The following is a 112,185-nucleotide window of genomic DNA, read 5'->3' as shown; positions in this document are numbered from 1 at the left end:
CACCAAGGACGCCACATTTGAGAAAAAATCCCAAAGCTGGGATGTTCTAGCTGAGCTAAAGTTCCTGTTGCGTACTTTCATTAGCTAATCACAATCTGCAGATTCCGGCTACATTTGCGAAAGAAGCGTTTTCGAACAGAGAAAGTAGATGAACAAATTGCGTCATATGTGGCTTGTTTAAGTGCTTCCAAATTAGATGTAACGGAAGTTAGCCCACATTCAGCCCACATTCGGCCCAGCCCGCGTATTTACAAATTGCAACCGAGCTCCGCCGTGGGGTAAGGTGGGCAGGGGTTTTCGCACTACGGCTGCGGTTGAACTACCGTCTGTGGTAGAAACTTCAGGATGATGGCGCGTTTCATACGAAATCTGGCGCAATGTTTATTTGCTTCTGAACTTGTATTGTTATTGCTGTGAACTCTTGAAGTGGGAGTGTTTCAATAACAATTTGTGGATTATTTGGGTTTCTTGATATAAAAATCGAATAATATTATGAAACATTGTGTGGAAACCGCAAATACTGATATAATCAATTGCTTAGTTTGGGAATTGATACACATTTTGTAGAGGTTTGTCTGGCAAATGGTGTAACAAACTTCAAGCCTATCATGATCTGAAGCTGTTGCAACAAATCAAAATTGCTTTGATGTTCCATAGTACCTTGTTGGAAAGACTGGAGCATGGTTCAAGATGATGTGTAAAAATTCAAGAATTGTGCAAAAGCTTATGACTGAAGAGCGAAAACAGTTCTATATGATTGCTCAATGAAACGTGGAAATGGACGACAAAAGTAGAGTTTCAACATTCCAGCATGTGAGAATAACTTCAGAACTTCATAGTTCTTGTAGAATTGTATTCTCCTTTTGTACAGTTCTAGGTTTTGTTAGGGTATTTCAATTTCAATGTGTTAGTTGAGATATAGGTACACTTTGCGGACAAAATTTAGAATCATTGCATGGTAGGTACTTGTTCGGTAAAAAGGTATGTGATTAATGCCATGAGAAAGTTTTTTATGATTAAATATATGTTCATTGTTGTACCTACAAAAATGCAAGCTTACTAGCACCTAGTTATTGAATCAAATCGAAAGTATTTGCTATGAATGTAAATATGTACCTGCAAAGTATGTCAATAAATTTGTGTGATGTTGACCAGAGAGCTGTTGCTGTATCATCTGGGCATTTATGTTGCTTCTTACATTAGGTGTTAAGCATAGTAATTACCTATGGGTGAACTTTGTGCCAATATCTTCAATTCACAGTGTATGTAGCATGTCTACAACCCTCACTGATCCTGCTATAGCTATAGGCATTTGGCTCCAGCAAGACCAAGGGCATGAACTTCACAATTGCACAACCTTTTTATGCACCACTAGTCACTTTTTTTCCTTAAGGTGCACATGGCAGTGTACACAATAATGTGCAGAGGGCCTACACAAAAACAACATGACTAGTGTGCACTATGATGCACAGCATTGTACCCTGATTATTTGAAGATTCTAATCACTCAACAGTCAGGAGGTCATTTTTGAATGTCACATTTATTATACATCACTTGTCAAACAAGAGTGCATGATGACACACATTTTGACAAGCAATCATGGTAATATTCCAATAAGTTGGACACCTCCCTGGGCGTGATTTTCCAGGAAGGTACCTCTGCAGGTGTTGTGGTAGGTTAGGTTGAATTGGGGTTAGGTGAAGTAAGGCAGTCAGGATCAGGTCAGACCGTAAGACCTGGTCAAGTTGATTTTAATATTTCATTCTAATTTGACATAGATGCCTATTACCTATGTTTTTGCTCCAGACTGAACTTCATTAGGCAATGAGTTCATTTTGTGTTGTTTTTTATCTGTCTTGTTTTGTGTTTTTGTCCCTTATGTTTTGCCCCATAGGCAAGGGTGGAGCTTTTCCAGCGAAGGTGGTGCTGGTGGGGCAAAAAGCTGTCAAACCTGCAATGCTCGGTTGTTAAGTTAGATTATGTGCAACACTGAATCAATTCTTTTAATTACAGAACTAACATTTTGAATTACACAGACATTTCAAAGCTCCTCAATGCCAACAACATAGTGGTTTGCTAAGCAACGAAGTTCTACAAATAAGCAAAAGTTGGAGGGGCAGAACGCTTTTTTTCTGACAGCTTCGTAACATGTTACGAAGGCACTAAAACTACTTCAGTACAGGGTGTAACGAAATTATCCGGACATCTATTTTTTCGCCATATCTGTTTGCACAGTTTCCTAATCCTTCCTGATGTTAGAAGTGGGGATATTGGATGAATACGTGCCTCTGCTATCGGTTTTCAACTCAGCAGTGACCTGACCTTGTCATGTGACTGTTGCTCTGAGTAGGAGTCGATTCGCAGACGGGTTCACATGGTAGTTTTCGTCCAAGGCAGTTGCGAGAAAGGGATGCAATCTCTCCTTTCGTGGTAAAATTGCATGGCGGCATCCACGGCGTCATGAGCCAGAAGCTGGTCTGCCAGCAGCTGGACATCAGCAGCAGCCAATTGCACATCTGCCTGAGGTGTAATAATCTGGGACTTCGGTGGCAGACTCAGCCCAGTCGTGACCACAAAAGCCGCCCTTTGCCAAGTGGTGAGGAGAGTCATCAAGATAGCGGCAAGGAAACGGCACCAATCAATCCGCAAATTGACTCGAATTCTTACCAAGTCAGATAATAAGAGATCCCATATCATGCTTTACCGCTACCCGCCCTTTAACTTGGTTCTAGTGCCCTTCAAACTGAAAAAGACAACGAAACTGACGGGAAAACAACCAGTTCACCACCTTTCGCCTCACGCCAGATCGCGTCCACTGGTTGAAGAATGATAAGGGTGAGGTGGTCTGGTTGGATGGGTAGCCGTTCGAGCTGTATTATCTTTTGAACCGTCAAATCGGCCATGTATGGGCGGCCAGCCGCTCGAACTTCCTGGCCTTCGCCGCCGTCAAACATCCGGACAACATCCAGAACTGGAGCATGTTCAGCTGCCTAGCGATCCTCCAATAGAACATAGTGTCACAAAATACCGCCATCAACGTCAAGTATTACCGGAGAAACATACTGGCCAATGAATAGTCGGAGGCGCTCAACCAGACGGTATAGGAGGCCCTCCTATACCGTCTGGTTGAGCGCCTGAGGGCTCGGTTTCTGAACGCGCACTGATGCCTGATTCAAGCCACGCTGTCTTCATGCGGGACGGCGCGCTACTTAAAAGTCCCTAAAAGAACGGGAAGTGATGCCGATAGAACCTTCAATCATTCTGGGCTAACGCTTATGACTTGGAAAAAGTCGCGATCCCAATTCAATCGAAAACCTGTGGGCTCTTGTTCAGTATGTATGTATGTATGTATGTATTGACACCAAAAGCCTTCCACATATGGTGTGGCGATTACGGCTTAGGTGACTGAAGAGACGCCCGCCACAAGCACCGCCCAACCGCTGCCACAGGTTTAGACGGCGTTGGTCCGCATCAAAGCCAGTGTGCTGGAGAATACATTGGCTGAAATGCTCCAAAACATTCGCCACTGTGTTTTTATGAAAGGTGGCTACATGCTCAGTCAAAATAAAAAGTACCAGAATGTTTTGCTTTTTAATTACAGCGGGAAGAAAGATGTCCGGATAATTTCGTTACACCCTCTGTAATGTTCAAGTGGTTGCTAAATTCGAAATCAGCTCCAAAAACTAGCCTAGAAACATGTTAAACTCGAAAAAGTGAACCGAGGTCATCAAAGGTCATTGAGCTGACCTGACCTTCATGTGACACCCACCCTAATGTATGGGACCAGCATCATATCACATATTTCAACGCTTGAAACCACGTAAAGACTGCAAACGCGCGGCTAATGTGAGCCGACATACGCCGAATCGCGATTCGGGCCAAACATGGCCTCGAGAAATAGGTCACAGGTCAAAGGTCATTTGGGTCAGGGTCATGAAATTTTCAGGCCAGGAGTAAAATTGATAAAATCGGGGGTATTGAAAGTTTCGTCGCGATCGGACGGTTTTTACGCGAGTTACTCACGAAAAACCGATGGGGTCCGCTCAACGCCTCCCCCTATACCGGCGAGGGAAAAGCGCAACCAAAAAGACAAAAATATGCACATGCGATAACCTATACTGCGAAAAAAGGTGCATCATTTTTTAACGTCGCCGACAAATTGTAATTACCCCAAGCTCAGGCGGATGTATGGTAGAAAATACCCCAACTGAAATACACTACGGCGGAAATAAAATACCCTACGGCGGAGCTCGGTTGCAATTTGTAAATACGCAGGCGGATGTATGGTAGAAAATACCCCAACTGAAATACACTACGGCGGAAATAAAATACCCTACGGCGGAGCTCGGTTGCAATTTGTAAATACGCGCCCAGCCCAGATTGGGGCTGCCAAATCTAGGGAAAAATCTAGAAATCTAGGGAAAAATCTAAAAACCATTTTACGCCTAAACGGCTGGACGAAACTGAAAAATAAGACCACCATTTGAAAGATCTCTTCACCCCGGACCTAATGATATGGGTAAATACCGGATCAATTTAACCAAAAGCATGATTTAACTAGGATGAAAATTTTCGGTCAATGGGGCGGCCCCTACGATTTTCTTCAAAATCGGCATGGTGATACTACAGGCCAAGATGATCAATCTGGCTGAAGAAACCCCTATGGGCATTGAAATCTATGGGGTAAAAACGCCCTTGGAAAGTTTTACCCACGCATTTCTGGCAAGTGTATCGCACGCATCCCCCCAATAAGGGTATCATATGAAAGCCCATGAAAACCCAAACAAAATGGTGGGGTAAAATTTACCCATTACCCCATCCAGGGTAAAGTTTACCCAAGATGAAAATTTTCGGTCAATGGGGCGGCCCCTACGATTTTCTTCAAAATCGGCATGGTGATACTACAGGCCGAGATGATCAATCTGGCTGAAGAAACCTCTATGGGCATTGAAATCTATGGGGTAAAAACGCCCTTGGAAAGTTTTACCCACGCATTTCTGGCAAGTGTATCGCACGCATCCCCCCAATATGGGTATCATATGAAAGCCCATGAAAACCCAAACAAAATGGTGGGGTAAAATTTACCCATTACCCCATCCAGGGTAAAGTTTACCCAAGATGAAAATTTTCGGTCAATGGGGCGGCCCCTACGATTTTCTTCAAAATCGGCATGGTGATACTACAGGCCGAGATGATCAATCTGGCTGAAGAAACCCCTATGGGCATTGAAATCTATGGGGTAAAAACGCCCTTGGAAAGTTTTACCCACGCATTTCTGGCAAGTGTATCGCACGCATCCCCCTAATATGGGTATCATATGAAAGTCCATGAAAACCCAAACAAAATGGTGGGGTAAAATTTACCCATTACCCCATCCAGGGTAAAGTTTACCCAAGATGAAAATTTTCGGTCAATGGGGCGGCCCCTACGATTTTCTTCAAAATCGGCATGGTGATACTACAGGCCGAGATGATCAATCTGGCTGAAGAAACCCCTATGGGCATTGAGATCTATGGGGTAAAAACGCCCTTGGAAAGTTTTACCCACGCATTTCTGGCAAGTGTATCGCACGCATCCCCCAAATATGGGTGTCATATGAAAGCCCATGAAAACCCAAACAAAATGGTGGGGTAAAATTTACCCATTATCCCATCCAGGGTAAAGTTTACCCAAGATGAAAATTTTCGGTCAATGGGGCGGCCCCTACGATTTTCTTCAAAATCGGCATGGTGATACTACAGGCCAAGATGATCAATCTGGCTGAAGAAACCCCTATGGGCATTGAAATCTATGGGGTAAAAACGCCCTTGGAAAGTTTTACCCACGCATTTCTGGCAAGTGTATCGCACGCATCCCCCCAATAAGGGTATCATATGAAAGCCCATGAAAACCCAAACAAAATGGTGGGGTAAAATTTACCCATTACCCCATCCAGGGTAAAGTTTACCCAAGATGAAAATTTTCGGTCAATGGGGCGGCCCCTACGATTTTCTTTAAAATCGGCATGGTGATACATGGTATTACCCATTACCCTGGATGGGGTAATGGGAAAATTTTGCCCCACTATTTTGTTTGGGTTTTCATGGGCTTTCATATGATACCCATATTGGGGGGATGCGTGCGATACACTTGCCAGAAATGCGTGGGTAAAACTTTCCAAGGGCGTTTTTACCCCATAGATTTCAATGCCCATAGGGGTTTCTTCAGCCAGATTGATGATCTCCGCCTGTAATATCACCATGCCGATTTTGAAGAAAATCGTAGGGGCCGCCCCATTGACCGAAAATTTTCATCTTGGGTAAACTTTACCATGGATGGGGTAATGGGTAAATTTTATCCCACCATTTTGTTTGGGTTTTCATGGACTTTCATATGATACCCATATTGGGGGGATGCGTGCGATATACTTGCCAGAAATGCGTGGGTAAAACTTTCCAAGGGCGTTTTCACCCCATAGATTTCAATGCCCATAGGGGTTTCTTCAGCCAGATTGATCATCTCGGCCTGTAGTAACACCATGCCGATTTTGAAGAAAATCGTAGGGGCCGCCCTATTGACCGAAAATTTTCATCTTGGGTAAACTTTACCCTGGATGGGTTAATGGGTAAATTTTACCCCACCATTTTGTTTGGGTTTTCATGGGCTTTCATATGATACCCATATTGGGGGGATGCGTGCGATACACTTGCCAGAAATGCGTGGGTAAAACATTCCAAGGGCGTTTTTACCCCATAGATTTCAATGCCCATAGGGGTTTCTTCAGCCAGATTGATCATCTCGGCCTGTAGTATCACCATGCCGATTTTGAAGAAAATCGTAGGGGCCGCCCCATTGACCGAAAATTTTCATCTTGGGTAAACTTTACCCTGGATGGGGTAATGGGTAAATTTCACCCCACCATTTGGTTTGGGTTTTCATGGGCTTTCATATGATACCCATATTGGGGGGATGCGTGCGATACACTTGCCAGAAATGCGTGGGTAAAACTTTCCAAGGGCGTTTTTACCCCATATATTTCAATGCCCATAGGGGTTTCTTCAGCCAGATTGATCATCTCGGCCTGTAGTATCACCATGCCGATTTTGAAGAAAATCGTAGGGGCCGCCCCATTGACCGAAAATCTTCATCTTGGGTAAACTTTACCCTGGATGGGGTAATGGGTAAATTTTACCCCACCATTTTGTTTGGGTTTTCATGGGCTTTCATATGATACCCATATTGGGGGAATGCGTGCGATACACTTGCCAGAAATGCGTGGTTAAAGTTTTGCAAGGGCGTTTTTACCCCATATATTTCAATGCCCATAGGGGTTTCTTCAGCCAGATTGATCATCTTGGCCTGTAGTATCACCATGCCGATTTTGAAGAAAATCGTAGGGGCCGCCCCATTGACCAAAAATTTTCATCTTGGGTAAACTTTACCCTGGATGGGGTAATGGGTACATTTTACCCCACCATTTTGTTTGGGTTTTCATGGGCTTTCATATGATACCCATATTAGTAAAATGCGTGCGATACACTTGCCAGAAATGCGTGGGTAAAACTTTCCAAGGGCGTTTTTACCCCATATATTTCATTGACCATAGGGGTTTCTTCAGCCAGATTGATCATCTCGGCCTGTAGTATCACCATGCCGATTTTGAAGAAAATCGTAGGGGCCGCCCCATTGACCGAAAATTTTCATCTTGGGTAAACTTTACCCTGGATGGGGTAATGGGTAAATTTTACCCCACCATCTTGTTTGGGTTTTCATGGGCTTTCATATGATACCCATATTAGGGGAATGCGTGCGATACACTTGCCACAAATGCGTGGGTAAAACTTTCCAAGGGCGTTTTTACCCCATAGATTTCATTGCCCATAGGGGTTTCTTCAGCCAGATTGATCATCTGGGCCTGTAGTATCACCATGCCGATTTTGAAGAAAATCGTAGGAGCCGCCCCATTGACCGAAAACTTTCATCTTGGGTAAACTTTACCCTGGATGGAGTAATGGGTAAATTTTAGCCCACCATTTTGTTTGGGTTTTCATGGGCTTTCATATGATACCCATATTGGGGGGATGCGTGCGATACACTTGCCAGAAATGCGTGGGTAAAACTTTCCAAGGGCGTTTTTACCCCATAGATTTCAATGCCCATAGGGGTTTCTTCAGCCAGATTGATCATCTCGGCCTGTAGTATCACCATGCCGATTTTGAAGAAAATCGTAGGGGCCGCCCCATTGACCGAAAATTTTCATCTTGGGTAAACTTTACCCTGGATGGGGTAATGGGTAAATTTTACCCCACCATTTTGTTTGGGTTTTCATGGGCTTTCATATGACACCCATATTGGGGGATGCGTGCGATACACTTGCCAGAAATGCGTGGGTAAAACTTTCCAAGGGCGTTTTTACCCCATAGATTTCAATGCTCATAGGGGTTTCTTCAGCCAGATTGATCATCTCGGCCTGTAGTATCACCATGCCGATTTTGAAGAAAATCGTAGGGGCCGCCCCATTGACCGAAAATTTTCATCTTGGGTAAACTTTACCCTGGATGGGGTAATGGGTAAATTTTACCCCACCATTTTGTTTGGGTTTTCATGGGCTTTCATATGATACTCATATTGGGGGGATGCGTGCGATACACTTGCCAGAAATGCGTGGGTAAAACTTTCCAAGGGCGTTTTTACCCCATAGATTTCAATGCCCATAGGGGTTTCTTCAGCCAGATTGATCATCTCGGCCTGTAGTATCACCATGCCGATTTTGAAGAAAATGGTAGGGGCCGCCCCATTGACCGAAAATTTTCATCTTGGGTAAACTTTACCCTGGATGGGGTAATGGGTAAATTTTACCCCACCATTTTGTTTGGGTTTTCATGGGCTTTCATATGATACCCTTATTGGGGGGATGCGTGCGATACACTTGCCAGAAATGCGTGGGTAAAACTTTCCAAGGGCGTTTTTACCCCATAGATTTCAATGCCCATAGGGGTTTCTTCAGCCAGATTGATCATCTTGGCCTGTAGTATCACCATGCCGATTTTGAAGAAAATCGTAGGGGCCGCCCCATTGACCGTAAATTTTCATCCTGGTTAAATCATGCTTTTGGTTAAATTGATCCGGTATTTTTCCATATCATTAGGTCCGGGGTGAAGAGATCTTTCAAATGGTGGTCTTATTTTTCAGTTTCGTCCAGCCGTTTAGGCGTAAAACGGTTTTTAGATTTTTCCCTAGATTTCTAGATTTTTCCCTAGATTTGGCAGCCCCAATCTGGGCTGGGCCGAATGTGGGCTGAATGTGGGCTAACTTCCGTTACATTCCAAATTAGAGACTTGAAATGAAGAAATACTCTCCCAACTTCCTTTCAGAAAGTCACCGTTATAACGTGGTTATAACTTCTTATCAACTTCTTAGTATCCTATACCGCCTCGCTTAGCACTAAGGGGGAACAAACCATCGAAAGGCTTAAAGGGACCCTCCCACCTTCAAAAAAGTTTATGAATTGGCATGAAAGTGATGTCGCTCGGTTCAGAAGGACCGAAAACGTATATCTACCAAATTTCACCGAAAAATATTCACCGGTTTTCAAGATATTAGACTTTTACTTTTGTTTACTTTTTTGGGATCTCCGCTGTTTCTAGCGACTTTATTTTAGAAGTGCGGCGTTTGCGGCAGATGTTGCGCGCAAATAGCATATACCACCGCGTGCTACAAAACGTTTTAGTCAAACATTTAAAAATCGTTAGATATTTGCGCTGACGTCACACATTCAGAGGGGTATTCCTAAGCATTAGCCCCTCTGAATCAAAATGCTGCAATTTTGAAATTCAATATTTCCGATTTAAGGCATTTCTCGATGTTGTGAGTGCCGAAACCGGTAATTGTGAGCCAGGGACCCCATTTTGGCTATCTCAACTCAAATCTAATGTTAAGGTGGGAGGGTCCCTTTAAGTACATATATCTATTAAATCAGACGACGTTAACCGGCAAATAGGGATGCTGAGCCAAAAATGTTTCACCAACTCCAGCCCGTATCCGGCTTAAAATGGAATTTAACTCCACCTTCGGCCTCCGGGCATCCCTGCCATATCGGCACGGTAAGTACAAATGATTCGTGCTAGTTAGTCCACGACGCCTTTTTCGTCTTGTTCGTCTGAATCTGAGAAAGTTGGCTAGCGTCGCCAACTTTATATGGCGCCTGCCGTCTTGCTTCACATGGCGCTCACCCTCCTGATCGTCATCCTCGGACCTACCTCGGACCTCCAAGAATCGATTCTCGTCCTTCTTCATTCTTCATCTTCCTTCATTAGCATACTTAACCCGTGCGGGGTTGGGGGGGTAAATTTTACCCCCCCCCCTCGCGAATTTTTGCGATATCTCAAAAACGGCGGCGCGCAGCGCCGCCAAACTTTCAGTACCTTTTCTTACATCAATTTGACACGTTCCCTGAAAATCTGAGCGAAATCCGTCGGAAAATTTTTGAGAAATTGACGTTTTAGTGACGTCATGTTCGCCATTTTCGCCTAAAAAACGGCAAAAGTTTAAACGCCGCTAACATCTTCATTTTTAATGGAATCAAGACGTAACAAAAAAGGTTATACGTAATTTTACTTTGTCTATCAAATGGCTATCTCGGTTTTTTTAAAATTTTGGATTTTGGCCTAAATGTTTTCAAAAAACTGACTTTTTTGGGAAAATGATTATAAAATCCAAAATTTTGAGTCTATCGAAAAAAAACGGAATATGTGTCAGAGAAGTGGTCTATGTGCACCTACATACCAAATTTTAGAAAAATCGGTTCAAAAATGTGGGAGTTATTCAAAATTTTATGACGTCACGACACAATTTTTTTGAAAAATGACTTTTTTAGAAGTTCTAGACCTCGTACGGAAACAAAAATAGCACCATTCGATTTGCCGTGAAAAACTGCATCAGATAGACACCTTTTTTGGCCTTAAAAACCAGCTTCAAAATTTGACCTCACTTGACCTGACCTTGACCTGACCTCGACCTGAAATTTATCCAGAGGTGGTCCATATCACTTATTGAGTGTGCCTATTGAATTCTATGAGTAAAATGACCCCTAAAACATGTGTCGCACATGCCCTTTTCTATATTTTGTTTTTTGGTGACCTGACCTGACCTGACCTGACCTTGACCTTGACCTCTGAATGATATTGTATGCAACGAATATTGTCTTGGTAGCCTAAGAACACGTTTTGGGCGATCAGTCTCAGTCCATGACTCCATTCTTCGGCAACTACGGTGCAAGGCCGATACTGTAGAAACTTGCAATTTGTACCCTTGACCTGACCTTGACCTTGACCTCAAACTGAAAATTAAGTACATGTTTTTAGATGTTCCTGATGAGAGCTTTCGATTGGCGTTTGAATTTTCCAAATCGGACCATTAGTTCGGGAGATAACAGGGGGGGGGTAAAATTTACCCCCCCCCCCCAGCCCCGCGCGTTCGGCTGGAGACCCCAGCCCCGCGCGGGTTAACTTACTTACTCCTCGGTGACAGCTTCGTCGACGGAACGGGAGCCGAAGATCCGCCTCCATGCCGTCTCCGCTCCTCCCAACGCGCAGACGTCGGCCAGGGTTCGACGAGACACCGTCCCGCACGCGAGCTGGCACGCCATCCTCCCACGGGGGCCGCAGATCTCGCGATCCAGCCCGGCCTCAGACCGACACGGGCCATCCTCCCGATTTCCGCTTCTCCTGGATTTGGCTTCCTGGCATCGTCAGTTTCATCAGCATGCATGTGATGTGATAGTGTGATACCCATGACTAATTCCAAGTCAAGTCCGTCCCCACGCAACATGATGCTGTAAAGCGTTAACCCTATTAGTGGCAGGGGGGTTGTTTTTATCCACCCCTCAGGTTTTTCGGGAATATCTCCGAAACCGCTGAAGCTACGATGCTGAAATTTTCTGACTTTTCCTAAAACTCAATTGGGCACATTCCCTGAAAATTTCAAGTTCATACCTTTACCAGGGGCGGCTCCAGAGCACTGGGAATTGGGGGGTCCTATTCGTGAAGCGAGTCATTTGGGGCGAAGATCACGATGCTGATGTATTATAACTGTAGGGTAGCCTGGGGCAAGACGCCCCAGATAATTTATTTTGCTACATAACTTTTTTCCCACATCACCTGAGAGGGCAAATTTGTGCTCGATGCGTTCTTTGGACATTTTACTTTAAATTCCACCCCTCAGATTCATTCACTTATGATCGGACTCCCAGCTAGGAAGTGATTTGTGAAGCAACTGCAAATAGGGCGTTTTGCCCCAACCCCAGGGCAAAACGCCCCACGGCCTGGGGCAAGAAGCCCCATACTCTAGATTAAAGATTAAACATGCTAGTTGACTAAATCTTATATGAGAGGTCCGTTAGACCTTGGGAGGCACGGCACTGAAGTTAGCACCTTCCATCCTATCAGGTGTTCAGCTACGACACAATTGTATGAGCAGGTTTTTCACCTGCCTCAATAAGGCCAAATAATAAATTATCACAATGCAAATGTTAACGAAATACTTCCTTTGCCATCCAGTTGCTGAGAAAAATACATATAAATGCATAGAAACATATCGTTCGCCAGCTACCGAACATTAGGAAGTGGGTAGTCCGAACAACACATGAGGTAAAACGCCCCATGGGGCTTTTTGCCCCGCGACCTACTGGGGCGTTTTACCCCAGCACGTAGTTCGGTCAGAGAACAACGCCTTGCACTCCAGGAAGACATAATCTAACACGAACCAACCCGGCATTATAAGCGTTAGACAATAGTTGTTCAAAATACATAAAAGTCGTTAGCCTGAGGTGGACGATATAAGAACGCCATGATGCATAATCTGACAACAAAACATAAAAATCACTCCAAAAACACATTTCTGGCTATATCTCCCTAAAGAGTCATCACAATTTCTTTCCAGTCTGCTCATATAATGATCGTATAGTGCACGTTTTATAGAAGAGAGGATGTTTCCCCAGAACCTTGCCAGTTCCGAGAAACATCGGTGAGGCGTTTTACCTCGGCGGGGCGACTTGCCCCGGTCTACCCTATACACCAGTTTTACGAACAGTGAATGAAAGGTATCATGTGATAACATATACAAAGTTATTGTGCATCCTCTTTTGACACGTTTTTGCTATAATAGGCGGATCCAGGCGTCCAAAAAGGGGGGTTATGTTTTACCTCCCAACATAGGTGCCCTGACACCGCCTTTTCATGACCAATACAATTTTAGTCGTTCTCTCATAAGAAAATTGTAACATAACAAGACCATTGCCACCCTTTTTAGAAACAGTACCAACAAAAACCTTATTTACTATACTTTTTGTGTACCCCCAATCTCAATTATCTGTATCCGCCTATGATTTTTGAAAATGCATATTTTTAGGATCCATGTGAATTCCTGGTTCATTCTCTATCGATCGGCAAAAGTTGCGATAAGATTGATTCAGAAACCTGGCCGTAATAAACAGTCTAAAATGTATCTGCAATTTGCCCGTTTTTACCCCCCTCTACCCCCCTATTGACATTTTTTAATTTTTATTTTTTAGAAATGTAGATCACGTTGAGCAAAATCGAATGCCGTTTGAATTTTGAAAATCGGCCCGTTAGATCTCGAGATATCAAGGGGGTCGTAAACAGCCCCCCCCCCCCTGCCACTAATAGGGGTAGCCAGGAGCCTGCCACTAATAGGGTTAAGTCGACACTTTAGACTAAAGTCTGTCACAGTAACTACAGCCGCCATGTGGCGGCTGGGACTGGGACTCGAACGGTCGCCTTGGACCAGTACTGTTCCTACTCTGCAGTCTTCCTAGAAAACTTCCTTTCCATATTTTCGACCTCAAAATCTGATCTCAAATGCATACCTGACCTACCTCTGTTAACGCCAGACCCCTTGAGACCCTAATTTTTCGCGATTATTTTTAAATGCGTGGAAGAATTTCAACCAAGCTCAGGACATGGCCGTTTCAAGACCTGCCGAAACTTTTACTATTTAGATATTTTGTCGCCATTTCAATATTTCAGGTACTTCTCATTGACTCGTAATGTTAAATTTCGAGCAAGATTTTCACCCTGTGTGTAGAGGCTATCACCAGTCAGTCTGTGATACGTTATGACGTCAAAGCTAAGCCCCGCCTCTGTGGTCTTGGCCTGCGGCGGTTTCGGGCCGGCGCGCGGTCACTCGCGCTGTGACGGGGAGCGGGGACGGTCGGGCGGTGCCGAAAGCCGGCGGAGTTGTGCGTAACGTCTTGTCTGACGGTGCCCAAAGAGCGACATGATGGCTGAGGAGCCATAAATGCTCAATGCGCATTGTTTGTACAATGCTGATAGGTTCGCTGATATTTGTTTTATTTTTCATAAGCTGCAAATGACGGGCAGATGGGCGATGGCATATACCTGACATAAGGTTAGGAAATATTCACCTGTATTTTAAGCCTATGGCGTTGCAGAAAATGTGATAATGGGATGTCGGATGTCATCAAGTAGTTGCTGATTTGTACATCGCTATACAACCATCGAACAACGCAATAATTAGTTAAATTGCCTTCGCTTCACATCATAAGGCTCGCTCGTATTTCAAACATATTTCCTACATCGAAAATCGTATTTGTTAGGAATCTTTAACGCTTGTTCGACGCATGTGTGAGTAGTAGTTTGAGGAGTGGACGGTGGTTCTCTTGGTCCTATATACGAGAGTCAACAAAAGCCTAACATTAACTTGACCGTCTGCTGCAATTTGAATTGATACATAGCACGTGAAGCGTCAGCGAAATTCATAGTCCTTTACAGATGGCAGGGGTGTCGTGTGTACAGAGGTCGCTGATGGGCACGGGTCAATGCCGCAGTCGTGGGCGGAGCCTAATGTCATATGACGTATGAAAGCCTCTATCCAGGATGGAAAAACAGTTAACATTACGAGTCAATGACAAGTGCCACAAATATTGAAATGACAACAAAACGTATTTGAAGAAAAAGTTTCGGCAGGTCTTGAAACAGCTATTTCCTAAATATGGTTGAAATTACTCCACGCATTTAAAAATAAACGCGAAAAATTAGGGTCTCAACGGGTCTGGCGTTAACAGTAGGCATCGCTCTCAAAGGGACAAGGGTGCAACTGCATACCTAACGGTCTCTGAGTAATGAGTTCCGGTGCCAGCCGTCCTCCGGCCCATGCCGTCCTGCTTAGATGTCCGATCATGTCACTTCTCAATTGACATAACACCCAGGGCTGAGGGCATAGGTATAGCTGGTGTCTTGATGTGCAGGCTGGAGTGTTCCTTTGCACTACTCGTGCCCTGTCTCTGAACGGTGGGGGCGCCACGTGCACTGTGTAAGACCGGCGCCACCGTCGCTACACATAGCCATCAACGCGTCGATGCACAGTGCACTTCTATCAGGAACACCTGAAGGAATAGCTAAAGGGTGCAACCATGCCGATGCTAATATCACCGTTCCATGCTTCTATCCTCAGGATGCAGAAATCCTTCTCCTCCACGCCGCAACCCCCCTCCGGGCTGGACAGGCAACTTTATCTCATGCGGGCTGCTCCCTTGGAGCGGCACCGCTGCTCCCGAGGGAGCGCACCCCGTAGCCGGGTGCAGTGAGTACCTTGGGGCTGGACGGCCTGTCCTTCGGGATGGGCTCAGCCCCGCGGTGACTCACTAGGGTGCCTGCCCAGACCAATGTCTTCCCCTAATTCCTATCATCCTTCCGGCCCTGAAATGGTCTAATTGGACCGAAAGGGCCTAACCCAACAAAACAAACGATGCTAATAACTTCTTATTGGGACACCTAAGCTAAGCATGCCGCATGAATTCTTAGGTGTTGTTTTTATCCGCTGGGACTGAGAGCGTGAGATGATGTTTTTCGTACTCCAGCGTAGATGGCTGCCCATCTACGCTGGAGTACGAAAAACATCATCTCATGCCGCATGAAGTTTGCGGGAACGATCGCTTTACTGCGCTGGTATGCACCGTCTACCCATGGGACGAAAAGCGAACATTTGTCCTGAGCCATGGAGCTCATTGGATGGTACCTATCCGTGTCCAGCACCAGTCAATCTTCTCTTCATCTTTTTGGTCATGCTTCCCTGTCCCGATCTAGCCGTCACTCCACCCAGTCAACCGGCGACTGGCGAGTAGGTATAGTAGGTACAGCTGCTACAGGAAGACGCCCTTCAGTTCGGGATGATAATAGTTATACCTATCCGTCAAGAGACCATGCTCATTGCTCAATCCAATCCTGTAGGTAACTGCGAGCTAGGGAAACCAAGTTGACTGCATGAAACTCGAAACTGATGTAGAGGTCAGGGGCGGAGAATTGTCATAATCCTTAGGGGTGCTTTTCTAGCACCTGGCGAATGGAAGCGTCGAATTCTTGCGTAGAAAAGCACATATACCTAGGTACGTTTTCCCAGCAGCATCACTCTCCTCGCAACTTACGCAAAGCAGTGTGCGTCTCTCAGGTAATTTAACCCTCGCCGGACCTATTGGTTTTCTACATACGCGCCGGCCGAGGGGGGGGGGGGGGGGGCGGGTACGACCCACCCCTCGCCGTTTCGCCCCTGGTGGAGCTAGCGCGTCGCGGAAAAAACGAGCGTGTGCGCCGTTACGAGACGCAGAGATTGGTACCCGATTTTAAGGTCCTAGGTCAACCGGTGACCTCTGAGGTCAGGTCAAGTGCCCCAAGGTACGGTTCAGTTTTTGGTGAATAACTTCGCAAAAAACGGCCGCAGTGCGCCGATTTTGGCAGCATCGTGTTCGTCTAGCTCAGGCGCGTCGAATGATATACTTTTTGTCCGGGTCAGGTCAACTTGGGGTGTTGACCTCAGGTCAAGGTCAGGTCAGCACCCCCAGGTCACGAAGTTGGTCGAAAGAGGTCATGTCGCATATCATTCGATTCGGCAGGTCTTCCTGAGTCCATTGGTGGCTTTTCCGACTCGCTAGCTCAATTTGATCAAGAGTTATTGACGAAAAACTAATATGACCTTGATGACGTCATAAATGACGTCACGCAAGGTCAACATTGCAAAAGTGACGCGTCTAACCTTGCAAGGAGTGCATCAAGTCACGATTCTGTGTGCTTGAGATAGTTGGAGATCGTTCCCGGCGCCAGAATAGCAGTTTAATTTTTCCCCATTGACTTATAGGTGGTGAGGTCACGAAAATGACCTGACCTCATATGACCTTTAGGAAAAATCCGAGATATACAAGTTGTGGGACTCATAATGGATACTAGATCCTGCAAGTTTCATTTCCCTGTGACATCTCCTCTGGCAGTGAGGGCGTTGCGAAGTTGCGACATCTGAAGACCGTGCAGAGGTTCCCTTATGACGTCATAGGTCAGTGACCTGAGCTGACCCAAAAATGCGGTTGATGTCAAAAGATCCGGCTTGGATCAAAGGTCAGGTATGCCAAGTTTCAGCTCTCTATCGCCAGCGTGTTCGGAGCTATCGCGAAAAAAAACCTATGGGGGGCTGCACCCGCCCCCCCCCCTCGGCCGGCGAGGGTTAACCCTCGCCGGACCTATTGGTTTTCTACATACGCGCCGGCCGAGGGGGGTGGGGGGCAGGTACGACCCCCCTCGCCGTTTCGCCCCTGGTGAAGCTAGCGCGTCGCGGAAAAAAACGAGCGTGTGCGCCGTTACGAGACGCAGAGATTGGTACCCGATTTTAAGGTCCTAGGTCAACCGGTGACCTCTGAGGTCAGGTCAAGTGCCCCAGGGTACGGTTCAGTTTTTGGTGAATAACTTCGCAAAAACGGCCGCAGAGCCGCGATTTTGGCAGCATCGTGTTCGCCTCGCTCAGGCGCGTCGAATGATATACTTTTTGTCCGGGTCAGGTCAACTTGGGGTGTTGACCTCAGGTCAAGGTCAGGTCAGCACCCCCAGGTCACGAAGTTGGTCGAAAGGGGTCATGTTGCATATCATTCGATTCGGCAGGTCTTCCTGAGTCCATTGGTGGCTTTCTCGACTCGCTAGCTCAATTTGATCAAGAGTTATTGACGAAAAACTAATATGGCATTGATGACGTCATAAATGACGTCACGCAAGGTCAACATTGCAAAAGTGACGCATCTAACCTTGCAAGGAGTGCATCAAATCACGATTCTGTGTGCTTGAGATAGTTGGAGATCGTTGCCGGCGCCAGAATAGCAGTTTTCATTTTTCCCCATTGACTTATACCTAATGGTGAGGTCACGAAAATGACCTGACCTCATATGACCTTTAGGAAAAATCCGAGATATACAAGTTGTGAGACTCATAATGGATACTAGATCCTGCAAGTTTCATTTCCCTGTGACATCTCCTCTGGCAGTGAGGGCGTTGCGAAGTTGCGACATCTGAAGACCGTGCAGAGGTTCACTTATGACGTCGTAGGTCAGTGACCTGACCTGACCCAAAAATGCGGTTGGTGTCAAAAGATGCGGCTTGGATCAAAGGTCAGGTATGCCAAGTTTCAGCTCTCTATCGCCAGCGTGTTCGGAGCTATCGCGAAAAAACCTTTGGGGGGGGCGGCACCCCCCCCCCCTCGGCCGGCGAGGGTTAAGGACCCCCTGGGGCACTATTGTATGGTGACTTGAATTTCAGGGGGTGCTCGAGCACCCCCAAAACCCCTAATTCTCCACCCCTGGTAGAGGTAGACGCTCACTTTAACGGAGTCGGAGTTGCGCTGTCAGTTCTGGAAGCTCCGGCCTCCGTATACCCGAGGTCAGATAGATCGGATATGTTTATGTATACTTGAAATGGCCGTCCACTACTCACATGTCAAATTTTGACATGCTGCTCAAGCGCCTAAGTTATGAAGCAGTTTGGCCAATAAAATACAAAAAAGTAGCCAATGTGACCGTTGATGACCTGGCCCTTCGACTGGATGACCTTTCCGACGCTGTAGCTACCAGAGGCGGATCCAGCTCAAAGTTTGGGGGGGGGGCAAACCATAACAATTTATCGATTCTTTCCATGCATCGTCCATAGGCGTAATGTTAAAATTATTCCGTTGGGGGGAGGGGCAAATGCCCATTTTGCCCCCCCCCCCTGGATCCGCCACTGGTAGCTACAGCCCGTTTCAAAACTCGGACCGTATTGACACTGCCCGGCCCGTATACTGATTACTGACCGGAGGGCTAGCTCGTATTGAAACGGGCCGGTCTGCGGGCCGCCGTACACCATCGCGTTGTTGTCCGGTATTTGTCTAAAAAAGGAAAGCATTGGCTAAAAGTTACCGTTACTTTCCCTTCTTTCCCTTTACATCAGCTAGCTGTTCTATCTAGACCACCAACAACACATTATTACGGAGCGAGCGAAGCGAGCGTAGTCTTTCCTTAGATTAACGGAAATTTCTGAGTATGAGCGGCCGGCCGGCCGGCCGGCCGTGGTCACGCTTTTGCGAGGCTTATATCTCAGCAACCACTTGACCGATTTACACGCGGTAATTTTTGTAGGGTAGCTTCATTCCTTCTACCAAGTATTGGACTATTCCCGATGCATGTGGGTGACCCCTTATGCACGTGCCACGTGCAAAACGAAGAGGTGTCACTTTTGTAATTGTTGCAATATCTCGGTAACTACTTGGCCGATTTCGCTGAAAGTTGGCATGTAGGTAGGCACCCACTAGGCACTGCATATCCATGTGCCAGAGTTGGGGTGCTGCTGCACGTGCGCACGTGCAGGGGTCGTTTCCAGATCTCGAGAACGGCTGGACCGATGGCGCTCAAATTTGGTACACGGTTAGGGACCAGTTAGTAGGGTGCCGTGCACAAGTCAGTTGGGACCCATTTTGCACGTGCGCACGTGCAGGGTGCCTCTCCCAGATCTCGAGAACGGCTGGGCCGATTGTGCTCAAATTTGGCACATCGCTAGAAACCGGTCAGTAGGGTGCCGTGCACAAGTCAGTTGGAGGTACCCCCTCGAAATTTCGCACGTGCAAGACTCACCCCCTCGCTCGCTCCGTTAGTCGCCCCAAAAGGCGCTATACTGGTAGGTACCTACATATAAATAGATGTATGCTGGGCATATCTCTGGTTATCTCTGGCTATCGAGCGGGCTATCCTCATGGTTTGTCGACTCTTTAGTGCCCTGGGTTTGTCAATGGGACCCGATCTCTGCAGCATGAGCGGCCCGACCCGGCACGGCCCGTGACGCTTTTCGCGGCCCAATATCTCGACAACCGCTGGACCGATCCACAAGCGGTCCTCGGCGTCATCGGCATGCGGCAATTTAATCGTGAATTCAAGCATTGTGCATACCCATAGGCGACGGAACGGGGAGGGCACCGGGGCACCGTGCCCCCGTTTGATTTTGACATTTTATTATTAGCCCTATGGGCGTTGCATGGAAAGAATGTGACCCCCATTGAAGGTGTTCCGCCGCTACTGATCACTGTGACGTCATTGCAAATGAGGTCGACACCAAATTTGGATAAAACCTTGGCTAGGTGTTCAGAAAGATGTGTGCAACGTTTCGCGTCTCTATCTCTTTGCGTTGCGACGATATCGTCGCAGAAGTAAAGGGGGGCAACTATATGCCCCCCCCCCCAGCGGCCGGCGGGTGGCGCGGAGGCCCAGCGGCCGCCGGATTAAAGGTCAATTTATTAATATCTCAATTATCAATAATCTGTCGTTGAAGGATTAATCCAAACAAATCAGTTGGGGCCTCAGTTTGCACGTGAGCACGTGTCGTGCTCAATAGGTATTGTGTTCTCTCGTTCTTCGACCAAAAGGTGTCTTACATTGTGCAGGTTATAACTACCTATACCTACCCATATTGTACAATTTACCTATTCATGAATCAAGTCACGGACAGACTGACTTTGCAACATTATGCTTACCAATAGCAAACTCAGAGTGCTGAGACGGGATTTCCACTCATCTCACTCTCCCATTATAGGGCAGCTGCATGGATGCAATTCCAAAAGCTGATGACACACACTTCGGCGAAAAGTGAAGAGTCATGGTCGCGCTGCAGCCGCGTCTTCCACTGTAGTATTTGCTCTACCCTCCGCTTGGCCATAGTGAGATCGTAGTTTGTTGTCGAGCGCTCCCGGCATGGCATGGTGGCAGAGACAGCGTGCTGCGCGGTACTGAGCACGTTGAAGAAGACTGCAGGCAGGCAGGGCTGCACGGAGTTGGAGTCGGAGTCGGTCGGAGTCAACAGTTCAGACCTGAGTCGGATTCTCAGTCGGAGTCGATAGTTCTGACCGGAGTAGGAGTCGGAGTCGTTGTTTAACCGAAACCGGATTTTGAATCGGAGTCAGTAAAAATCCAGCGACTCCGCAGCCCTGCCAGGTCTGCGGAGTAGAAGTCGGAGCTGGAGTCGGTCAAAGTCGACAGTTCTGCCCGGAGCTCGGAGTCGGGGTTAGTTTCTGAAAGTCGGAAACACCGAAAATCCATCGACTCCGCAGCCCTGTGCACTGTGCAAGAGTGCCACTGAGCAGTTGTGCTGGTTCGGTGAACCAATAGCCTCTGACCGGCCGGGGCAGGGTGGGGAAGGGAGCGAGAGCCACCGGCTGGGTTTTCCCGGTCGTCCGCAGGGGTCAGCTCTCGCCTACCACAAACGGTGAGTCGTGCAGGCCACGGAACTGGCACACGTGAGGCATTACAATTCACACGAGAATGATGTACGACTCAGTTGCTGATGATAGTTTGATCATATGCACTTCGTGGGCTTAAATTACTTGGATTGAACAGCTGGGAAAGATTTCGAAGAAGTCAGCATTTTTAAAGCACATAATTCTGCCTGACAAGAATGATTTCAAGGATACAGTTTAACCATTTAACCATTTCTCGTTTAGCCATCGCCCTCTGCATCCTCAGAACCTGCAGCCCATCTTCATCTCTATCACTCGATTCGCAGTTTCCAGTTCCGGACTGACGGTCACCCATCCTCACAACCGGTGAAGGGCAGATAACTAACTACCCCTCCGGAATGACCGTTTGATTAGCAGACCCAGACTCCCGTCCATAACGAGAGTGGCTCAGTGGCTGCGGCACACGAGTCGATGGTCGACTGGGCGCAAGGTCCCCCTGCACTCAGGTAACCTTTTATTCTTCGGCCCCGGAAATAATCACGACCGAAAGGACCAGTATTTTAACAAAACTATAGTTAGATACAAGGAATGAAAATTGTTCAGGAACCAGTGTTTACCCTTTCCAGCATTTTCTACAAGCAGACCTCGGTAGTCGGTTGTTTATGACAAAAGGATGATGGTTGTTATCGTTGCCATCACTGCATGGACAGATGATGGTAGCAACAGCCAACAGTCGACACTTTATGATGGTCAACGCTTCTGTTAGTTGGTTTTTCATTATACACACGTAGGCATAATAGGAATATTTCATCAAACAACGTCCGCACAGCAGTGATTACCTACTGGTTTTGCATTCTTGTTCTAATCTGTTATCTGCAAGTTCGCCGAATCTCTTGCTAAGACGGCTTAGCAGACTGCGACTGACGAGTTTGGCGTATTTTTGCGCGGTGAGCGGGTTCCAGAGCCGGCTGACCGGCTGCCAGTGCTGGTGCCGCGGCCCGTCGGGGCTGCTGTCGGCGCTTCGATCACACAACTCGAGGTCGGTGCCTCGGCGGGGTGAGCGGGGGTCTCGCGGTATGCCATGCAGACGTCATATCGTCGGCCGGTGCCGGCTAGCCTCCCGGCAACCGGTACTAATAAGAAGCAGGGCCTAATCGGGCCCGCAGCTGCCTAATCACGAGACCTGTCCGGCGGACGCTGCCGTGAGCCGGTCTCAAGGTTAAACGGACACCAGAATGGGGAAATGACATCAAATGTGCTCGTCTCTACCGGTTCCCAGTTTGGATAAGGCTGCATTTTAGTGTGGCCAGCGAGCATGGTTACTTATACTTACCCTAGCTCATTTCGGAGAGGACGTGGCCGTGGGAATGCAGCAGTCACTGAATGTCGCCCTTCAGCTTACAATGGCGTTAGGCGTATCAATCTCACCTGGCAAGAAACATTACGCGACATATTTTATTGGACAGATTGCATTGAGTTGGTAGTTACCGGCTCAACTCACCGTCGGTGAATTGAGGCGTCATTCATCGGTGACACCGAAGCTATGATCGAGTTTCACGTGCGCGAACTTTCAATGAGAGTATTGGACTAAAATGCCAAAAACCTTCTGAATTTTTAACTCGGCTTGATAAAATAAGTTTATAGAGGCGTCGATCGGTGATCCGAAAGGGGAAACCAAAGTATAAAGTCGCGATCGAATTTACTCATTAGAGAACGTATAAGATAAAATGCATTAAGATGTTCATTCACCTTCGATCACAGTCATATATGGTAACGTTAAATTAATCAGTATTTTATTAACGTCAAGTGGCTGTCAATAATGTCATTAGTGGGTTTTGATAAAAAAAAACTCCACAACAAGTTGAGTTATTAAATAAAAAACGACTGGTGTAGGTACCTTACTATCATTCAACGTGAATGGAGACGACAAACACAATCTTCAAGCGCTGCTTTGCAATCGTCCTTGCCGGAGTTATTTATCAACAGTCAAACCTTATCGGTTGATCACCGACCAAACCTCAGAGGACAACAATTTTGAGCTTTGTTGAAATAGTGCACCAATGATAGCGCCTCTGTGGACGTGCCAACTGTCTACAAGCCTCTTGCGAAGCTCCATGGTCCTAATTAGGGGCGAAAGGGCGAGGAAGTCGCATCCCCGTATACAGAAAATAAAAGTATGCGACAAGACCCGGCAGCCTTGCAGACTTGAGTCTGGAACCCGTCTTAGTTCATTCGCATTACTTGTACCTACAACTTGTTATTCGTGTCCTTGGCTCAGCTCAGCCTAGCATTTGATGGAGATTATAATTCATAAGCACACCCTATATAGTATGTTCATGCCAGAACAGATGACTTTATTTCATCAGTGCTTAAGAATGCTTAGCTTTCTGGCGACTCGAGACTGCGCAGTAGGTACTGGTAGGCTCACAGTCTTCCTATCGTGCTGGAGCGTCCAGTTATCTTTCGGAGTAATTAGCAAGCAAGCATTTTCCTGGTATTTGGCAAAATGACCCCAGATAGAATTAACGTATTAACCCGCGCCCTGCTGGGGGTCCTGGATTTCCACGCCCTGCTGGGGGGGGGGGGGGTGTTTGAACACCCCCCCTTCTAACTCGGCTCCTGGGCCACGTAGCGATACGCGGAAGGCGGCGTTCGAAAGAGCGTAAAAAATAATGACGAAATCACAACGGTCAATTTTTTGGTCAGGTCAAAGGTCAGGTCACCAGAGGTCATTGAAGGCAAAATTTCGCCTTTTCCAGGTCGAATGTCGAAAATTTCCAAGAAGCCAACGCATAACTCGGGAACCAATAGAGCTACAGCGCCGCGGAAAAGTGCATTCGATAGCCCTATTAACGCCCTTTCTGAGTAATTCTCTCAGATTTGACCTAACGTCAACGGTTTTGCCTGCAGGGGGCAAAAACTGCAAAAATAGCCGATTTTTTCGGAAACAGTTTTTCTGCAATAACTTTTGACCCAAGCCTTGTACGAGCTTACTTTCACCGGCATCGTGTTCCTCTTGTCAAGACGCATCGAATGAACTATAAGTTGACCTTGAAAGGTCAACTTGAAAATTTGACCTCAGGTCAAGGTCATGACCTGACCGGAAAGGGTCATCTTGCATATCAGTCGATCCGTATCGTCGAGCTGAACACATATAAGGCATTTTCATCGCTCTAGCATGCCTCTATCAAAAGTTATTTGCGAAAAACTGTTAGATACCATTCGTGACCTAAGATGACCTCAGGGCATAAACAAGGGTCACGGACACCATTTTCATGTTCAGTGTGTCTAAACCACTTGTAATTCGGTGTTTGGGAGTGTTTATAATGTCTTTCGTCCAAAAGAGACGCATTTCATTTTTCTCCCATTGACTTATAATGGGGAGGTCGCAAAATTGACCTGACCTTAGGTCATCGATATCAAAATTCGAAGATATACATTTTGTACATGCTATTGCTCTCAGCAATCGCTGAAAGTTTCAAAGCGATCGGTCACTCGGTGTAGCTATGACAGACATTGAAACTTTTTATGAGGTGAGGTCACTTCAAGTGACCTGGTGACCTGACCTTGAATGACCTTGGTCTGAAATTTTCACAACATGTGTAGAATTGATGTATGATAAGGTGTACCAAAAACGGCGGCGCTCCGCGCCGCCGTTTTTGAGATATTCGCGAAAAACCACAAGGGGGGGTGTTCAAACACCCCCCCAGCAGGGCGCGGGTTAAGCAACTACATACGTGCAAATTCCAGTTACTAGGATCTGTTTGCATTTAAATTTGCCAACATGAAAATAAAAATCCATAATGCAAAAGACACCTAGGTAATGCTTGTTTATAGAATGTTATTGAAATTTCTCAGTCCAGGCAAATAAGTGCAGCAATGACCTTCATTTGAATCGTTATTTTAAAATCGCTATAAAATCGTTCATCATAGATCATTGGTCGTTAAACTGCTACCTAAAAGCTAAATAGATTAGATATAGGTATGCATTGCTCGACGGTTTGCTTTATTAGATAACGTTCCCCTACAGCGAAGCGCCGGGCAATTTATGCGTCTAATTTAGGTAACTAAATAATAATTTAACAGTTAATGATTTATGATAAAATACTTTTTAACAATTTAAACTAACGATTTGATAAAGGTCATTGCCGCATTTGTTATCCCATAAATCAGTTAGTACCGGCTAGCGATGGCCTATACATAAATCTAAATGGCTCCTTCTTTTCCGTGAAACGACTTGCGTAACGTTATACAGTCATAGGCGGCGGAACGGGGAGGGCACCGGGGCACCGTGCCCCCCTTTGATTTTGGCATTTTAACATTAGCCCTATGGGCGCTGCATGGAAAGAATGGGACCAAAAGTCGGCGGTGCCCCCCCCCCCTTAATTGAAGGTGCTCCGCGGCTATATACAGTTACGACTTACGATCATCCCCTGCTACTGATACGCGCAGGACGTCAGACTGTTTTTTTTTTACACTGATCTGAAAAAGCTTGTGCTGATCACTGGTCCTCATAAGTATATTGTTTGTCAACAATTAACATCGATGGTATCATCTTGTTACAAACAAGGTTCACATCACATTCAAATCAGTCACAAAAAGCTCATTCTAGCTTTCTTCTCCCCGCCCTTGACGCTCACACTAAGCACATAAGCATTCTGTCTTTTTAGTGCCACCGGGGCAGGTCTATTCGGTAGAAGCAGCTCAGGCACCACTGCTCCCTCCGTCTTTCTGGCAGTGCTCGGCCACCGTCACACCGCTGACGCCGTTTTAAGCCGGTCAGCGCATCCTTCAGGTGTTTGTTCCTCTGCGAGCCTGCGTTGCTGGTCCGTCCTCGCCACGCCTAGCACTGAGCGAGAGGACGGAATACCATCCCTCAAGTTCTCCCTTACTGCTGCCAACCACAGCCACGCCTCTCTGGCCGCAAGTCCAGTCTTAATTCCGACTAAAACTCATCTGATGATGAGTCGTTCGCGTCGGCCGTCACCGCTCCCTCTGCAGCGGCCGAGCTTCCCTGCCGTGCCGACTCTCCCTCCGCTGACTCAGACTTCTCCACACCGTCCCGGTCCCCGTGCCATAACCGCCGCCGCCGACCGGTGAGCGTCTAAACGCCGAGGGCGCTCATGACGGCGCTCAGCTCGGCGGCCGCCTGGTTCAGGCTGGCCTGGGCGCCGGCCAGTGCGGGCGCCACTCCCGCTCCGCTGCCGGGACGGCTGTTGAAGCGCGTGCCGATGGCAGGCGCCCCCAGAGACGGCACCTGGATGTTGAGAGGGCGCAGGGGGCGCACGGAGGGCACCACCGGGATGCTGCCGCTGAGAGCCGACTGGGCAGCCTGCAGGCTGGTGCCGCCGGCCGCCGGCACGGCGCCCGCAGTCGAGGGCACAGCGCCCGCAACTGGAGATGCGGCGCCCACGGCAGGAGATGCGGCGCCCACAGCAGGAGATGTGGCGCCTACGGCAGGAGATGCGGCGGCCGCGGGAGCGGCGGCCGGGACAGCCCTCTGGGCGGTGGCGGGCGCCACGGGAGCGCCCGCCTGGGCCGGGGTGCCGACGGCGGCCGGCGTCCGGCGCCGACTGGAGAAGGAGCTCCTGGTGCCGAGCGTGGTGCCCGTGTCGGAGCGGATGCTGCTCGAGGTCTCTGAGACGGAGACGGACTCTCCGCCGCGGGAGGAGCCGCTCACGGAGACGCGCTGGGAGACTGAGGCGGCTCCGACGGCCGCCACCAGCACAGCTACCACCAGCAGACAACGCATTGTGACACAGTTGAGACGAGATGAGACCTGCGGACGGAGACACGGGGGGTCAGATAAGGCAAACTTTTATAAGCTTGAAAGATGACAAAATGACCCATAAACCAAACTGACTAGAGGGGAAATTGATTGACGCTTATGATGAAAATGTTTGCGATAAAATTTGATTCCAAGACAGCTCTCAATGAGCGTTGTAGCGTCATATCTTATGTTTGGTGGGACAAGCAGCCCAGTATGGCCATGCTCCGTTGCACCGGTCCTACCTGTTTATTCAGCAGCGTGCAGCCTGCAACTGGCGACCGGGCGGCGGTACCTGCTTATAAGAGGCGCCGGGAGCGGGACAGCCCGCGGACGATTCGGCAGCGCTACGCGGCGTGCTGCTGGGATTTCTGGCCGCCGTCACTGACGTCATCGGCCGGTCGGAGCTGCCGACCCAGCAGCGGCCGGCCGGGATTGGCCGGCGCCGACGGGTGACGTCATCCGACCGACCAGCTTCGGTGAACGCGGCTACAGGTAAAAGTGACGCCGCCTGAACTCACGTCATTTCATAACGACACGCGTCCAGGCTACCGAATTCGGCGGATGACGCGAGACATGGACGGCGGAAACACTTGTTGTTTGAAAACTGTAGTTTGTAGACGGAAAGCAGGGGCGGCGGATTCGGGGGGGCAGGGGGGGGGGCAGCTGCCCCCCCTGGCAAACTCGTGGGGGGGGAAAGTATCTTTTTGCCCCCCATAATTTGTGACAAAGCTTAGACAAGAAACCATATACCTGATTATTCCGCTCGATCATCTGAAGATATAACCAGATGCCCATATACTTTATCATACGTTGCCTTGGCAAGCGTTTACGTTCAATTGAAGTTTTCCTCTCTTCAACCTAGTTTTGGAGGCTTTATAAGCGTCAACGTGACGCAGCGGCCACCCAGGCCTTCAGTGACCGTTTACAGGGGCGACGGATACGGGGTGGCAGAGGACTGAGGAGGCATCGTTCCCTAAGCAACTTTTGGAGGAGGGGCAAACGTATATTCTTGCCCCTCCATAATGTGTGCCCTAAACATGAGGAAAATTTCCATAATCTGATATTGCAGCTAATAGCTATGCGCTCCTACAGTTTGTCCAACGGTGCCTTTTGAATATGTGTAAATGCTAACCATTTCCTATATCATTTTTTTTTGTCTTTTCAGATTCTATTTATAGATGTGTGCAAGAGACGCAACTCATACCTTCAGTGGTCATTTGCCTCTATTTTGTACCTACATAAATGCCAAATCGCAAGCGAGCGGAGACGGAAGGGCTAGCCATTCGCTTGCGGGTAGTTAGGACTGATGAGCGCTCATAATAAGCCACTCCCCTGATTTTTTCGAGCGCAACAGTTTCCAGCGCATAAAATGGTAAAGGCCGGGGTCGTACACATTGACGGCAATGACCAATGCACGGTATGGTATGACACCCAAAGGCCAGTCATCAGAGATCTGCTTTGGGCATTCGGAGGCTTGTGTGCGGCCAGTGTAAAAACTGGATGTTCACGGATCAGTATCCGCTTTATTTCATTTTCACTATTAAAAAAGTAAAAATTTATGTGGGAAACTTTTGAGGGTTAGGGCACTGATCATTAGTGCCAGTGCCCCCCCCCCCTCTGTCTAAAGGCTGACTATAGAATAAAGAGCATCAAACACGAACAGTAGCGGCGGAACACCTTCAATTAAGGGGAGGGGGGGGGGCACTGCCGACTTTTGGTCCCATTCTTTCCATGCAACGCCCATAGGGCCAACGTTAAAATGCCAAAATCAAAGGGGGGCACGGTGCCCCGGTGCCCTCCCCGTTCCGCCGCCTATGAGCAAGAAAGCAAAATCTGAGGCATTTTGGAAAAATGAGTATGCCCCACAGCGTCCGATAACTACCACCTTCCAGTGGGTCAAGCCAACGGGGACCAAGTCTATAATGGCACTTAACGATAGCACTAACCTTGTCTCACTTTTTGTTGAAGTCTGTTCCGAATAGTTTCGGCCGCATGGACTGGCTGCACTGAGGTCGTTTGGTATGTGCAACTGTAATTAAGGCCACCTGAGGCACCCTGACACCAGGCTGAAGCTGGGTTGGAAATGCTTCGTCTTTGCAGATATCACTGGCCGCTGATTCTCGAGTGCCTGAACCGGTAGATGTGGCAAAATTTGGTGTGATAATTTGGACCTTACCGCAGTCAGCGCACCCTAAAGCCAAAAAGAAACGCTCTACCAAGAGTTTCTGGCAGCTCCGTTCCATCGCTTCCATCCTCGGGACACATAAATCCTTCTCCTCCACGCCGCAACCCCCACTCCGGGCTGGACAGGCACCTTTACCTCATGCGGGCTGCTCCCTTGGAGCGGCACCGCTGCTCCCGACGGAGCGCACCCCGTAGCCGGGTGCAGAGAGTGCTTGGGGGGCTGATCGGCCTGTCCTTTCGGACGGGCTCAGCCCCGGCGACTCTCTAGGGTGTCTGCCCAGACCAATGTCTCCCCCTAATTCCTATCATAGGTACTTCCGGCCCTGAAATGGTCTCGTCAGACCGAAAGGGCCTAACCCAACAAAACAAAACAAAAACAAAAAAGAGCTTCTGGATTCTCGTTCCAGTCCACCGTTCCTTCACCCCAGCCCACCGCCGGCGCCGCGCTCCCTCACCTCAGCCCTTCGTTCCCAGCTTGACGAGTGTTTGGGCCTTAGTTAAGCCTTGCTGTAGACTAACTGTATAAACCCATCGAGACAGCCCGTCTGGGTGAGCTTAGTTGGCTAACCACTGCCTTGGGGAGTGTTTCTGGCGGATCGCTGTCCCAATAGGTTTAGATGCGACCGACTGTCTCTGAATGTTTGAGCGGTCTCCTCCCGCTGTGAGCTAGTTTCAGTTGATATCTGTCTCAGAAATACTTTTTAAAGGAAGGTTAAACGGAAATCGAACGTAAAATGAACAGAGGAAATAGTAACGAGTTACCTCATTGAAGATATAGCGCTCGCCTACTTCAAAAGGTTTGGAATCGTTCTTCAACATCTAATATGCGATCGGGTTATGGCACAACTTTTCCCAATAGCGATTTTTTTCTAATACCTACAGCAATACGAAAAGCGTTACATCGTCCACTGGCGGATCCAGGGAGCGGGCATTTAAAGCAAATATTTATTCTCCCTCCCCTGGCCCCTGCATCGCCCGAAATAGACAAACGTACCTTATGTTTCCTAATAAAACACTTTTTTATCAGGATTTTTTTTTTTTGCTTTATACTGTTCAGCAGTAGATCCGTAAGGAATCGAAATCCGATGACTTTTTGGATTTTGGACACTTTTGGGGGGGGGGGTATGTTCCCTACAGCGTCGAAAACGCCTTTCTGGATCCGCATATGACATCATCTCGACTGGGATCTTGCCCCCCCCCCCCACGCCAAAATCGAATCCGCCGCCACTGACGGAAAGTCTATAGTTGGTCGGCCTGGGGAATGGGGATAGAAATAATCCATCAATCATCATGCGACGTGCTCTTTCTTTAGGCATATAGGGGAAGCGGGGGTAACACCGCCCCCCTAAGCTTTTCGCCAAAATGAGAGAATATGTGTGAAGTCTCTTGGTAGTTTTGGTCTTGGTTACAATATTTCAACATTTTCTCACGTGTTTTAGGTACTTATTTTGCATGCTGCTAAAGCGTTTTTATGCATCACGACTTTTAAAAATACCTTGCATATTTGCCGCCTTCAAATTGTGTGGGTAACCCCGCCACCGGTGCTGATGTTAACCCAACCCATCCCTGTGAAAGCTTTTCATTGCTCAGAGATCGCGTGCGATGAGTTTCCTGTCGGTACCTAAGTGGCGATTTTCGTAAACAATCGGTGATGGACACCTAAATAGATATGGGTTCACCATCTGTTTGCCAGTTTTATACAGCTAGCAGTGCTTAGTCGGGATCCATGAAAAATATAAAGTAAAAAATCAAATAAGCTGCTTATTCCCGAATTGGGAACATCTACGAACATAAATAAACGTGTGTCTTTGGAGTTTAATTACTTATCACGCTACGAACAGAAAACACCGCAACCTCAATTGGGGGAACACCGCCACGGGGTGGCGGTGTTCCCCAATAAGTAATCACAAGCAAAAATCGCCAGCGGCAAGAATGTACTAGAAGGTTCAAGCAAATCTATCTTCCTGGACAAAGCCGATCAGTCATTTTTCGATGTAATCAAGTAAATCAAAATGAGTCTCTACTTAAAGACATTCAAAAGTGCTCCCAACTCATCGAATTTTTTATAAGAAAATGTGCATTTTTCTTTAAATGCCCACATTGAGCTTCCATTACACTGAAACATCGGAACAAAAATCAGAAGACGCTTACCTTCGTTCGGTTAATAGGAAATAACGGATTTTTACACTTTCCATTTCATACTTTCGCCGCCAGATGGGGTGGCGGTGTTTCCCACAGTGGCGGTGTTCCCCCCGCTTCCCCTAACGTGTCGGGTCGCGGCCGGCCGGCCGCGGACCATTTTCAGAAGTGGCGGGCAGACCGTGCGTCGAGTACTTGCTTTCTCGCGCGGCGGTACTGGGGTTCACTAGCATTGTTTAAAATATTTTCATTTGCCATGAACTTGAAATTATACACTGTAATTAACGATCTTTTGTCAATTATTACAAGTTCTTCAAATTTATTCTTTGAAAGCAAATGATTTCATTTCACTCAAGAATTGTCTTGTCCACCACTACAACCGCCACCCAGCCGCCATCCATTGGAAGAGATAGGCTCTGCGGCACAAAGTGTCGTTTTAAACTGGACTGGGAACCAATGTGTGATGACATTTCGAGCTGAATTTATGCTCATTGTGTACCTAGAAGCATTGGGAACAACGCTCTGACTGTACATTTTTAGATTTTTGCCTCTAAATGAAAATATTTACAATCAAGTACTTTGCGAGCGCAGTTTAGAAGCTCCCGTAATGTTAAAGTCCTATCTCCTACAAGTATGTAAATACTGCTCTAGGGAACCAACAGTTCGCATCGTACTAGCTTTAAATTATATCCATATTGTTCCCAGTACTTTGCTGAACACTGTGGTGAGTGTACATTTTTCGTTTTTTGCTTTACAAGCGTAAAATTCGTCTGGTTTTATACCACTTCATTTGCCTCCATAGCCCGGTAACGGCGCCGCGCGGCGCGGCCGGCCGGCGCCCGCTGTAGTTCCAAACACTGCCCGATAGATGGCAGGCGCAGAAGTGGTCCCAGCCGTCCCGGTACGAGGTGCGAAAATATAGGTACTACTAGGTAGGTATGTACATCTGCATATAAGCGAGATGGTCTTCTTTCAGGGATCCGTTTACTTTTTATGCCTAACGTAGACGGTAACCTCGCCCGCATTGGTGTCTTGCCAGCCGCGAACGTATGCGGTGGGGGGGGGGGGGGGGGGGAAGGGGGTCCGTTGGACCCCTCTAGCCTCTGATCGAGCTAGAGCTTCGCGGAAAAACCAACGTTCAGCGTAATGCCCGTTACGAGAGGAAGCCGATAGTACCTACCCAATTTTAAGGTCCTAGGTCATTGGTTGACCTGTTATGAAAGCACCAAAACTACTTCGTTAATGTTCAAATGGGTGCCATATATCGAAATCAGCTCCAAAAACTATATCATTTCACATGACTGAGCGTTTAAAACCACAAAAGGCTGGACTTGGCGCGGACAATAGGTAGGTATATGAGCCAACATGCGCCGAATCGCGATTCGGCTATCCAGACATGGTCTCGAGGAACAGGTCATAGATCAAATGTCATTTGGGTCAGGGCTATGAAATTATCAGGGTAGGGTAAGGTGCCTAATTAGCGACCCCCTTAATTTGAACCGTCATTGCTCACGCTCTGTGGGTTCCACTGTATTACTGGCTTGATTTTCGCAGAGATCGCTCATTTTTCTATTAAAATATAGTCATTTTCTGCCCCAATATTCACTAGCGTATTTGTAGTGAGCCTTTTGGCAAACCATTGCAAAAAACGCTAATAGGGAACTCTTCCCGATTAGCGACCGGGGAGGGTCGCTAATAAGTCTATGGGTTTCCCCATATTAAAAATGGCAAAAAATGCGACGCCTGAAAAGATGAAATATGATCTCAAAAAGGTAACCCATACGCAAAGCACTCAATCACTCGAACAGGAACGTTTATCCAACACATTTATGTAAATAAAAACTGATCACGTGATGCACCGAAGGCGAAAAGAAGGCGGAACCCCAAATTTTGCCGGCTATCTCGTATGATATTCGAGGTCCACGCTGAATTCGGCACCCCTGCAGTCGGTGACGACATTTGGCATCCCCTGCCACACATTGCAAGCTTCAGCAACACCTCATTTTCATTTCTCTCTTTTCCACTTTCTTTCCCTTCTTGAGCTATTTGCGACCATGCCAGGTGCAAATAGGAAATAGGAGTTGCGACACATTTTTAACCGTCATGCTGACCACACAGTTGAGCGATTCACTATGGGAAAACGGCAATCAATTGAAAAAGGAATGTCGATTCAGAATAAAAAAGGTGCATCATCCTAATGTGCATCGCTTTTCATCAGAGAGGGCCCAAACACACACGTTTTGGATAAGAAACTCGTCGTTTTTATTTAAACTCACCTGAAACGTCCCACCAGAAACATCGATGACCGGAAAATAATTTAATTTGATAACCAAAGTATGGCTGACCTTTTGACGATATTTTTACCCCGTTTTCTCTTGCCAGTTTTTCTGTAGGGAGGTAGGTCGCAAATCGGAAAGGGTCGCTAATTAGGCACCTTACCCTACCTAGGTGTAAAATTGATCAAATCGAGGGTCCTAAAGGTTTCGTTGCGATCAGCCGTCTGCCGTTTTTAGCGCGAGCTATTCGCGAAAAGCGGAGGGTCCTTTCGATCCCCCCTTCGCCTATAAGCGCGAGGGAAGGGAAAGCGTCATTGGGGGGGGGGAGAGGGGGATAAAAGACGCCGCCTCTTTCAGACGAACGTCATTCTAAACACATTCAAATACCGAGTTACAACTCATGACACACTGAACCGGAAAATGGCACCCGTGACCCCTTCTTATGTCCCTGAGGTCATCCAGGTCACGAATGGAATCTTACAGTTAGGTATTCGCTGATAACTTAACCCTCGCCCGTATAGGGGGGGGGGTCGAACGGACCCCCCCCCCATGGTTTTTCGCGAATAACTCGCGTAAAAAGCGGCCGATCGCGACGAAACTTTCAGTACCTTCGCGTTCATCAATTTCACACCTACCCTGAAAATTTCATGACCCTGACCCAAATGACCTTTGACCTGTGACCTACTTTTCGAGACCATGTTTGGCTGGAATCGCGATTCGGCGTATGTCGGCTCGCATTAGCCGCGCGTTTGCAGTCTTTTCGTGGTTTCAAGCGTTCAAACATGTGATATGATGTTGCCCCCATGCATTAGGGTGGGTGTCAAGGTCACCTGAAGGTCAGGTCAGGTCATTGACCTTTGGTGACCTCGGTTCACTTTTTCGAGTTTTACATGTTTCTAGGCCAGTTTTTGGAGCTGAATTCGAATTTAGCAACCATATGAACATTTACGAAGTAGTTTTGATGCCTTCGTAACATGTTACGAAGCTGTCAGAGGCGGTTGCCACCTACTACGAATACCCTTACTGGTTGACCTGACCTGACCTGACCCGACCTGGCCTAAATACATGAAGACATCATCGGTGATCAAAACTAACATGATATTCGTGATCTGCACCCCGAAAAACCCCATAGCAGCCACACTTTACGACGTTCTAACAGGTCCCGATTTTCCCGCCTTTGGGGTCATTGACCTGACCTGCAAGGTCAACCAATGACCTAGGACCTTAAAATTGGGTATCATCGGCTTCCTCTCGTCACGGGCAACACTCTCGTTTTTTCCGCGAAGCTCTAGCTTGATCAGGGGCGAAACGGCAAGGGGGGGTCCAACGGACCCCCCCCTTATACGTTCGCGGCTGGAAAAACACCAATACGGGCGAGGGTTAAAGAGGTGTGCTGGAGCGATGAAAGCGCCAGATGTGTTCAGCTCGACGATACGGATCGACTGATATGCAGCATGACCTTTTCTGGTCAGATCATCACGACCTAAGATGGGTTTTCGAAAGTGCACTTTTCCGCGTCGCTGGCTCTATTGGCCGTTCCCGATTTATATGTGCCGGTATTGCGCTAAGTGTTGAAATTGGGAACATTTTACCTTTGATGACCTCTAGTGACCCTTTGACCTGACCTAAAAATTGACTGAAGTATCCTTATTCCTTACTTTGGACGTTCTTTCGAATGCCGCTTTACCACGTGTCGCTACATGGCTCAGAAGCCGAGTTAGAGCCATAGGGGGGAGGTGTTCACCCCCCCCCCCAGCAGGCGGCGTGAAAATCCAGGACTCCCAGCGGCACGCGGGGTAGCCTGGTATCAAAGGTCAATGGCTTATATCGGGTACCAGCCGCTGCGTCTGGTTAGGCGGCACGGGCGGACATCGATAGCAGCGCCTCTATCGGTCACTAGGGAAAGCTGGGCTGTAGGCGACGAAATACCGGCTGAGTTGTCACAAGTTAAATAGGTTTATAGACATCCGTCTTGTGATAAAGTTGAACTTTTGCCTTCAATATTTCTGCAGGCAATTTTAGAAGTGTCTTCACATAGATAACAAAACCATTTAAATTATTTTATTCACTTCGAGCCTTCTCTATTGTTCTTGATGATGCGGGAACTATTTCTAATTAGTGTTTCTAGCTGAGTAAAAGAACATATTGTGCAAACGATGAAAAAAGCATAAATTGAAGATTTTAAATGCAATTTTCTGTAACAAATAATGGTAAATTCTCTACACATCAAGGAAAAGGTGCATGCTAACTGATAATTTAAAGTTCTTGGGGCCAGTTGGTTTCTTCTTTTCTTACGTCGCCCCAATGGCCGCGAATACACTTGTGATAACGCCTATAATGTAACTTGTAATGGCACATAAGATCTTTGTATGCGAAGCGCAAGCTATTTAGGGACGAAACGGCAGGCGGCCGCGCTCCACCAGCCAATGTCACCGTGCACCAGCCCTTCCCGGCTCTCCTTCCTCTTTTGGAGCAGTAGGTAGGTATGCCCAGGGTCCAGAGAAGAGCAAGCAATATCACTTAGGGGAAGGAGGGTGAATTGCGCCACCTTAAGGAAAAACGCTAATTGTAAGAAAACCGCTGGAGATATAAGCATGCAGTGGTAACCATTTCAAAGAGGAGCTCATTGGCTACGATTTAAGAGCCTCCCGATCAATAAAGAATGTTTCGTTTGCTTCTGACAGCTGCTTTTTCAGAAACATGCAAAAGGGCGCAATTGCCAACAACTGCTGTAAATTGCGCCAGGGGGATGGCGCAATTAGAACCCAAATGCGCCCTATACTTTAACATGGCTAAGTGAATGAGACGGAATACATACACCCCGGCAGTCTAATGTCATTGCGACTTACTTAAACATTTATAATGTTATTCAGGCTGGATAAATAATAAAGGTAGATATAAATCGCAATGTTTTTTGCCCAGGTAGATAACGTTACATGTGTCCGTACGCTTGTAAAAGTGCAACGAAAACGTTTACTGTAACAGACTAAATATATGTAAACGTATGCGCCTACACAGTTAAATTTTCAATAGTTTCTCTCAAAATTAATTTTTTTATCGTTTTGACAACTAAATGACATCAGTTTTTTATTTTTATCTTAGCTGTCACTTCTCACGCCTAAGTCCATGTTGAAAATGTCGTATTTTGTCAATTACACCACAAGTCGTAGCCTAAATGGCAGCTGCATTATAAGTTTGACGATAGAAATAATTTGCGGACTGACGACAGCGGGCTGCTCCCTTGCCTGACATTAAACTCCTTCTTTATGCATTCATACTGTCGTGATACAATGGCTACACCATTATACTATTTGCGCCCCCCTGGCGCAATTGCCATGGGCGCAATTAAAATTGAGGTACTTTTTAATAAAAGCATAGAAGTTATCATAAAGATTTTGCAGGAAGTTTACGGTTTCAGTGAAATACAATGAAAAAAGGGGTTTTCTTTCTAAATATCACTCTGAAAATCACACAATTATCGCAAATTTTTATAGCCAACCCAACAGTTCAAAATACTGCAAAAAAGTTAAGAAAACGCCATAACATCTTTGATGGCGTAGTCAGCCTGGCTGATTGGCTTCATCGGAGTGTTTGGGCCATAAAATGAACAATGCAGTGGTGAAAAGAATGTTTTCGAACACAAAATTCTAAACATCAACATGCCATTGAATTCGTGGGAATGTTGGTGGGCGCAATTGGTTAGGAGGGCGCAATACACCCACTTTCCCCTATCAGTTACCAAATATGCATTTTACCATAAATGTGATGAATTTATCAAAAGCAATAACTATCATGGTGCTGCGGTTTGAATTTTGATTATAATCGCAGCATCTACATATAGCACTACACTACACGATCGTAACGACCAGTCACCCGATGACGTCACTAAACCGCTTCTGCAACAAATCACTGGCCGTCGAGGTCAATATACTCGACCTTGGCATTCCACTTTGTGAGTGTTTTGGTCCGCGGTGGTGGGGTGCGCGCTCCGCAAGTATACGCGTATTTATATTTCTGAGAGGTTTTAATTTATTCGTTATGAATGCGGTAGTAAAAGGTGAGCTTGAAATTGATCCGTAGTTATGGTTTCATGTCATTAGGTCGTCTCATTCTGCATGTTTTTTAAGTTGAAAGAAGTGGCGCAGCTGCGCAGCAGAAAGCATCAAACTTCAATATTGTTGCATTTTATGTCCACCTATACCCTGAAATAAAGCTGGAAGTGTTTAGTATTTCAACCATTTGTTAGTAGTTTCACTTATTGTGTGATGTGTGATGTAAAACATGAATAAATTCATAAAGATAAGATTTCTGTCATTAGTGTGTAGTGTCCTATCAGTAGGCGGAACTATGGTCATGAGTACCCAAATATAGGAACGTTCCCATTTTTGGGAACGGAGTTCCCAAATATGGGAACGGGCGTTCCCATTTATGAGAACGGAAGGCAATTTTTCGGCCGTTCGCCCACTAAAACTCAAAAGTGCATCACGTCTCAAAAAAGTGCACGCTGATTTAAGTATCTACTAAATCTCCATAAAGTTATCTTTAATCTGACCGTGGAACAAGGAAATTGGCCGTGGAATGATATTTTTAATGATTTTTTAAAAATGACAGAATGGTGGAAATATGGGTTATACGACATTTAACATGCAATTTTAAGGAAAATGAAGCATTTTTTACATTTTGAGGTCAAGTATAATAATTTTCTCCTGGTTATGAAATTTCATTCTAGCGACACCAGATGCTGACATATGCAAGCGAACACGCGGACAGTCCCGAGGTAATATTGTTGACTTTTGGTGTCGGGGCGATCGACCGCGTGGAACGTCAGTGATTTTACCGAACTACTGTTGTTAACTCAGTTTCAGTGGTTTAAAATCATTCAACTGTATTTTATCAGCCCTGAAAGACATATTTTATTTGGATGCTAGCTGTTTAGCGTTGTTTTATAAGCAGCGTCATGAGCGTGGTTTTTGTCTTCGGCGTTTCTAAGCATGATCGTTTGGGGGGAATTTCTCTGATATAGGTCGCTCTGTGTGGCTTATTTATAATTTTTATGCTGATTTCGATCATACCTCGTGCCCATCCTACCAGGCCTTTTGCCACTTACACTCATTAAGAAAGGAAAAAACTAGATTTTCATTGGGACTAGGTGTTTTGAGGGTGTAACATATTCAGCGTTCCCATTTTTGGATACTTCCTGTGCTCGTCAACTCTCGGTGATTAGCAGACAGGTGCTTGACATGTCTCCACCCTCGGCGCGGACGGTGGATATAGGTATGGAAGACCTTGTTGAACATCGCTGAGCGTTGTGGATTACGTAATCCTGCAGAGGGGGGCGTGCCCGCTGCGAGATCGACGGGAATAAAAGCGCAGAAGACCGGGCGAAACATGCAACGGTCTTGCAGGAAAGGTCATCTGATGATTGTTGCGTTAACAATAATTTGCGGCGTTGGACGTGATGCTTGTTAATGAAAAGAGCCCCTGAAAGGCGTCGGTGAAATCGTTCCCAATTTTGGGTACGCCGTTCCCATAATAAGGAACGCTTGCAGCGCCAGTGTACGAGAGCGTTCCCAAATTTGGGCTCGCGGCCCGGGTGATGGACTGCTTTAGAAATAGGGGAACGATTTGAAACTACGATGGGCCTTACAATATCAAACTCTTTCCCAACAATATTGAGACAACTATCAGGCGGTTCACGATCGTTTTATATTTTTTGGACGTCATTTAACAGTTCTTTTTCTTGTTTTAAATAATGCCTCCATGGCGTTCCCATATTTGGGTTTATCGTTCCCAAACATGGGAACGAAAATGCGTTCCCGAAAATGGCTACGCTTGACCATAGTTCCGCCTACTGCTATTGGCTATTGGCAATGCTCGATTCTGCAATTTGAATTAAGAGCCTGATTAGCTTAATAGCTCGATTGAGCTCTATAACTGTCCATAACCCACCTTAAAACTCTTGTTTCAATGATACTGCAATAACATTCAAGAAATAGGTCAAATGCATTTTAAAGGGAATAGTTCACTTTCACGGAATTCATTTTTTTTGTGCAATGGATTTATGACTTTTTATGCTCAAAATGACCAGCTGAGAAAATTTAACCTTGTTATAAAATAGTATTTTCTATATTTTGATATAGGAACTAGGAAGAACTATTCAGTTTTAAAAGAGGGAAATGACCCCTGCAAGACACATTCCTCAGCAAGGCACATTTTTCAGGACGAGAAATGGAATATCTTCGCCTAGCCTAGGGTGATCATTGGGCTGTTAAAGCTCCTGCTTTGTGCTAGTCTCAGCTCAAGCTACGGAACTGCTATTCCAGTTCAAAACCCCATGTTAAAAGTGAACTATTTCCTTTAAGTTTAATGTTACATATATCCTGTGTAATTGCATTGTTCTGCTACTAGTTGTGCCATTGTATTTTTTTTCATCTTACTTTTATTGTATTCTTTCAGACTGAACATAAGCTGTGGATTGGAGCAGCACACCATCTGGCACCTTCCCTCTTAACCATGCTGTGGTATTCAGCATTTATCTACAGTGAGTACCCTTTGCTTAGTTACATCAACTGGAGCTTGGTTTTCTTGCATGTGTGATTGACAGGCCAGTGGGCTGCCTTTTCATACTGAGCTACTCTTATCAATCCTAGGTTCACAGCGTCATAGAACTTGCAACCCCTCTGCACCCCCCGTCTTGGACACCACACTGGCTTAAAGTATGGCATCATGGACCTCTTGCCGGGGAGGGCCAGACTCTCACCTTCGTCACCCTAGAAACCCAGATATCTACTACCTAGTCAGCTTGATGTGACATCAGAAGCAGTACTGCTAAACTGGTGAGGAGGCAGGGGACAGTCTCCACCTACCTCAATCTTCAGCAGGTGATGGAGGCAAGAAGTTCACTCAGAAAGCTGTGCCTGAGGCCACCCCCAACAAACTCAACAAGTACTTTTTGGGTATCCGCCATCAGGTCGCGGCAGAGGTCTTGGAGTCTTATATGCTGTACTAGTATGTGTTAATCACAAGTGCAAAATCCTTTAATCTAAGTAAGGATCCAGAAGGTTAGGATCTAGATTCTAGAGGCTTGAGGTGCGCTGAGCTGAGGTGAGCTGAATTTTTGTTCAGTCCAAAAATGTTGCAACATCACAGTTCTGCTGGTGCCTGGGAATGTTATGCAAGGAGCGGAATATTATAGGAAATAGTATGCTCCCTAGTCCATCAGCTTGCAGGTATGTCTCGGCTTTATCGTGAGAATTGCTTTAGGGTATTTCGGTCACATGTGCTCACTATTTCAAATCAATGGGCAAATCCGAAAACGTTTGTAAAGACTGTTCGCCACTTATTTGCAAATCATTAGCTCGATTGAGGTTGAAGCGGTAAGCGGGGTCTTGCCCTCCTCAACAAGAGGGCCCAGCGAGGATTACCCCTCGCCTGTATAGGGGGGGGGAGTCGAATAACTCCCCTCGTTTTTTCGCAAATAACTCGCGTAAAAAGCGGCCGATCGTGACGAAGCTTTCATTATCCTCGAGTTAATTAATTTTACACCTACCCTGAAAATTCCATGACCCTGACCCAAATGACGTTTGACCTGTAATCTATTGCTCGAGACCATGTTTGGCCGGAATCTGGATTTGGCGTATGTCGGCTCGCATTAGCCGCGCGTTTGCAGTCTTTTGTGGTTTCAACCGTTCAAACATGTGTTATGATGCTGGTCCCATGCATTAGGGTGGGTGTCAAGGTCACCTGAAGGTCAGGTCATTAACCTTTGATGACCTCTGTTCACTTTTTCGAGTTTTGCATGTTTCTAGGCTATTTTTTTTGGACCTGAATTCGAATTCAGCAACGAGTTGAACATTTACGAAGTAGTTTTGGTGTCTTCGTAACATGTTACGAAGCTGTCAGAGGCGGTTGACACGTACTACGAATACCCGGCAGGACCCCTACTGGTTGACCTGACCTGACCTGACTCGACGTGGCATAAATGCACAAAGACATCATCTGTGATAAAAACCTGCGTGATATTCGTGATCAGCACCTCGGAAAACCCCATAGCAGACACAATACGACGTTCTAACAGGTCCCGATTTTCCCGACTTTTGGGTCATTGACCTGACCTGGAAGGTCAACCAACTACCCAGGACCTTAAAATTGGCTATCATAGGCTTCCTCTCGTCACGGACAACACGCTCGTTTTTTCCGCAAAGCTTAAGCTCGATCAGAGGCCAAACGGCAGGGGGATCCGTTGGATCCCCCCCCCCCTTATACGTTCGCGGCTGGCAAAACACCAATACGGGCGAAGGTCAAAAGTTAAATTGTTCCATGAGCCCGGACGGTGCAGTTAGGCTCGGTGTCGTCACAAGGATGTTAACGGAAGATTGCAGATGATTGTCAACAATTCCTGATCAATATAATAAATTCCTCTTCCTGACAGTTCTGTTCCGGCTGTGTTGTGTCTTCGAACGGTATTGATGAGTCACCAACAACCGATCAATCAGCGTTCTGGAAAACGACCCAGCTATGAGTATATTATAATGGTTTTCCCAGCGCGCTGAGTGCGGAGGGCACGGATCGCAGCCGGGTCCAATGCTGTGTCAGTTCGGCGCCGATCCCGCGGGCCGGGATCTACGCAGGTAGTGGGCGACTTCTAACATTCCCAGCTTATCGGCGGATTACATCGGACTCTTCAGAAAACCACCTGCTTGCGTCTGGTTGTTGTTGGGCAGGCAGCATTTTTGACTTGCTAAATCATCGTGGTTAGCTACAACGCAGTTTGACTAGTTGATGCATTGGCGTATGGCAGGAGATGTTTCCGTGTTGGCATTGGAGACGTCTGATGAAATGATTCGATTGCCTGAATTTTACCTCGTCTCCTCTGGCTGCTTGGCTTACGCAACATTTAAGCTTACTGAAAATGTATTTTCCGGACTGCCTACTCATGCTGGGTCATGCTACCACTATTCCCACGTGCGTCATAGATTCGTTGGTTTATAAGGAAACTATCGATTAGGGTTACACTGTCCCACTGCTCGAAGCGTGTGGTCATTGTTTGGCGGCGTGTTCCGAACCGCCGTCAGCAGGGCTGCGGAGTCGATGGATTTTCGGCGACTCCGACTCCGACTCCGACTTCGGCTTTCAAAAACCAGCTCCGACTCCGACTCCGACTCCGGGCAGAATTGTCGACTCCGACCGACTCCAACTCCCGACTCCGACTCCGCAGACCTAGCAGGGCTGCGGAGTCGACAGAATTTCGGTGACTCCGACTCCGACTCCGGCTCGGGTTTCTAAAATCTACTCCGACTCCGACTCCGACTCCGGTCACAACTGTCGACTCCGACCGACTCCGACTCCGACTCCGACTCCGCAGCCCTGGCCGTCAGACGGTCCAGCGGAGTCCCTCGCCGGTGCTCCGGGGTCTCCGAGAGCGGTACGCTGCGCCGTGTCGAACTTAGTTCCGACATGTCACAGAGATGCCCGGGCTCATTCACATTCCCGTCACACGGATACGAACTTCATCGCCAGGCCGAACCTCCCGAGAACGCCAAGTTTACCCGGGTCCAAACAACTGCCGGCGTGGTTCAGACGTCTTTGAGATTGTTTAGATTAATATTTAAAGTCGCTGGCATGCCTGTAGTTTGATTTTTATATTTAACAAGTAAGTGGCATTTTATTGGCACGTTAATGATCATACTTCGCATCAATTATTTTCTCGGCCATTTTCGGTATCAGCATGCGAAAAGAAAAGGAAGATCACCATAGATCGAAGGTCGATTTTCCGGCTTAATCATTTTTTATTATTATTATGAATGGTCACTTTACCAGTGGAGAAATAGAGGCATAACATTGCCGAAAACACCATAGCGCATAAAAAATACTGAACTGTCGTCTGAATTGACCTCCAGGTCAACGATTAAGCCTTCAGGTTGACTCTTTGCGCAACAAGTTGAACAAGTTTGAAGTTGAACAAGTTTGAACAAGTTTGAACAAGTTTTAGGCTTGAAGGTGAAAATGTTTCAAATGATTAAATGCCCATAAAGAGCCGTAAAATATTTGCCGAGCCTTCGAAGGTCGAATGGCCATATCTAAACGCGCATATTTAGCTGTACCGAAGCTGCACCTGTGCTGAGTCGTCATTAGTCGGTTATTTGTTAGGCCATATCCTTATTAAGTTTGCAAACTCCTATATAGTCAGCTTGTCAAAATAGCAAGTGCTTAACCGTGCATTATTTCAATCTTTTATTCTTCTGTGACAAGTGTACCGACTTAACCCGCGCCCCACTGGGGTCTGTGTATAACACGCCCTACTGGGGGGGGGGGGGGCTATTCATAGCCCCCCCTCCTAACTCCGAAACTACTGGGCCGATCGTCAAAATTCAAACGGCGTCTGATAGCCCCGGAAAAACTGTCGAGCGAAACCTAATTTCATTGACCTCGAGGTCACCGATGACGTCACAGGTCAGGTCAAAGTAAAAATTATTAGCATTTTGGCTTGTTCACATTTTGGGCTCTGGCCGCCGTCTTACAAGTCAGATCAGGCTCATTTTTGGTACACACACTCTTAAACAGATGCTCTAGATACCCTGAGGGTACCAAGCTTTTACTTTGATTTTCAGGTCAAGGTCAGGTCATCACAGGTCACGAAAATATTTTATCATGCGTCGGTCACGTGACACATGTTTTATGGTCCATTTAGGCCATAGATTTCGAATTTGATGTCGTCTGTGTCATTCGAGGTCATTTTGAGTCGAATTTAGCTTAGGTCAGGTCACTTTCAGGTCAAAAAAGGTCAAATTTTGAAGTTAAAACTTTTCAACAAAAAAGGTGTCTATTGGATGCAGTTTGAGCTCAGGAACACGATGGTGCCATTTATATTGGTGTACGATGTCAAATACGTACTGAAAAATTGATTTGAAAAATTAATAATTGTGAATTTTTTGCAATAATGCGTATAACTTGGCCATTTTTGAAGATATTTAGCTAAAACTTGCTAGAGTTAGTCATAATCAAGCGTTCTGTCACATATATTCCGGTTTTTTTCGAAAAGTCAAAAACTTTTTGAAAAAATATAAAAATACATATTTTGAATATTATTATATAAAATTTTCGAAATTTTCAAAATTTTGAAAATTCGAGATAGCAGTTTGATAGCGCGGTCAATTCTGAGTCCTTTCATGCAAAGAAATTGAATCTAGCTTAAAACCTGAGCTCTTGGGAGCGATTGCCGTGGTTCAATGTTTTGCGTCGAAATCGGCCGAACATGACGTCACTCTGACGTCATTTCCGGCCGACCTATGGTAGCTACGAAGTTCAAATTTTGACACAAGGTGTCAAATTGATGCAGCCAAAGGTACTGTAAGTTTGGCGTCGATCCGTCAAGCGGTTTGGAAGTTATTGCAGAAAAACGGGAGGGGGGCTATAAATAGCCCCCCCCCAGTGGGGCGCGGGTTAACATTCTATATAAGGCTATTTCGCGGATGCGGATGATAACGCCGACGTCTTGCCAACGTCTTACGTGGCCGTGTTATGAATTTTGGCTGTGATTGCGTGGGACTCCCAATCCTTACAAGTCTTATGGAGACATTTTTCAGGTGTGATTTGGTGTGGTTCAGTATCTGCCTAACTGAGTGATTCTATGTTTTATATTTCTAATTCGATGGGAATATGCATATGTTTTCTTGAGACATCCGGTGTGCTTCAGTTGTGATTTGGTAGACTCCCCAATGCTCAGCTCATCAGTCCTAACTGAAACGTTCCGTGTTTCAATCGCACTTTCTATGGGAATCCACATTAGAGATGTCAATCGGATACCAACTTTTTGGTATACCGATACCAAACCGATACCAACTCGGTATTTGGTATTTCAATCCTAATGTGCTTGGTATTTTGTTGGTATCATGAACCATCGCTAATGTTTAAGAGGCTAAGAAATCGGTAAAAGGTTGGTATTTTCCTCATGTTCCCAAGTTGGTTTGGTTTCGGTATTTCTCCACGGTTTTGGTTGGTATTTGGCAGACATGTGCATGGATCCGATAAAATGGATCTGGGATCTGATCCCACGGATCCTGATCTCGGATCCGACGGGATCATAGATCCAGCTCTGTAATTTATCGAGAGATCCGTAGGGATCACAGATCCGAGTCTCATTTTTTGCTTGAGATCCAGTGAGATCATAGATCCTCACTTATTTTTTGTCAACACATATATCCCAAAAAAGCACTTGTTTCAACTCACAAACGTTCTGTTTTAGTGATTTTATGTGATCACACGTCATAATCCTGAGTTTTGTGTCACTTATTGGCATATAAACCCTTTAAAACATGGTTTCAAATGTGGTGCATAGTGGGATCCACTCAGACCATAGATCCATGTTCTTAATTTATCGTCAGATCATATGAGATCATAGATTCAAGATGTATTTTTTACGCCGGATCCGGTGGGATCATAGATCCCAACCTGTACTTTGCTTCGAGATCCACTGAGATCATAGATTCATCACTCGGATCCATGCACATGTCTGGACTATTTGGTTTGGTATCGGTATTCCGATTTTCCGTAATTGACATCACTAATCCACATAGGACTTACGAGAGCATTCCGTGTGTTTTCAGGTGTGATTCGGTGGGGCTCGGCGTGGGCGCTGGTGTGCACCGGAAGTGGTGAGCAATTTCTAGCATGTTCGATAACGTAAGGACTAAGTCATGAAAGTCAAAAGAGTACTTTTGGTGAGAAGATTAACTAGCGGCAATTACATGGCTGATTCTATTCGCGTTCCTTGCTGTCAACATGTGTGCGATATATGGTGACGTAATCAACATTATGCCGTTATGTTGCAACTTGCATGCATACCTGTGCAAAATACAGATACAATGCCATACCGGTTTGACTAGCCACCAAAAGGCTACAGGCGCTGTATTCAGTTCTGTGAACATCTGCTCATCCGTCGCCGGGCGGCTCGGCTGTGCCGCAGATTTTTCCTGTGACGGCGGCAGCCAGTGTCTGGCGCCGCGGAAGCTCTGCGACCAGTCTGCCGACTGCGCTGATGGCAGCGATGAGGGCTCGTGCGAGGCCGGCTCGCGGGTTTGTCCGGCCGGCCAGACGCCCTGCAGCGACCACCGGCTGTGCGTGCACCTCGACTGGCGCTGTGACGGCGTGCCCGACTGCCCGGACGGCTCGGACGAGATGGGATGTGCCGCGCCGCAGCGCAGGTACACACCCGGGTGGTGGAGATTTGAGTCCCTAGGCCGGCAGACGACACACATCCTAAGACGATGTGTGTTTTCTTTCTGGGTCCTGACGTGGTTACCCTAGTCTCCCATCTGGGATGGGCTCTGAATATCCTGGATATGGATATATGGATGCCTATTGGCAGCCACAGTGCATTCCTCAATTAAGATCATTAGAGGATAACAATTTGCTACCTGACGTTCGTCCCCACCCTAGGCGGTTGAGTGCCGGTCCTCGAGACTATCATATCCCCAGGGTAATAGACCTGCTTCCCCTGACGCAAAACTCGCGTCTGCTGCCTCTCACAGTTCAAACTAACTCGCTCCTTCCCAACACTGTATGTATATGCCAGCGTGTACGCTTGCCAAATATTACTCGCACGTTGTGGGGGTTTTGAAAGCCCTATTGTGTCGGTGCATATCAGGCGTTTGCGGGTTTAAACGCCTCAATCTGGGGAGCTCGTTTAGCATAGACGGAAAACCGGCGTCAGAAACCATGACAGAGATTGTCCTTGTTGGGCTGGAGAGCCTTCGATTATTATAGATGTACTTGTGTCATATTTGTACGATTTGTCAATAAACGTGAAAAAAAAACTCGCTCCTTCCTTCCAGACGCTGCGTGCCGGGCCAGGTGCAATGCCGGGGCGACGGCCGCTGCCTGGACGTTCTGTACCGCTGTGATGGCACCCCGGACTGTGAGGACGGATCGGACGAGATTGGCTGCGCAGGTGAGCCCGTTAACAGACACATGTGTGTCCACGGACTGGGTGTCAGAGGGTAGCTCATGGACACTTGCTGGCTAATTGACAGTTCACAAATGTGTGGCATGCATACGGACACACGAACACATGTTTACCGATAGTCCACCTTCACACACGTCTTGTACACAAACAGTCGAAGAGCACTAATCTGTTACGTCTCGTTGGAAAAGTCACTGGGTCTGTGGACGTGATCACTGTTAAAGCGTGCCCAAAAGCTTTTTCTTAATTCTACTGAAGTCGGCCACCATGTCTAAGTCTCTGTTTTCTTCCCCGCAGCGCCGTCGTCGCCGTGCGGCCGGGAGGGCTTCTGGTGTCCGCACCGGTCGTTCTGTATCGCCGCGTCTCAGCAGTGTGACGGCCGGGACGACTGCGGTGACGGCTCGGATGAGTTTGGCTGTAACATCACCTGTCCTGTCGGAGGGATGAGGTGGGTAACGGGTGGTGACGGGAGGCTGGATGGTGGAGACAGGGTAGCGAAGGGAAGATGCAGTTAGTGCTGCATTGGATTAGTCAATCAGTGCTTGCAAAAATAAAGTTTTTGACTAGCAGAATTATTCACAAGTTTATAGACGATATTGTGTATCGAGGCCAGCTGGGTTTGTGATGGTTACCCGACTGTCTGTGTGACTGCGTGTCTGCGCTAATTGTCTGTGTGACTGTCTGTGTTACTCTGCAGTGTGACTGTTCACAGGTGTCGGACGATGTGTATCGAGGCCAGCTGGGTTTGTGACGGTAGCCCAAGTCACTGTCTGTGCTGCTGTCTGTATTACTGTCTGTGTGACTGTGTGACTGTCTCTGTGACTGTTCCCAGGTGTCAGACGATGTGTATCGAAGCCAGCTGGGTTTGTGACGGTAGTCCCGACTGCGCCGACGGAAGGGACGAAGAGGGCTGTGCGACGCTGCAGCCGCCGCCGCCCTGTGCCGCCGACCAGTTCACCTGTGATAGCGGCATGTGTATTCCGGTGAGCGAAGCCTAGAAAATTCAGGGAACTCGGGAACCCTGTGCTGCCGACCAGTTCACCTGTGATAGCGGCATGTGTATTCCGGTGAGCATAACTGGGGGGAATTAGAGAACCCTGTGCCGCCGACCAGTTCACCTGCGATAGTGGCATGTGTATTCCGGTGAGCGAAACTCGGAACTCGGGAGGGAGACGGCTCTAGTCCTATGGTGCAGCTGGGTTTTGTGGTAAGATGTTGGCTGCTAGCTACTTGTATAATTTTTGCTGCAATCTACTTAATGGCTGGATCTCGCAAGTTCAAGCCCGAACTAAGCGGTACTTGTTGCGCAGCTGTTGAAAGAAGTTATCGGAGTCGAGATGATTCAGAAGTAAAGTTGTCCGTGCTTACATTGCCGGATGTGGCTCACCCACCTACCAGCCTCAACTGCCTGCGGCTGATTCCACCAGCAGCAAACTACCCTGTCAGAAATATAATGTATTGAACGCTAGAGCAGCCACCGGAACTCAGGTCCTCGTGACCAACAGTCCGATGTTCCATTACCTGATTTACGGGACGGTCAGTTCCTAGGCCTGGGGATTCAACACTGCCTGTGTCCACTCAGAACCGATGTAATGTTCGCTGGAACAAAGCACCGACTAAAGGCGGCCGCACACTAGGCCATTCGGCGGGCGACATTCCGCAAAAACGCAATTCCGTGGCGACATTACGCTTTCGTGGACGCCGAATCAGCTGCCGAAACGACAAAATTATCAGCCGACCGCTGCCAGCTAGCTGTCCGCGGGTAGAGTGCGCATGCGCGCGAACAGCCGCGGAGTTGCGGAAAAAGCTGGACCGGTTCAGCTTTTTCCGCGGCGACGCCGCGGACACCCGAAATTGTGGAACTTGAAACTCACCAACTATTGATGGAGCAGCCGAGAAATAGACTTCACTTGATAAAAAATCGTAGCGGCACTTCCTTCCCCATATTAAATGTTTTTTATACACTTCATTGGTTATTCCAATAATGGGTTACTATGTGCCTCTCCACAATTGTCTTTAGGTTTCTTGCATTTGTCGACAAACACGGTTGTTTACATTAATCACGAGCTTTATTTTTTGCAACTTCCTCCAGAAATTATGTCAAATTAATAGATATTCAAAACTTTATTGTACAGAAATATAGCATAATCGCATTAAATAAGCTAATACATAGATAACATGAACTACCTGGATTGGACACTCGTTTTTGGCGCCAAAAATAAGAGGCCACTTTGGCCTCTTATTTTTAAAGACGGCCTGTAACACTTTTGAGAGGCTGATATCTCAGCAACCACTGGGCCGATTAGCCTGCGGTCTTTTTTGTTCGGTAGCCCCATCCCTTCTGCCCCATAATTGACTTCTCATGATGCGTCTAGGTGACTGCCGTAGCACGTGCCACGTGAAAAGTCAGGGGTGTTCACTGTTCAGGGTATTTTGCATAAGTAGCGCTTTTGCGAGGCTTATATCTCAGCAACCACTTGACCGATGTACATGCGGTAATTTTTGTAGGGTAGCTTCATTCATTTTACCAAGTATTGGACTGTTCCCGATGCATGTGGGTGACCCCTTATGCACGTGCCACGTGCAATACGAAGAAGTGTCAGTTTTGTAACAATTGCAATATCTCGGTAACTACTCGGCCGATTGCGCTGAAACTTGGCATACAAATACGCACCCACCGGCAATGTATATCCATGTGCCAGAAATGGGGTGCTGCTGCACGTGCGCACGTGCAGGGCAGGGGTCGTTTCCAGATCTCGAGAACGGCTGGACCGATGGCGCTCAAATTTGGTACACGGCTAGGGACCAGTTAGAAGGGTGCCGTGCACAAGTCAGTTGGGACCCATATTGCACGTGCGCACGTGCAGGGTGCCGCTTCCAGATCTCGAGAACGGCTGGACCGATGGCGCTCAAATTTGGTACACGGTTAGGGACCAGTTAGAAGGGTGCCGTGCACAAGGCAGTTGGGACCCATATTGCACGTGCGCACGTGCAGGGTGCCGCTTCCAGATCTCGAGAACGGCTGGACCGATGGCGCTCAAATTTGGTACACGATTAGGGACCAGTTAGAAGGGTGCCGTGCACAAGTCAGTTGGGACCCATATTGCACGTGCGCACGTGCAGGGTGCCGCTTCCAGATCTCGAGAACGGCTGGACCGATGGCGCTCAAATTTGGTACACGGTTAGGGACCAGTTAGAAGGGTGCCGTGCACAAGGCAGTTGGGACCCATATTGCACGTGCGCACGTGCAGGGTGCCGCTTCCAGATCTCGAGAACGGCTGGACCGATGGCGCTCAAATTTGGTACACGGTTAGGGACCAGTTAGTAGGGTGCCGTGCACAAGGCAGTTGGGACCCATATTGCACGTGCGCACGTGCAAGGTGTCGCTTCCACATCTCAAGAACGGCTGGGCCGATTGCACTCATATTTGGCACATCGCTATAGACCGGTTAGTAGGGTGCCGTGCACCGAGAAAGTTGTGGCTCTGCGCGTGCTCACGCGCGCACGTGCACACCCCTCCGTCATATCTCGGGAACGGACTGACCGACTGCAATGAAATTTGGTGTGTGGCTGGATGCTGACCGTGTATGAGTTTTTCTCAGTCGACGAAGGTGAGGTAATGCACGTTCGCACGTGCACATCCCATAGTTCCAGCTAAAAATGGGACACGCCGCCTTCAATAAAAAGCTGGTGTGCGATTGAAGGATAACAAAGTGTCGTGACTGTGTGCCTCAGAAGGGTGTGAATATGCACGTGCCACGTGCACACCTCATAATAACGGCTTAATAACGAGCAGGCCCGATATTGATCGAAGTTGGCTTACGATTAGGGGATAAACCCCCTGAGGTTTTTTCGAAGTGCACGCTAAACGGCTTGTCGTAGCGGGCTGAAATTTTCAATACCCTCTGGGGCAACCTTTGCGCATCTTTTGCCGAAAAAAATTGATCAACCGAAATTGATCAAAAATTGGGAGCAACTACTGGGCCAGTGTACGTCAGTTCATGGAGGGCGAAACGGTCATCCGCGTCAGCAGTCTTATCTGGTGGTCTGGAGTAAAGGTCTCCGAACTACCGACCAGAATGGCACTTTCGCAGAAGACCAGAGCCCAAGGTGACTCAGCAGCCGTACTCAAGCTGAGAGAAGCTGTCGAAGAATCAGAAGACGCTGAACAAGACCAGCCGTCTGATTCAGAAAAGGCAGCACTGGGGCATATCGCCGGATACCTGGCTCGGTCAGCAACAAAAAACGGGCAGTGCAAGGAGTGCTCCGACGTTCTGGTCTCAAGAGAGCATGGCAGCATACCCATTCAAGTGAACAATGAGGACCAGGAGGACAGCATCGTCCAGTCTTTCACGAAGATATTGGATCGAGGGCGACTCATCGTGCCGTCCTCGCTCGCCATAGAAACCACGATGCTTATCCTTAGAATCTGGAAAGAACTCGTGCGAAAAGAGGCATCAAAAAGACTTCTTTTTGAATGCTTTAGTCCCAGAGAGGCATTTGTCGACGTGGTAAAAGCAGTCACGACACGAAGCTCCATCGTCAGAGATACAAGCTGCCCCAAGGGGCATGGATTCGCCCAAAGCTTGGAACGTATGTCAAGGGCCTTGTTTAACCTGTTTGCAGGCAACATGGTGAGGGACATCAACAGCGCGATCCATGCCAAACGTGGAAACTGTGCAGCGAAGAAAGCAACAGACGATAAGAGGCGTAAGCTATCCGGCATCAAGAAGAGCTAGAGCCTAGAGGTACTAGCGCACACACGAAGAGGCGTGTGCGATCTCGCACATGTTGTCGAGAACTCAACTGAACTGTGGTAGTGCTTTCGTGCCTCGCCCTTTACCTATCCGGGCTAACTCTGGAGATAGCCTACGGACTCCCATGGACTGTGGAAACTGTCATACGGCGCCGTCCCAGTCTGGCCGACCGGGCGTACCGTAGTCCCACATGCGTGAGCGTGAGGAGTGTGGTGACCCACAATTGTGTTAAGTGCTCTTATCTTATGCCGTTGTTTTTTATACATAGGCTTAGTTTGTACAAGACGCTGGCGAAGAGGTTGGCATCGTGGGACTCTCCTCGGTTGGATGGGCATTCTTACTTTTCCTCGGGTTTGGGGTGGTCATCTAAAAAACTCTTGCCTGTTTTGGTCAAGCAGGCCAAAACGACTTTTATTTATGTGTTGTGCACCGTGCTCATACTGCGATGAAATGTGCTTTTCAAAACATGTATGTGGAAACCAGTTATATTTGGTGATTTTCGAAGAAATATAAATAAGGTGTGCATGTGCGCACGTGCATTACTTTACCTTCGTCGACTGAGAAAAATTCATACACGGTCAGCATCATGGTCACACAACAAAAGCAACAAACAGCCACACACCAAATTTCATTGCAATCGGTCAGTCCGTTCCCGAGATATGACGGAGGGGTGTGCACGTGCGCGCGTGAGCACGCGCAGAGCCACAACTTTCTCGGTGCACGGCACCCTACTAACCGGTCTATAGCGATGTGCCAAATATGAGTGCAATCGGTCCAGCCGTTCTCGAGATCTGGAAGCGGCACCCTGCACGTGCGCACGTGCAATATGGGTCCCAACTGCCTTGTGCACGGCACCCTTCTAACTGGTCCCTAACCGTGTACCAAATTTGAGCGCCATCGGTCAAGCCGTTCTCGAGATCTGGAAGCGGCACCCTGCACGTGCGCACGTGCAATATGGGTCCCAACTGACTTGTGCACGGCACCCTTCTAACTGGTCCCTAACCGTGTACCAAATTTGAGCGCCATCGGTCCAGCCGTTCTCGAGATCTGGAAGCGGCACCCTGCACGTGCGCACGTGCAATATGGGTCCCAACTGACTTGTGCACGGCACCCTTCTAACTGGTCCCTAATCGTGTACCAAATTTGAGCGCCATCGGTCCAGCCGTTCTCGAGATCTGGAAGCGGCACCCTGCACGTGCGCACGTGCAATATGGGTCCCAACTGCCTTGTGCACGGCACCCTTCTAACTGGTCCCTAACCGTGTACCAAATTTGAGCGCCATCGGTCCAGCCGTTCTCGAGATCTGGAAGCGGCACCCTGCACGTGCGCACGTGCAATATGGGTCCCAACTGACTTGTGCACGGCACCCTTCTAACTGGTCCCTAGCCGTGTACCAAATTTGAGCGCCATCGGTCCAGCCGTTCTCGAGATCTGGAAACGACCCCTGCCCTGCACGTGCGCACGTGCAGCAGCACCCCATTTCTGGCACATGGATATACATTGCCGGTGGGTGCGTATTTGTATGCCAAGTTTCAGCGCAATCGGCCGAGTAGTTACCGAGATATTGCAATTGTTACAAAACTGACACTTCTTCGTATTGCACGTGGCACGTGCATAAGGGGTCACCCACATGCATCGGGAACAGTCCAATACTTGGTAAAATGAATGAAGCTACCCTACAAAAATTACCGCATGTACATCGGTCAAGTGGTTGCTGAGATATAAGCCTCGCAAAAGCGCTACTTATGCAAAATACCCTGAACAGTGAACACCCCTGACTTTTCACGTGGCACGTGCTACGGCAGTCACCTAGACGCATCATGAGAAGTCAATTATGGGGCAGAAGGGATAGGGCTACCGAACAAAAAAGACCGCAGTCTAATCGGCCCAGTGGTTGCTGAGATATCAGCTTCTCAAAAGTGTTACAGGCCGTCTTTAAAAATAAGAGGCCAAAGTGGCCTCTTATTTTTGGCGCCAAAAACGAGTGTCCAATCCAGGTAGTTCATGTTATCTATGTATTTGCTTAAATGTATTTAGTTTGCATTCGTTTATATTTATCATAAAATGTTTCACATTAAGTTCCTGAAAATACTAAGTAGAAAATCGCACCGCCGAATGGTCCTGTAAACTGCTGAAAACAAGCGGAAAGCCGCTGTAGGAATGTCGCCCGCGACATTCCGCTTTTGCGGAATCTCGCCCGCCGAATGGCCCAGTGTGCGGCCGCCTGTCAGCAGAGTGAGCGCTGGCTGAAGTCTCGGGGAATGACGGCCAAACAACTACCAAAGCTGAAGCGATTTTTGAAACTGATGACTGATAATAATATCTCACACAGATTGAGGACCGCTGCAACAGTCACCCCGACTGCGGACTGATTCAGTCCGGGTACTGTGACTTCTTTATCTCCCCCCCCCCCAGATTGAGGACCACTGTGACAGCCACCCCGACTGAGGACTGATTTCCGGGTACTGTGACTGACTGACTGAGTTATCTCTCCCTTCCAGATTCTCCAGATTGAGGACCATTATGATAGCCACCCCGACTGAGGACTGATTCAGTCCGGGTACTGTGACTTCTTTATTTCCCCCCCCCCCCCCAGATGGAGGACCACCGTGATAGCCACCCCGACTGAGGACTGATTCAGTCCGGGTACTGTGACTTCTTTATCTCCCCCCCCCCCCCCCAGATGGAGGACCACTGTGACAGCCACCCCGACTGCCGGACTGGCTCAGTCCGGGTACTGTGACTGACTGAGCTATCCCCCACAGATTGAGGACCACTGTGACAGCCACCCCGACTGCACGGCCGGCGAGGATGAGCGCGACTGTGAGCCAAACTGCGCTCCCGAGCTGTTCCGATGTCCGGACGGCACGTGCCTGCCCCAGGAGCAGGTTTGCGACGGCGTGCGACAGTGCGCCTGGGGACACGGTGAGTGCGACAGTGGGCCTGGGGGGGAGTGCGACAGTGGGCCTGGGGACACGGTGAGTGCGACAGTGCGCCTGGGGATACGGTGAGTGCGACAGTGCGCCTGATGATACGGTACTGAGTGCGACAGTGCGCCTGGGGACACGGTGAGTAGGGACGGGTGGTCACTTCACTGTTCGACAGAGCTGTGGTAGACTGGTGAACGTTGAACGATGGATAGGCGGTCGGAGTAACTAATGTGAACGGCATAGGTTGCTTGTTGCACAAGTCTGTGCATGGTTGACTTCGGCTAGCGGCAACGGGTGTTCTGGTAGGGCTGTGTAGCTGCGAGCCGACCGGATGCAATTATTAGGGTGGCGGGCAGGATATTGGCCGGTTCCGGGCAGAATTGGACGGTGTGGGTGTCGACGGGCTACAGCTGTCGCCGATACAGACAACGCGCGGATCGATCAGCCAATCGAGTGCTAACTTTTTGTCACAATTACTGACGACCGGGGACGATTGGTCTGTAGGTGGTACCTATCTTTCATTTCTGTATTTTCACATTGAAAATGTTTTATTTTCACGCTTCATTATTGCGCAGTTTGCCGCTTGTCTCTGGTTCGGCTTGTCCTATTGTCTAATGCCCATTGCCGTATTTCCACTATGAATTATCCCTGGGTCTCAACTCTCAAGTCCCGCTGTCTGACCACCCTGCTGTGTCGCCGCGTGTCCATCAGACGAGGACGACTGCGCCCACCTGGCCCAGTGCCCGCCGTCGGCCCGCTGCGAACACCTCTGTATCGGCCTGCCCTCGGATACGGCACCCAACTGCACCTGCCGGCAGGGATACGCCCTCCAGGCCGACCGCGTCAGGTCAGTGGGCAATGTCATGGCGTTGCCACCGGGCAGTGGGACCTGGGAGAGACTAGACCAGACGCGATGTAAGTCACAATGTATGGGCTGACACAATTAGTGTGGTAGGGGGGTTCTTACATCGGGGGTATATTCACTTCTTATCAGTTGGTGAACAGCAGAACTATCCATAACATGTCTTCCCATAGAATTACCGAATTCAAGCCATCAACATTGCAAAGAATCATTTCTCAGAGACTCGAAATGAATCCCTAACCATGTGGCTGTCCCCTCCATGTGTCCTCTCCTCACTTCCCGCCCGACCCACCGATGACATCCCGTGACTCTTCGCCTTCCTTCTGCTCCCCACAGCTGTAAGGACGTGGACGAGTGTGCTCTGTCGCGGCCGTGCGGCCACCGGTGTGTGAACACGGACGGCAGCTACCGTTGCAGCTGCGCAGACGGCTACCAGCTGCGCTCGGACGGGCAGACGTGTCGTGCCGGGGCGCCGCCGGCCTCCCTGCTGCTCGCAGATCGGCACGCCATCGAACAGGTTCGGAGACAACTGCCGTACAAAGGAAGAAAGCCGTAAGCGCCACTTTTACCGAAAATGAGTTATTGGTATCATTGGAATCGTCATGTTATTCTGCATCTAACCATATACATTACACAGATATTAAATGATTTTATACCAAGTTATACAAGAATAAAATATTTCAAAATAACCTTATGTCACATAAAGCATTTTATAATACTGGCAAATAAACGTATCTTTGACAAAAAAACGTATGATCAACGAAAAATCGGCTAAAACTCGGAGTAACCATGGATAAAAGACGCAAGTGCTCAGTTACGTTTATTTGCCACCATACATTGTCAACATGGTACAACGGAAAATAAACTTACAGATGGATATACGTTTATTTGCCTTGGTAGAAACCGAAAAAATGCACTTACGTTTATCTTCCATTCTGGAAAGGATTGTCCGACAATTTCGGCCAGCCGTATGTGGGCGTATACGTTTATTTTCCTGGTCACCCTGCCGAATTTCTAATGGCAAAAAGACGTACGATGGACTTACGGTTTTTATCCATTGTCAGTATACCCGTCCCCAAGCAAAATGGCAAGCTCGATGGACATACGTTTATTTGTACTGACTCACAGTCTGCCCTGGCTGCACTGAGAGAGGGGCCTTCGGCCCAGAGGACGGCCAAGGGGGCGGAGATATGGAGCCGCCTGCTGGAAATCGCTGCACCGGACCGCCACGTGACGCTGCAGTGGGTCCCCTCCCATTGTGGGATCCCAGGCAACGAGGCGGTGGACGTGCTGGCGGGAGAGGCGGCGGCGCTGGAACAAGAAATCGCCTCCATCGACGTCAACACCATCTACAAGGCTGCGGTCCGTCTACTGTCTAGCCAGGGACCGGGCGCCAGGGACAGACCGTCATACCCGGACCCGACACGCAGAGCGGCGACCGGCTGGTACCGTGAGCTGATGGGTACGAGATACCTGCCCCCAATCTCCAACCTGGATCGGCGATCAGCCATCGATGTCCACCAGATCCGGACTGGCCACTGGAGTGGATCGACCCAGTTCCTGCACTCCATCGGCCGGAGCCCCTCAGCCGCCTGCGCCCAATGCCGGGACCTGCTATGCGAGGCCGCCCGGTGCCCGCTGTGCGGCGAAGAGGCGGACACCCCCCGGCACATCCTGCTCACGTGCCCGGGCCTGATGGGTGTTCGCCTCAGAATCCCGGCCGTAAGGAACATCTTACCAACACCCGACGAGGTCTGGCGCAGTGACGTGGTGGCGGCCCTGGTGGCCGCCTTCAGGGCCCTCCAGAGCCGATGAGGCTACGCCGCGGGGCCACCCGCAGCCGGAGGGAAAATCAACAACAATCAACAACAACAGGAGTGTATGCCTCCTGTCGGCACACGGTGCACCGGCCCGCCGCGCAATCGGTGTCGGGGCACTGGCAGCACTCCACGGTAGAGTTCCATACGATCCAGTGCAGGCTCTGGCGGGGCCCCGACCAGTAGCTCGCACAGAGCTGGTGAACGTCTTCGGCTAAAGAGCGGTCCTCCTCCGCCATCGGCGCGGCGGTGGCAATCGGTCCCGGGTACCAGCCGTCCGGCCAGGCGGCGACGGCGCGGTCGCATGCTATTCTGATAACCGCGCGGTGGGCGGTGCCGACATCCACCTGGACCGCTGCTTGGGGAGCGTCGCCGCCTCCTTGGCGACCTGGTCGGCGCGCTGATTCCCGTCGATGCTGCAGCGGGACGGCACCCACTGCAGGTGGATGTGATGGGGCGGGACGACCAGTGCTGCCAAACCCATCCATACGACGGTACCCAGCGGGGACTTTTGGGTCACCCCCCAACCCCCTCCCGGAGGGCCGCGAGTGCTGCCTGGGAGTCCGTACAAAAAAAAAACTGTTGGAAGATTCGCATGCTGCGTATGGTCTCGCTCGCATGTGGTCCAGGGCTGAGCGGAGCGCGGCCAGCTCCGTCCTGAAGCTGGAGAAGACATGGCCGGCCGGGGAGCTCAGCTGTTGTTGTTTGTCTCTCTGCGGCCCAAAGAGGGGTAGCCAATCGGCTCTGAAGGGAGACGAAGGCGGCCCCCCAAAGCCGCCACCACGTCGGCGCTACGCAGCTCCTCGGTCGTCGGGTGGTTTGTTCCCAGCACGCAAAACCGCAGGTCATGAGGGTGATGACTGATGCACCTCAGTAGCACGTGCGCCAGGGTGTCCGCCTCTTCAAGACAGATGCTGCATCTGGCCGCGGTGCATCTTTCATCTTCGCACCTGGCGCAGGCGGTAGTGGGACTTTTGACGATTTTGGGTAAACACTGTTGGGACCTGGTTCAGTGCCCGGCGCGGAGCTGGTGGACGTCGACGGGAGCGCGGCTCGTCAGTCGTCCGGCCAGTCCACGAACACTCCAGCTCCTCCGCAGTGGACTCCAGCGTCCGCCGAACCGTCCGTCCACACCCAGGTGGCTCGTTGGAGAAGAAAGATCAGAAGTCGCCGCGCCGCCCGGCGCAGACCATCGGCCGAGGCTCCCAGTCGCAGAATCTCGATGTCCAGGCCGAATGTAACGTGGGGACAGGCAGTCACCTCCCACGGCGGTGAGCGGGTTGGCTGCAGGGTGACTGAACGGTGGGACGATCCCAGCGGCCCGTCACGCATCGCACACGGCCTCGCACCAGTCCGTCACGAATTTCAGCCGGTGTCGCCCCTCCGCCTCCGCGGCTGACCTGAGCGGGTCATTTCGATTAGCACGTATGCCTTGGCGAGGAGCTTGGCCTCTAAAACAGCCCGGCGGGCGGCCACCGGCATCAGCCCGGTTTCCGTCATCACAACGTGAACCGGGGTGGACAGGGGGCAGCCGGTTATGGTACGGACCACCGCCTACCCTGCAACGATGCTTCGATACACAACGGGGTGGAGCAGTCAAGTACGCAGTCAGCCACTCCTAAGGACAGGCGAGGAGGTGGAACTCACACAATTAAGTGTGACTGTGACACGATAGCGTCCCGTCAGCATGTCGTATCCGCCGGCGGCACCGTATTACAGGTACAGGTCTCGCGGGTTTTAACGGTAGGTTTTGCAGTTTGCACCTAGAAAATTTAGTGTACTTCAGGCTATACATTCGTCGCCTATAAGTGTTGAAGATGCGATCGACTTGTTGGTTCACAAGCCGGCCATGATCGTGAAATAGCTTCATCGTAGTTCGATTAGTTTCTGAGATATAACCGGAAATGTAAAAGTGCAAACCTACCGCTTAATTTCGCGAGAGCCGTACCTTCGAGCACTAAAGAGAAGGCAATCTCCTCCGGATCTTTACCCGTATGCTGCACAAGAAAATCGACGAGCCATGCAAGAATCTGCTGGGGCTGATCTCCCGCCACAGACTTCTTGCTTGCTCTGCAGAACAGAGCCAAGACAACAGTGCGGTACATCCTGAGCTAGAAGGAAAGCGACGCTTCTGTTTTGACCAAGGCTGAGCGGTCGAGATTTTCGGTAACTCGACTCCGGCTCCCAAAATCGACTCCAACTCCGACTTCGTGAAGAACTGTAGACTCCGACCAACTCCTACTCAAACTCCGACCCCGACTCCGCATCCCTGCGTGTCGCTGTCCAGGCAATGAATTATGCAGAGTCGAAGTCGCGACTCCGACTCCGGCTTCCAAAGTTGCTCCGATCCCGACTCCAACTCCTGTCAGAATTGTTGACTTCGACTGACCCCGACTCTGACTCCGTTTTTACACTCATTTGCCGCATTATTTTACGCAGTTGCCCCGGATTCATGTGTAGGTACTTAATACGCTTTTCATTCATTCATTCTTTCCTTTTCATTCATTTCATTCATTTTCTGGTACGACATACGGCTATTTTATTGTCACTTTATCTCGAATTCGGCTGAAATGACAAAGGGCAGAAAGGCGTATCGTGCACTTACGCTTTTTGGCCGGTCATTGAGTAGGAAGACGGAGGTTAGTATCAAAAACAAAAAGACGTAAGTCACATCATACGTCTTTTTGCCACTTTTTCTCGGCCCATGGTGACCAAGGTAAATAAGCGTATCCGCCATCCGTGAGATTCAGGCTTGACATACGTTTATTTGACTTGACAGATGCACCTAAATGTTGACTTGTTGACTAAGGAAAAAAGCATTTATTGAAATATAGCAAAAAGTATTCAATTTTGAGGGAAATAAAGCATATCAGTAGGTTGCTGATAAAGAAAGCATCATTTCTATACCTAATTTTACAATAAACATCCACTCTGTAAGAGTGTATTAAATGAAAACCGAAAAAGTGCTCTCCTGTAAAATTTGGTAAATGGCGCTTACGGTTTTCTTCCTTTGGACGGCAGACAAGCGCGGGGCTTCTCTGAACACGACACGGGTATGGGCCGTGGGATATGGTGGCCGAAACGCTAATAAACAGCAATAGCTGCCCAATGCGGCTGGCTAAATTCCAAATCAGCGATGACTTTGAACGTAATGTAAACTTATAAATGTCAGTAGTTTTTTTTTTTGCCTCCATGTGTTTGCTTATTTACGCTCTTTCGTACCGACTTCGGCCAACGGCGAGCCCACTTTTGTTTTCATTTGAAATGATTAGCTCCTCGATCGATGGTGACGTGTCTCAATTGGCTTTTCATCGGCTTTATCCGCCTCGTCCCCACTGCTGACCTCTGTTCGTCCCCAGCTGACCACGAACGGAGCGCCGGCCGCGCTGGCGCACAAAGGCCTGGCCAACGCCGTCTACCTGGACTTCCACTTCAACAAGGGCCTGCTGTTCTGGATGGACACGGCGCAGAACGTCATCTACCGCTCCCTCATCTCTGGGAACTCGCCGCCAACCAGTGAGTGGTCGGACGGGGCGGTTTCTCTGGCTGTGGTGTGGCCCGTTGAACAACTGTTGGACTGCGGAATTTAAGTGGTGGTTAGCGGTTTGGTGCCGAGGGAATTGATGATCGGAATTATATGCTGACGGTGGTCTGGCCATTCCACCAGCAATGAGTTGGATTGAGCTCTGACGGTAATCTTTGTTAGCTGCACCATATGTTCAGTGTTCACCCAGTCTGCTGACTGCACCGTTGTCCGCTTGAATTCTGCTGACTGTGCTATCAGACCATACGGGACTGTGACTAGACTGTGCATCTAGTTCATACCTACTGACCGTAATGTCGGTCAATCCATTCTTGACTGACCACCGTCGATCTTCCAGTCGTATAAAGTGACTGCAGTGTCGTCTGTCTAGTTCCTAGCCTACACTAACTTACGGTGTCTCCCCCTCCCCGTCAGCGGTGGTGTACGGCGGCCTGCTGCACCCGGTCGGTCTGGCAGTCGACTGGCTGCACGACCTCCTCTACTGGGCTGACGAGCGGCAGAGTGTCATCGAGGTCAGTCAGCTGGACGGCCGGCAGCGGCACGCCGTCATCACCGAGGGACTGGACCGGCCGCGCGCGCTCTGTCTGCACCCAGAGCGGGCGCTGCTGTTTTGGACAGACACCGGTGAGCGCTGCAGTTGGAACTCCTGAGAGATTGCCGTGACCGTTTGGTGTCTATAGCAGACGTCTTATCTCATGGTATATATGTTTGTGTACCATCAATGCTTATGTGTTAGTGAAGAGATGTGGTACCGTTGGTGAGTCTCAGAATATCGCTACCTTGCAGACCCTCCAGAGCTCGCATTTAACTACACCGCAGTAGTCAAGACCCGAGGGAGTAAATGACAATAGCAGTTCTTTAGTCTGGCGGCCGTTGTCGATGGAACGGGTTCGTCCCGGCGGCTCAGCAGTCAAACCTTACCCTAAAGTGAGTAACCGCCAGGCCGCTGACTGCCTGTCTCCTTCCCCGGCAGGCGAGGAGGCTCGTATCGAGCGTTCGCACGGCGACGGCGGCGGCCGGCGGACCATCATCAGCGAGGAGCTGTTCTGGCCGAACGGACTGACCATCGACTATCCGACGGAGCGTCTCTACTGGAACGACGCCAAACTGAACAGCATCTCCAGCTGCCTGCTGGACGGCTCCGACCGGCAGCAGGTGAGGCGTGAGATAGATAATGGGCGTGGAGACAGACGGAAGGGAACCGCAGACAGCGGGGGGGGGGGGGGGGGTCGTGGGCAGATGGTGAAATCTCATACATGTGAAGCCGTATTAAATATGCTGCAATGAGAGAAGCCGGCTCAACAAATAGATAAAGCCATCCAATACAGAACTGTTCTGTGGCAGCGCTTACAGTTTTACAGCCCATTATTTCCCTTGTCCACCGACCCAACAGTCCAGTTGCTATCTGCACCTTAGTCCTTATAACGGCGATTGCTTTTGACTGGACGTGGTGGTGGTTTCTGAGTACTGTTGCTGATGACTGGTGGCTAATAATTGGTGACGGATACTGCCTCACGGGTTTTGGATACTAGCTGGGTGACGGCTAGACTGTCTTTTGCACAACGGATGCAGTCCGGTGCTTGTTGGTGGCGGGTTGGGTCACTCTACTGAAGCCGTAATACTCAGCTTGCGATGGTGCGCCTATAAGCTGTAGCGCTGAGTTTCTCGTGTTGTAGAGGTCCCTCTATGACGGTCCGGTTCTATTTGTCGCGTGTCTCGGGTTTGGTTTGTCCCGTGTAATGGCTCCCGTCCCACGTGTGACGTGTCCTGTCGCGTCGGGGCCGGTTACAGGTGGTCCGTCGCGGCGCGCCCCACCCGTACGGACTTACCGTGTTCGAGGACACTCTCTTCTGGACCGACTGGAAGACGCACGCGCTGCACGCGGCCGACAAACGACACGGTACACGGCGCACGGACCGCTCGCTGGTGCATGTACCGCCTTCCCGTACTCGCCCCGCCCACGTCCACTGGCGCGCGGAGCCCTCACTGGTGCATGTACCGCTCTCCCGTACTCACCCCGCCCACGTCCACTGGCGCGCGGAGCCCTCACTGGTGCATGTACCGCTCTCCCGTACTCACCCCGCCCACGTCCACAGGCGTACGGAGCCCTCACTGGTGCATGTACTGCCTACCCGTACAAGTGCCGCACACGCCCCTAGCCCACTGACACTGGCGATGGCCTTCGGACCGGCGCATAGACTGCCTGCTGGTGCATGGTCCACCTGCTCTCACTCTCGGTCTCCAGCATTCCAACCCGAATGGTTTATGAAGTATAGAGCCTACCGCAGATTACCTACCAGCATCTGGACCACTCTCCCTAGGTGTATGTACACTCCGCCCATTAGCTGGCGGAGCAGTGGCTGTTGTAACGGCATGATTTACCTTATGTCTCATGTGGACTGGAAAACAGCCAAATATCGAAGTTCCCTGGACGATTTTTTACTCTCCGTTCCCATTTTGTTATCGACGCATGCAATGACCGAGTGTTCTAGCATGACGATGGCTGTGGGATTGCCGTGTGCGCATGCCCAGTTTTTCATAGCTGCTGGGCCTATCGGACTAATCCAGCATACCATTCATGTCTTATGTTTGATTTACGTGATCGAATGCTCGTTCCAGCGTTTGGTTGCATGCGATCCACAGTGTACGGTTATATAGAGACCGGGGAAACCCAGTTTTCAGGCCATGCTTGTGCTGAATGTTCCACATTAGTCAGAAATTCCCACAACAAAGTACATGTTTTGATAATGGATGGCCTTTCCCATGCTAGGATATTGTTTACTTCAGTGGCTGGATTTTCATATCTGAAACCTACGTTTGGGTCTAAATATGTTGTAGCAATGTTTTGACGTGATTAATTGTGTATTGTGTGAATGATGTTCAACAGGCGTATTTCTAAAGCATTTGTGAATGAATCTAAATTCCTCTGTATTTTATGATGGCGCATGTACTAAGCTTTCGGAATTTCGAAGCAATATCTGTCAAGGCGTCATACTTTTGATAAGACATCCTACTTTCAGGAAGCAACGACACGTGCTTATGCGGAAAGGAAAGTCCAGGGCGCAGTTTTATTTTTAGTAGGTATGCTCTCGTGAGCATCTAGGCACGCGTTTTCAAAGTTTTTTTCTTTGTTTGCCTTTGCGCCCTAGCGTTTTGTTCGCTAATGTGTTGAATGATTCTTTACGTTCACCTAAGTTGCGGCTTATGATCGAAATGACAACTGACCTCCCCCTCTCTGACCGGTTCTGTGAACAGGGAACCGTGCCCACGCGCTCCGCACGGGCCTGGAGCACCCCATGGATGTGCGCGCCGTACACCCGCTCCGCCAGCCGGGCACGCGCAGTCGCTGTCTGCCCGCGGCCGGCTGCTCCCACCTGTGCCTGCCGCGGCCGGACGGTCATACGTGCGCCTGTCCCAGCGGCCTGCGGCTGAAACCTGGAAGGTGAGAGCTTCAGGATGGCGGAACAGCGCGGTAGGCACGACTGGGGTGGTACTTATGGTTTGTCAGGGCCTAGATGTGTTGCAACTCGAAGATAGTTTGTCGCTAGGGCAGAGCATTTGCATAACTACACCGTTTGCATATGTATCGTGGTGGGGGGGGGGGGGGGGGGTCACCTGACTATGTACCTATCTACGATGGACTATGGTGGACCGGGTGGACGATGTTGTGTTACTCGCGTAGGAAGTGACCTTACGCTGGTGGATCCTGCTATAACGGTAGCTCTCGGTTACAGCCCGGCGTCCTTTGCCCCATCCACTATTGCCTCACTCGCCGCTCTGCCTCTAACCTAGCCCGTCTCTTCCTCCAGCACCTCTGGCTGCGAGTCGGAGCCGGCCACCGGTCTTCTGGTGGCCTCCAATGGCACACTGCAGGTGGCACCAGTGCTGGGCGGCGGCCGGTGGCACCTGGTACCGCTGCTGGGCCCCGGCCGGCCGTCGGCGGCCGCCGCCGACCGCCGACACACGCTCTACTGGGCGGACGCGGATGGTGGCTGTCTGCGGAGCGCCTTCTGGAACGGATCGCAGCACCGGTGTCTGGTGGACGCCAACCTCGGTGGGTGCTGGACTCGGGAGGGATGCCTGGGGGTTCCTGCTGGCTGTAGAGGCGTATTTTAGATGATAGGAACAACTTAAATCGCCAGGTGCAATTCGTTGATGACGCCCATCATGCCTCATTAGTCTGAATGAACCTGTATCATGCCGGATTTGGATCTCAATTGAATCATGCATTTAGATTTTTCACCTATCGTCACTTAAGCTCGGTAATCGGTAACAGTAGGCATATCAGCTGACTGCTCGAGTTTGCGGACACGTCCTTCTAGTTTGTACTCGACTTAGGTGTTGAGCCATCCGCACTCGCTGTATTCTACCTGAACGCTGTTCTGTGTCCGCTGACCGCTGTATTCCTCGTGTAGTGTTTATCCCGTTTGCTCACCGCTCCGTACCCGTTCTCCAGGTAACATCACGGGCCTGGCCGTGGACTGGCTGTCGGGCCTGCTGTACTGGGCTGACGCCGGCCTGCGGCGGCTAGAAGTGGCCCGGACTGACGGCCGACACCGGCGACTGCTGGTGGCCGACGGTATCGACAGCCCCACCTCGCTGCTGCTCAATCCGACCGGTCAGTGGATAGCTGGTGGTCCAAGGGTGATTTTGAGTCCCCATTTGCGGTGCCAGGGTTATCTGCGATTGGTCTGAGTCCCAGACTGATCAGTTTGCCATCTGCGGTGAATGGATTCGTCGGTTGACTAGTCGAGTCGGTCCCCGACTAATTATTCCGTCGGATGGTGTGATCCCAGACTGAGCAGCCCTTTCATTCTGTGAGTGTGTGGTTAATGGTTTTATTCGTATATGATATACTGTTGCAGATTGTTGAAGCTGTTCCGTACCGGTCGTAATGTTGACTGCTTTCCTGTCTTACGCTGTTTGTGATGCTGCTATGTTTGTTCTTTGTGATGATGTGACCTGGTGTGACCTGTTTCCCGTTCTGCAGCCGGAGTGATGTTCTGGTCGGACACCGGCGGCTCCTCGGCCCGTATCGAGCGATCCGCCATGGACGGCTCGGGACGCTCGGTCCTGCTGCGCGGTGGACAGCTGGCGGCGCCCACTGGACTGGCTCTGGACGACACCGCCACCACACTCTACTGGTGCGACGAGAAACTCGGTACGGCATCGTTTGCGGCACGAAGTTGAGTTTGTGTGGCAACCTTGTAATTGGTAACTTGGAACCTTGTAAGTATAGCAACCTTGTAATTGGTAACTTGGAACGTTATGTCATGTCAGCAACATACATAAGAATATAGACTATGGCTCGCTTTGATATTGTGCTGTCTCGCTTTTCTTTGGAGAGCTATTGTGTGAATTGTGATCATTATGCGATGATCGTCGTTTCTTGGGGGGTGAACAATAAGTGGAGTTATTGTTGGCTTGCGTGTTCACAATGTGCGGTTTCCGTAATTGTCTCGGCGTTGACCTCCGTCTCCCCTCCAGGCACTGTGAGCGCGGCGCGTCTGACGCCGTCGGGCGGCGCCGGTCCGGTCCGTACCCTGTACTCTGGCCAGCGGCGGCCCATGGCGCTGGCCGCGGCCTCTGGACGCCTCTTCTGGATCTTGGCCGGCGCAGAGACGGTGGTGAACGGTAGCGCCAGCGCCGGCGGTCCGCCGCCCGCCCCGCTGTCGGCGGCGCTGGGCCCGCCGCTGGCTCTGGCGGTGCTGGGAGCGGGACATGGCGCCGGTGACAAGGAGAGCCCGGTCGGTCCGTGCGGTACGGATAACGGCCGCTGCTCGCACCTGTGTCTGCCGACTCCCAACGGACCCGTCTGCAGCTGTCCCACCGGTGAGCACTGCATGCCGTGCGATCTGGATCTCCAACACTGTTATCTGTGGACCCTGGGCATCTGTAGTGCTATTTGGTCACGACTTTGGTGTTCTAGTGTTTAGTGGATGGTTTTAGTTTGTCCTGGGAACCCAGTACTTTCTGTGTAAATATGTCTTCTGGACTAATGCATTGTTTTGATTGTGTGGTCATAGATGTCAATAGGTACACGTGTAATGATCTCACCAATTGAACGCCGCGCCTTTACGTACCAATATGTAACGTTTGCTGAACGCGATACCACTACTCCATTCCACAGGCGTACCGATGTCGTCCGACGGCTGGAGCTGCCAGTCGGGCCCCGCTCTCAGCCTGGTGTTCAGCCGCGGCTGGGAGGTGCGCCGACTCTCTCTGACCCAGCCGGCCTCCGTGGATACGGTGCTGCCCCTGCCGCGCTCCGCACACGTCACCGCCATGGCCTGGGACCCGCGCACAGGTATGTTACCGTAATTCACCATCCTGGGACCCGCGCAAAGGTATGTTACGGCAACCCACCAACCTGGGACCCGCGCACAGGTATGTTACGGTAACCCCCCACCCTGGGACCCGCGCACAGGTATGTTTCGGTAATCCACCACCCTGGGACCCGCGCACAGGTAAGCATTTGTACAACATCGTGCTCCACTGAACTGAGACCTGCGAGCAGATGCAACTGTCCAGTCAGTGGCGTCACACTAGGATTGAGAGCCTTGTCTGGTGAATGCTTGATGTTACCCGTAGACATTGGACTGCAGACCTACATACTGCGACTAACCACCGTCTAGTTTCTCAGACCGCATTTTGCTTGCCAGTTGTTGCCGCTCCTCTGAGACCGCCTAACAATCTCTTTTCTGTCAGACCGCCTGCTATACGCTGACGCCGGTGGCGGCCGACGTCGCATCATCAGCAGCTCGATGGACGGCCTCAAGTCTCACGTCATCGTCGCGCACGACCTGGGTGACGTGGCAGACATAGTCATCGACGACATCGGCGGAAAGGTGGGTGGACAACTCCCGAGAGGCCAGGGTGGAGCTGCGCCAGCGTTTATTGATTCTCGACTGTGGGTTACATTGTTGTGTGATGTGAGCAGGACTCGCCTGTATGCCATCACGATGTGTTGACCACCGTTGAGCCCGTAGTGTGCTGCGTGTGTCGTACGGTGCTGCTTGTGCTGGATTTTGCTGACGTGTTGTCAGCAAATCCATGGTCTGGACTTGTTGTGCGTTACCGTGCGCTGTAGCCGCTGTGTACTCGTGTGCTGTCAGTTATGCTGTATCCTCTTGCTAACTGTATACTGTCCCGCAGATATTCTGGACGGACCGGACGCGCGCCAGTGTGGAGGTGTGCTCCCTGGACGGCCAGCTCCGTCAGCTGGTGGTACACAGTCGGCTGCGCAGCCCGCGCGGCCTGGCACTCTCCCATCGGCACGGCCTGCTGTTCTGGTCCGACTGGGGCCGGCCGCAACAGATCGAGAGCGCATGGATGGACGGCACCCACCGGTCAGTGGCGCGAGAAGGGAACGGCGAGCAATTGGGCGTTGTGTAATCTATCACTCAGAAGTCCCGGGAGGCAAGCGTCTCGCATGGGGTCAGTGGCAGGCAGGAATGGGAGCTGGCAGTGAAATGTCCTGTGGACTCTTATGCTACTCCGGATAGCGGAGAAGAGCAATCGAGCTCGGGCTAGCCGTGACGGATAAGAGTGTTACAGGCTCCAGACGGCCAGCTACCGTGTGCGCCGATGACCAATACAGTCTAGGCTCCCATAAAACCTAAGGTTCGCCATATGCTAGCCTGGTGAACCTTATACTTATGAATTGACTACTAAGGTGTCTCTTACATGGCGCTAAGATTTGTTCTCCCTCCCCACAGCGCTGTGGTCGTGGCGGAGGGCGTCGGCCGTCCGTGCGGTCTAGTGGTGGATGCCTCTTCCGACCGACTGTTCTGGGTCGACCACCAGCTGGGCACCGTCGAGTCGGCCGCCCTCAACGGCTCCGAGCGGGTTACACTGGTCTCAGGTGGGTACCGCTCGTTGGGTGTCATACTGCCGTAGCGAACGCAGTGTCGCTCTGCTTAGTGCTTGGTCTGGCTGCATTGGTCTATTCAACGCGTTTAGAGGTTTCTGATTTAGATGCACCGGACTCTTGGTCCTGCCTTTGGTCCGTAGCTAGGCTGACTCTAGTTACTCTGTGTCCACCATATACTGTCCTGAGAAATTATTTGTGACTCAGATTCTTTGTGCTCTCCAGAATGCCAATTGTCTATGGTTGTTCTATTCTCAGCTGATCTGACTGTCTTCTGTGACGACTCAAACCCGTCCCGTCCGTCCGGCCTGGCCGTCCACCATATCCATGACGCTTCCCATCTACCCCGCTCCTCATTGACTGTTTCCCTCTGACTTCCCTCAGACCTGTCCCGTCAGTCGGGACTGGCCGTCCACCACGGCCGGCTCCCTCCCCATTGACTGTTCTGACACCTCCCCCAGATCTCTCCCGTCCGTCCGGACTGGCCGTCCACCACGGTCGGCTCTACTGGACCGAGGAGACGGCAACAGAGGGTGCTGACGGCGGCTCCGTCCGCGCCCGGGACATATCAGGCACCTCAGCGACACCCGAGACCCTCACCCGGCCACTCACTAACCTGGGACACATTATGATGCTGGAGGTAGGCGCGGAACGTGAGCAGAGCCAGAGTAGCAGTGGAGGGAGCGCAGAAAGTTTGCTTGGCTTCCTCGGAAAGAAAGGACTTAATATGCTAAGACTAACCCGAGCGGCAGTAGATCCGAGATCGGTTCCTTGTCTCTCAGTATCTTGTACTGTTTGGCTCTCATATTTCGTGTGTGGAGATCATTCTTCTTTCAGGAAAAAGGATATTAAGATTTCATTAAAGTTTCGAAGTAAACGTCCTCCTTAAAACGTATTTAGACATCCAACAAAAGACGTTTACTGGGTTTCCTTTTAGCCATGCCTTCCCGCTCGTTGGCAGCGTGACGCGGCCATGTTGCGCTATGTGTGTGGCGGCGGTGACAACGGCGGCTGCTCGGGCCTCTGCCTGCGCATCCCCACGGGCCGGAGCTGTGTGTGCGGTACGGGACTGGTGCCACAGCCGACCGACGCCGGTGCCAGCTGCCCCGACCGGCCGGCCAGAATGCTGCTCTACCTGACACTCAATAGGTGAGGGAGAGAATTGAGACGGTCTGTACATGACTGTCAAAGGGTGAGGAGAAGAGGCGCTCTGCCTGACACTGAATAGGGAAGGGCGAGAGACACTCTCCCTGACTGCTATGAACAGGCAGGGGTGGCTACGGGATACCTGCCTTGCACGTCAGCAAGACTGAGATCAGGGATCGTGCCAAACTGAGAGCGAGAGTCTTGGCCAGCTTCGTTTGGGTAGTTAATAAGGCGACAGTCGGAAAAGACGGTAAGTAGCTATCTGTATGGTGATCCAATACAATTTAGCGCTGTAAAATTGATTGTAAGATTATTGTGTCTTGTGTTCGGACCACCTCTGCAATGTGTCTCTTACCAATAGTCAACTTGCTGTCCTTCATCCAGAGCCCCTGCATCTCCGAATTGTCTGTAACATTTCTCTCCCCTCCTGCAGCGTGGCGCGTGTTTCTCTGGACGTAAGCCAGCCATGGGACGTGACGTTGCCGGTGACGGACGTCTACAACGCCGCCCACCTGGACTTTGTGGCCGAGGAGAACGCCGTCGTGTACTCGGACCGCCGACTGAACCAGATCAGGTGAGGACTGGGAATGGGACTGGGCTCCCCATGCTGGATTAGTTAAGATTGGGGAGGTCTGGGAGGGTATTCAAGCTGACAGGTGGAACTCAGATGGACCGAATGTGGTTTCTCATAGCAGCTCAGCTGGCGGAACATGTGGGATTAGGTAAAGGAGAACCGATATGGTCTCTGAGGGCTCGTATCGGACCCAGATCATATTGAGAAGGTGAGGAGGCGGGCTTGGCCGGATATAGAAGAAATGCGGCCGAGCCAGGTCAGTAGGAGAATGATGTGGACTGAGTGAGTTTAAAAAAGAGCTCGAACGACTCAAGGCACTTCTGTTACAGTCATAATGCCGAGTGGTTTCCTTATTTGTAAAGTTCAGTCTTGAGTCTTCGAAATGCGTGGTTTTAGAGACCATGAGCCCACTGACATCAGACCTTTTTGGGCAGCCGTTCCTTCTGTCGCTCAATGAGGGGATTCTGGGTACCTATTAGAACTTATAGTCGATTTTTAAACGTGTCTTCATAGCCGGCCGGAGCTTCGCTCGGCGACTCCACGCAGCCTGTTATGCGATCCCTGCCACTAACTGCAGGCCATCCACGTCCGAAATAAGTAACGAGTGGCACAACCGCTGACCGACCTTTGAAATATTTGTCTTGGCCTTTGCGATACAACGAGTAACAACCTTAGCTGGCTCAAGAGGTCGTCACCTTTTCATTGAGCTTCCGATGGCAGGGTTACTACAAAATATATATTTTACGTGACATCAGGACAAATGGCAGATGCCTGCAGTCCATGTGCATTGCAGTTGCATTACGCTGTCTTTATTTGGTCATCTTTGCCTTTGCTCCGCAGACTTTAGCTCCATTCGATGCATCTTGGCTTAGCTTATAGCTTATGGGCGCCTTCCCATGCTGTTCAGCCCACGAAGCGGACGGTGTCGACTCTGGCCACTGATTGGCTGCCGCCGCAGAGGCTCGCTCGCTGATTGGTGCGTCCGGTGCGCGCCAGGTGCAGCGCTCGCAGGAACTGCAGCACCTGACTGCGAGACGGCCGGCACTCGACGTAGGGCCGGCTCTGGAAGCGGGTATGGTGCCGGGTATAGCTTGGTTGGTCGGCGTCTCGCTTGATGGCTGATCCCGCTGGTGACAGCGATGAAGCCGCTGACACCACCAGCGATCCCGCTGGTACCATTGGTGGCCTCACGGGCACCACCTGTGACTCTGACGGCACCATCACCACTGGTGACGGCCAGTGGCAGTCAGGACAGCTCTGCCGGCCGGCGGCAGCGGCTCGGAGCGATATGGGACTCCCGCTGACAGTAGAGATCAGGCAGAGCCAGACGGCCGCCGCCGCCGCCGTCACACTCAGTGTGGGGTGCTCCATGGCTGACTGTTGTCGGTGCTGGCTCCTGAGGATACGAAGAAGGATGGTCAGATCACCAGGGACCGAAAAGAACAACATATTTTTTTTAGTTTGCCTCATATGAGACTAATTGCTCTCGAGTCTCGGTATACTCGAGACTTGCACTCACAAGAGTTCTCTTTCTTTGTAGATTGTTAGTAATAAGTTTTTCCGTCAAAGTAAGTTACTCAAAATTTCCCGTGAAAGCTTTTTTTAGAATTTCGATAAAACCAAGAGCCGTCCCTCTTCCCGTTAGAGATCTCAGTGCCGTAGATGACCGTACCCTCACCTGTTCCACTGAGTCCGTTCAGCTGCCGACGGTGGCCTGCCTTGCTCTGCTCTCGCTGCTGTGTGCCTGTCGCCGGCTCCCCGTCACCCTTATACCGGCCGGCCCGGTGGGGTTGGCAGCGGCGGCCGGGCCGGGTGTGGGTGTCTGGTGGACCACGCACAGTGGCGGCTGTCCACCGCACGCCGGCCGACCCGGGCGAGGGCCATGATAAACGAGCGATCAGCACCCACCAGTGGTTACTGGAGACTGATCGGTTTGTTGGGAGTGGTGAGAAGCCGATTACAGACGGAGCGCTAATTACTCTGTTTTGGGGTAGCTCGACCTCGTTGTTCGTTGGAGCAGAGTTGTTACCAATTTCCTTCTTGATGACTGTTGATGGAAAAATTTGGCGCCATTGGGTAATATTTTTGTACTGATCCAGGCTAGTAGGTCCAGAAGTTTCGATGTTGCGAGATTATCTAACCGCTTAATCGGCGTGTGGCGAGAGCCTGGTTCGTGTCGCTTCGGCGCTCTGTACTTGCCCTGACATGGATGGCCTGCGATTGGTGTCAGGCTCGCATTACAAGTCATATCTGTTAGCTACCTATACGAACGGACGTCATATTGTAACAATCGTTAACGGGAGACATCAGCTTAAAGTTTCCGACAACTTGCTGTGTGCCCTGCTTTCATTTACTGTATTGATGACGCCTTTCTGCTACATCAGCCTATCTGCCATGGTCCGTTGCATTCTGTTTAACCTACTTTGACACCTCCTCCCTTCCACAGGGTGGTGGACATCCGCACACCGGCCACCACTCCTCCTCGCACCGTACTGGAGTCGGCCGACGTGTGGCCCGAGGGGGTGGCCGTCGACCGGTCGGCTCGGCTGGTGTTCTTCACGGAGGCGCGTGGCCCGAGCGTGTCTGTGGTGGCGCTGAGCGGCTGCTGCCGGCGGCGGCTGATCGCTGACGGCCTCTCCCGGCCCGGCGCCGTGGCGGTGTGGCCCCCGGCTGGCCTGCTGGTCTGGGTCGAGCAGCAGGGACCGCCCCGTATAGAGTCGGCCAGACTGGATGGATCTGAGAGGCGCCGGCTGGTCACCGAGCGTCTGTCGGCGCCCACCGGACTAGCGCTGGAGGGAGACAGGTCAGTCGCGGTCATATTGGGGGAGAGGGGAGACACGACAGGTCAGTCGGGGTCACCGAGCGGCTGTCGGCGCCCACCGGACTGGCGCTGGAGGGAGACAGGTCAGTCGGGGTCACTGGGGGAGACAGATCAGTCGGGAGGTCACATTGGGGGACAGGGGGGACACGACAGGTCAGTCGGGGTCACCGAGAGGCTGTCGGCGCCCACCGGACTGGCGCTGGAGGGAGATAGGTCAGTCGGGGTCACTGGGGGAGACAGGTCAGTCGGGGTCACTGGGGGGGGGGGGGGGAGACAGATCAGTCGGGAGGTCACGGCATTGGGGAGGTGTTGTGATAGGGTCGGACTGCTGGTTAATACATTGTGTGCGGTCGAATGCGCTGATTATGGGTCTGTTCCAGTCCAGTCGCACTTCCTAACACCTCTAAACTCCTCCAAGAGCAAGCTAGAGGAGGTTGGAGCAGGGCCCTCCTTGGCTTTGTAGGGGCTAGATCTGCCACTGGAACAGGGAAGCAATCTTGGAGGAGTTTAGAGGCGTTAGAAAGTGCGACTGGAACACACCCTATGTATGGGGGACAGTCGGAAGTGACAGGTTAGGCTGGACTAGGGGTATGTGCTTGGGAGCGTGACAGCTCATACGGAAGGTCACAGTATACTAGAGACTAGAGATATGAAAACGAAGACAAGAGTCGGAGGGCATTGACTGGATAAGAGGTTGGGAACTAATTGTCCTCTATAACGACGTGGATATTAAAGCGGTCGATGTTGAAGCGGTCGATGTGTGCCTACTGAACATTTAACCGCCTCACTCTACATATCCCTCTCCTCGTTCGCCCTCAGGATGTACTGGGCGGACTCTGAGCTGCACACGCTCGAGTCTGCCGACCTGGCCGGCGGTAACCGGCGGGTGCTCGTCTCCAGCGCCGGACACCCCTTCGGCGTCACAGTCGTGAGTATAAAGACACCTTTTGGCATCACTGGGACAGTATGTAGTGCGTCACGGGGTCAGTATAGGATGCCCATCCGGTATCACACAGTGAAATTGGTCAGTAGCTAGCACTCTAATCACTCCTTAGCGTTAGTGTTCCTTTTTGGAACGGCGATCGAAAGTCAGATGCAATATTCGTTCTGTCACTCTGTTAGACCTTGTAGCAATTATACCAAAGGCACGACGAATGTGCCATCTTTCCCCAAAACTAGTGATAAATCGACAGTTTACGGTATAGTGTGTGTCCACGGATGGGTGCCTGGCTGTACTGGAATGACTGGGGCACCCATTAATGTCATCCGCTCTCTCTATACAACCTCACCTAGATACACCCATCTGTATGCATCCCCAGATGGGTGACTGGCTGTACTGGAGTGACTGGGGCACACATAGTCTGGAACGGGTCGGAAAGGTGGACGGCAGCCAACGGGGCACCGTCAGGGACAGTGAGTCGACGCCGGGGCCGGAGTCGAGGGAATGGCGCGACGAGTCATGACTAAAATAATATGGTGTGTTGGGGATGGTGTTAGTCACCTTTTATGCGCAAAGCCGTAAATGTTTCTTGTTTGCCGTCATGGGAACACCAATGATTTCTAGCCGCATATGAAGCCTGTGACCAAACACGTCATATTGGCGTTAGTTCAGATAATTGTGCCCTACAGTGCTGAGTTAGAGCCCGATGTATTCTTGTCCTTTCTCTGTGGTGGAGCTGGGCCGTACCCTGGTCCGACTTCCTCTTCTTGTCTGAGCTCTGATCTGACCCCCCCCCCCCCTTTACAGAGCTGGAGCGTATAATGGACGTGGTGGCCGTGTCTACTGGTCGACCGGCCGGCTCCACTCCCTGTGCCCAGGAGAACGGTGGCTGCTCGCACCTGTGTCTGTACCGCGGCGGAGGGAGCCTGGTGTGCGCCTGCCCGGACACTCCGGACGGTCGGGCGTGCGACACCACGCCGCACTATCAGGTGAGTCTGACTCAACACTGAAAGCTATTCGATGAGATACTCTGTCTCTGTCTCACCACACCACGCTATCAGGTGAGGCCTGCATCATACTTATTGTTTATGCCTTTATCGTTAACTTTTTTAAAAGAATAGTTCTGACGTCTGTCCGATTAACCAGATGGCTCGTCTTCACGTATATTTCCTATCAAACTCAAGTTAAGTTGCTACTGTCCTCCAAATGCGAAAAGCTCGGCTAAGTGCTACATTTATTGACGCTGGCCAGTCCGCCCCCGGGCAATGTGGTCATCTGATCTCTATCCCACCTTTTGATTCTGCGGCGTAATTCACGCGGCATTGTCCCTTTCTTTATCACGCCACAAACTATACTGTTGACCCCTTCCGTCCCCCACCCCGCAGAGTCAGCCGAGCACCGCCGCCGGTCTGAGCGGGGTCAGCACGGCGCTGCTGGCCGCCGGCGGGCTGCTGCTGCTGCTGCTCGCCGTACTGCTGGCCGTGCTCTTCAGACGCTCACGGATGGCGCAGCGCGCCCCGGACCGAGAGGCCACCCTGACCTTCAGCAACCCCACGTACAACTCGTCGGCGTCTGACTTCAGCAGCGAGAAACGCTTCTCGTGGAGGAAGGCCAAGTACGACAGGTCCCAGGTGAGGAGACAATGTAGGTCTTGAACGAAAAGACTAGCTGTAGGCCAGGATGGTGGACGGGGTAACTGATCGATCAAATCGAGGGGTAAATGATTCAAGCATAGCCATGATCGAGAGCACGGGATATGCTTGGATTGGAAACAGCATGTCGGCTTGGTGTCTAAATACGCTGTATTTTTTAATGCATGCCTGTTACAAGTGATTGGCTTAAGGTTGTTATACACAAGTTACCGTCATTTCGTTGTTGACCGGGCTGGCTGTCGAATGTTTTCTAGCCTTTCCTGGAACAATATTTTGTATAGATGTTTCCCTCGAGTCTGTCGCCTTTCCCCCTACATGTGTGTGACGTGCGTGTATGTCTCCAGGAGCCGCCGCCGGCCGGCCAGTCGTCCGGCACGGCTTCCCTGGAGGCTGCCGCGCTCATTAACGGAGTGATGGCGGACCACAACAGCTCGACGCCGCTAGCCAGCTCCCCGAGCCTGCAGCACTGAGCTGGGTACTCCGGAATGGTCCCTATCAGTCTGAGATGGTCCTCCCCGGGCTGTGGGATCCTCCCTGGTCCTTTGGCAGGCCATCTGGCTCACGCCAGTCTATAAAAACCACCGTGGTCTCCTGGTCCGTAACTGATTAGTCATCGGACGACTCCAGATATTTGAAGATTGACCACGGCTCTCTCAATCAATCAACAGCAGTAAAGTTGTGACATGTGGGGCTGGAAGGGTAGAGGTTCAGTCCCGTAAGTAGGCGCTCCAGTCCAGGTAGTCAAAAAGGCAGGGACGAGTCTCAAACATGGCGAACTCGCGCCGTCACAGGCCGGATAGTCCCGACGGCGGCCGGGCTAGTGATAACTGTGCGAGCTTGATGTGCGAGCTTTCCGGCCGATACTGGGCCAGGCGGGTGTGCCGGGCTGCTTTGCTCAAAGCCGCGGCGCAGACTGTGTCTAGACTAGAGTAGCTGTATTCCTGTCGTGTATTCATGGGGCCGATTTTAAAACATGTGGCAGAGGCGGCTCCTACGGGTCGCCAGGCTTTCATTGTGGAGTAGCTCAATTTATTTAGCAACGTGCGTTGCATTATCGTGATGGTGTGTAGAGCACAGGAACTACGAGGCGGTTGAGGCAGTTAAGGAATTGCCACGATGGACTGATTACTGATAAGAACAATGCGACTATTGGGATTATTGTCAGGGCTGTTAATGTTACGTGCTGCTTTCTGCGTCATATATCAACGTTTGCCAAGTCACGTGGCTATTGGGATGATGGAACTGGCTTGATTAGTATTTATTTGTGCCAGTTATCTTCGAACCCCACTCACACAAGGGGTGTTGTAATACGCTGACGCTATATTTGATATCTAGTCTTACGAGGAGCTTATGTAAGGGAGCACCGGTGGGTCCGATGCGTTTACTTTGACAGTGCCAAACTGTAATTGAGCTTATTTGCTCTGGATATATCAGTGCATGATGCGTATTATTTATGTTTACGTGATTTTTACATATAGCTCACGTTCAGGTGCTTCAATGTAACGATTTATTCCTGTATTTTGCTTTCACGGATGGGCTGCATTGTCGCGGTGTTGGACATTTTGTTGTTGGTATGCTCTGTGATCGTTGTTGCTGTCTGTTGCGGCGGACATCGGGGAGTCCCCAGCCGCGCGGCTGACCGCAGTGTCACTCAGTGTCTGCGCGTGCTCTGGGCGCTGCCGTCCCACCGGCGGCCGGTATTCAGTGTGGCGGTGTGGTCCCACGCTGTGTTCGCCCGTTGCCGCTCGGCGCGGTGGGCGAACATCGAGGAGATCTCGGGTAGTGTTGTAAGCCGCTGCTGTTGTCGTCACCGGCTGTATGGAAACGGGGGATGCGTTGAACCGTTGGAAGCTTTCTGACACCCGTACTCAGCTGCACTTTTCAAACGTACTCCGCCCCATTGTCCATCGAATCTCGGTCCCATGTCACACTTACCCTTCAGACGGCCTAAATCGCTGAATGAATTGTCATATTATCTAAATATCAGTCAGCCGGTCAGTGGAGTCCTCGGCTGACTGGCTGGATCTCCCGAGAAAGTTGTGCACCGCCCGGGGTCGTCGCTCCATCGCCCGGCGCTGCACCGTTCTTCGTTCGGTGTCGGTCGGAACTCGGAGCTCACTGTGCAGCTGCTTGAAGTGCTCTGTGCTCGGTGGTAGCGTTGGGAAGGTTGTTGTCGGCGCTCTGGTTGTGACGTGCTACGTACTGTTTGTCGGCGCTCTGTTTGTCGCCAGGTGTTATCAGCAGCTGCTGTGTTTGTTCGGTGTTTGTCGGTGGAGAATAGGGGATTTATCGGGTGCACCAACACCTCTTACTGCCAAATACACTGTCTCAAAATGTTGCAAAAAAATCGAAATAGTTGATTGTGATATTAAGTGAAGCATATTAGTAGCAAAAGCCATTCTCTGGGCGTTTTTCGCGATTCTCCATTTGTAGCGATGGCAGTAACTGGATCGCTGATTGTCAGCTACATGTTGGCCGGCGCGGCGTTAGCAGTGTTTTCAGCAACTGTGTTGGGTCGGTGTTCGCAGCTGCAACTGTGTTAGGCTGGTGTTCTCAGCTGCAGCTGTGTTATGCCAGTGTTAGCACTTAGCAGCTGTGTTAGCAGTTGCGTTATGCCAATGTTGCAGCAGTCGCTGCTGGGCTCGCCTGTGCTATCAACCAGCTGTTTCGCTGGTGTTATCAGCTGTGTTCCGTCGGTGTTAGCAGCTGTGTTCTGCCGGTGTTACAGCTGTGTTCCGCCGTGTCCGCGCGATGTTCTCATTGTGCCTGCCGCTGCGGAGGTTCAGTGTTTCTCTTCTAGTTACGATGCTCTCTTTAGGCGAATCTTCCAAGAAGATCTGTAAACATTCCAAGTGTGACGATGGTAGGCCCGCCGGGCGAGCTAGCCATGATCTGTGACGCACCTGTCTGCCGTTGTCGGACGATGTTGTCAATGTGATTTGGTCGAGGGTGGACAAGTGAACAGAGATGCGACTGCTAGCGTTGCAGACGTGGAAGGCGCGACAGATTGATGGATCGTGCGCTAAGGCGCTGTGTCATATTCAACGAGTACCTTCTCCCTGACGAGCGGATGTCTCTCAGTTTCCCCTCCCGACCTCTCTGGCAGTCTGCCGGGAGGAGACGGTCGGTAGAGTTCCGTCTTCGGTAGGAAGTCCAGCTCAGCTCCTTGCCAAAGCGGCGCGCGGAGTCGCGGTAGTGCAACATGTAGCGCGCGTCGCTATCAGTCCGGTGACCTCTCGGGCTCTATCGCGCCTCTCCGGCCGCTCATGCAACTGCTCGGGTGGCTTTTGTGACAGATGCTTCAGATGTGCATAATATATTTGTGCGAAATAAATCATCAAAACCTAGCTGATTGTTTCTGAGGACTGAGCTAGCTTATCCTGTAGTCCGTGCAACGGGGACTTCGAACCGCGAGACTAACGGAGGAGGGAAATGGTATGAATTTCACGCGCTATATGTTTGAATGGATGCGGAGAACGAACGTAGTATAACTGTGTTAATGTATGGAATGATGTGACAAACGGTCATTCTCGTTACAGAACGAGGCATGAAAAGAGAGCTTTGTGTCCACTGTCCATGGTACAGACGAAGGGAACACACACGTTCAGCGCGGAATGATACAGGGCGGATCCTTCGTGGTTGTGCTTGTGCAGAAATGCACTGCAGAAAAGCAGTGCTCACCTAGAAGTGCTCACCTAGAAGTATAGGAAGAGGCAAGAGAGCTAGGATGGCTCGTTAGGATGCTGCCTCCTCTCAGTCATGTGTTGGTCATAGCGTGTCTTGAATGTTGATATCGTCTTGCTTTGTATCACGCTGTTCGGTAGGGAGTTCCAAGTGCTCGTGACTCGCGCAGAGAAGAACATCAGCCTTTTCTTGGTACGATGACGCAATTTCTTCAGCTTGAGTTTGTGTCCTCGCGTTCTTGGATCGTTGACTCCAGGGTCGAGTACGAGAAGATGCTCATCTACTTTGTCGAAGCCTTTGAGGATTTTGAACACTTGTATCATATCGCCTCTTGCTCTCCTCTCCTCCAATGTCGTCAGATCCAGTTTTCTTAGTCTTTCCTCGTATGGTAGGTGAGACAAGTCAGGTATCATCTTTGTGGCTCTCCTCTGTACTCTTTCGAGCTTGTTGATGTCCTTCCTTAGTTGGGGGGACCAGGCTTGCACAGCAAATTCCAGCTTGGGTCGGACCAGGGCCTTGTACAGTGCTGGAAGGGTATCCTTATCGAGACAGGTGAATGCCCTGCGAATTCGTCCAAGCATCGAGTTCGCTGCAGTGGCTGCTGCTGCCACCTGGTCTGCCACCTTCATGTCGTTCCGCACCAGGACACCCAGATCCTTCTCCCTGCAGGTTATCTGGAGGGCACTGTCCCCTAGTGTATATGGGCTGGACGGATTCTTGTTGCCGACATGCATCACTTTACATTTGTTCTCATTGAATTTCAGTAGCCATTTGTTGCTCCAGTCGTTGATTGTGTTCAGATCCTCCTGCACGAGTTTGCTATCATCCTGGTTCCTGATTCTGCTGTAGATCTTGGCATCATCTGCGAATAGTTTCCCTTTAGAGTTAAGACCATCAAGAATGTCGTTAATATAAATTAGGAATAGCGTGGGCCCGAGGACACTTCCTTGCGGAACGCCGCTCCAAACTCTTCTCCAGGTCGAGTAGGAGTCGTGTATCACAACTCTCTGCTCACGATTCTCTAGGAAATTGGCTATCCACCTCTTTACTCCTCCCACTATTCCTGCACCTTCCACCTTCACCAACAAGTGAGCATGCGGGACCGTATCGAACGCCTTCTTACAGTCTAGGTAGATGACGTCAGCACAGTGCCCTTCGTCCAAGATATCCTCTACATCTGCAAAATATTCCAGAAGCTGGGTAAGACAGGACATTCCACGTCTGAATCCGTGTTGGTGACTAGAGATAAAGTTGTTCAGTTCCAGGTGCTCGATTATCCTTTTCTGTATCAGTCTCTCCAGTAGTTTGCAAACCACTGAAGTTAAACTGATGGGACGATAGTTTGTGGGATCTGTCTTGCTTCCTTTTTTGAATATCGGGGTAATGTTTGCCCTCCTCCAGTCTTCCGGGACCACCCCAGAACTGAGCGACTTCATGAACAGCAGATGTAGGGGTTTACAAAGAACTCTGGCACATTCCTTAAGGACCATCGGGTGAACGCCGTCCGGACCAGGAGAAGATGACGTCTTGAGAGCTGCCAAAGCACCCTCAACTTCACCAACTGTCAGTTCGATGTGCTCCAAACTGGGACGAGTAGGGCCTGTCACATTGGGAGTTCTGCAATCTGTCACCCTGGTGAACATCTTCTCAAATTCTCTGTTCATTACCTCGCACGTCTCGGTCAAGGTCCTGGTCATTTCTCCATTTGTCTTCTTAACATATGTGATGTCCTCTTTGATACATGTCTGACTTCTGGCATAGGCGTAGAAGGCTCTTGGGTTCTCCCGCACCTCTTTGGCTAGTTTGTGCTCAAACTCGTACTTGGCCCTTCGCACCGCTGTTGTCACCAGGTTTCTTGCTCGTTTGTATGAATGCATTGCCTTCTGAGTCCTTTTCTTCCTATACTTTTTCCATGCTGTTTCTTTCTTCTCGATTAGATGCAGTACTTCCCTTGTCATCCACTTCTTCTTGTTTTTCCACCTCTCCTCTTGACTGTTGTCACCAGTGCACTAAAAAAAGTGATTGGACGTTCAAGGTGAACACATAGTTCCTCTTTTGTGTGTAAATCCCTTTTTATAATAATTATGTTGCTCATATTTGTTACATGCGGCCGACGTTGTTAATTTAGTAGTTCATACTTGACATGTGCGTCACATATTGTCTTCCCTGCGTTATTTGCAAAAGACGGTATTGTGTTCTAAAAAGATTCACTACGACGGGTTGCCAGGCAACTGATGATAAATTCAGGAATATTGTGGTTGCTGTCTGCTTTGTTGCTAGGCAACCGACGAACCATTATCGATCAGCAGGGCAGCATTTCAGTTGTATCGAACAGCTTATTTATTTAGGAAGACCGGTTGGCAATTTGGAACCCGCTCTAGGTTGAGGTGGATCAGTTTTGGCGAAATTATTATCGGTTTGGGTTGATAAATTCGTGAATTACTTGGTAAGTATATTATTGTGAAGCTTCGATTTGATTTTAGAAGCTGGAGACAGTTTGTCATATTAGCTGAACTTGTGGTAACCTTTCTGTATTGCTTAGCGATTAGGATGCTCCCGGTGCTGCGGGTCGCTGAAAGTTTTTTTCTTCTTTAGAATGTCTCAAAACTGGGAACGTGATGACCTGAAATTCCAAGGGATATAGGACTGTAATTTCCTAAACTTTTGTCAGAGGCCTGTTTCAGCCCTGGCAGAATATTCTGTCGAGTGTGACAACTGACAACACATCTGGTGACGTTGTAGACCTCGGACGGCGTAATATTTTGTGAAACTTTGTGACAGAATACTCTGCCGGCCAGCAAAATGCGCTGATCACCTTTCATCAGTGTGAAACGATTTCACATGAAAGCCAATAAAAAATAACATGTTTGTACTTTGTGTTTCTCAAATATTATGTAGGCTAGTATCTAACTCACCAATTTATGCTATTACACCTCCCAATACATCCCCGCAAGAAAGAAACACGCCACAATTCAATCATTTGGTGCGCTACATTGATAGCAAAACCATCGGCATTACAAAAATCTGTTATGCCATTCTGCGGCAGAATATTTTGCCATGACGTCATACGTTAGAAGCTCCGCCCCTTGCAGCTTGCTCCACCCACTGATGCCTACTGCGCATGCATCATGGAATAATATTCCATAATATTTCACGCTGAAACAGGCCTCAAAGCATATTGCCATCTTTGGTCAGGAAAGCTGAACAAGGCAATAACGGGTGGAATCTGAAAACGTGCCAGAGGTGATATAATTTAGTTGCATGACTGTTCAAAATTTTTTCTCCCTTGCTGCCTTCCACAGGGCACAGGCTATTTGTCACATGATTTGTGCAAGTGAATTTTAAGAGTCTTGATCAAATTCTATGGTAGGTCAAGCATCCTCAAATATGGGATTAACTGTGTTCTCAAATATGGATGCAAACATTCCTAAGACCTATTCCTATTTATGGATAAGATTGGTGACATTCCTGCACTAAAATGGGTTTAGGGCTAGGCATCAGCCATCAACCATCAAATGCTGGCACCTTCACACGGATACTACCTAGTCTCATTCAAATCTGATGACATAGGTAGGTAACAAAGCTAGATGAAAGGCAGCATTGAGATATTCATATTTTGAGTTTAACATAATTGTGATTAAAGAGGACCAAGCTTAGATCAGGACTGATAACTACTGACAGGATTGATGTAGCTATTCTGTTAGTGACAAATTAAACTCAGGTATTTTTACTGTTAATGAGGTCAAAAAGGTTCCTGGTGTTGAGATTTTTTAGGTCAAATTTCTAACATAGAAGTCTCTTAAGAGATTAATTTTGGGGTCAAATTTGGACTTAGTTGTAACTCAGTACAATGCTTGACCAGTCATAACTCTCACGTCCGTATTATATTTCATGCATAATATCTTGAAAATTTGTTTTTGTTCACTTTTTCATTTTTTAATTCAATTGTCAAAAACGTACTTTTATATCTGAGGTACCTATTGTGTGACACTTTATAATTCATCAGTAGGTTTTAATTGTAAAGTTGTATAAGTAAACTCATTGGCCAGAGTCGAGTTTTAGCAACTTTTTGGTGGAAATTGGCCTTGGTGACCTCACAAAGTAGGCCACTTCTAAACCAAATTAGGTTGGCAGGTTCCATAAAAAAAATCAGCCATTGGCAAATTAATATGAAAGAAACTACAGGAGATTTCAGAGCAATCCCATCATCATTTACCAAACCATCACAAATAGTTGGCAGATGGGCAAAGGGTAGCCTACCCTCCTCAGTGATGATGGCTTAACAGCAGTGCAGCCCTGCCACATCTAGCCTCCATTTGTCTCATGCCATCTCTGTGTTGTGTCCCCCTGCAGCTATGATGGCCCACCGGACGCTGTCGGCGCTACTGCTGGCCCTCGCTGGTCTGGCGGCCGGCGTGGGGGCCGACCTGGCGCTGCCCCGCGGCGTCTCCATGGCCAAGGCCAGTCTGTACCAGGCGGGCGACACGTTCACCTGTTTGGACGGCTCGGCCACCATCCAGTTCCAGTACGTCAATGACGACTACTGCGACTGCGAGGACGGTAGTGACGAGCCGGGCACGTCGGCCTGCGCGCTGGGCTCGTTCTACTGCGCCAACCGCGGCCACGCCGCCGCAGAGGTGCCCTCCGCCTGGGTCAACGACGGCGTCTGCGGTAAGTATCGGCTTCTGTCCTGCCTGTGGTGGCGCATTTGGTTCATTTCCTGGCTACACCCACAGAGCTAAGATTAACTTCTGCACTGTTGTGTGGACCTCAGTCAGGGTATTTCACCGCTGCCTTGGATTATTAAGCAGTCCTTGGACACAGTAATCAAGTTGCATATGCTGCAAGGAGGTGCCAGCTGAGTGTATGACATATTATGACTGTGTGCAATGCATCCTCAGACTGTTGTGACGGCTCTGACGAGTACGCCAGCGGCGCCTGTCCCAACACGTGCGACGAGATTGGCGCGGCGGCGCGCGCGCGCCAGCAGCAGATCGACGAGATGCGCCTGCGCGGCTACGAGGTCAAGCTGAAGCTGATAGAGGAGGGCAAGGAGAAACTGGCCGAGAAACAGGTGACGGTCGGACTGAGGACGGGGTGAGAGCTTGATATAGTATGGCACGACAGGGTGGTTACTTTTTATGTGTGGTTTTACGCTACAGAGAAGAGTGTCCATGGTGTCTGTGGGCCTCTACAACCTCCCCAGACGCTCACTAATCATAGTCTCGTGGCCAGCCGCGTTGTGTTTTGCGTAGTTGACCTGTAGATGATTTTACCTCTAGCCTCTAGGCTCTAGCCATGCTCTACCAGGCTCATTTCTTTTTCTCATATGCACCTTGCAAAGCTAAAACGTGAGAACATGCTCTAACCTGTAACCTTTCTCTGCCAGGTCCGTCTAGCGGAGCTAAACCGTGAGAAGGAGGTCGCCGAGGAGATGAAGAACGCTCGCGAGACGGCCAAGAACGAGGCGGAGGCTCAGGAGCGGCTGCTCCTGGACGCGTGGCACGAGCAGCGGCGTCAGCAAGAGCAGGAGCATGAGGAGGCCAACCGGCAGCTGGCCGAGGAGACCTTCACCAGGCTGGACGTCAACAGCGACGGAAAGTGAGTGGTAACGGGGCGGAGCCTGGCAGTGCAATGCGATGGGCTGGGATCGACAATATGAATGAGTGCTCAGCACTCCGTGAATAGCGACGGAAAGTGAGATTCTCTGCTTTATCTTCGGTCCAAAGGCGCGTTCTATAAACGGGGTTGAGAATGAGTGGTGGAGCCGTAATGATATGGCGGTGGTAACGTGGTAATGATGGGGTGCGAGGACCCGACGGTGTTTTGCCCGCAGATGAGTAGTAGGGCGGTGGACGGTGGTCCTTTTTTTGCCTGCCGTGCGGCTTTGATCTTCGTGTGTTTTAACGCACAAGATGACTGGTGCGTACTGCGGACTGACATATTCTGCTTTGTGATGTCTTGCCGTGCTTTCGATACAGGCAGGCTGACCGGTATATGCACGGTGACGTCTCCGACTGTGAACACTCATCTTTTGTTACCCTCAGGCTGACTACTGAGGAGCTGCAGAGGGAGCCCAAGCTGGACAAGGACGCTGACGGCGTCGTATCCAAGGACGAGGTCGACTCCATCACCATGAACAAGGACGAGGTAGGTAACGCATGAATATACACCGCACATGCAGCCTTCAGTTGAATGATACCTACTTTTGTCTTCTTTTTTATTAGTGTCGCTGCTGGCGTCGCGGTAAAGATAAAACATGCGGCACGTCTAACGGTGTTCTCTATTACACTACCAGCATTTCAATTTTTTTGCTCACTCTCCTCTTTCATACTTGTGACTCGAAACAAGCCCTTCCCTACTGAGCACACAACTGACTTGTCTGCCCTCCCCTGCATTCTGCCTTAGCTGGAGATGGAGGAGTTTGTGGTGAGCACCTGGCCGCTGCTGAAGCCGTTCTTCCACCCTCTTCACGTGCCGGAGGAGGGCGGTCAGCCGACCGTCGCGCCCGCCGCGGCCCCCGACCAGCAGCAGCAGGAGGTGGCAGAGGGGGAGGAGCTGACAGAGGAGGAGCTAGCGGCCGGAGAGGTGGACGCAGGCGACCTGGTCACTCCGGGGGCGGGAACGGTGCAGGAGCTCGACAGGGATGAGGTGAAGACTGCTGGTCACTAGAAAGGATAAGAGACACAGTTACGGCGGGCTGGGGGCATCGTGTCTCTTTTAGTTGATGGACACTTTCCTAGGCGGACGAACGATGCGTGATGTTTTCGAACGATGCGTGACGAACCGGTGTGATACGGCTGTTCGGTTTGTACCTCCCCCCCCCCATCGCTTTTCCGGGTTATTAACGATCCTCATGACCCACCTGCACGCCTGACCCTTCTTTGACTTACCTTTCCTCCCAGCCTCATTGCTCGAGAACTACGCCCCTCCTCTCCACTCCCGCCTTTGTTTAGTTCTTGTTTTACGCTGCTACTTGTTCCCGCGATCCCGCTTCTGACCGGCTACTGTCCCTCTCCATCTGCTCTTTCTGGCTCTGACCGCCTCTCTCCCCTTTACAGCTGGTTGAGGACTCGTACGAGCCTCCCTCCTACGACTCCGATGACGAAGAGGAAGAAGACGATGAAGAGGAGGAATTTGACGCGGCCGAGCACTACCGGCGGCGACACAGCGTTCCGGAGACGACCGGAGACGAGCCAGAGTACGACGCCGAGACCCAGGCGGCCGTGGACGGTAGGTGGCGCGGCCGGTGGTTCGGATGGGTGGTCGTTCGAAAAGAAAATTATTAGTTGTTGGTAATTAAATCAGAGGTCTCGATATTTTTACATAAAAGGCTCTGTCACGAGTAAGAAAGCAAGAATTTTCAGTTAAGAAGTCGTACAAAATCAAACAAAGTAAAGAAAGTAGTACAAAGTAGTCGTACAAAGTCGAAGCATCCGTCGATTATTTGCAACCTCCCATCAGCCGTGTATTCGTGTGTAATAATGCAACGAAAAGCATATTATTATCCCTCTGAGGCTTTCCCCTCTAAATGTTTTTGTCACGCTCCATATCGGTTATCATGTGGCTTATGACGTTGGCTTTCTCAATCCCCAGCTTGTGACGTCTGTTGTGTGTTTTTATAATCGTTGAATGACGCCGTAACATTGGTTCTATCGGTCACGTGGGATCCGGTTGTCAGATTTACCGTCGTTTGTAAAAAAAAAAATAATAACTGAAAGGAAACGAGCACGATGTTTGGCTCGGACGAAAACAATCGGGACTTTTTTTGGCTGTTGACCTGAGAGAGAAGCGTATTGTGATATGATGCGGAACTGTTAGACTGTAAGGAGAGACTGGATAAGCACCACATGAGGCTCAGTGCTCACTATCATAATATCCCTTTTCACGGAGAATTATTAGTAAAGCACGCCATTTGTGCTCAGAGAACAGGAAAGTGATGTTATAAGAACGTGGAGACGATAATATCTCACGTGCTGCGTCTCGTCATGGTTGGGCTCACACCGGTCCTTTCTATAAGGTGCGAGATCATAAAAGAATACCATTTCTCCTAAATCGTACCGTGTTCAGCTGCTATTGCACAAAATATACCTGCTGGAGTGATGCACGAGCAATCTCTAATCCCTTCTTTTCCCTCTCGTTCACAGCGGCTAAGCAGGCTCGCGCTGAGCTACAGGAGGCCGAGCAGAAACTCCGTGACATTGAACGGGAGGTGGGCGGTGTGGAATCGTTCACCGGGCTGGACCTGGGCCCCGAGAAAGCGTTCGCCGCGCTCTACCAGCAGTGCTTCACGCTCGAGAATCGCGAGTACGAGTATAAACTCTGCGTGTTCGATAAGGTGAGGAGACTGGAGCGATCGCGCTAGGACTCATCAATAAAACTGCTGTCGCTTGAAATAGTAGTGAAGACTTGTCTCTGATCGGTCATCGTGCACCGTGTGTCGAGAAGTCGAGTGTCTTATCTGCTTCTGAACATAATGTTGAATAAATGTGTTTAGTCACAAATCACAATGAGCTAAGACTACTACCTAAATTGTCCAAGCATTTTGTGTTTTCGGTAACGTTGATTGTGCCTTATATTATCGCTCTTTACGTTAAGTTCAGTTACGTTTATCTCTCTAATTCTCCCCCGCTCTACCCCCTCAGGCCACCCAGAAGCCGCGCAGTGGCGGCGTGGAGACCTCCCTGGGCAAGTGGGACTCCTGGGAGCGACCCGAACAGACCGGCTACACGCAGCAGCTGTACAACAACGGACAGCAGTGCTGGAACGGCCCCAAACGCTCGGCGCATGTGAGTACTGAGTACCAACAGTGTGGGAGGCCGGGGTGGGGCTGGCGGGCCGCAACTCATCTAAACTGGGGATGTTTTTGATACTGAGCTCTGGGTATATTTGATCCGGGATTTATCTGTCCTGGATCTATCTTTGGAATGTTTTGATTTTGCGTTGCGCTTTCAAGGCTAAATACGTGGAACCGTAAAATAATGTAAGGTATCATATGTTGGTAACCTTATCCAGTGTCAGCTATTCTTAGTTACACCGTGGTTGGGCTAAATGACTCAACGCCATAGAAGTCCATGGTGTAGCTGTAGGATTGACCTGTTCTAGAGGATGGTAATAGCTACTGGGCTGTGTTTGTGCGGTGTGAGTTTTCCCTGAACGTAATGCGATATTAGCTGGGCTGGGTATGTTTTGAACCGCTGATTGTCTGTGCCTACCGTTCTCCGTCCGGATGCAGTTTTTACCGGCGACGTTCGGGTACCATAGCTGCCAGTGGAGCTCGACTGACCGCCGAACTGTAATTGAACCGTCGCCTGCCGTGCTCCGGTGCTATAATAGTACCGCGCTAGTCGCGCTCTGTGCGGTGCCGTTCGCGAAACGGTCTCAGGGCGCTAATGAGGTACCGGGACTGTTGTGTAAGGCTTAATGGAATATTCACGGAACCTGAAGAATAGATTAACTATTCAGTGTATGTTTTAATTTCATTTCAATTTTTACGGTATATTACGAATATGCACTAACTTATCAATTACCTAACTGGGTAATGAAGCTACTATACGATAGCTTCAATAGACATTCATTGTCAAGGTTGATCGTTTTCATTTTACACATTTTATATGACCGAGAGTCGCGCTCCAAGTTCCAGTGTGGACAGGCAGTCTCTTTGTTTTCACGTGATAACCCGGAAGGCGATGAGAGGAAGATCTCATCGTGCGACTGCTTCTGACGCTGAGTGACAAGCTCATAGCTCAACTTTTCCGTCCAGTAGACTTTGAGCTGCTGGATACACTCGACGGTCGTTAAAGCTGGGGTCACGAGTGGACCTCGGGAACTTTGTAATCCGCTACCTCTGTGTGAACTCGGCAGATGTCAGTGACAGATGTGCCCAACTTCGATCAACTCAAGTATGCTAATAGCAAGTATGCTACGTATATCATGATTGCATCCTCTAAGAAACAAACCCGCTCAGGCGAAGATTAACGCAAACGTCACAGTATGTCTGCAGGTTGAGAGGTAGCGACTGGATTTGAAGCGCTTTACTCCCGATCTCATCTGTCTTTTGGGGGATAAAGTGCCCGACAGATCATGCTGATAACCCTGGGAATGTTGTCTGTCTCCGTGAGAACACACCGCTGTCTGCAAAAGGAAACCTGTGCTCGCTGAAAGAAACCCGGATATCGAAAAGTTCTGAAACAGCTGCGTGTTTCAGCATTTTTCAGAAAAAGATTTGAGTAACAGTAAGGTGAAGTGAAGTCTGTCAATTCATTGAAAACTCCAATAACAGGATATTTTACCATAGAAAAGTGCGACGCAGGAGATTTTGAAAGATCTGCCTGTGCTTGCAATAATCTAGACGATAGACATGGCACATCACAGTAGCGACGGAACACCTTCAATTAAGGGGGGGGGGGTGGCACTGCCGACTTTTGGTCCCATTCTTTCCATGCAACGCCCATAGGGCCAATGTTAAAATGCCAAAATCAAAGGGGGGCACGGTGCCCCGGTGCCCTCCCCGTTCCGCCGCCTATGCCATCAGAGAGAGAGCCATTACGGTCAAAGCCAGTCGGCGCGATGTATCGCTGTATTGTTTGTATGCCCTTCACACTATATAACGCTGTTCTCAAAACAATCATAGTGGGGTCGATGCGTTGAGCTGTGATAGAACTTGTCATCCAGAAAACGAATTATCTTGGTGCAGAGTTTGATCTTTAATATATTTGGTCACCCATAAACGAATAGACCTTGCTGATTTTGTCTAATTATATTCATGCAGCTGCGTAGTATGTTTCACGGAACAGTGACGCCTCGAGCTGATGGCTTCTACCAATAGGATGAGTCTCACTCCGTACATATATGCGCCTCTGTGATCGACGATAACTTGATTTCCTGGGAAGTGAGCAGTTTGCGTGTGGCACGCAATAGGACTTGGCTAGCACTGCGACTGACTGCCGGGATGAGTACGTATGTGTCTTGCACGGTCTCTAGGATTGCGACCGACGGCGTATTGTATCCGTGACTTGGGACAAGAAATAACTCACCGGGATTTCCACGGCTTAAAGGGACTATCCCACCTTCTAAAATGTTGTTAAAACCAGTTAAATTGTGCCCGACTTTATAGATTGGATGACCAGGAACACGGTTCTGGCATTTATTTTTCATTAAACATCTTAGGCTTCCCATATTCCAAACACAAACTTTCAAATATGTGACGTCACAGCCCAAACTTACCTCCTTCCCCAGGCCACATTACTGTCATAAAGCTGATTCTTTTTACTCTGTAGGCACCACAACAAAGTTCAGACCAAGTTTTAAGCGATTTTTCAACGGACAAACCCATTTAAATCAGAATGACTAAACGAGGTGACGTCACACTAACGGTCGCTCCATGTTGAAGATAGGGCCTTGTACAAGGCCCATTTTCAAATGAAGGGAACGAATTTCTTCAACACCAAGAGGCCGCGGGGGTTCCAACCTAGATAGATAGTGGTTTCTGAACCTCGCCGCAAACTTGGCTATCTCAACTCAAACCCCATGTTAAAGGTGGGATAGTCCCTTTAACGGATCTGAAAACCCGGTGGCCTGTCGCACAACCTTCGTCTCATTTATGACATATCCCCGTGGAGCAAATAATATATCCGCTGTCCCAGAACGCGGTATTGCGCACGATAAAACCCGACTTTGTTTCTCTGTTTATTGGTCTCCGCTGAGATCTCACAAATGATCCGACAGTAATACACAGTGAATGATGATGGGATTATGCCGTCGACTCTGGTTTGAGCTCGGCGAATGTCCTGGTTCTCTAATGCCCGTGAACGGCCAGCCGTGCCATTCTGCCAGCCCCAACTGCAACCGCTGCCGTCCTTTTGTTCTGTACGAGTCGTCGCCATTACTGGCCTGCCGTGTGGATTAGGGAGTCAGGAGTCATGCCGGCGTCATTTTAGCCCTACATTAGGCCTTCCGACACAGCTCAGCCAGCTTTGATCCTGTAATGGCGACTACTCTTGTCGAGACCGTGGAATCACGGCATTGCCACTGGTGCCTCTTTAGTCATATGGGAGGCAATGGCTGTTCCCCACAGTGACACAGAACGGCGACAGGACTGGCTTCTTCCGTTCCCATCAGGCCGCCAGTTCGGCAGCTGTGCGCCCAATCCAGGTGCTGTACTCACTCAGCCGCGTGTACACGTTGGGGAAAACCGTTGTGCCGCACCCGGCCGCCTCCCTCATCAGACCCACCAGCTGAAGGCGGCCGCCCCGGCCGATTGTAACCAGAGGCCCGCCGCGGTCCTGAGGACAGCGCCTCTCGGCTGTGTCCGGCCCGGCGGCCGCCACACACACCTCTGTGCCGCTGATACCGAGCGGAAACTCTCGCCGGTAGGTGGGGAGTACGCGGTAGGCGGCGTCACAGTCAGAGCTGCGTACCTCGGACATGGTGGTACTCAGGAGTGGTCCCATCGGGCCGGAGGTGCCGAACGGGCTGACGCCGCGGCCGAGTGTACGCAGCTCGGAGGTGGGTCGGCCGGTGGATAGACAGACCCCTCCTTCTGCCGGTCCTCCAGCGAGCAGCAGCAGAGCCAGATCGTGCCGTCCTCCGCTGTGCAGAGGGTGGATCACTGCGCGTAGCACCCCACTCATCACCGTCTCGCCATCCTCTCCGAGCCGCACCACCAGGTCTTCTGGCGTCCGACCTTCCACACACCGCGCGGCAGTCAGTACCAGACGCGGCCCGAGCAGCGCGCCGGCACACAGCCAGTGACGCCGGCTGCCTACCAGAGCCACCCAGGGAGCTGACGGTCGTCCGCACTCCTCGGCACCAGCCAGCCGAGCCGCCGGCAGGGCCGAGAGAGCCGGCACCGGCGGGAGGTCAACCAGCGGCGCCTCGGTGGGCGCCTCCAGGTGCTTAGGGGGCGTCACGAATAGACCGCCGGCCAGGAGGAATGGAGATGAGTTGAACGATGGTCGGCGATGAGGGGAGGACGTCGTCGTCGTCGGTGGCGGCGGCGGTGGTGTCTTCTTGGTGGCTGGAGTCGACTCTGTCGTTGTTGTCCGCTGGGGCTCAGGGGTTGTCGGTGCCGGCGTTGTGGTCTTTGGTTCTGGCTTTGCTGTTGTTACTTCTGACTTCTTGGTCGTCTTTTCTCGTTCTTCAGTCGACTTTTTGGTTGACGTTTCTTTTTCACTTTCATCGGGTTTCGTTTTCGTTGGCTCCAGCGTAGTTTTGCCCACTTTTGGCTTCTCCGTTGTTTGTTTCGGACTTACCGTTGTTGTCTGTCGCTGTTCTTTTGGCAGTTCTTGCGACTTTGTCGGCGATCTCGACTTCTCCTTTGTTTGAGTACTCCTTGCTGTAGTGGTAGCTGGCTGTGTGGACTTCGGAACCACTTGTTTCTCCGCTTGTTCAGCCTTCGTTGTTTCTTCTGTTGATCCGGTCAATGTTTGCACAGTTTCTGGTGTTTCCGTGGCATTGTCTTGGGTCGCCTCGCTTTGTGGCACTGTTGTCGGCACTGCTGTTGGCGGTGTCTGGGTAACACTGAGTGCGTGAGACTCGTTGGATGGCCGCTCGGGTCTTACGCTCGCCTTTGCAGCCTCTCTCACAGCCGCCAGCGGCACTAGAGGAGGAGGCAGTAGCAGTTTAGACGGTGTTCCTGTCTTTGCGCTCCCGGACTGCGATGTCCTGGTGTTTGGTTTAGCAGGAATCGGCGTCCGCGTGGGCTCTGGGGTGACGAGCTGGGTGACTATGGCCGCGAGTCGGTCGGCCGCCGCGGCACTGCCCCTCAGCAACGCCAGCGGCAGCGGCGGCGACAGAGTCAGCAGCGGCTTCGCCGGCCGGCTGACATGTGGACAGCAGAAGACGATGTACGGTCCATCGGTGGCGCAGAGTGTCGGTCTGGCTGACAGCAGTGTCTGGAGAGTCGGGAACGCCGGGCAGCCGCCGGGCTCGGCTGTGGAGACACAGGAGCCGAGCCGGCCGTCAGGGGTGCTGCAGGGCCGCCGCGCCGCGCTGAGCACCGGTCCCCGCAGCTGGGCAGCGGCTGGCACTGACACAACCACCAGCACCACCGTCACCACCGCCAGCACCAGCCGCCGGAGCGGGGACGGAGGCGCGGTGTGCAGCGCGGCGGGCATGACGGGCGACTGAGCGCCCCCCGCCGGCCGGCGCGGTGCGGTGGGGTCGTCCCAGACCGGTCTGTCTCCTGCTGCCGGACTCGGGAATCCGGGAGGATCGACCGCGGCACGGTCATCTTGTCAGATCGTGCTGTTCGAATCACCGTGGTGATTGGGTGGCTTTGTCACTTGCGGTTTTACCGCTGAAGTGGCGAGCTGGGATACTGATCCCGGTTGATTGCTGGATCGTTGCTTTTTCTGTAATCCGTTCTGGGTAGTAGATTCTACGTAGCAGGTATGCGTCCATTGGGATCACCCGTGCTAAGTCGGGACTCTTTCGTGAGTCACCGGTTCTTCGGATTCCACATGCATGCAACTTATCCTTCATCTTGCTTCGCCAGCCCCCGGCAGCTCCCTTTCTCGCTTATGACGCTAGTCACAGTGTGACTAACCGTCTGTTATCATAAATCGCCGTCGACAGAGCTCTGACCGTTGTGTGTCGCATCTCTGACCATTGTCTCACAGCTGACCTTTCAAAGCTCTGACCATTGTCTGTCAGAGCTCCGACCATGGCCTGTCAGAGCCCTGACCCTTGTCGGTCACAGCTCCGACTATGGTCTTTCAGACCTCTGACCATTGTGCTGTCACTGCCCTGACCTTTGTCTGTCAGAGCTCTGACCATTGTCTGTCAGAGCTCTGACCATTATCTGAGCCTTTGCCACAAGCTGCCAAAGCTCAGTCATCTGACTGACACCAGACACGCTGAGCACTCTGTTCCTGTCGAGCCGTCTGTGCTGTGCCGCCTGTCGCTGCTCGGTTTAATGGGATGCCAGCTCTGGGTGGTCGGCCGACGTAAGCTTGCACCGAGCAAACAAAGTTCCACCGCTGGTCTATAGCTTAGTGAGAAATGTAGGCATCTGAAGATACTCTGATGGAAGGTACGGCACTGAAACTTAAAACTTCAGACAGCGAAATTAATGTCTTGAAGTTGCTAACTGGTGAACATCACAAGCTTTGTCATTGAACTAACTCGGCAGGAATCTCAAGGGCAAGGCCAAGCTAAATGTCTACAGCTCCAATAATCCGTGAGAAATCTTCTTACAAATAAAAGGCTCTCGGGTGCCATCAGACTGCCTTTGTATATGCCCCTTTGTGATGATTTGTGCCTGGTTACGGTGTAAACCGGTCCTAGTTAGACCGCTGTCCGTCGCGAATGTTCATCTCCGCTGTGTAGTGATCTTGGAGCCGCTCCCTAGTCCCTGTCATTTCCGACCCATTGTCGATGACAGAGGAGTGGCATTTTGTCAGAAGAACGGCCTCCATCGGTTCAGTTATAATGTGCTGGCCATACGATAATGCCTTTGTTAGTGAAATATGCCTATCGACAAGCTCAATTTTGCAGATGCGGCTCCTGCTTTTCCGAAGAATAAAAAGTTATTAATCCTGGCCACATGATGCATTGTCTGGTCAGCTATGTGGGTTTTTAAAGGGAACGAGACCAGGCTTTCATGTCCGCTCAGTCCTGTTCCACTAACGTTTATCTGGTAGCTACATAGAGACAAATGGAGAGAGATTTGCTCAGTGTAGTGCCCAGTGCCCATGCGTCATAATAAATGAGAATCAGCATTGGCGTCTCCTCGATCCAACTTGTTTCGGGTGATGTGAAATGCTAAAACTAACTCCGAAAACTAACTCCGAAATGCGTTATGATCCGAAAGGATGGCCTTCTCAAGCTCTTGAGACGTGAACAGAGCAATATTCTTATGATTTAATGCTTCTAATGCTTCGTAAAGCTTCTTCCGGCATCCTAGAGGCTATTGTACACATGCTAGAGGATCGGCGTTTATTTTTAGGTTGAATCATGCATATGCGCTTTCCTTATGCTCTCTACTGTGACTGCTAATCAGCCTGCACCATCTTTGATCTGGGGATGCTGGCACACCTTACATTGAAGCGTATGGTACACATTAGCTGGACATGCATCCCAGACAGGGTTGAGGCGGAATCTTTGAGCTAAGCCGCGACTTGCAGTTATTCTAATGCCGCTCAGACAGTCCCAATCGGCTTGTGGTGAGGAATGTCTGCTGTATGCCGTTGTGCGGTAGTTTTTCCTTTGTCATTGGGTCTTAGGCTGAGCACGGCGCCGATTAGCTCGTCCGCGTTGTCATAATTTCTAGCCTCAGCAGTCAGCAACCATCCGACCGAGATAAGATTCCGTGGTGATTACACTGTCCATCAGGTGGTCAGTCGGCCTCGGGGTTATACCTGGAGAATAATACGGACAGCGAACTCCCTGACTGTTTAATGACTCGGTGGATGGTGATTTGCGTCACGTTTACTGGATGACGCATATCACGCTAGACTGGCATCAACTGCGATAGACAATCATTCATGGTTCACCGGACACCAGAGGGTTGCCAGGGTGGAAAAATCACATCAATATCCTTGGGTAATTTACATAGCTGGAGGTCGTCCGATCATGACTTCACGGTGCATCTAAGATCAATGGATGTATAAGGTGAATGATGCGGGAGGGTGTCAGCTTGATGAGCTTTGTGATATGAGGAGAACACTTTGTGAGCAAGTGTACCGTATGACACTCGCAGCGCCGTCACATCCCACGCTTGCATTCTTATCATTCGTATTTGTTCACTTTCGCATGATCGCTCTCATGGTTCATTGACTTCACTTCATCTTGACCTACTGACCTCGCGTGGTTCCGACGCCTCCAGACCTTTGAACGTTACCTGCTCAGTGCTCATGATTTTAAATTGACCTCTATCATCGATCTCTCTAATGACGTTATGTCCTAACCCTGGCCTCTCCTTACGCTACTTGACACTGATTTTCGACCTCTGCCCTGATTTAAACTGGTGACCTCACCAAACCTTGTATTGTATTGTATTGTATTACCTTGACCTCATGACGTTCACCCGACCCTCCCTGACATCAGCTGACGTCTCCTGTCCCCGTGTTGCCGAACAGGTGACGTTTGCCTGCGGTGAGGAGACACGCGTACTGGATGTCACTGAACCAGCCAAGTGTGAGTACAAGTTCTCTCTGGAGACGCCGGCGGTGTGTGAGCGGCCCTCAGCCGAGGGCGAGCAGCTGTTCCATGACGAGCTGTAGGTGCTTGCCGGACCTACCAACCCACCTACCACGACGAACTGTAGGCGTCTGTTAGCCTGCGACCGACGAGGAGAAGCTATACTATGACCACCATCACGCTATATCACGATGATTCGTAGATTGCTCGAATGCCGCATGATGACACAACGCGACTCGAGATGACAGGGGACGCTCCCATGGTTGTCTAGACGACCGACGCCAGGCGGTGAACGAGAGGCAGGGTTCGAGCGTCGCGCCAGGGCTGTAGAAGTGCATTGTGCATTATATTGAGCTGCCTGTGGGTCTTGTGTTGCTCTATATGGTGTGGTGTTTGGATTCAGTTTGTGTTGTGTTTTGTGTCGTTGGTGAACGGTGGTGATTGGAATTGTGTGCGATGCCACGCTGGTTTCTGTGATTAGGATGGCTGGGAAGCGCCCCGAAGACATTTCCGAACATCAACGGCGAGCGCAGACGAGATTTAGAATTGTTTGGGAACGGGTCCGACCGAGGAAAAGACGTCGCCCTTTATGTGTGGCAACTGCCAGGGCTAACTGTGAGATTGGACACTGTCAGGAACTATGTTGTTGGCGAGCGGTCATATTTTGATTACGATCACAGCGCTGGTGGCCCGTACGGCTGGACTCATTGTGGTGTTGTCCTTTTTTCCTGTGTACATACGTCTGGAGATGCGCTGGTCCTCACTTGTTGGCTCCTAAATAAACGTATGAATAGCATCGGTGTGTTTCGTTGTTGAATGCTGTAAAACCGTTCAGAATCGAGCTAAGCATCCCCATTTCGAAGATATGTTACCTGCGCTGCGCTTCGCCTTGTTCATCAATTCTTTCCCAGCAACATTGGCGCATAGTTCCACTATGCAGTTCATAGTGCATTTTGCATTCTGCCTGCACAGATCTGTTGAGAAGTGGTGCCATCTGACGCTACACTATTAGGAATGTCCGTTTCGGTAGGTTTCCGCTAGAGGCGCTCTATGCACGTTTAGCTTGCCAACATTCGACCTGCTTGCAGGGGATCACCACATCAATATCGTAGGTGGATTCATAGAGAATAGGTCCCCAGCCTGGCATACCGTTCCTCCCCCGAATGATTCTGGATTCAGGTCAAGATACCGGCCACAAAAACAAGCCACATTGTGGAAATGCACACCGGCTCAAAACACTGCCGACTTGCTAAGGTCGCTAGGGCAAGTGGAATATATTGTGTTGTTATAAAGCACTGATTCTGACAATGTATATATGTATATTGTATAGGTGTCCGCAGTAGGCCACATGACACTCCACCCATTCAGGTAACGCTCAAACAACGTAGCTCACGCACTGGGCTATGGTTTTTTGTCGCGGCAGTCCTTGCAGTTCTCGTCCCAGCCCCGGTAATGGTGAATATGCCAACTGATGCTATTCATACCGCCAATCAATGGCCACCATTAGGGTTCAGCGCCTGCAGCGGCGGCTGAGCGGAATCGGCGGCACGAGCGGCTGCCCGGGGCGCGGCGCCGCGTGCACGGATTCCGGCTAAGGCGCACTATTCCGGGAGATTGCTCGACGAACGGGCTGACGACGTGTGTCGGATAACGGCGCTGCGATACGCCGCCGCCGGCAGCCTCGTCCTACCAGCCCTCCGCACATCCGCGGGGTAAAAAAAAAGACGTACATAATTATAGGCGGGATCACGTAGGATATATTGTTATTGTTTTGTTTATTGTTTTGTTTAATAGGTGGTATTGTTTTGTTTTGTTATTTACGTGGTCGCTAGACGGTCTTGGCTCGACTAATGGAGCAGCTTTTTAGCTCCGATGCTAATGTCTCGATGATCATGGTTCAGAGCCGAACCGACTATGAGCGGGATCATGTCATTGAGCAAACTTGATAAGTGGGGGTTTTACAAATCTGTACAGCCCCTGCAATCCCGTTTTCGCCGTCTGTTTCGCCGTCTCTCGATGTTCTGTCGGTTTGAATAAGTTCAATACGATAGGTACATACATAGGATAACTAAACGTCATGTCTAGTAATTGCACTCAAAGCTGAAAAATAATTCTTATTTGGGATATTTTATGTTTTTATTTTCTACACAGTAACATTTCTGCTTTGAGAATTCAAGTGCAATGACATCAATATAAAATATAGTTAGATCCACGATTCTTCCATTGCTCCCTTCTTCTGACTTTTGAAGCGAAGCGGGCATGATATTTGTCTTTTCTCGATGGCTTTAACAAACTTCCACTGCCCAGCTCTCATCCTCACGACATCGTCCAGTAGGTGCTGTCTCTTCACGTCTCACTTAGTCACAAGAAGCACGTTGGGCTTGACCGTATACTGGCATTAACATTTCTCTGAACACCTGGTAACTGGAAAAGAGGAGATTAGTGCGTTTCCGGGTGTGGAAGACTCGGAGGCCTTATCGATGCTGCGACGGTCGGCTGGCTCGTTCTCCTTTACCCGGTAACAGTGCCGTGGGCGCTGTGGGCCCAGGAAGGAACAGATTAGCCAGGATCAGCGGGCCTCACGTTCCCCGACAAAACAAATTGAGCGTTGTATCTCACCCATCTTCAAACACTAACATCAAAGCTGTTTTTGTACCATAATATTACCATGTTCATATCAAGCAATATTGCATTGAAACTCTTCAAAGGCATTTTCCTAGTTAATTTGACCATAGTTATACGTTAGGTGGTTATCATTCCATATTGTTTTATACGTTAGCATTTGAATGTTCCACTGAATGCATACCTCAGTCCTCACATTGGCCGAGATACGGACCGTCCACATAAGATGGCCTGGGGCCGGCCTTTAAAATTTGATTTTTTGGTGATATTGAGCTGAATTGCACCACTGAATCATGGTATTCCGCTTCTTACATGAGTCTCAGCAATCAGTAGATACCTAATGCGAAAACACTAAGAGTTTCACGCATCACTTACGCTTAGTCTGATCCGTGAATCGTGATCGGACAGCTAAATTCGTAACAAAATTATTTTCAAATTCTTGAAAGCTGGGGCATTCCACGATAGATCGTACCACTTTTTTTCCAATTTGACACCCTCATCTCTCGGATTTTAACAATAATTGGTCTGAGGGGTAATCAGGGGCTCTGAATCCTCCTGTAACAATTTCAGGCTTATCAGATGAGTGGTTTTTGAGTTATAGTGTATAACATGTTTTGGATCTTGCGTTGCAGTCCCAAGTTTGGCGGGCTGTAACTCTAAGACCGATAATCTAAATGCCAAATGCTATACGGCATTGAACTTGCATTGAAACAAAGAATAATATGCATTTTTAAAATTTTGAAATATATACTATTTTTGATATAGGTATAACACCTCGAGTTTCCTTTCATTTGCAATTTTATGCCTTTGGGACCAAATTTTGTTGAATTTTTATTTGCTTAAAAACATTTTTGGATCATTTTTAAGTAGCATGCAAAAATTTAGGAAGGTGTTCTTTCTATAAATGTACTTATTTTGCGTCACCGTAATAGTCTCAAATTGTGATTTCGGAAGAGAGCCTACAAATGCTGTAGTAAAGCTGCCTAGTGACATCACTGGTTACTGAAAGTTCAATTGAAGTCATTTTTGCCTCACTTTTGAGTTGTTGACCTTGCGTGACGTCATTCGTACGTCACTAGGGTCATAAGAGTTTTTCGTCAATAACTCTCGATCAGATTGAGCTAGAGAGACGGGAAAGCTACCAATGGACTCGGGAAGACCTTACGAATCGAATGATGTGCAATATGATCTCATTCACCCAGCTTCGTGGCCTGACCCGACTGTAAACCATCTCTGTAGCGGCGCTGTTTGTCCAGCGCCGCGTTGCCCAGCGCCGCGCTGGTTGGCTTTGCCGCGGACTCGGGCGGTCACGTGATGCCCGGGGGCTGGCTGCCGGCTGGGCCGCCCGGTCGGGGAGCGGAGCCAAATACACGGCAGTGTGCTGACCCGAGGTCAGCGACTTAAGCTGATCTCACCAGAACAAACAGTATACCATTCGACGCGCCGGAGCAAGGCAAACACAAAGATGCTAAAATCGCGGCTCTACGACCATTTGTTGCGAAGTTATCTATCAAAAACCGGACCCGTAATTTGGGTCACTTGAAATGACCTCAGGGGTCACCAATCAACCCGAGATCTTAAACTAAGGTATCATTCGATGCATCTTGTAACGGCGCACATGCTCGTTTTTTCCGCAAGGTTCTAGCTCCATTAGAGGCGAAACGGCGAGCTGGGGTCGTACCGACCCCCCGGAAACCCATGTTATATACATTTTATTTTATTTTATTATTTATTTATTTTTCGGTTCACCCGACAACCACAAACATTTAAATGAGGATCTCATAGAAAGAACACCTTTCTAATTTTTGGCATGTCGATTTTAAAGGACCTGAGGTTTATTTTGAAGAAATAAAAATGGCAAAAATTTTGGTCCCAAGGGCCATTATACGGACAATTTAAAAATATACTACGCCTTTTTTCAATATGTAAAGCTTTTCTTTCCAATTTTAAAAATACTGTATTAATCTTTGATTCATCGTTAGTTCAAAGCTGTTTACCGTTTGTTGCTTGCTTAGCTCGTTTTTGAGTTATAGCTCATCAAACTCACCCTTACAATCTGAAGTTTAGAAAACATTATGCAATGTAACTCAAAAAGTTTTCATCTGAGAAGTCTGATATTTTGGCAGGTGTTTTTGGAGCCTATGATTACCCCTTGTACCAATTTTCATTCAAATCTGAGAGATGAGGGTGACGGGCCTGGTACGATCTATCGTGGAATGCCCCAGCTGTCGGCTGTTACTTTGCCGTCCCTGCGCTACCATTCACTCGTAAAATAGGTAGGGAACAATATGCATCCATCTCACTCTCACTCTCTCACCCAGTTTAGCAACAAACGCGCCGGGACGACTAGGCCAGCCCTTTCATTCCGCTCTCCCTAGATGGCACTAGTGGTTGCGCCTGAATACATGCTGTGCCGCAATGCTCTATCCGCGCTGTGGTGTTCAACGCAGGGCTGCGAACGGTGCTGGCAGATGTTTGCGTCAGTTGGATTTCTGCTTACTCAGACCTCGTGATCAGCCGGTGGGGAGCAGAGATAAGGAGGCAGCTAGAACGGCGTCGGCTCCGGAGGAGATATTGATGCTGCGAGCGGCGGCTGTTTGTGCCGTCGATCGAGGCCCGATCGGTGTCCCGTCCAGCGAGGGAAGGTCGACGGAAGGCAGCTGATGCCGCCGTATCGTCTCTGGGAACAGTGTTGATGTGCATCGCCATGGCAAGTGTTCATGAGTTTTGTATGCATGTGCCATGTGCATTGATATGAATGGTCGCAGAAGGAGAAAGCAGCGCTATAATTTATTGCAGCTCTTAGCTCTTGTATCTTAACGATGTTCTTTCTTCATCTCGACACGAGGCCATATCACCATCCAGATTCCCTCGGGAAAGTAAAAATCTCAACCTCTGCAGTTGTCTTTAGAGGCTAGAGGTACTTACGCCCAGAATTGCCCACCACTTGTCGCTCACTGTATGGTGTATCCCTGCTGGTGCATCCCTCGTCTGTCCCTGTGCGTACTGCGTACCCCCTGCGGACGGCAGCCCACCCGGCGTCGGCACAGAGCTCGCCGGCGAAACACCCATCATCGCGTCGCCTTCATTCTGCAGCGGCGCGGCGCGCGTGCCTCTGACGTCATCGGCCAGTTCGATCGACGACCGCCGGGCCCGACGGCCGGCCGACGGCGCGGGGTCCAGAGTCGGCCGCCGGAGCCGCCGCCGACGGCCGCCGACACCGCCGCGGTCGGAGCTGTCTGCTGTCTGTCGTCTTCCGCGCGTTTGCTGGTCAGGTAAGTGCCCGCTTGTGGCGGCAGGAGGTTGGGGAGGGGTTGGTTGGGTGGTGCAGAAGAAGACAGCTGCAGGAATCAGTGGGGTGGTGCATTAACCGTCCATGAATCACAGCAAAAATGATACAATGACCATCTCCATTCTCCTGTACCCTGGAGACTATGCAGTTGGTTTGAACACTCGAGCGGCCGAGTTTCGAGTTGTTGCGCCGAGTTGGGGTGTGGTGTCGGTCACACAGTACCAGCTGTCCGGGGGCAGCGACCCGCGGTGTCAAAGGTCAACTGTCAGTCGGTCGCAGACGTTCCCTGGGGGTGTCGTCAGGTCTCGACTCGCCGCAATCCCTGCAGTCCCGAACCGGCTCCAAATGGCGCCGAGAGCAACAAAAGGGTTGTTGGTGGAAATATAAAGGCCGCTAGGTCGCTCAAGTGCTAGAGGGAAATGTGAAGTATTGAAACACTTGGCTGTTAGGCAGTTAAAATTCGCCTCTGAGGAGAATGGCAGTGCTGTCAAACAATTTCTTTTTTAATTTATTGGCTGTTCACCGACCGGGAGCTTGAGCTTTCGCTTCAACTTTGTAAGCTAAGCGTGATGATCGTAATCCTGCCGTTTCTGGTGCATTTGCACTTGTGCTGTGATCCGTTCATATGGGATGCGTTTACGCAGATGCGGAATCTTGAAAATGCAAGGGCCTTCTTTTAATGACAGTACCTATTTTCACCGCATGCCAGATGTGTTGCAAGTATAAACTCATGTGGGGCATAGACGGAGGCGATATCTCGCTCCTCGTCATCTTCGATTTATCGTGCTATATTTTGGGGTGGTCGACCGCTATGATCTTTAGGGCAAGCTCAGAAATATCGATAGAGTCAATAACACACCTATTTTCAGGACTATCAAAGGCCACACCCAAAATATCAGGGCTATAGGGAAATGTCAAAGCCTTTGTCTGGGGTGCTGGTACGGCCATGCCCTTTTGACACTTTAACCCTCGCCCGTATGGGGGGGGGGGTCGAACGGACCCCCCCCCCATGGTTTTTCGCGAATAACTCGCGTAAAAAGCGGCCGATCGCGACAAAACTTTCAGTACCCTCGCGTTCATCAATTTCACACGTACCCTGAAAATTTCATGACCCTAACCCAAATGACCTTTGACCTGTGACCTACTTTTCGAGACCATGTTTGGCTGGAATCGCGATTCGGCGTATGTCCGCTCGCATTAGCCGCGCGTTTGCAGTCTTTTCGTGGTTTCAAGCGTTCAAACATGTGATATGATGTTGCGCCCATGCATTAGGGTGGGTTTCAAGGTCACCTGAAGGTCAGGTCAGGTCATTGACCTTTGATGACCTCGGTTCACTTTTTCGAGTTTTACATGTTTCTAGGCCAGTTTTTGAAGCTGAATTCGAATTTAGCAACCATATGAACATTTACGAAGTAGTTTTAGTGCCTTCTTAACATGTTACGAAGCTGTCAGAGGCGGTTGCCACCTACTACGAATACCCTTACTGGTTGACCGGACCTGACCTGACCCGACCTGGCCTAAATACATGAAGACATCATCTGTGATCAAAACTAACATGATATTCGTGATCAGCACCCCGAAAAACCCCATAGCAGCCAAACTTTACGACGTTCTAACAGGTCCCGATTTTCCCGCCTTTGGGGTCATTGACCTGACCTGCAAGGTCAACCAATGACCTAGGACCTTAAAATTGGGTATCATTGGCTTCCTCTCGTCACGGGCAACACGCTCGTTTTTTCCGCGAAGCTCTAGCTCGATCAGGGGCGAAACGGCAAGGAGGGGGTCCAACGGACCCCTCCTTATACGTTCGCGGCTGGAAAAACACCAATACGGGCGAGGGTTAACCCTCGCCCGCACATTGGGGGGGGGGGGGTGGTTGCCACCCCCCCCCCCCAGGTAGTCTTTCTGCTCTGCACTCAACATTTTTAGAGCTAGAAGGCTGATTTTTCGTATAGCTGCTCCCCTATCCTTTCTTGATGTCCACTGAAAATTTCAAGTTTTTGTGATTTTTGGTTTCGGAGATACAAAAATGTGAGTCGACAGATTCACATTCAATTGCGTTTAGGTATGACCTTGTTTTTCAGGTCATGTCATGACCCAAATGGCCAATTCTCAACATCTAGTGCGTTTGCCATGGGCCTTGTGAGCTTTTGACACCTTGATTTAGGCCTTTTTGCCAGTCTTACCTCCCAACTATCATGGAGCATGTTGTTCGACGATTTACAGGTGTCAAGGTCAGGGTCAAGGTCAACCTAGGTCATCTAAGATAATTGCGTTTTAGGCAAGCTGAATTTACTTTTTGTGAAGTTTTTTGACTGCATTTTTGGTCAAAGCTTCTCAGATCATGATTTCATGCATTATGGACACAAAAACAATCGGTGCACACATCAGTATACACACAGACACACGCAGACATACAAACACATATAATTGACCTTGACCTAACTTGACCTGAAATGACCTCAGCAGCAAAAATCTGGTCGGGTAGTGTGACAAAGAGGTTCTAGCTGGCTTGGCACCAGAAAACAGCATCGTCATCGGTATATGATAAGCAGCGCACTTGATATCCAACGGTGACCCAAAACAGCAACATTTTTTAGTTTGACCTGACCTGGAAGGTCAATGACTGACCTGAGAAGGTAAAACTGGGTATCATTGGATTCGTCTCTTCCCAAAGAATCTTTTTGGTCTTACCGCTAAGCTCTATCTCCAACAGGAACGAAATGGCGCGGGGGGGGGGGTAAATCGTGAGTTTTGACATTTGTATGTTGTTGCTTTACCTTCACTATTATTTGTTGTTTATTTTGTGATGATCTTCGTAAAGTGTGAGTAGATATACAACTGCGTGGTAGTTATTGCGTGGTAGTTATTTACAAACAAGTCTGCTATCAGCCTCATTATGACGCCTCCAGAAGTAACAACTGACAAAAAGAATTAGCTTCTAAGGCCATACGATCCTCAGAACCGATTATTGATCAATAGTATTTAGGACTAAGATCAGTTAGAATGCGGTTTCTGTATTGATGTTAGTAGTCAAGAAATGTTTGGATTATAGTTAGGTATAATTAAAAAAAAATCCTTTAAAATGTATGTCATAGTTGTATATAGTTGTATAGTTGGAATATGGTTGGTATATGGTTGGATTATAATATATATTTAATTGCCCGGTACGAGCACTATACCAGACATTATTCGGTCGCTTTCCCAAGGGTGTTTTAAAATAATGTCCGAACGAAGTGAGGACATTATTTTATGGAAAATAGCGTCCGAACGGAGTGAGGATGCTATTTTCGAAAATTGCACGAATGAAATGAGTGCAATTTTCGCATTGAATGTGCGAGCCTGCGAGCACATTCAATGAAAACACCCTTGAGGAAAAGCGACCGTATCATGGCTGGTATAGTATTCGGACCGGGCAATTAAATTTATTATAGTAAATTTTGGCACCGAGCACCAACGCATCTATGAGAAAGGGTTCGATTTTGGGCTTCGACATCAAGGGGGGGCACGGAAGATGGGGGGGGGGGGCAGCAAATGGGTAAAGCTTTGGGCGTATAATGAAAATTATTGCCAATGGACTTTAACACACGATGGGCGAATAACGAAATTAATCTACCACTTGGTCTCAGTATACCTAAACAAATTGTAAATTGCCTACCACGTCGTATTTTGCTTGAAACTCATCCCTCATTTCTCAGATATTTCCTGGTAAACATGCGAGACGCGTCTGTTACTTTTATTAGACATTCATGCCACGAAGCAATTGCGAGTGAGGAGTAGGTGTTGCGGAGACCTGCTTTGTCCTCATTAGTGGGAAAATGTCGTTGCGTTCCCTCCTCTTTCCTTTATTTTGACATCCAATATCCATGAAGGTATGATAACAAAAGTCGATCTTACTACGAACACTGGCTCCTGGCAGTGCTGTTCTTCCCGTTTTGTAAGGGTCATCTTCAATTGCTCTTTTCACTGGCTCTTGAGAACTAAGTGTGCCTCGAAATCTGCCTTCTACATTTCTGCGTAACCTGCTAAGCCATCTGTTTGAAATAATACGATAAGTCATTACATTAAGGCTGTGTTCTTTCCAAAATTCACCTGTCACCCTGTTTCGCAATTTATTTTATGCCAAGCTGCAAGCAAGATAGCAAATATATGGCCTTGGGCTGCAAGCTTCTATGACCGGACTTTTATTAAAGTTTCAGTCATCGAACGCATTGTTTAACAGGGCAGCTTTTGAAGAGAAGAAAACTGCCGTATAATGAAATTAACCGCCGTGTTTTTATGCATGGGTTTTGATAGGCATTTCCGAGTTTTGGCGTCGACTGAAATTAACCGTCTCTCGCGCTTCTGGCTTTCAGCAGGCCACCTTTATACAAAAATTTAACTGAACTTTTTTAACATGCGTCGGTGGCAAAAATGTACTATAATGGTTTTAATCTTCGAATTACATGCATACATATAACGCACAATTTTCTACATTATCAGGTTTTGTGTGACGCTTAGTCTATTTTTACAACTGTGCTACTATTGTTAAAAATAGCGGCTATATCATGGCCGGTTTCGCGGCGCGACTGACCTTATAGAGGTGGCGGCATAAGGCCTGGGCCATCTGTATTCAGCGAGCCATTGTCATGTCGCGTCCAATATCTCCGAGCCCCCAATACTCCGGTGGTGAGGAACGCCGTGAGGCGGAGACGGAGCGGGCTTCGGTGGGGACATATTGCAAAAGAAATGGGAACGCTTCGTGGATGTAGTTTGCTCGCTGCTGACCCATAAATAACTGATCATTCTCGGTTACGAGCTAATCGTGTTCCTCCTGGACCTGCGTCCTGCAATGGTATGGTTTATCACACACAAAATTGTTTTACATTATATTTCATAGCATTTTAAGTGCATTTTAGTGTGAGTTTTTCACCATCATATTAGCTATCTATTAGCGCGATTTGCGAATGTGCTTGCTTGTGACTTGTGCAAATGCTTGTATTTATGTGAAACACTCCTACGCATCTGTCCTTTCATTCCAAAATCGTCCCGATTCAGATAGGAGCATCGGAACAACACACACAAAGGTGTAGCGACTGCATAGACCGAACTAACAGATTCCACAAGGTCAATGCCGCCATGCCGTAAATCCGTAAGGCAGTGGCAGATAAGAACCACAAGCGACCGCGCTGATCACCATTTCCAATGCAACTTCATTTAAATGCAATAACTACCCGCTTCAAACTTTTTATCGGCCGCTTTTCAATCATTGTAGTGATGAAGTTGTACCAGCGATGATATCTGCTGGATTGAACGGATTACAAAATGTGCACCGATTTACTTATTTCATTTGTGGTTGATTTCGCTAATAAGATCCGCTCATGATTGTCGGTCTTCATCCTCCCGTGGGACTGGTTCACCACCCTCCAGGGCTTACAGCGATTTCCCCCAATTACCTAGGCTAGGGCAGCCCCATGGCTCACGTGGCGCCACTCAGCCGTGGCTATTTCCCGAGCCGACAGCGCTCGCGGCTCCCGGCAGACCAACACACGAATGGCGACGACCTACGTCAGTTGGCAATGACAAATACCCCGGTATATGGGCGGCGATCTGTGTTATATTGGCCAGAGCCCGCGGTCAATACCACGCCGCGGCGAGTTCTCTGCCGCTCCCGGGCGCTCTCGACAGAAACGGCGCATAATTAATTATCCTGGTACTGTTAGTTGTTTACCATACGAATGCCAAGGGCTTGTTCAAATGAGATTTTTGTCAATTACGGTCAGATGACAGTTATGCTGGTGGGAACTTATTAGTACATAATCAATATTTTGTATTTGTTATCCAAAAGCCTATAAGCAAAAAGATACAATATGCAACATGCATTGGTATTGCCAAAAGTTTGCTGCAATGTTTGAATCTACGCGGAATTGTATACTTCAAAATCAAACGGATTCCGCGAAAGATTAGGAAGCAATATTGCAGTTCAATGAGAAGTACAGTAGCCTAGCGTTATGCTCTATATTAAGAGCAAAATATGCATTGAAGAATCCGATTGTCGTTAGCAACTGTCTGCACAATGCCTATACGTTTGTCTGGAGACAGCCGGGGAGTGGGTATGCATACTTTCGGCCGAAAGTTACGCGATCCGTTTCACAACTTTACAGGCACAACGCATTACAGGCACAATGATCCACCAATAGCACTACTATTGGTGGGCCTTTCCGACTCACTTTCTGTACTTATCGAACTATTCAAATCAATACGTGACCGTCGTCGGACGGTAAGCGGCTAGCGCCGAGGAGCCCTTGGCGGCGGAGGTGCCTGGAAGATAGACTGACCCGCGGTGGTTGGCTGTACTGCGGCACAGTCTAACGAGACCCGGTTCTTAGCATGGAGCTCGCTGCCGCCGCGCTTGGTTGTGCGTGCTGTGGTCTTTTCCTCTATTTGTTCGAACCATTTGTAACAAAAAGTGATAAAAATTTTCACGAAATGTTGTATGCTGCAGTCGGCGCGCCCTGAAGCCCCCCCAAAACAAACAAGAAAATTACCTATCACTACATTCCACGTGAAAGAACCAGTAGAATTTACCCTAAGCTTCAATCTTTGTTTCCAAACAACTAGGTATCGTTCCAACTATTTTTAGTCTTCCTTCCATATCACAATAATGCGTGTATGGATATAAAAACTAGATATATCTAGTATCTACCGATGATCTATTTTCTCCGTTTTCGGCATTTTACTGGGGCACCTTGTGCGATTAAAGACAAACTCAAAACTACTGATACAAGATTAACAGCAAGAAATCGGCATTGGATTGCGATGTGCAGCGCCTTTACCCTCTAACTTACCAGTTTATTCTTTCATAGCGTCACACGTCTTCCATATATCACCGCCATTGAAAATTTAAACCTCTCGTACAGTTGTTCCTATCGTTACGTTGCGTGCGACGGAGCGATGTCCGTCGCTGTCTGAAGCCCATTAAAGTTGCCGACCGGCCGGACCGAGTCGGCCGCACCGTATTCCGGCCGCGGTGGCCGTGTCATCAGCGGGCCGCGCCGACCGAGGTATTCGGATTCCGGACGGGAGCCGGGAGCCGAGCGGCGCGGCCGGTTCCCGTCAGATTGGCTGCGTCTGCGGTCTGATCGCGCGCCGGCCCACCTCCAAATCACCGACAATGAGGCTGGGAAAACAGCGGCGCCGCCGGCGCCGGTCGTCCGCGCCGCCCACGGCCGCCCAGCGCCGTCAGTTATGCCGCCACCGCTCACCGCGGCTGCCGTCAGCGCCCCACAATCCCTGCCGCCGCGCGCCGACCGGCCGAGCCCAGCTTGTAGCTGTCAGGACAGCGATCCAGAGCTGACAAGTTGTGATTTGATAAGCGTGCAAACGCTAGTTTTTGTCCACACTCTCGGTGATAGTCTGGAGATATATGCTAGCACTGTCTTTGACAGCCGTTTGTCCGCACCCGCATGCGATTCGGGCTGTTTGTCATCCGGGAGCGGCGCCATTAATGCGGGCACATGTTGTGTGGGCTTAGCCGCGGGTGGGCCGACCCCTCCCCCCCGGACAGCACGGCAGGGGGGGGGGGAGCACCCCGGGGGCGTCCCCGCTGGACGGGTAGTTGCTGTCAGCGGCTGTTTGCTGACGGCTATTGGTCACGGCGAGGTGGGACCGTGGATTGCCTGCCACGCGGCCGTGATCAACTGTGTGGACTCTGTAATCAGAGCCGGCTGCGACTCTCCGTGCAGACCGTGCAGACGGACGGTAATCCACTGTTGGTGGTTCAGTGGTCCAAGGTGGTCCAATGTCATAGGTGGTCCAGTGGACCGCGGACGGACGGTGGTCCAGTGTTGGTGGTTCAGTGGTCCAAGGTGGTCCAATGTCATAGTTGGTCCAGTGGACCGCGGATAGACGGTGGTCCAGTGTTGGTGGTTCAATGGTCCAAGGACAGAAGGTGGTTCGGTGTCGCAGACGTTCCAATCAAAATCGGATTGGACAAGCGGTGTAATGTGGGGTCAGAACAGAGAGGACTCTCCCGCGGAACGGAGACTCTAATAATGTGTGTTCTAAAACAGATAACATTAGTATTTGTATTGTTTAAAAGATAACCTGAATAACATGGTTTATTGTTAGATCCTGAAATAACCATCAGACGGCACAGCTAAAAACTTTGTAACTTAATGCCATTTTTCAAATTTCTGATAGGACTTTGTATCCTTCTAATGACATTGTCTGTAGGGGAGGGCGGGGAGAGTTGTATCATGTCCAAGTTGTATCAGGGCGAATTGTGCCAAACTTATCCAATAGATGGCGCTCGTGACACGACCAGCCGACGACGTTTTCCGGGCGCAATCTTTCCCTCTTCTGTCGTGTGGCTGGGTGGACGCGTCTCGAGGTGGGAGCCGATTTTATGTTTTTTTTTTAAATGTCATTCTAAAAAAATAAGTTGCAAGAAAATGTGTGTTTTGGGCATTTACATGTGCACGAATTTGAAAGATCTCTGTAGCGGTGGTGAGGGTAGGTTCTAAGGCTGCGTGAGTGAAAATGGATTTCTCCAGCTGTCCACTGTTTTTGAGCACGAGGATGTTTTTTCCAAGATGGCGGCGAGGTACATGTTGTATCAGAGCCGGGTGGGGTATGTTGTAACATGTATGTATGTATGTATGTATGGGTATGTTGCTTTTGATCGCGAAAGCTAAGCC

The 112,185-nt window shown here is 49.7% G+C and overlaps 3 protein-coding genes across 11 annotated transcripts; 2 read left to right on the top strand and 1 right to left on the bottom strand.

Moving 5' to 3' along the window:
* Positions 1–26,023: 26,023 nt before the first annotated feature.
* LOC122365646 (cuticle protein 16.5-like) lies at positions 26,024–27,776 on the bottom strand. The gene is made up of 2 exons (XM_043337054.1): positions 27,538–27,776; positions 26,024–27,304 (listed from the first exon to the last, which is right to left on the bottom strand). Exon 2 carries the CDS (start codon positions 27,275–27,277, stop codon positions 26,630–26,632), a length of 648 nt encoding a protein of 215 aa, XP_043192989.1. The 5' UTR covers positions 27,278–27,304; positions 27,538–27,776; the 3' UTR covers positions 26,024–26,629.
* Positions 27,777–37,852: 10,076 nt separating this feature from the next.
* Positions 37,853–80,114, top strand: LOC122365636 (low-density lipoprotein receptor-related protein 4-like). 2 transcript variants are annotated; one of them, XM_043337021.1, is made up of 32 exons: positions 37,853–37,951; positions 40,351–40,435; positions 46,500–46,547; positions 46,859–47,096; positions 47,727–47,842; positions 48,152–48,302; positions 48,687–48,837; positions 55,377–55,536; positions 56,253–56,388; positions 56,740–56,920; positions 61,580–61,736; positions 62,179–62,388; positions 62,738–62,919; positions 63,556–63,664; positions 65,020–65,206; positions 65,574–65,818; positions 66,221–66,382; positions 66,755–66,925; positions 67,252–67,596; positions 67,895–68,071; positions 68,473–68,612; positions 68,920–69,113; positions 69,483–69,628; positions 70,096–70,274; positions 70,596–70,783; positions 71,214–71,354; positions 73,801–74,157; positions 74,995–75,103; positions 75,495–75,588; positions 75,923–76,104; positions 76,501–76,746; positions 77,112–80,114. In XM_043337021.1, the coding sequence occupies exons 2-32, from the start codon at positions 40,408–40,410 to the stop codon at positions 77,235–77,237; spliced, it is 5,256 nt and encodes a 1,751-aa protein (XP_043192956.1). In that variant the 5' UTR covers positions 37,853–37,951; positions 40,351–40,407; the 3' UTR covers positions 77,238–80,114. The 2 variants fall into 2 exon arrangements, 1 of the variants encoding a protein (XP_043192956.1); XR_006253776.1 differs by lacking the exon at positions 75,495–75,588.
* Positions 80,115–80,341: 227 nt separating this feature from the next.
* LOC122365637 (glucosidase 2 subunit beta-like) lies at positions 80,342–98,389 on the top strand. 8 transcript variants are annotated; one of them, XM_043337025.1, is made up of 10 exons: positions 80,342–80,480; positions 84,805–85,122; positions 85,353–85,525; positions 85,841–86,052; positions 86,499–86,601; positions 86,860–87,102; positions 87,513–87,684; positions 88,599–88,789; positions 89,097–89,240; positions 97,533–98,389. In XM_043337025.1, exons 2-10 carry the CDS (start codon positions 84,807–84,809, stop codon positions 97,674–97,676), a joined length of 1,698 nt encoding a protein of 565 aa, XP_043192960.1. In that variant the 5' UTR covers positions 80,342–80,480; positions 84,805–84,806; the 3' UTR covers positions 97,677–98,389. The 8 variants fall into 8 exon arrangements, with proteins under 8 accessions (XP_043192960.1, XP_043192963.1, XP_043192961.1 ...); XM_043337028.1 differs by lacking the exon at positions 80,342–80,480 and adding an exon at positions 81,570–81,651; XM_043337026.1 differs by lacking the exon at positions 80,342–80,480 and adding an exon at positions 82,026–82,137.
* Positions 98,390–112,185: the final 13,796 nt, after the last annotated feature.

This window comes from Amphibalanus amphitrite, unplaced genomic scaffold (assembly GCF_019059575.1).
Source record: "Amphibalanus amphitrite isolate SeventyFive unplaced genomic scaffold, NRLGWU_Aamphi_draft 000753F_arrow, whole genome shotgun sequence".
In the NCBI taxonomy this organism is placed as follows: Eukaryota; Metazoa; Arthropoda; class Thecostraca; order Balanomorpha; family Balanidae; genus Amphibalanus; species Amphibalanus amphitrite.
The sequence above is the reverse complement of the archived record's forward strand: the minus strand, read 5'-3'. Positions and strand labels throughout refer to the sequence as shown.

Excerpts from the sequence above, each read along its gene's own strand:
- LOC122365646 (XM_043337054.1), bottom strand. The coding sequence starts at position 27,277 with ATGCGTTGTCTGCTGGTGGTAGCTGTGCTGGTGGCGGCCGTCGGAGCC.
- LOC122365636 (XM_043337021.1), top strand. The coding sequence starts at position 40,408 with ATGCTGTGGTATTCAGCATTTATCTACA. Across the intron at positions 56,389-56,739 it reads CTCCAGGCCGACCGCGTCAG|CTGTAAGGACGTGGACGAGT; the intron begins GTCAGTGGGCAA and ends TGCTCCCCACAG. Across the intron at positions 56,921-61,579 it reads ATCGGCACGCCATCGAACAG|CTGACCACGAACGGAGCGCC; the intron begins GTTCGGAGACAA and ends GTTCGTCCCCAG.
- LOC122365637 (XM_043337022.1), top strand. The coding sequence starts at position 83,967 with ATGCTGGCACCTTCACACGGATACTACCTAGTCTCATTCAAATCTGAT. Across the intron at positions 86,053-86,498 it reads GACGTCAACAGCGACGGAAA|GCTGACTACTGAGGAGCTGC; the intron begins GTGAGTGGTAAC and ends TGTTACCCTCAG. Across the intron at positions 89,241-97,532 it reads GCCCCAAACGCTCGGCGCAT|GTGACGTTTGCCTGCGGTGA; the intron begins GTGAGTACTGAG and ends GTTGCCGAACAG.